The 144,179-nt window shown below is 46.5% G+C and overlaps 1 protein-coding gene across 4 annotated transcripts; it reads right to left on the bottom strand.

Annotated features, from left to right (window-relative positions):
- Nucleotides 1-54,201: 54,201 nt before the first annotated feature.
- LOC143764891 (uncharacterized) lies at nucleotides 54,202-111,137 on the bottom strand. Of its 4 annotated transcripts, none has more exons than XM_077250974.1 (7): nucleotides 111,002-111,137; nucleotides 95,715-95,849; nucleotides 91,367-91,558; nucleotides 82,841-82,955; nucleotides 82,028-82,149; nucleotides 81,807-81,915; nucleotides 54,202-56,552 (listed from the first exon to the last, which is right to left on the bottom strand). In XM_077250974.1, the coding sequence occupies exons 2-7, from the start codon at nucleotides 95,820-95,822 to the stop codon at nucleotides 55,693-55,695; spliced, it is 1,506 nt and encodes a 501-aa protein (XP_077107089.1). In that variant the 5' UTR covers nucleotides 95,823-95,849; nucleotides 111,002-111,137; the 3' UTR covers nucleotides 54,202-55,692. The 4 variants fall into 4 exon arrangements, with proteins under 4 accessions (XP_077107089.1, XP_077107087.1, XP_077107088.1 ...); XM_077250972.1 differs by having other exon boundaries at nucleotides 111,015-111,121; XM_077250973.1 differs by having other exon boundaries at nucleotides 110,914-111,023.
- Nucleotides 111,138-144,179: the final 33,042 nt, after the last annotated feature.

Here is a 144,179-nt window from a genome sequence, read left to right on the forward strand (position 1 = left end):
GAATATTAGATAAGCAGTATGCTAGCAGCAAGGAGTTTTCAGGTAAATACTAGATATTTTTGTGAGTTTGACAAGTTCTTTGCTTCAAGTTCTGTTTTTTAAAAGTGTTAACTGCATCTCTAAAAATAATAGGTTTAATATATACTCTTACCAGTATTCAGTGCAAGGCTGGATGAGTAAATTCAGCGAAGTTTACATTAATATGATTTTTCCCAAATTATGAGCAAATGAATTAACTATTTTTGTCTAAGATGGCAAAAACGCAAATTTCTCTTGGTGATGGAAAGGACAGCTAGAGGGGTTATGGAGGAGGCTGTTATTTTTTTGATTTTTTTTCTGTGTACCTAATCTATTTGCTCACAATTTAGGAAATGTAGCTGAGTACTAAAGTTAATACATGCCTTTTTATAAAGCAGTGTAATGAGTGAAAATAAAATAAGAAATGTAGTGAAATGTAATATTCAAGGTATATTCAGTAAACATTTTAAGCTTCTAAGTCCGATATAGGTCTACATGTTCTAATCATGAATATCTAAAGCTGATATGTTAACCATGTTTTTTTACTCCTATAATAGTATTGTGTTATTGAATGTGATATGCCTGACCAATGTTCTGTATATAAGGTATAGGTACATGTTTTTATAGGTACATGTTTTAAGTAATTGTCCAGGATTTGTGAAAAAAATGTACAAAGACTCGTAAATTATGAAAAATTATTACTTATCTCCTAAATAACCCATGATTCTAATGCTGCCACACCGGTAATACCATCAGCCTTTGTTTTGTGGCCTGCAGCAATAATGTTCTGTGCAGAAATTATAGATACATATTAAGTTGTTTAAGATTTTTAAGAAATGGACACAGAGAAGGGAATACTCAAAATGATTACTTATCATGTAAATCCCAATGAAAATTCCAATGCTGCCAGCTCAGTTGTTCTACTGGTCCTTGTTAGAGTGGCCTGCAGATATTAGGTCCCAACAATATCCTCGGGACAGATATAGTCAGTGGCCAATGCAGTCATGTAACCGTAGTATCATCAGCAGTGCAGCCAGAGAATGGCATGAGCTGTAACCTGTGTATGGTCAGCTCAATTGTCCTGCAAACTGTTTCCAACTATGAGCAGTAATATTAGATAAGCAGTATGCTAGCAGCAAGGAGTTTTCAGGTAAATACTAGATATTTTTGTGAGTTTGACAAATTCTCTGCTTCAAGTTCTTTTTAAAAAGTGTTAACTGCATCTTTAAAAATAATAGGTTTAAGGCCGGGGTCACACTAGACCGTAATACGGACGAGTGCTATGCGATAAAAAATCGCATAGCACTCGGCCCAATGTTAATCTATGGTTCAGCTCCCATCATCCGATATTTTCTCCACCGTATTTCGGATCCGAGGGAACTCGCAGCAGGCTGCGATTGTCAGCATATCTCGGCCGAGACTCGCCAATGCAAGTCTATGGGTGCGAGAAAAAATCGGATTACACACGGACCATGCGTGTGCATTGCGAGAAATACGCAGCGGTGTTCTATAGAAAAGCCGGTAATTCAATTGCCGGCTTTGCATTTCTCCTTCACAAACCCGACTGGATATGAGACATGGTTTACATACAGTAAACCATCTCATATCCCCTTTTTTTTGCATATTCCACACTACTAATGTTAGTAGTGTGTATGTGCAAAATTTGACCGCTGTAGCTGCTAAAATAAAGGGTTAAATGGCGGAAAAAATTGGCGTGGGCTCCCGCGCAATTTTCTCCGCCAGAATGGTAAAGCCAGTGACTGAGGGCAGATATTAATAGCCAGGAGAGGGTCCGTGGTTATTTGCCCCCCCGTGGCTAAAAACATCTGCCCCCAGCCACCCCAGAAAAGGCACATCTGGAAGATGCGCCTATTCTGGCACTTGGCCACTCTCTTCCCACTCCCTGTAGCGGTGGGCTATGGGGTAATGAAGGGTTAATGCCACCTTGCTATTGGAAGGTGACATTAAGCCAGATTAATAATGGAGAGGCGTCAATTATGTCACCTATCCATTATTAATCCAATTGTTTGAAAGGGTTAAAAAACACACACACACATGATTTTAAAGTATTTTAATGAAATAAACACAGCGGTTGTTTTAATAATTTATTGCTCTCTCAATCCATTTTCAGACCCTCGCTTGGCAAAACAATAAACACACAATATACATACCCTCTCTGATGTCCTATCACATCCCACGAGGTAATCCATCTGGAGGGGTTAACTAATATTACAGGCACGAGCTGCGATAAACCACTCGCTCGTGCCTGTAATCCCCGGGTGCTGAAAGGAAAGCAGTGATCTATACTTACATTCAGTCGCGGTGATGCGCCCCTGCTGGATGTTCTCATGAACTGCAGCCTGGGAACTTTTTCCCACGCTCCAGGTCATATGAGGACATCCACCAGGGGGCGCATCACCGCGACTGAAGGTAACTATAGGTCATTGACCTACATTTCCTTAAGTTGTTTAAGATTTTTAAGAAATGGACACAGAGAAGGGAATACTCAAAATTATTACTTATCATGTAAATCCCAATGAAAATTCCAGTGCTGCCAGCTCAGTTGTTCTACTGGTCCTTGTTAGAGTGGCCTGCAGATATTAGGTCCCAACAATATCCTCGGGACAGATATAAATAGTCAATGGCCAATGCAGTCATGTAACCGTAGTATCATCAGCGGTGCAGCCAGAGATTGGCGGTAGCTGTAACCTGTGTATGGTCAGCTCAAAAGTCCTGCAAAACTTTCCAACTAACAGCAGGAATATTAGATCAGCAGTATGCTAGCGGCAGGGAGTTTTCAGGTAAATACTAGATATTTTGTAAGTTTGACAAATTATCTGCTTTTATTTCAGTTTTTAAAAAGTGTTAACTACATCTTTAAAAACAAGAGGTTTAACATATACTCTTACCAGTATTCAGTGCAAGGCTGGATGAGTCAATTCAGTGAAGTTTACATTAATATGATCTTTCCCAAATTATGAGCAAATGGATTAACCATTTTTGTCTAAGATGGCAAAAACACACATTTCTCTTGGTGATGGAAAGGACAGCTAGAGGGGATATGGAGGAGGCTGTTATTTTTTAGATTTTTTTCTAAGTGTACCTAATCTATTTGCTCACAATTTAGGAAATGTAGCTGAGAACTAAAGTTAATACATGCCTTTTTATAAGCAGTGTAATGGGTGAAAATAAAATAAGAAATGTAGTGAAATGTAATATTCAAGGTATATTCAGTAAACTTTTTTAAGCTTTTAATTCCGATGTAGGTCTACTCTACCGGTCTAATCTGTCTGTAGCGCGCTGCGCTGTCTTTCTTCTTTTTTATTGAAGCTTTGCCACCGGCCGGGGCTGCTTCTCGATATCGACTTTTTTTCCTCTCTGCATTTTTTATACATGCATGTCCTATGAACTAGACTTTACAGCTCTTCATTCAATTGTGAGAAGTTTTCGTTTGGTGGAAACTTTAGATTCTGTTAACCAGACTCTGACCCATTAGGGATCATAAAGAAGTTTTTTATCAATTAATTTATTGCATTTACCGGTTGCTATTTATATAGATTTTGGCGTATTTTACTTGCCCTGCAAGGACCCCTCTGTGTGCTTATTGTAACATATACTCATATGACATATCTGCATTTAATTTTTTTGGTTATCGGCACCTACTGTTACTAGGTTGGGCAAATTAAATTGGGACTAAGTGCAATTTTCTCTTGTGTATGCTTATTTGGATCGTTTTATCACCTTTCTATTTAATACAGCTTCTGGTCTTTTTCACACTCTCGTTGCGTGCACAAATTTATCTGTTATTATTATATATTTTACTTGACAAGAGAGTGGTTTCTTGTCCTAATTTGCAGCCCAACAAGGTATAGTGTACTAAGCGCAGCTCCAATTTCTATTACCTTATAATAGTATTGTGTTATTGAATGTGATATGCCTGACCAATGTTCTGTACATAAGTTATAGGTACATTTTTTAAGTAATTGTCTGGCATTTGTGGAAATTTTTTACAAAGACTAGTGAATAATGAAAAATTATTACTTATCTTATAAATAACCCATGATTCTAATGCTGCCACACCGGTAATACCATCAGCCTTTGTTCAGTGGCCTGTGTAATAATTATAGGGGATAACTCAGGAGATTCTTTGCGTGGAACAAGACAACTACAGGACACAGTTTTATAAGTGGTAAAGTCTATATTATCACACGGTGATTCAAACAGGTGCAGGGAGAAGCTCAAGTCCACAACACTTGGTGTAAATATTAAACGCAGCTTAGCAGTATATAGGAAACTTCAGAGGAAAATGCAATCAAGCAGAAAGTCTATGCAGCACAGTTATTCTTGAGGATACTTGACACGAATAAATCCTTGTCTTAGTCCAAACACAGATAGATAAGCTTATAAGGCAGTTCAAATAATATCTTAGCTCAACCAGGGAGGCCTGGTTAATAGTCTCAGGTCTTTTGCAGAGCAGCAAACTCTTACATGTCCAGCAAATTCAGATGGAAGTAAATACGAGCAGCAGATGAAGGAGGATTACTGGAACTGGTGTATGCAGCAGGAACTCAGAGCAGAGTAGCAGGATCACCACACAGGTACACAGGAGCAGGTATATAGCCAGGGAGTAATCAGAGGTCAGGAGCTGGATGCAAGGCAGAATACTCTAGCACAGACTGAAGACTGGGGTGGAGTTTTATAGCAGGAAGACACAGTGCACATGAGACCAAAGACGCCATCTTTGAAAGGGGCAGTAATGCACAAAAGGTAAAAAAATGTTCAGAGTCCTGACACAGTCATATGCATCCCATTAGGTCTTGGAACCCACATACTGGTTGGGCTCATGAAAATCCACTTCATAATATGCATTGTGTGCACCATACTCCTTTGTTTTATACATTATCAGGAAGGCGAGCCCTGCTGCATTGTCAGTCATATGCACCCCATTAGGCTTTGGAACCCACATACTGTATGGGTCTATGAAAATCCACTTCACAGTATGCATTGTGTGCACCATACTCCTTTGTTTTATACATTGGCAGGAAGGCGAGCCCTGCTGCATTGTCAGTCATATGCACCCCATTAGGCTTTGGAACCCACATACTGTATGGGCCCATGAAAATCCACTTCACAATATGCATTGTGTGCTCCATACTCCTTTGTTTTATACATTGGCAGGAAGGTGAGCCCTGCTACATAGTCATATGCACCCCATTAGGCCTTGGAACCCACATACTGGATGGGCCCATGAAAATCCACTTCACAATATTCATTGTGTGCTCCATACTCCTTTGTTTTATACATTGGCAGGAAGGAGAACTTTGCTGTATAGTCATATGCACCCCATTAGGCCTCGGAACCCACATAGTGGATGGGCCCATAAAAATCCACTTCACAATATGCATTATGTTCTCCATACTCCTTTGTTTTAGGCATTGGCAGGAAGGCGAGCCCTGCTGCATAGTCAGTCATATGCACCCCATTAGGCCTTGGAACCCACATACTGGATGGGCCCAGGAAAATTCAATCATATCTTTTGTTTTCAAAATATTTTTATTAAGAAATTTTTATTAACAAAATTTTACAGAAAATAAAACTACTTTTATAATGTTGTTATACATCAGCTATATAAAGGAAAGGCTGGGAAAGGAAGGAAGGGAAAGGGAAAAACTGGGAAAGAGAGGGTACAGGTAAGTTATAACCAAAATGAAAACAAAGCAAAAGGAAACAAAAGGCAAAACAAATGTATAAGAAATAATCAAGCTTTTTGGGCCAATGACCTGGGTAGGTCAAATGAGTGCCCTAAAAACAATCATATCTTTTAATGGTATGATGGTTCTCTCTTTGCACAATTATTTACAGGAGAATTTGGCAATTTTATTTGACATGTTCTTAACACTAAGGTTCAGATGTGGCTTTAATAAAGGCTAATACTTGCAATACAAGGCAATTTTATTGCAAACTACAAAATTCAAGGAATAGTATTTTAGGGCTAGCAGAACACACCAAATAATTAGGAAGATGGTATAAGGCGTGTTCGCAGCCCGGGGTCCAACATGCAGAGATGGAACCTGCTGCTGAGTAATGACGGACTATATGGCAGTATAATGTGGATAGACACACGGGTTAGCTTCACCCGGTATGAAGGAAGCGAACCCTGTTGCGTTACAGGACCGCAGTACCGCACAAAGAGCGCAAGCAAGGAATCACAGAACTCTATCCCAAGACTCAGAGAAAGAGTTCCTCTAGACCTTTTGAGCTCGACACCGCTACTGGGGTGTCAGAGTTAAACAGAAACAATAATTAAATGCACAAGAGTGCGTGCAGTGCCGCTCTGGCGGATGCCACTAACCACCCAGACTTGGGTCAGGAAAGCGCTCTATTAGCGCATGGCGCCGCACTGGCGGTCACTGCAATCAGAAGCTGTATCGTGTGTTAGGTGCAGGTAGCACTGTTCGGCGTTAGATAGCAAGCATCCACTATTCGCGAGCAGTCAACAACACTAGGAAGGGGGATAATTAAAGAGCGACAGTCACACATCTACACACACGTTTTCAAGTATACCCTAGCGCATGGCCGAGCGGCCATGTGAACCTTTTATTGCAGCAGTACTACGGGACCTTCCAGATGGTCCAATAGGAGCCGCAACAGGACCTGAGCATGTGATCCCCGACCTCCAATGGGAGGTCGTCCCGTGGGCATGCTCAGTATGGGAAAAGCAGGACTTAGTCCCAGAAAGACCTGCTTGCTGCTGATCAGTGCTGGTTACAAAGGCAGAGCCTGGAAGGGCAGCAGTAACCAGTCGCACAGCATCAGCTTGAGCCAGATGCTGGGACCGATGTGTCCACTGAGCAGGCTCCACTGTGGCTGGAGAAGAATGGGAGACCACAGCAGAGATGGTTCAAGATTCCCCCTGTGCAGAGGTGGGAAGTCGACACCTAACAGTATGATTGAATAGTGTGAGTGCGTACACTTTTGTATATGTTAATATACACAGGTTAATAAGTACATATAAGGATTAAATAAATATAGTGATTACGTATATATGAAGATTAACTACATACAGTAAACTTAGATCATCACCAAGAGGCTTTTAAACATCATCCGTCTAGAATATCACAGAAGCAACACCAAGACAGATAACCGCACAATGATTTAGATCAAACCACCTCTGACATAGTTTCAGTAAACCTTAATGTTTTACAATGACAAACAGCAAACATATAGAGGCTTAGAACTGTTTGTGAAGTGAATAAACAAACATTTATCAAGATTGTGTCACTATGAGCATTGTCTGTCACATCTCTAAATGTTTTACAAGAAATGCAGCTATGTGATTGTCTCAATGAATTCGGTATACAGTATTTCAATCTTGTTTGCAAATAGCCATTTGTATATTCTCCATTTGTACATTTGAGGCAGACAAAGTTAAGGCTCGCAAGGAGAGAAACTAATATAGTGGACAAAGCTATATTTTTCAACAAAACAATAAGAAAAAAAGTAAAGTGGCACAACTCACTTTCGGAGGATATATGTCGAGGTGTACCATAAAAATGGGGCAGATCCACAGACGTCTAGAACGGCGGTGCTGGCGTGAGGAAAAAACAGTCACAGATGAAGAGCAAGAGGATGAACGCAGCACTCACCGGCACTGTGGTACAAATGTTCTCTTTATTGCAGCGTATAAAATTACATCTTCACGGCACGGGGGAGTCTATCAAGTGAGGAGCGTGCAGGACGGGACAACAGCCGTTTCGCGCTGAACAATAGCGCTTCTACGGGTCGATAGACTCCCCCGTGCAGTGAAGATGTAATTTTATACGCTGCAATAAAGAGAACATTCGTACCACAGTGCCGGTGAGTGCTGCGTTCATCCTCTTGCTCTTCATCTGTGAATGAGCTACTGAGGCAAAGTAACAGCATTGCTTTATCAAATTTATATGAAGTATATTGTGTCCAATGTTAGCAACCAGGCAACACAAAAAGGAGTTTTTCAAGTGAGCTCTTTAAGGTACACAAATGTTATGAAGTGTTTGCTGACAAGGATGTGGTTTCACCAATGGGGGTACCTTTTGTAAAAATAGACTAGTGCCATCACAGCCCCCCCTTGACCAAACTTCACCGGCCTATAACAGTACAAAGAACGTTCACCCTGGTGATCTAGTGGCAGTTAAACAAGAGACATTTCAGGAGACAGAGTTAAGAAGTAGGCCCAATGGAATGTCATGCCCAATTTCCCAATGTGTGGTCCTTTTTGGACAGATTAAAATAGTGCTGTCACAGCCCCCTAGCCCTAAATGCCCCGTACAGACCACATTCACCCTGGTGATCTACTGGCAGGAACAGGACACATTGCAGGAGACCAAGATAAGAAATAGGCCCAAAGTAATGTCCTGCCCAATTCCCCAATGTGTTGTCCTTTGTGGACTTTAAAACATAGTGCCATCACAGCCCACTTGCCCAAAATTCAATGGCCTATAACAGTACAGACCACGTTCACCCTGGTGATCTAGTGGCAGGAACTGGACACATTGCAGGAGACCGAGTTAAGAAGTAGGCCCAAAGAAATGTCATGCCCAATTCCCAATATATAAAAATATAGTGCCATCACAGCCCACTTGCCCAAAAATCAGCGGCCTATAACAGTACTGAGCACGTGCACCCTGGTCATCAAGGAGTTGTTAGGGATCAAGTTCCCGCCTCTGCACAGGGGGAATCTCAAGCCATCTCCACTGCGGTCTCCCATTCTCCTGCCACAGTGGAGCCTGCTCAGCGGAGACGTCGGTCCCAGCGTCTTGCTCAGTCTGACTTTGTACAAAGAGTTACTGCTGCTATTCCTGCTTCTGCCATTGAATTCAGTGCTGGGCAGCGGCAAGCAGACGCTTCTGGGACTAAGTCCTGCTTTTCTTGTTCTGAGCATGCCCAGAGTAAGATCTCTCAGTGGAGATCGAGGGTCACATGATCAGATACTGCCAGCTAAGGCCATTGGTCCTTCAGGAAGGTCCTGTAGGTGCTCACGCTCTGTGGCAGCCTCTCATTGGTCCTTCTAGGAAGGTCCTGTACGTGCTGCAACTATTTAAGGCTCGCTTGGCCACACGGCCATGCGCTAGTATTGTTCTATGTTATGTGCTTTGCGCCAGTGTGGTCATGTGAGTTTGTGTTCAGGGACCTGGCTGAAATAAGCCCCTAGAATGCTGGCACATCCGGCGAGGAGATTTTGTGTGAATGTATTCAGGGACCTGGCTGAAATAAGCCCCTAGAATGCTTGCACCTCCGGCGAGGAGTTTGTGTGCATGCATGACCACTGACTGCTCTCAGTTGGGTAGTGTCATGTCAGACGCTATTCATACTAGGGCGTCCGACAGACAGCAGTAATTCCACATTCGTCCACTATACGCTCAGTGGTGCCGGCTAGATTTTTATCCAGGTTGCCCAGGGTTAATCTAGCTGGTACTCGGGTTGGAGGCTGGGTCACACCCACGGCCTTTAAATAGTATTGCTGGACTTTGGGCGTCTTCGATTATAGCTTGTGCCTCGTGCCTAGTGATTCCGGTCTATAGTGGTGGTCTTGGAGAAGAAATATCGTATCTGGTGGTGTATTATCCTTTGTTATATTTCTCCTTCCTATATTTGTATTTGTTTTGCCCTGGGCACATTATTGTGTTTACCTGTGTGTCTGCGACGTGGTGCATTTTTTTTTGTTTTCCCTGTCTGTGCTTTCTGTGGGGGTTGGTGTGTGGTCTATTCACTGGGTGGCGGGTTGTGGTTTCAGCATAGGGCTGAAACAGGAGTCGGGGCCAGGCCTGGTGGCCCAGACAAGCACACCATTAGTGTAAATTCTGCGAGAGGGCAGACAGGGTTTTCCCTAGTCTGAGGGATATCACAGTGGCCCGTGTAACCAGCCTTAGCCTACCTAGTCTCCCCGTGACATTATAGTCTGCCCCAAAATTTTGTATTCCATGGATCCCATGACTTCCATAACCCGCCAGTTGGAGGCGCTGCCCTTACAGGTCACTGAGTTGAAGGGGCAGTTCAGCAACAGGGTTTAGTAGTATCTAATGTGCAAGCTGAAACTGCAGGTAGAGTTGCAGAGCCAAAGATCCCTTTACCTGAGAGGTCTGCGGGGAACGTAGTAAATTTGTTATTTTTCGTGAAGCTTGCAAATTATATTTTTGTATGCGCCCAATCTCCTCAGGTAATGAGGCTCAGCGTGTGGGCCTGGTGTTGTCATTACTGAACGGGGACCCCCAAGCATGGGCATTTTCTTTACCATCTGATTCAGCTGCATTTAACTCAGTGGAGAGTTTTTTTCTGCTCTTGGGCTCATTTATAATGATCCTGACAGAATGGCTCTAGCAGAATCTAAAATACATGCTCTCCGCCACGGGGAGCGAATGGCGAGGATTACTGTTCTGAATTTCGCCGCTGGGCGGTGGACACACAATGGTATGACCCCGCGCTGCGGAGTCAGTTTGTTCATGGGGTTTCGAGAAGGGTTAAACAAGCCCTCCTGATGTATGAGACTCCTGCTTCTCTAGAGTCTGCTATGAGTCTTGTTATCCGCATTGATCGCCGTTTGCATCAGGGGGCGCAAGAGTCGCCGCCTATGAGGGACGGCGTAGGTGCACGTAAGGTTGCTGAAGGTGAGCCCACGGAGCCTATGCAAATCGCAGGCGCGTCACATCATCGAGCCCCCCCGCTCAAGAAGCAGGGAGCCTGTTTTTGCTGTGGTAAAAATGGGCATTATGTAAATGCTTGTCCTCTGTTATCTAAGAAAAGTGCAACGGCGGAAAACTACTAAGTTCAGAGGATATGGAAGAGGCCAATCTGAGCTTATGCATATCTTCCATGGTGGTCTTTCAATGTATGCTTCCTGCCAGAGTTATGGTCGCTGGCAGAGAGCTGCCAATCACTGTTTTTGTGGATAGTGGTTCTGCCACTAATCTCATTGATGATGAGGAGTTTGCGCGCACAGCTGGGTTCAGGATCGAAAAACTGCCTCATCCTATCCAGGTGGTCACCATCAATGCCGCTCCTCTCCCACAGGGGGAGATTACTGAGTTTGTGGCTGAGGTGAAACTCCACATTGGTGTCCTACATTTTGAGCAGATTACATGTAGGGTGCTCAGTAATCTTCCTGCAAAAATGGTTCTGGGTTTTCCATGGTTATCTATGCACAACCCGGTGATTGACTGGAAAACCCAGGACATAATTCAGTGGAGCGGATTCTGCCAAGAGAATTGCCTGGCCACATGTGTGTCCGCTGTGACTCCTAGCATTCCTGAGTCACTGCTGGATTTCACTGATGTGTTCTCTGAGAAGGGTTGCTCAGAATTGCCACCACATCGACCCCATGACTGTCTGGATTTCAGGGAGTTAAACCAGGTTACGGTTCGTGATCCATACCCTATGCCGCTGATACCTGATTTGTTCAACCAGGTGGCTGGTGTGAAGTGGTTCTCCAAGCTTGACCTCAGGGGGCGTGCAACCTCATAAGAGTCCATCAAGGGGATGAGTGGAAGACGGCTTTTAATACTCCTGAGGGTCATTTTGAAAATTTGGTGATGCCATTTGGGTTGACAAACGCGCCTGCTGTATTTCAACATTTCATAAATGATGTGTTCTCCCATGTCCTGGGGAAGTTCGTTATTGTGTACCTAGATGACATTCTCATTTATTCATGCGACCATGATACTCATTTAGAGCATGTTAGGCAGGTGTTACAGCTACTCAGAGAGAATAAGCTCTATGCAAAACTTGAGAAATGTGTATTTTCGGTTCAGGAGTTGCCTTTCTTGGGTTATATTGTGTCTGCTTCAGGGTTTAAAATGGACGCCGCTAAGGTGCAAGCGGTGCTGCATTGGGAATGGCCTGATAACCTAAAAGCGCTCCAGCGGTTCCTTGGGTTTTCTAACTATTATAGAAAGTTTATCAAAAATTTTTCTATCATTGCTAAACCGCTCACTGACATGATGAAAAATGGTATCAATTTCTCCACTTGGTCTGAGGCTGCTGTGCACGCATTCGAATTCCTGAAGAACAGTTTTGCTTCGGCCCCCATTCTGGTGCAACCGGACTTATCGAAACCATTTACCGTGGAAGTCAATGTGTCTGAGGTTGGAGTGGGGGCGGTGCTGTCACAAGGCTCATCCTTGGGCGAGTTGCGTCCATGCACCTACTTTTCCAAGAAGCTGTCGCCCGCCGAACGTAACTACGATATTGGCAACAGGGAGTTGTTGGCTATCAAGTTGGCTTTTGAGGAATGGCGACACTTCTTGGAGAGGTCGGTCCACCAGGTTACAGTTATCACCGATCATAAAAATCTGCTTTACTTAGAGTCAACCAAGCGTCTGTCCCCCAGGCAGGCTCGCTGGGCATTGTTTTTCACGCGATTCAACTTTTTTGTTACTTACCGTCCAGGGTCTAAGAAAACTAAGGCGGATGCTTTGTCCATGTGTTTTCCGGGGGGAGAACCTCGGGAAGATCCGGTACCCAGCCTCCAAAAGGGTGTAGTGGTCTCGGCTCTCACGACCGAGGTTGAGGCTGAGATTGCCGAGGCTCAGGAGAAGGTACCACCAGAGCTTCCCATTAACAAATCATTTGTACCGCTCCATCTTCGCCTAAAGGTGTTGGGTGAGCATTATGATGCTGTCCTGGCTGGCCACCCAGGGGTTAGGGGTACCTTGGAGTTGGTGTCGCGTTGGTTTTGGTGGCCCAAAAATCCGACAGGACGTGGTCTCGTACGTGTCAGCCTGCACCATGTGCGCTAGGGCTAAAACGCCCCGCTCCCATCCTGCTAGCACACTACATCCTCTCAGGGTACCCAGTAGGCCATGGACGGAGATCTCCATGGATTTTATTACAGACTTGCATTCCTTAGCTGGGAACACGGTCATCCTGGTGGTTGTTGATCGGTTCTCAAAGATGTTGCACTTTGTGTCCTTGCCTTCGTTGCCTAACGTGAAGACTCTGGCTCAGGTATTTGTTCCACACAGGCACCATCCTCAATTTTGTACTCTGCATCAGGGGGCTCTGCTGGCATCCTGGAGGAGGACCAGCTAGGAGCACAACTGTCATCTGTCTGGAGGAGAGTGAAACAGCGCTTGCTGAGCGTGGGTGCTAGGTACAAACGTGTGGCTGACAGGAGACGTGTGCCAGGTCCGGACCTGAGTGTGGGTGACTGGGTGTGGTTGTCCACAAAAAGCATAAGACTCAAAATACCATCCCTGAAATTAGGTCCAAGGCTTATTGGTCCATTTAGGGTCGCCGCCATCATTAACCCGGTAGCCTACCGATTGGAGCTCCCTATGGTATATAAGATACACAACGTGTTCCACGGATCTTTATTAAAAAAGGTGGCGGGTTGGCCATGGACGGAGATCTCCATGGATTTTATTACAGACTTGCATTCTTAGCTGGGAACACGGTCATCCTGGTGGTTGTTGATCGGTTCTCAAAGATGTTACACTTTGTGTCCTTGCCTTCGTTGCCTAACGTGAAGACTCTGGCTCAGGTATTTGTTCCACACAGGCACCATCCTCAATTTTGTACTCTGCATCAGGGGGCTCTGCTGGCATCCTGGAGGAGGACCAGCTAGGAGCACAACTGTCATCTGTCTGGAGGAGAGTGAAACAGCGCTTGCTGAGCGTGGGTGCTAGGTACAAACGTGTGGCTGACAGGAGACGTGTGCCAGGTCCGGACCTGAGTGTGGGTGACTGGGTGTGGTTGTCCACAAAAAGCATAAGACTCAAAATACCATCCCTGAAATTAGGTCCAAGGCTTATTGGTCCATTTAGGGTCGCCGCCATCATTAACCCGGTAGCCTACCGATTGGAGCTCCCTATGGTATATAAGATACACAACGTGTTCCACAGATCTTTATTAAAAAAGGTGGCGGGTTGGCCATGGACGGAGATCTCCATGGATTTTATTACAGACTTGCATTCCTTAGCTGGGAACATGGTCATCCTGGTGGTTGTTGATCGGTTCTCAAAGATGTTACACTTTGTGTCCTTGCCTTCATTGCCTAACGTGAAGACTCTGGCTCAGGTATTTGTTCCACACAGGCACCATCCTCAATTTTGTACTCTGCATCAGGGGGCTCTGCTGGCATCCTGGAGGAGGACCAGCTAGGAGCACAACTGTCATCTGTCTGGAGGAGAGTGAAACAGCACTTGCTGAGCGTGGGTGCTAGGTACAAACGTGTGGCTGACAGGAGACGTGTGCCAGGTCCGGACCTGAGTGTGGGTGACTGGGTGTGGTTGTCCACAAAAAGCATAAGACTCAAAATACCATCCCTGAAATTAGGTCCAAGGTTTATTGGTCCATTTGGGGTCGCCGCCATCATTAACCCGGTAGCCTACCGATTGGAGCTCCCTACGGTATATAAGATACACAACGTGTTCCACAGATCTTTATTAAAAAAGGTGGTGGGTTCCGTGGATGCGGCGCCGATGCCACCTCCAGTCTTGGTGGATGGCAATTTGGAATTTGAAGTCTCCAAGGTGGTTGACTCTCGAGTAGTGCGCCGCACTTTACAGTATCTGGTACACTGGCTGGGTTATGGGCCGGAGGAGAGGTCTTGGGTACCAGCCTCAGACATACATGCGGACCGGCTGGTCAGTATGTTTCACTGCCGCCATCTGGACAAGCCGGGTCCTATAAGTCGTGAGGGCCCTGGGGTCCCTCGTAGAAGGCGGGGTACTATCATGTCGGACGCTATTCACACTAGGGCGTCCGACAGACAGCGGTAATTCCACATTCGTCTACTATACGCTCAGTGGCGCCGGCTAGATTTTTATCCAGGTTGCCCAGGGTTAATCTAGCTGGTACTCGGGTTGGAGGCTGGGTCACGCCCACGGCCTTTAAATAGTATTGCTGGACATTGGGCGTCGCCGATTATAGCTTGTGCCTCATGACTAGTGATTCCGGTCTGTAGTGGTGGTCTTGGAGAAGAAATATCGTATCTGGTGGTGTATTATCCTTTGTTATATTTCTCCTTCCTATATTTGTATTTGTTTTGCCCTGGGCACATTATTGTGTTTTCCTGTGTGTCTGCGGCGTGGTGCGTTTTTTAGTTTTCCCTGTCTGTGCTTTCTGTGGGGGTTGGTGTGTGGTCTATTCTCCGGGTGGTGGGTTGTGGTTTCAGCATAGGGCTGAAACAGGAGTCAGGGTCAGGCCTGGTGGCCCAGACAAGCACACCATTAGTGTAAATTCTGGGAGAGGGACAGACAGGGTTTTCCCTAGTCTAAGGGATATCGCAGGGGCCCGGGTAACCAGCCTTAGCCTACCTAGTCTCCCCATGACAGGTAGTTAGCCTGTGCCACTGTGAAGTCAAACAGGGCGCAGTGCTTTGAGTTTCGGCTACTCTGTGAAGTAACAGGGTTAGCTCATACCGCCTTATAGTTCCGCCGTTTGCTAGCAGCAGGTTCTCCTGCACGGTGGACCCTGGGCTGCGAACGCATCAATTATAATAAAACCTCTATATATACTCGGTGTGTTCCGCTAGCCCTAACAGAAGTACGCCCAAAGTAATGTCATGCCCAATTCCCCAATGTGTTGTCCTTTTTGTACTTTAAAATATAGTGCCATCACAGCCCACTTGCCCAAAATTCACTGGCCTATAACAGTACAGACCACGTTCACCCTGATGATCTAGTGGCAGGTACAGGATACATTGCAGACTGAGTTAAGAAGTAGGCCCAAAGTAATGTCATACCCAATTCCCCAATGTGTTGTCCTTTTTGGGCTGATTAAAATAGTGCCGTCACAGCCCCCTAGCCCTAAATACACCGTACAGACCATGTTCACCCTGGTGATCTACTGGCAGGAACTGGACAGATTGCAGGAGACCGAGTTAAGAAGTAGGCCCAAAGTAATGTCATACCCAATGCCCCAATGTAAAATTCTTTTTAAAAAACATAAAATAGTGGCATGACAGCCCCCTTGGCCAAAATGCACCGTACAGAGCACGTTCACCCTGGAGATCTAGTGGCAGGTACAGGACAGATTGCAGGAGACCGAGTTAAGAAGTAGGCCCAAAGAAATGTCATGCCCAATTCCCAATATATAAAAATATAGTGCCATCACAGCCTACTTGCCCAAAAATCACCGGCCTATAACAGTACTGAGCACGTGCACCCTGGTCATCTAGTGGCAGTTAAAGGACACATTGCAGGAGACAGACTTAAGAAGTAGGCCCAATGCAATGTAATGCCCAATTCCCCAATGTGCGGTCCTGTTTTTTACAAAATGAAATAGTGCCTTCACAGCCCCCGTGCCCAAAAATCACCGGCCTATAACAGTACAGAGCACATTCACTCTGGTCATCTAGTGGTTCCGGATGATGAGGATAAGGATGAGGAGAACAACAAACAGACCAAATGTGGAAGCGTATACCCATGTGTGGTTGTGAAGAGGTGCATGAGAATACACCTCTTCAAAAGAGAGAATGTATTTGAGGTTATGTTTCGCAGTTTTCACTTGGTGGTGTACAGAAGTCTTTCCCAATCCAGGCCTTGATCATTTTGATAAGAGTCAGCCTGTCAGCATTTTCAGTTGACACGCGGATGCGCTTATCTGTTATAATTCCACCAGCGGCACTAAAAACCCTCTCTGACAGAACGTCATCAGGGCAGGCCTGGACCTCCAAGGCGTAGAGAAGCCAGTTCATACCACGTTTCCAGCTTGGATACCCAATAATTAAAAGACACAGACAAATCACAGAGGACACAATCAGATAAAGGAATTGCGTATATAGAACAATTAATATGATAATCTTTATTAGAAAACAGAAAAAAATTATATACAAGGGATATGATCCCTATAAGACATACAATACTTTAAAATTGGTAGCCACAGGTGTGTCACAATGATGAGCCAAAAAGATATATGTGGCACCACTACTGAGTGAGTACTATAACAGAGTATAATGAAACTAATTAGCCATGTTGCCAACGCTGTCAGATAGCACTAAATACAAATAAATATAAATATAGAGATACAGGCACACAAACGGTACAAAAATAATGTCAACCGTTACATTGAACCACTATGGTGTGTGCCAAAAGCAACTAACCAGAGTTATATGACCAGAGTTGATAGCAACATGACAGACCGTTAGTATAATATAAGGAAAACAATATCTAGTACATACCTACACTCAGAAGATGGTGCCACAGCCCCTACGCGCGTTTCGGCAACGTGCCTTCGTCAGGGGGAGTGGCATCATGTTCCAGAAGACCCCTTTTAAACTAAGGAAGACCAATGATGCGGCGATTACACCCACAAAACGGTCACATGGTGTCGGCGTGAATGCCGGGACTTGTAGTCTCTATGATCGCCATAAGCACGAATGTGTCACGGCGCACGCGACACTAACACTCATCAGGGGGGCAGGATGAACAGGCGTGCCCACAGCGGTCGGTGACGCGCCGGACATAAGCAACCTACCATGCGGCCGTACATGGACGGAAGCCCAGCCCAGCAGACCGCCCACCGCCGGTGACGAACATCAATGCCAGCCGCCTCCCCAAGGTAGTAGTGCGCATGCGCACCGACAATAATCACCTCAGAGAGCTCGCCCATAACATATATAGCAAGATGGTGCTTCTAGACCCAACAGAACAGTTCGAAACACTAAAGTGCATGAATATTATAGCGTCCATTGTTAAGTATAATAAATATTATAAAATGCAACATTAATTTGGTGCACGGGAAAAGTAGTGTGCGGCCAGAATAATAATACTGTGCCTATGACATGTTGATCGCCATGAACTGATGTACTCGAAACAGTTGAGGCAGAGGTCGCAGTCTCCAAGGATGGTTACGCAGTACCATTCCCAGTGGCAGAGAATGTACGAAGTAATGAAAAAACATTGGCCAATTTTATTGGCGGACAAGACCCTGAGACAATATTTACCTTCAATGCCCACATTAACTGCAAGACGTTGTGACAATTTGAGAGATCACTTGGTGAGGAGCTACTATACACCCACAAACCAACCATCTATCTTTACAGGTAGGAAAAATATGAAATCTATTAATGTTTGGGGATGTAGACCTTGTGGGAAATGCATAGCATGCCCAAACGTAGAGGAGGCTAAGGAATTTTTGTCATCCGATGGCAGGAGATTTACCATCACTCATAGCATCAACTGTCTGACTCAGGCAGTTGTATACTATGCAAGTTGCCCTTGTGCACTAGTATATGTAGGCCTCACAACACGGGCCCTCAAGGTCAGAGTAAGAGAACATGTCCGCGATATTCTCGCAGCGGCTAAAGAAGACGATCTGGAACAACTTAAAACTATCCTGAGACATTTCAGGAAATACCATTCGTGTGATCCATCCGGCCTGAAAGTAAAAGGTATTGATCACATTAGATCTAACCTTCGGGGGGGCAATGTTAGTCGCAGTTTGGCACAGAAAGAGGCCAAATGGATTTGGACACTACGTACACTCCAACCAGATGGACTCAATGAGACTTTAAGTTTTATTCCGTTTATCTAAATTCTGACCACGTGCAATGTTTTATTTTAACTTTTGGCTTCTTGGTGTTCATATTATGTCTTTGTATATTTTTATGTATATATATATAAAAAAAAATTGTATAGGTTTTTATGTTGTTTTTATCTTGGTATTAACATCTGCTACTTTTATGCCCCTTAGTGTACTATGGGAGATCGATGTATTGATTACCTTGTCTTTGTCTCAGTTTGGTGTTCTCTTCGGTCCTCGTCTTCTCCTTGGCTGGTTTCGAGTGGAGGAAAAACTATAAAAAGGGAAAAAAAAAAAAAAAGGAGAGAACTTCCAAATAAGGAGGATGTATATTAGGCTCCTTTATCTCGCAAATCACATGGACTTGGACCGAGTTAACTATCATTATTATCTGAATGAACATTGAGATCTTATACTCACCTCACATATTGTTGGATTGGACTTCCTATTCTTCGGCCCTGGGTGGGGGGTCCTTTGGATGGAGTGTTTAATATGTAGATAAGGATGATGCCTTATTATTTTTTATGATGGTGTTATATGCATTTTGTGTCCTGTATTTACATGCTATTATATATTTGCACTTTTGCACGTCTGCACTTTCTCCATTCGCACCTATGGCTATGGCCAGGGGTATATCCGGCCATATATTATTCTTTTACATTTTTTTGTGCATAATTTTGCACCTTATTGTTCTTGTTTTTGGTTCACTCTGTCCGTTCATTTTTCACTCTTGGTATGGTTATTCATAGTTTTGGCCAAGTTATATTTGGTCATGCTACTATGCACTTGGTCATATTGATCTTTATCACTTTTTAATATTTATTGGTCATCTTTTTGACCCATGGTATTATTCAGCCACTTCACTGAGATACTGGTTCTATTGTGTATTAGCTTTATTATCTTATCACCAATTAAAGTCTGTACTTGTCACTTTATTGGGTTTTGTTTTTGTCCTTATTATTTTCACGTTATTCATAGGCACAGTATTATTATTCTGGCCGCACACTACTTTTCCCGTGCACCAAATTAATGTTGCATTTTATAATATTTATTATACTTAACAATGGACGCTATAATATTCATGCACTTTAGTGTTTCGAACTGTTCTGTTGGGTCTAGAAGCACCATCTTGCTATATATGTTATGGGCGAGCTCTCTGAGGTGATTATTGTCGGTGCACATGCGCACTACTACCTTGGGGAGGCGGCTGGCATTGATGTTCGTCACCGGCGGTGGGCGGTCTGCTGGGCTGGGCTTCCGTCCATGTACGGCCGCATGGTAGGTTGCTTATGTCCGGCGCGTCACCGACCGCTGTAGGCACGCCTGTTCATCCTGCCCCCCTGATGAGTGTTAGTGTCGCGTGCGCCGTGACACATTCGTGCTTATGGCGATCATAGAGACTACAAGTCCCGGCATTCACGCCGACACCATGTGACCGTTTTGTGGGTGTAATCGCCGCATCATTGGTCTTCCTTAGTTTAAAAGGGGTCTTCTGGAACATGATGCCACTCCCCCTGACGAAGGCACGTTGCCGAAACGCGCGTAGGGGCTGTGGCACCATCTTCTGAGTGTAGGTATGTACTAGATATTGTTTTCCTTATATTATACTAACGGTCTGTCATGTTGCTATCAACTCTGGTCATATAACTCTGGTTAGTTGCTTTTGGCACACACCATAGTGGTTCAATGTAACGGTAGACATTATTTTTGTACCGTTTGTGTGCCTGTATCTCTATATTTATATTTATTTGTATTTAGTGCTATCTGACAGCGTTGGCAACATGGCTAATTAGTTTAATTATACTCTGTTATAGTACTCACTCAGTAGTGGTGCCACATATATATTTTTGGCTCATCATTGTGACACACCTGTGGCTTCCAATCTTAAAGTACTGTATGTCTTATAGGGATCATATCCCTTGTATATAATTTTTTTCTGTTTTCTAATAAAGATTATCATATTAATTGTTCTATATACGCAATTCCTTTATCTGATTGTATCCATATAGCGTTGAACGTTTATCTATTTCCAGTATTTGGGACGCTTCATATTCATCATTTATGTCCGTCAAACTATAATATATATGCGTCCTCCATTGCTGGGGGTAACCATTTGATTCTTTACATATTTTTGCTGTGTATTTTCACAGAACAAAGCACCCCTGCAGTCATGGACTTTAAAGCCAGGGATAGCGTCTGGCTGACAAAAGTAGCACAAGTGTTTGGTGAGACAAATTGCACGGGGTCAGGAGTAAACAATGATTTGAGTACGCTACAAGTAAAAATACAAAGGCTCATGCATAAAAGAACAAAAATCTGGTGGAACAGGGCGTTCCTTGAAAACTACATTAAAAAGAAATTTATCCCACGAGGCCTTAGGATCCAAATTTTTCCCTCATTCCCGGTGGAAGATGAGAGCTTTATTTCAAAATGGGAGGATGTCTGTGACAGGGGATCATTCCAATTGATGGAATTACTAATTGAACTGAACAAAAATTCAATCAGCACAATTGAAAGTGAAATTGATGTACTATATACCACATTACAAAGGGACGGTACTCCAGAGACAATCGCTGCCTTCAATACACTTATGACTAAAAAATCTGAGGAATGGGAGGAACAGATTAAGTCTACACAGGCCAAGAAGTTGACACGCGACACCTCTGATTATCAACAAAATCAAGTATATAGGTGGCGTAGACGAGGGGTAAGGGTACGAGATAAAAGGTCAGCTTCGATGTCATCTGCATCCTCTGTTGGTGAGGCATCGGATAGTTCACAATTTTCATATAAATCGATGAAGACTCGTTTTGGTAACAACAAACGCAAAGGGGAACATAAACTCCCGAACACCAAGAGAGGGGCGCATGAATCAACAAATGTACCTAAGGTGATTAACCTCTCTAAACACTCGTTTTCTAATGTTGAACTTGATTTACTGTCTAAAGGTCTAACTTTTTCACCCAGTAGTAGGTTTGATCTGTTCACGGCTGTGAAAGATCTCCATGTTTTTGCTCGATTACTTGTTTTTAAAAAATGGTTCCACAATGATGAGACAAGATCAACTTTTCCGATGCCTGAAGAACAGGAGGCGCTGCAAATATTGGAGGAATTGAGCAGAGAGCACGAGATGCCAACTTTAGGTATTGTACCTTTAACAATTAAACCAAAATCTAAGAAGTTTCCTCCACTATCAATATGTCCAAACATTGAAATTTTTGTACAATTGGTAGCAAAAGATTTTGAAAATATATCCTCCAAGATTTACAATGACAATATGATGACATCTGAACGTATGTGTTTAAAGCGTCTCAAAAGGCTAGATGACGTTACGTTCAAACCCGCTGATAAAGGGGGAAATATTGTAGTGTGGCCGAATAGGATGTACGAAGTTGAGGCCTACCGCCAACTCAGGGATTTAACCTGTTATAAAAAACTCACGTTTAATCCTATGTTGTCATACAGGGAAAAGTTGGGAAAGATTCTTCAACCAGCTGTGGATATGGGTATCATTACCCAGGAAGTACGAAACATCTTGTGGACAAAAGACCCGGTCACCCCAACACTATATCTACTACCAAAAATACATAAAGACATTAAGAACCCTCCAGGTAGGCCCATCATATCTGGGAATGGGGGACTAACCGAGAATGTGGACAAATATATTGACTCCTTCCTAAAACCACTGGTTGAAACATCTACTACCAAAAATACATAAAGACATTAAGAACCCTCCAGGTAGGCCCATCATATCTGGGAATGGGGGACTAACCGAGAATGTGGACAAATATATTGACTCCTTCCTAAAACCACTGGTTGAAACAATCCCATCCTTTTTACAAGATACTTCTGATTTCTTGCGTAGAGTGGACTCCATACACATTGATGAGGACATGTTGCTCGTCACATGTGATGTGGAGTCCCTCTACACAAGTATCAGACATCATGATGGATTACGGGCCGTCAAACATTACCTTTCCACCACCACAATGTCTCGTGATGAGATTGACTTTTTGCTTCAACTATTGGATTTTCTTCTGACACACAATTTTTTCATTTTCAATGGGTCCCTCTACCTACAGCTCCAGGGGACAGCGATGGGGGCTTCTTGTGCACCATCATATGCCAACCTGTTCCTGGGGCTGTGGGAGAGGGACCTATTCTCCGCGGATCAGTGTTCGTCGATGGACCGGGTCATTTTATGGGCCCGGTACATCGAAGACATATTCCTGATCTGGCGGGGGACATCTGACACCTTGGAGAAGTTTTTCCATGACATCAATATAAATGACCGTAATATCAAACTGACCTTTAAATATCATGCTACTCAGATTGAATTTCTGGATGTTATGGTAAAAAAGGATGTTTCTGGTTCCCTACAGACAGACATCTTTCGTAAAGAGACAGCCGTAAACGCGATTTTACATGCAACTTCTCATCCATCACATGTTGTAAAATCCATCCCTATCAGTCAGTTTCTACGAATACGAAGAATCTGTTCAACCAACAGTGATTTTGAGGAACAAGCGAATGAGATGAAGAAAAGGTTCTATGAGAGAGGTTACAGTAAACGCTCTGTGAAATATGCCTATAATCGGGCTAGGAATGTTGATCGCCATGAACTGATGTACTCGAAACAGTTGAGGCAGAGGTCGCAGTCTCCAAGGATGGTTACGCAGTACCATTCCCAGTGGCAGAGAATGTACGAAGTAATGAAAAAACATTGGCCAATTTTATTGGCGGACAAGACCCTGAGACAATATTTACCTTCAATGCCCACATTAACTGCAAGACGTTGTGACAATTTGAGAGATCACTTGGTGAGGAGCTACTACTCACCCACAAACCAACCATCTTTACAGGTAGGAAAAATATGAAATCTATTAATGTTTGGGGATGTAGACCTTGTGGGAAATGCATAGCATGCCCAAACGTAGAGGAGGCTAAGGAATTTTTGTCATCCGATGGCAGGAGATTTACCATCACTCATAGCATCAACTGTCTGACTCAGGCAGTTGTATACTATGCAAGTTGCCCCTGTGCACTAGTATATGTAGGCCTCATAACACGGGCCCTCAAGGTCAGAGTAAGAGAACATGTCCGCGATATTCTCGCAGCGGCTAAAGAAGACGATCTGGAACAACTTAAAACTATCCCAAGACATTTCAGGAAATGCCATTCGTGTGATCCATCCGGCCTGAAAGTAAAAGGTATTGATCACATTAGATCTAACCTTCGGGGGGGCAATGTTAGTCGCAGTTTGGCACAGAAAGAGGCCAAATGGATTTGGACACTACGTACGCTCCAACCAGATGGACTCAATGAGACTTTAAGTTTTATTCCGTTTATCTAAATTCTGACCCCGTGCAATGTTTTATTTTAACTTTTGGCATCTTGGTGTTCATATTATGTCTTTGTATATTTTTATGTATATATATAAAAAAAAATTGTATAGGTTTTTATGTTGTTTTTATCTTGGTATTAACATCTGCTACTTTTATGCCCCTTAGTGTACTATGGGAGATCGATGTATTGATTACCTTGTCTTTGTCTCGGTTTGGTGTTCTCTTCGGTCCTCGTCTTCTCCTTGGCTGGTTTCGAGTGGAGGAAAAACTATAAAAAGGGAAAAAAAAAAAAAAAGGAGAGAACTTCCAAATAAGGAGGATGTATATTAGGCTCCTTTATCTCGCAAATCACATGGACTTGGACCGAGTTAACTATCATTATTATCTGAATGAACATTGAGATCTTATACTCACCTCACATATTGTTGGATTGGACTTCCTATTCTTCGGCCCTGGGTGGGGGGTCCTTTGGATGGAGTGTTTAATATGTAGATAAGGATGATGCTTTATTATTTTTTATGATGGTGTTTTATGCATTTTGTGTCCTGTATTTACGTGATTACATGCTATTATATATTTGCACTTTTGCACATCTGCACTTTCTCCATTCGCACCTATGGCTATGGCCAGGGGTATATCCGGTCATATATTATTCTTTTACATTTTTTTGTGCATAATTTTGCACCTTATTGTTCTTGTTTTTGGTTCACTCTGTCCGTTCATTTTTCACTCTTGGTATGGTTATTCATAGTTTTGGCTAAGTTATATTTGGTCATGCTACTATGCACTTGGTCATATTGATCTTTAAAAACACCATTGGAGGAAACCCTCCACTAAACTAAACAAAAAAACACCAGAACACAGGCAGGGATGCTTACCTGTTCAAGGCCTCCAACAATTGCACTACCCAGGGTGCACCAGGCCCAAATGAAGATAGCGAAAACACAGGTGCAAATAATACCGATGCAGCCAACCTACAATCAGGAATTGGCTGCTTGGAGCACCCGTGCAAAAAAATAGTCTGTATGTGGCATGTTCACACAGGAATGCAAAGTATATGGTGAAAAGCCTATTAATGACGCCATATATATAGCGGGCTAACCATGATGCATCCTGTGTGAACAGAGGCCACAGTGTACAGAGCCATCTAGGGCCCAGGCGCACCCTGGAAAAATGTACAGTGCACCAAAAACATAACAATGTATGCAAGGTATTGGTTGATATTATGGCCACAATATTGAAGCTGCCAACCCACGTCAAGGGTCCTTGTATCTTGGCAGTCCTAATCTAAAAAAACACCATTGGAGGAAACCCTCCACTAAACTAAACAAAAAAACACCAGAACACAGGCAGGGATGCTTACCTGTTCAAGGCCTCCAACAATTGCACTACCCAGGGTGCACCAGGCCCAAATGAAGATAGCGAAAACACAGGTGCAAATAATACCGATGCAGCCAACCTACAATCAGGAATAGGCTGCTTGGAGCACCCGTGCAAAAAAATAGTCTGTTTGTGGCATGTTCACACAGGAATGCAAAGTATATGGTGAAAAGCCTATTAATGATGCCATATATATAGCGGGCTAACCATGATGCATCCTGTGTGAACAGAGGCCACAGTGTACAGAGCCATCTAGGGCCCAGGCGCACCCTGGAAAAATGTACAGTGCACCAAAAACATAACAATGTATGCAAGGTATTGGTTGATATTATGGCCACAATATTGAAGCTGCCAACCCACGTCAAGGGTCCTTGTATCTTGGCAGTCCTAATCTAAAAAAACACCATTGGAGGAAACCCTCCACTAAACTAAACAAAAAAACACCAGAACACAGATGGCTCTGTACACTGTGGCCTCTGTTCACACAGGATGCATCATGGTTAGCCCGCTATATATATGGCGTCATTAATAGGCTTTTCACCATATACTTTGCATTCCTGTGTGAACATGCCACATACAGACTATTTTTTTGCATGGGTGCTCCAAGCAGCCAATTCCTGATTGTAGGTTGGCTGCATCGGTATTATTTGCACCTGTGTTTTCGCTATCTTCATTTGGGCCTGGTGCACCCTGGGTAGTGCAATTGTTGGAGGCCTTGAACAGGTAAGCATCCCTGCCTGTGTTCTGGTATTTTTTTGTTTAGTTTAGTGGAGGGTTTCCTCCAATGGTGTTTTTTTAGATTAGGACTGCCAAGATACAAGGACCCTTGACGTGGGTTGGCAGCTTCAATATTGTGGCCATAATATCAACTAATACCTTGCATACATTGTTATGTTTTTGGTGCACTGTACATTTTTCCAGGGTGCGCCTGGGCCCTAGATGGCTCTGTACACTGTGGCCTCTGTTCACACAGGATGCATCATGGTTAGCCCGCTATATATATGGCGTCATTAATAGGCTTTTCACCATATACTTTGCATTCCTGTGTGAACATGCCACATACAGACTATTTTTTTGCACGGGTGCTCCAAGCAGCCAATTCCTGATTGTAGGTTGGCTGCATCGGTATTATTTGCACCTGTGTTTTCGCTATCTTCATATTGATCTTTATCACTTTTTAATATTTATTGGTCATCTTTTTGACCCATGGTATTATTCAGCCACTTCACTGAGATACTGTTTCTATTGTGTATTAGTTTTATTATCTTATCACCAATTAAAGTCTGTACTTGTCACTTTATTGGGTTTTGTTTTTGTCCTTATTATTTTCACGTTATTCATAGGCACAGTATTATTATTCTGGCCGCACACTACTTTTCCCGTGCACCAAATTAATGTTGCATTTTATAATATTTATTATACTTAACAATGGACGCTATAATATTCATGCACTTTAGTGTTTCGAACTGTTCTGTTGGGTCTAGAAGCACCATCTTGCTATATATGTTATGGGTGAGCTCTCTGAGGTGATTATTGTCGGTGCGCATGCGCACTACTACCTTGGGGAGGCGGCTGGCATTGATGTTCGTCACTGGCGGTGGGCGGTCTGCTGGGCTGGGCTTCCGTCCATGTACGGCCGCATGGTAGGTTGCTTATGTCCGGCGCGTCACCGACCGCTGTGGGCACGCCTGTTCATCCTGCCCCCCTGATGAGTGTTAGTGTCGCGTGCGCCGTGACACATTCGTGCTTATGGCGATCATAGAGACTACAAGTCCCAGCATTCACGCCGACACCATGTGACCGTTTTGTGGGTGTAATCGCCGCATCATTGGTCTTCCTTAGTTTAAAAGGGGTCTTCTGGAACATGATGCCACTCCCCCTGACGAAGGCACGTTGCCGAAACGCGCGTAGGGGCTGTGGCACCATCTTCTGAGTGTAGGTATGTACTAGATATTGTTTTCCTCATATTATACTAACGGTCTGTCATGTTGCTATCAACTCTGGTCATATAACTCTGGTTAGTTGCTTTTGGCACACACCATAGTGGTTCAATGTAACGGTTGACATTATTTTTGTACCGTTTGTGTGCCTGTATCTCTATATTTATATTTATTTGTATTTAGTGCTATCTGACAGCGTTGGCAACATGGCTAATTAGTTTCATTATACTCTGTTATAGTACTCACTCAGTAGTGGTGCCACATATATCTTTTTGGCTCATCATTGTGACACACCTGTGGCTACCAATTTTAAAGTATTGTATGTCTTATAGGGATCATATCCCTTGTATATAATTTTTTCTGTTTTCTAATAAAGATTATCATATTAATTGTTCTATATACGCAATTCCTTTATCTGATTGTATCCATATAGCGTTGAACGTTTATCTATTTCCAGTATTTGGGACACTTCATATTCATCATTTATGTCCGTCAAACTATAATATATATGCGTCCTCCATTGCTGGGGGTAACCATTTGATTTTTTAAATCACAGAGGACGTTTGTACGATCTGCAAGGTACTCCCTCACCATCTTCACAAACATTGCACTTCTTGTGACAGCACCTCTTGCCTCTGTGCCGCCACGATGGGGGGTCTGAGAAATCTGTCCCAGAACTTGGCCATTGTGCCCCTGCCTGACCTGGATTTTACTTCTGTCTCTCTCGCTTGGAGTACTTGGTTGTACAACAAACTCTGACTTCTGCTGCCAGTGTTCTCACATTGGAATTTTCTAAGTAATTCCGCTACAAGGGCCCTGTGTTACTGCAACATTTTAGTACAACTCTCTGCCTCAGGCAGAAGAGATTGAAAGTTCTCCTTGTAGCGTGGGTCAAGAAGGGTCACCAACTAGTAATGTGTGTCACCCAAAATTTTGATAATCCGAGGTCACGTGAAATGCAGCGCAACATAAAGTCAGCCATGCGTGCCAGACTGCTAACAGGCAAGACTTCCGTGTCCACACCAACAAGACTACTGACCATGCTGTCCTCCTCCTCCTCCCTGTCCTCAGGCCATCCCCGCTGAACAGAAGCTAATACAGATGTGTTTGTAGTACCGTCTATAGCGCATGAAAGTAGCTCCTGTTCTTCCTCCCCTTCATTGCCTACCAATCCACGTTGAGAAGACATGAGGCTGAGCTGAGTGTAATCCTCCTATATGTTTCCTTGCTCCATGTCCTCATGCTCTGCCTGCAATGCATCCTCTTTGATTGTGAGCAGAGTTTTTCAGAATGCTGAAACGCGGGATGGTGATGTTAATTATGGCATCATCGCCGCTCACCATCTTGGTGCAGTCCTCAAAGTTTTGGAGGATATTACATATGTCTGACATCCATGTCCACTCCTGAGGTCTTATGTGTGGAGTCTGATCTGAAATTCAATGGCCTTGTTGATGTTGGTAATAATAATCTTTATTTTTATATAGCGGTAACATATTCCGCAGCGCTTTACAGTTTGCACAGATCATCATCGCTGTCCCCCCGATGGGGCTCACAATCTAGATTCCCTATCAGTATGTATTTGGAAAGTGGGAGGAAACCGGAGAACCCGGAGGAAACCCACGCAAACACGGAGAGAACATACAAACTCTTTGCAGATGTTGTCCTGGGTGGGATTAGAACCCAGGACCCCAGCGCTGCAATGCTAACCACTGCGCCACCGTGCTGCCCATATGTTGGTAGTCAACAATGGCCCTCTTCTGCTCACAAATCCTTTCCAACATATGCAGCATGGAGTTCCAGCGCGTGGGGACATCACACAACAGTCGGTGAGCTGGAAGCTGAAAACGCTGCTGAAGCACGGCAAGGGCAGCTGAAGCTGTAGCTGACTATCTTAAATGGGCAGACAGATGGCATACTTTCAATAGCAGATCCGGCAGCTCTGGGTAGCTTTTCAAAAAACGTTGAACCACGAGGTTAAGCACATGAGCCAAGCAAGGTAAGTATGTGAGCTCACCTTGCCTCAGAGCCACCACCAGGTTACGGCCATTGTCACACACGACCATGCCTAGCTGTAGGTTCAGCGGTGTCATCCAAACATCTGACTGCTCTTTCAGCACTGTCCACAACTCTTCTGCATTGTATGGTTTGTCACCTATGCAGATTAGCTTCAGCACTCCCTGTTGCCCCTTGGCTGAGGCAGTGCTGCAGTGCTTCCAGCTTCTGACTGATGTGTTGATTTCAGAGATGGAGGATGAAGAGGAGGAGGAGGTGCAGGAGCTGTAGACTATGGGGGAGACCCTGATTGATGTAGGGCCAGCAATTCTCGGCGTGGGGAGGATGTGTTCCATCCCAAGGTCCGACTGGGTCCCGGCTTCCACTATGTTAACCCAGTGTTCCGTCATTGAGATTTATCATCCCTGCCCACAAGCACTTGTCTACGTGTCCGTGGTTAGGTGGACTTTCCCAGTAACAGCATTGTTGAGGACACGGGTAATGTTGTGGGACACATGCTGGTGTAATGCCGGTATGGCACACTGTGAGAAATAGTGGTGACTGTGGACCGAGTACCTTGGGATGGCCGCCGCCATCAGGTTGCGGAAAGCTTTTCTAGTGCAAGCAGAAGAGAAATATTAGAATTGAGGACTGTGGCCTGTGGGGCGTTGGCTGATTATTTCCCCTTGCGTTCCAAAGACTGGGTTATAGACAACTGAACGCTGTACTGGGACAAGGACGTGGATGTGCTTGCTGATGGTGCTGCTTGACTGTGGGCCACAACAGGTACAGGTGCAGGTCTAGAGGCATCTTCACATGCACGGTGTACTGGGGATTGGCTTCTATGCAAAACAGTGAAAGAAGCAGTGGTGTGATCAGCAGGCAGTGGTCCTGGAGCCTGGGGTTCGGCCCACAAAGTCGGGTGCTTTGCTTGCATGTGCCTGATCATGCTGGTGGTGGTCAGGCTGGTTGTTTTATTACCCCTGCTGATGCGGGCAGGTTGTTTTATTACCCCTGCTGATGCGGGCATGGCAGGTGCTGCAAATAGCCTGTTTGGGGTTATCGGCAGAATCTTTAAAAAATAGCCAGACTCGGGAAGATCTCACAGTTGGAATGGCAACTTCACTCATGTTGGTGTTACAGGGAATGGATGCATGCCTTCTGTCTGTGGCCACCACACTGCTTCTTCCTTCCTGTTGGGAGATATGCATCCTTCGCCATTTGTGCTGCTGTCCTCGCTATGCATGTCCTCCTGCCAGGTTGGGTCAGTCACTATGTCATCCTCCACCTCATCTTCCACATCCGCACCCAGCTCCTCCTCCTGACTTTCTGGCAATTGTGTCTCGTCATCGTCCACCTCTTGTGTCACTTTCCCACCATCGCCTTTGTGTGACCGGGGCTGGTCAAAGCTTTGGGCAGCTCTACATGCGATCTCCTCTTTCCCCACTTCAAGTTGACCGGCAGAGATTTCTGAATTTTGAAATGGAAAACTGAACAGCTCTTCAGAGTGTCCAAGTGTGGGATCAGATGTCTCAGAGCACTCAGCATGGTGGGAGGAAGGAGGATCAGGGTGAGGAATATCCTGGCCACACTCTTGGCTACTCAGACTTGACCGTGTGGAAGATAAGGTGGTGGTGGCTAAGTGACTGGAAGCATTATCCGCTATCCAACCAACAACCGTTTCACGCTGGTCTGGCTTCAATAGTGATGTGCTGCGATCCCCTAGAAACTGGGACAGGAAGGCCAAGCAAGAAGATGTGGGTCTTTGTTGTTGCCTACTTTCACATTGCCCTCGGCCTCGTTCTCTGGATGCACCATCAGCATCATGTCCACTTCCCCGTCCCTTGCCTTAACCATTTTAAATGGACCACTGTACTATTTAAAAAGCTCAACACAAATGTCTTTATTAGTAGCGAAATAATGTGTGATCAGTATGCCTGCAAATCTACGGTTTTTCAAACCCAAACACCAGGCAGGCCTCAGCCTGACCTAACAGACTGTATTCAATTTTTGTTAATTTATGCTTAATAGTGCTGTATAGAATTTGAGTATCACACAGCCAAAAAATAAGTACACCGGCCTCCAATGCCCAAACTTGGAGCACAAAGATATTTGATGGCTGTAACGGAAATACCACACTGGCAAATCTATGGCCTTCCAATTTTTTTATGCTAAATAGCGCTGTATAGAATTTGAGTATCACACAGTCAAAAAATAAGAACACCAGCCTTCAATGCCCAAACTTGGAGCACAGAGATATATGACGGCTGTAACAGAAATACCACACTGGCAAATCTGTGGCCTTTCAATTTTGTTTATGCTGAATAGCGCTGTATAGAATGAGTATCAGACAGCCAAAAAATAAGTACACCGGCCTCCAATGCCCAAACTTGGAGCACAGAGATATATGACGGCTGTAAAGGAAATACCACACTGGCAAATCTGTGGCCTTGTAATTTTTTTTTATGCTAAATAGCACTGTATAGAATGTGAGTATCACATAGCCAAAAAATAAGTACAACGGCCTCCAATGCCCAAACTTAGAGCAAGAGATATATGACAGCTGTAACGGAAATACCACACTGGCAAATCTGTGGCCTTGTAATTTTTTGTTAATGCGAAAAAGCGCTGTATAGAATGTGAGTATCTCACAGCCAAAAAATAAGTACACTGGCCTCCAATGCCCAAACTTAGAGCACAGAGATATATGACGGCTGTAACGGAAATACCACACTAGCAAATCTGTGGCCTTTCAATTTATGTATTTTTTTTTTTGGGGGGGGGGGATTTTTGGAAAAAAAATAAAAAAAAGGTATATAGACAGTAAATAAGCTGCAGCAGCAACAGCAGCAGGCAGTTATGGAGCTTTGGGAAGGATGCAGTGGGACCAATGGACGTGCCTGCAGGCCTTGCACTGATGTGGATATGCTGTGCTCTGCCTACCTAGCGCTGCAATGTCGGGACCCAAGAATTAGCCCTAAAAAGGACTGTTGGTTTATCAGGAGTTGTGGATGTAAGACTTGCAGACCTACACTAACTCTAAAACCACGATTCTGACCCTATCTCGGCAGCAGCTCTCCCTACTCTCGCTGAAACAGGAACAGAATGCGGCGAGCAGAGCGGCGCCAGGTCTCTTATACTCGGGATGATGCTGTACGGCCCAGCCAATCACTGCACGACCACAACAAAGATGGCTGCGGCATTTTATGGCCTGGCAGACAATTACTGCACCGTGATTGGGTCTCTAATGTCTGCCAAAAACGCTGGGTGGAGACTGCAGTTACCGCCGAATAATCCTGGAAATACTAGCTGCTCGCTCGAGTACCCTGATACTCGAGCGAGTAACGAGTACTGACGAGCACGTTCGCTCATCACTATTCAGCATCAGCACCACATTTGGAAGCTGCCATGTCCATCTGTGACATAATTGCTCTTAGCTGCTGCATCTCACATCCCTCCCTCTATGCTTCCTCTGCCAGCTTTAGCATCTCATTCAGCTTTCATAATCTCTCCCCATACACTGCCCCTCCCTGGGTGATCACGTTAACATATTGTTGTGCAGGCTGCCTATCAATAGCCCGATCGAAAGCTACGACTTTCTTACACAAAGCCGCTACCCGGCTACTAGCTTTCCCTAGTGACTTTTTCTTGTCTAGTTCCGTTTTCTTCTGTGAACCAATGCATACAATTTAACCACCTGGTTTCAACATTATTCCCTCCAGCTGGGGTGTGCTACCATGCTTCTCTGCCTGATTCCGTAGACACTCCATACTAGTGGCCTACAAGGAAGAGTTTTCTGTGTAGCTGGTATCAACAAGTGCAAGTGCAGCGCCCCAGAGTCCTGGTCGTTGCAGTAGCATGGTTCAGCCACTAAGGGGGGCCATGCTGCGTTCGATGGCACGGAAGGAGTTCTCTGAGCAGGTATCACAGTCACCAATACATTTCACAGCTGGGCCTCCGGGGGGAGCTAAGGGTGCTATTCATTAGGCCACTCCCCACCATAGTGGGTAAACTGGGGGTCAGGCAGGAAGTTAGGGAGAACGCTGACGGGATTGAACGGAGCAACACCTGGTGGCAGAGGGTGTTGTGAAGGGAGAGACTGTAGGGTCTCTGCCAGGGGTGGGATCCTGGCAGAGGCTTGGCATGGAAAGAACGTAAAGGGACCGTGCCTGCTCAGCATAGCGGCGGTGCCCAAGGAAGGACTAAGAAGCGAGATAGATTGTGCTGAGTGAGAAACGAAATCAAGCGAAAGGAGATACCAGTGAGGGTTGTGCTGAAAGAGGCAGCACCTTACTGAGGCGCACTACCGGTGGCCGGAACGCCGAGGAGGTAAAGAGTTTCAAGCCATACCTCAGACCTACGGCAGGGCAGTTAGCTTGAGGCGGACTGTCTCACGCATCACCCAGGAAGGCAAAGGGGGGTACCAACAGGAGAGGGGCGCAGATAGAGTCCCGGAAGATCTCCGAGCCTCCCCGTCATACGGGTGCGTTCCTACCATAGTATCTGGAGGGACGAGGAAGATCATTGCGAATTAAGTTGTTGTGAGGGAACACGAGAAACAGACACAACAGTTGTGGGGTACTTTCCGTAAGCACAGCAGGGAAGGACTGCAACACATAGCGCTAGAAGGAAGGCACCGATTTCCACCTGCAAGGAGAGCTCTGGAAGTGCCATTGGACCGGCCGGACTTGCGCAGCCTGGTGAGCCGTATTCCGGACTGAGGACCCAGAGAGCTTCAGTAAAGAGGTAAAGAGACTGCAACCTGGTGTCCTCGTTATTTACCGCGACCTGCACCCCACAACTGCACCGCTACATCGCTACCATTACAACATCACTTATTGCACCGGACGTTCCCCACTGACGGACAGGGCCACGGACCGGGTCTAGCCACCGTGACAACCCCAGGACTGAGACCTAGAGGCCCGGCTCCGGGTACCCCTCGGCCCTGCGGCGGTGTGGGGGCGCTCCAACTTGGCGTCACGAACAGGATCTACTTAAGCCTGAAGAATCAGGTCATGTGTGCCTAGAGACTGTGATTTACTGTGCTTGGACTGTACTTTATTGCAAGACTGTGTGCTGTGCCATTTGCCGCCAAAATCCGCCGCCATTGCAGCGCTGAGGAGAGCGCAGGAAGAGAAGAGGGGCGTGGAGTGGGCGTAGCCGAGCTGGAGAGCGCGAACAGTAATGGCCGCCCAGTCTAAGTATTTCTGTGTCCTGAGGACGTGCCCGTCAACAGCTGAGGTACGCCTCCTGATCTTGGTCGGAGGGTGGAGACCATGGGGACGGGGCCGCCCACGGAAGAGACCGCGGGAAGAAGACGCGGGAGAGGAGAAAAAGATGGCGGCACCTGAAGCACCACGCGGAGCTGAGTCGGCTCAGTCTGAGGCCGCGGCGTCAGAGATAGGCTCCGAGGCACCGCTGCTGGGAGGTCTGACCCTTACCGAGTCCCTGATGGGCCGACCTCCGACGCCGTTATCGGAGGAACGTGTGGCTGCGGCCGAGGCCCGCCAGCTGACCCGCCGACTGAGGGCCGATGCCCGCGTGCTCACCCGGGTGGGCCAACCCACCGAGATTAAGCTGTCTCCCATTGCTCCTTACCCGGACCCGGCTGAAGGCGCCCTACCTGCACCGGGTCTGAAGATCATGCCGGATGCGGAGCACTTACGGCGCCCTATGGCAGAGTGGCGGAGCCGGCCCCAGCCTGCAGAACAAGTGGACTTGGTTAGTGTCCCCGAGATTTCGCCCTCGCACTGGGGTGTTGTGGTGGCCTTCCATCCCCAGCAAGGGAGAGGGGTCATACAGGAGATCGGGGAGCCGATCCAGGTCCGGGTGGACCGAGAAGAGGTGGAACCTTCTGGCAGGCGGTCTGATTGCAATCTGGAGCCGGGGGACGCCGTCACCTATACGAGGTGGAGAAAGAACACCAGTGAGACGGGCTGGTTTGCCCGGGGGGTCCAACGATGTGTCGCCCTCCAGGCTGCTGCTGGGACACCAGAAGAGGATAGTCCTGGAGGAAAGGCAGCGGGACCTGATCCCGCGAAACCAGGGGAAGTTCGACCTCACCGCGCCCCGGAGAGGCGGGTACGCCTACCGACGAGAAGGACCTCCCGGAGAGGGATTCTATCCTTACTGGGACCAGAACGGCATCCTGGCTCACCTGGCCGATCTGTGAGTCTGGTGAAGCCAGGAAGAAGGTCACCTCCCGTAGAACCCCAGTAAGATTTTATTACTTTATGAAAATGTAAATAGTTACTGTTTGTCTTTTATTCCTTTAAGTTGCTGCTAAACCCGCCCAGGGTTAATGGATCCCTCTGTTCACCCGGGATCCTCTTTGTTTGTTTTCCTTTCCTAAAATTTTTGCACAAGTTTAAAGAACTGCAGAAATCATGGACTGTGCATGATTCGAACTTCCTTTGTAAATAGTTTGCACCTTCTTAAAGGTGCTCCCTACTGGTTTTAGCCAAAGACACTTTGCGAAGATATTTGCCCTATTTGTTTGAGTCAAAGACACTTTGCGAAGATATTTGCCCTATTTGTTTGAGTTAAAGACACTTTGCGAAGATACCTTTCCTACCGGTTCTAGTTAAAGACACTTTGCGAAGATACCATGCCGGAACCTTTGCATGGGCCGGTAGGCTGAGGAGACGAGCTACCTTAGAAAGACTTGGTCTCCTCTTAAAGGGGATGTGAGAAACTGAACTTGAGAGAGATACTGTTGCAGAACAGTAATGCCATAATGATGCCTTGAAAAGAAATGTAACTGTTTTACATGCTAAGTTATATGTGTTGAATTTGTTAAAATGTGAAATTTGAATAATGTTTTGAAGACAGGAAAGATGCAGAGAGCCCGTAGGGGTAGAAGTAGAGGTCTGCACAGTTGAAAGTAAGAGAAGTAATAATGAGGGTGAGGATAGAAGGTAAACCCTGCGTCCCCATTGAAAAGTTACTTTATTGCTAAGGACAGAGAGTGAACCCGTAGGGGTTAGAGAGTGAGTCCTTAAAGGGGCCGAGTAGAGCTGGCTCAGAGTTCTTCAACCGAAAGGAATGTTATGTCTATACTGTGTATAGTAGCGAAAGGCAGTAGGCCCTGGCTGAACAGGGCGGTCCTGTAGAAGAAAGGAGAGGCAGTAGGCCTGGTGCCGTAGGGACAGGCGGTCCTGCAGGTTCACAAGAAGGAGAATGTAAAGTTGAAATGCCTTATAATGTGATTATAGGAAGGCCTTTGATAGACTAAGAGTGTGAGTTTCTTAAAGGCAATGTTAAGTTATTATTTCAAAAATTGCACTAAATAGAATACCCGGTTGGGTAACAGAAGTTATTTATACTCTGTAAATTATAAGGTTAATTATGTTTGTAACGTTACAAGTGTCCTCACCTCCCATAAAGGGAAGCCTACTTAAGTATACTTATTGTTATTTGCACTCAACAAAATTGTATGTCTTTTTGCTAACCTGTATTGTTGTTTTTCTTCCCAGTCCCGGAGTACTGTGTTTAACCAGGGGGGAGTGCAGCGCCCCAGAGTCCTGGTCGTTGCAGTAGCATGGTTCAGCCACTAAGGGGGGCCATGCTGCGTTCGATGGCACGGAAGGAGTTCTCTGAGCAGGTATCACAGTCACCAATACATTTCACAGCTGGGCCTCCGGGGGGAGCTAAGGGTGCTATTCATTAGGCCACTCCCCACCATAGTGGGTAAACTGGGGGTCAGGCAGGAAGTTAGGGAGAACGCTGACGGGATTGAACGGAGCAACACCTGGTGGCAGAGGGTGTTGTGAAGGGAGAGACTGTAGGGTCTCTGCCAGGGGTGGGATCCTGGCAGAGGCTTGGCATGGAAAGAACGTAAAGGGACCGTGCCTGCTCAGCATAGCGGCGGTGCCCAAGGAAGGACTAAGAAGCGAGATAGATTGTGCTGAGTGAGAAACGAAATCAAGCGAAAGGAGATACCAGTGAGGGTTGTGCTGAAAGAGGCAGCACCTTACTGAGGCGCACTACCGGTGGCCGGAACGCCGAGGAGGTAAAGAGTTTCAAGCCATACCTCAGACCTACGGCAGGGCAGTTAGCTTGAGGCGGACTGTCTCACGCATCACCCAGGAAGGCAAAGAGGGGTACCAACAGGAGAGGGGCGCAGATAGAGTCCCGGAAGATCTCCGAGCCTCCCCGTCATACGGGTGCGTTCCTACCATAGTATCTGGAGGGACGAGGAAGATCATTGCGAATTAAGTTGTTGTGAGGGAACACGAGAAACAGACACAACAGTTGTGGGGTACTTTCCGTAAGCACAGCAGGGAAGGACTGCAACACATAGCGCTAGAAGGAAGGCACCGATTTCCACCTGCAAGGAGAGCTCTGGAAGTGCCATTGGACCGGCCGGACTTGCGCAGCCTGGTGAGCCGTATTCCGGACTGAGGACCCAGAGAGCTTCAGTAAAGAGGTAAAGAGACTGCAACCTGGTGTCCTCGTTATTTACCGCGACCTGCACCCCACAACTGCACCGCTACATCGCTACCATTACAACATCACTTATTGCACCGGACGTTCCCCACTGACGGACAGGGCCACGGACCGGGTCTAGCCACCGTGACAACCCCAGGACTGAGACCTAGAGGCCCGGCTCCGGGTACCCCTCGGCCCTGCGGCGGTGTGGGGGCGCTCCACAATTCAAGCAAAAGTTAGATACTCACACCTCTGTCTAGAGGACCCACTGCCAGCTTAAGTCGACTAAAAGAGGTGTGGTTGCATTTCCAGCCTCTCTAGCTATGCTTGCCAAGTGTCTCCCTTCACCTTTTAAAGCCTCTTGCACAAAACTTCTCACGTCCTTGTAGATAACTCACGTAGAGGTTTCTTCTTGGTTGAACATATATTTTATAGACCTTTTTTGTAGTTATCAAAATCAGGCAGACTTGGAGCACTTCAAGAGCGGTTCTCTTTCAGGCTGGCTTACTTTGAGCGATTAATGCATGGCCACGCATTTTATATATATATATATATATATATATATATATATATATTTTTTTTTTTTTATTTTTTTTTTCACCCTTCGAGCCTGAAGCCCTAATCCACAAATCCTTCCAGTGGTTCTTCTGGAGCTAGTTCTCCGGAGCCACTCCTCCTGGCTCAGGCTTCACCACTTGTAAGAAAAGTCCTTACTGATAGCTGGAAGAGCCGGGAAAAATATGTAGACAATCCTCTTATCAAACTGAGACTGAAGTTTATTCTTAGATAAAACGAAAACGGTGCGAACCTGGTGGTGGCCCTTCAGCGAGACAAGCTCACACACATGCCTTGCATGGCTCATGTCCTCAACCTGGTGGTACAGCATTTTCTCTGCCACTATCCTGGCCTGGGTGAGCTGCTGCAGAAAGCATGGAAACTGTATGCTCATTTCTGCTGTTCGCACCCTTCAGGACATCAACTTGCATCAATACAGAGGTCTTTGTCCATGCCAGTTAACATGTTGATATGCGATGTGCTAACATGGTGGAATTCCACTCTGCACATGTTGCAGCGACTGTAGCAACAGCAACGAGACCTGACAGTGTGTCATGCCGTACAGCCTGGGCCAATGCGTTATGGACCTGGCGCATTTCATGTTTATGGAGTGGGCACAGATTAAGAATCTTTGCACCCTTCTGCACAGTTTCAAATAGGTACGAAGATGGTTAGCGCTGACAATGCCATCATCAGCATCATTATTCCGGTCTATATGCTGGAGCAGACTTTGAATAGCCTGCGGGAGGAGGTGGTGGTCCTAGAGGAAAAGGAGGATGCAGAAGGAGTAACAATGTTCTTGACTGTCATCACACAGGCAGGTGACAAGGGAGTGTGGATTACTGCAATCGACGGGGGCTGGTGATAACAGACAAACTGTTAGTCAAGGTGCAAGATCCAAAGAACAAATAGAGGAGGAAGAGGTGATGGGTGACCAATAGGATTGCTCGATCCGATCATGTAAAATCGGAGTTATACCAATTTTCACTATGATCGGAATTCTGAATCCCAATTCCGATCTTTGAATGTGATCGGAAATCGGAAGTGCATTTTTTTTTTTTCACAATGCTTGTGATTGACACATGAACTACACAATGAAGAGCATGTGAAGTGTGGGCACCTCCTGAAATGCTAGTAGGCATTTTAACTACTGGCATGACTGTGATTGGCTGTGATCAGGCACTATAAAAGGCTGGCACCGCCATTTTGTGCTCACTCTACTGTGAATTCAGTTAGGGAGAGCTTGTCTCTGTCATTAGAGAGAGAGAGAGCGCGAAAATATTGTGTCTCTATTAGGGTTTTTGTCCTATCTATTTTAACACCTCCTGTGTTAAAGTACCTTCACTGACTGTGCTTCACTACCCTGTGCTTTTTTTTCTTAAGACCTGCACAGAGTTCTGTGGGGCCAGCAGCGTCACTGTGCAGCATACACTGGTCTGCTTACTGCATTCTCTGCAGATTGCAGCGCCTGTCTTTTTGCTGTTTCAGCACACCATCCACCAATCTTTTGTTTTGTTAGGACTGCAGCCGTTGAGAATTGGATAGATAGAGGGAACAAAAGTTATTTAGTTGGGTGATCCTATACCTCTTAGTGAGGACTGGGGAGAGGTATGGGAATTGGGAAATATTCTTACCTAGTATTAGCAGAATATCTGTAGCTTCCACTTTTGCACTGTAGATTATGCCCCCACGGTGCAACTGCTACAAAAAATTCCTAATACTACCGCCTGCATTTTGTGTGATTGCACTCTAATTGGAATCACCACAATACTTCCAATTAGTGTCGGTTTACACCTCTGTGCAGCAGTCGAGGTGTAATCACACTATCGTATTTTTGTTGTGGGATTGTACTGCCTTGCACATTCCCACCTAGTATTCGCAGAATATTTGTAGATTCCACTTTTGCACCGTAGATTACACCCCCACGGTGCAACTGCTACAAAAACTCTGTGATACTTTCAGATTTTGATAAATACAATTCACACAACACCAGTTCATATTCGTTTAGGCCACACCAGTTTCTATTAAAGTTTACGCCAAACTAGATCCAATTAGTGTTTCTTACACCTGTCTGCAGCTTTACAGGTTTAGGCACACTATATAGGAGAACTCTTCTGCCCTTCCGCCCATCTAAGTCTAGAGAGATAAGGAAGGCAGGGAGTAAGGGACGTGGTCACGGCCACGGTCACGGAGGTGTTGCAGGGAGAGGACATGCAGAATCTTTGCCTGCTGCGGGCACAAGTGACTCAGCCACTAGCTATTTCCAGGAACAGTCCTTCATGCGCAGCTTTGTTGGAGGTCGTGGTATCACATTGCTGGGGGAGGAACAAATTGAAACCGTTGTTGGATGGATGGAGCTGCGGCATCAACTTCAATTCATTCCTCATCCTCATCCTCCCAGATACAGAGCACAGAGTCTGCTCGTGTCATTGTACAGCACCACTCTGCTTCTTCACCACCACCTGCCAAATTACCCAGGCAGTTAGAGAGACCAGTACAGGAGCCATCTTTACTTCTGTTTGAAGAATCTGTTGGCTGTGGATCAGGGCGCCAGTCAGGCAGTATTTGACAACAGGAAGAAGAGATTTTAAGCAGTGATGACCAACTTTTATTTCTCTCAGCAGAAGAAGAGGCGGCTAGCCCTATGCACACAGTCAGCCGACCACAGTATGCATCAGATGATGATGAAACTCAGGTGGCATTAGCTGGTGCATCCTGCAGTATACAAATGACCCGGGAGGAGCAATCGTCTGAGGTGTTAGAAGAGGGTCCAACAGATGATGAGGTCCTTGATCCATCATGGTGTAAGGGACAGCAAAGTGGTGGTAGCAGCTCAGAGGAAGAGATTCCCACAACAGTACAGCAGCAGAGGACCAAAAAAGGGAGTAGAGTGAGGGGCGAGAGTTGTTTGTCTGTAGCCTCCACTTTGGTACCCGGAAGGAGCAGGACCCATGCAAAAACTAGTGCAAGGGGTGCTCCAAAGAGATGTGGTGCCTGGGCCTTTTTTGACCAAGTTGCTGATGACATTACAACAGTCAGATGCAATCTGTGTCATCTAACTCTGAAGCGAGGGAAAAACGTCCACAACCTCAATACCACCAATATGTTGAGGCATTTGAGGAACAAGCATGTTACGGAGTGGACAAGTCACATAAAAAATCTTGCCCAACCTGCAGCTCCATGTGCCACCTCTTCTGCTAACATTGTAGCTTGTTCCTCCCAGGAGAGAGAGGGAACGTCCTCCTGCAGTAGTGTACAGACAGCCATCATCACTGTCACACCACCACCAACCTCACAATCCTGGTTATCCTCACAGTCCCAGTCTAGCCTGCAGCCATCCGTCCCACAGTTATGGGCTTGAAAAAGGAAATTCCCGGCAAGCCACCCCCGAGCACAGGCCCTCAATGCTAGCATTTCAAAACTGCTGGCCCTTGAAATGCTATCATTCTAGCTGGTGGACACAGACGCCTTTCGCAACCTCATGGCATTGGCAGTCCCACAATACTGTTCCTAGCTGCCACTATTTTGTTCAAAAAGCTGTCCCTGCCCTGCTACAGCACGTGGAGAAAAAAATTAAGCGTGCGCTACTTAACGCCATCAGCAGCAAGGTCCACCTGACCACCGATGCGTGGACCAGTTAGCACGGTCAGGGATGCTACATTTCCCTCACTGCCCATTGGGTAAATGTGGTGGAGCCAGGTACAGAAGTGGATAGTGGCACTGCGCAGATCCTGCCAACGCCAAGGATTACAGGACTTTCGCCCTTTCTCATTGCCTCTTCCTCCTACTCCACTTCCTCAGATTCCTCTGCACAGCAGTTGGCACCATCTACATCCACAAGGATTGGTGAACTGACCAATGACACGACCAAGTTGAGCACTGCCTTGGCCAAACGTCAACAGGCCCTGTTGAAATTAATTAGTTTGGTGGATACAAGCCACACTGCAGAGCAGCTGTGGAATGCCATCAAGCAGCAGAGCGACCAGTGCTTTGGGCCGCTCAACCTCCAGCCAGGTATGGTGGTGTGTGATAATGGGCGAAACCTGGTGGCAGCTCTAGGTCTAGCCAATCTGACTCGCATCCCGTGCCTGGCACATGTGTTCAATTTGGTTGTGCAGAGTTTTCTTAAAAGCTATCCGGATCTTGAAGATTTCTGGACAAGGTCCGTGGCGAGTGCGCTCACTTGCGCCGTTCGAGCGTACACAATGCGCGCATTGCAGCTCTGCAGCGAAGATTTAATTTGCCTGAACACCGCCTCATACATGTTCGCACTAGGTGGAATTCCACGTTGCATATGCTGGAGAGGTTGTGTGAGCAGCAGCAGGCAGTAATGGAATTCCAGCTGCATCAGGCGCAAACGAGTGGCACAGCTCGCAGGCCACACTTCACATGTGCCGAGTGGGCTTACATGAAGGACATCTGCTGTGTTTTGCGGCCCTTTCATGATTCCACTCTCATATTGAGCGCTGATGATGCCATAGTCAGCATCACTGTACCCCTCATATGCCTCCTTGAAAAAACTATGCTAGGGATCAGGGATGCAGTTTTGGAGGAGGAGGAACAAATGCTGACAATGCCTTCTGTATCGGGACAGTCTACCCACAGCTCTACGGGTGGGTTGTTAGCCAGGCAACACAGCAACTCACAAAGGTCCAGACAGGGGACACTTTTTACTGAAGAGGAGGAGGAAGAATTGGAGGAGTAAGTAGCATGGCCAGAGGAGGATGGTACACCACACACTGGTAGTCATCATTTACAGTGAGGATGGGGGGATGCAGAGGAAACAGAGAGCATGCCTCAGGGGACAGTGGAGCATGGCCAGTTGGCAGTCTGCAACACATGAGTGATTTCATGCTGCAGTGCCTTTGAAACGACCGCCGTATCGCTCGCATTCTCAACACTGATGACTACTGGGTGGCCAGCCTCCTGGATCCTCGCTACCGGGACAACCTACAAACCCTGATAACACGTTGAATCGGGATCGTAAGATGCAAGAGTTCCAAGACACACTGGTACATTCGATGATGTCCTCATTTCCACCTAAGAGGACTACTTCGAGGGTTTCACATGGCAGCTCAGTGCCTCCAGGACGGGGAGGAAGCTGTCCACAGAGCAGGAGCAGCACCTCTGCAGAAGGCCAGTTCAGTCTTGCCAAAATGTGGCAAAGTTTTGTGTACCCGCAACCACGTGATGCACCATCCCATATGGTTCCATTCAGCAGGACGCAGCATTACCGTCAGATGGTGGCAGACTACATGTCCAGCCATGTCAGTGTGTCCCAGGATGGTTCAGCCCCCTTTAAGTTTTGGGTCTCCAAGCTTGATATATGGCCAAAGCTTAGACAGTATGCCTTGGAGGTGCTGGCCTGCCCCGCTGCCAGTGTGTTATCACAGCGTGTCTTTAGCGCCGCTGGTGGAGTCCTAACAGACCAATGCACGTGCCTATCCACTGATAACGTTGACCGTTTAACTTTTAAAAAGATGAACCAGGCCTGGATCTCACCAGACTTTGCAAGCCCTGCACCAGATGAGACTGAATAAACACATGTCTGGCAAGTCTCCAGGTCCACACTTGGCCCTCTGGCATCACTAGATTGATCAGCCCACCTGGGCTTCAGCACCGTCAGCTGTTGCTCGGAAGTGTCAGTCGCACAGTGAACAACCGCTGCTTTGTTTACGGGGTTCAGCACTGCAAGCTTTACTCTGGCTGTGCCACTGGCAAATCAGATACTCCAGTCAACCTACAAATACTCCAGTCCACCTGGGCTTCAGCACCATCAGCTGTTGCTCAGAAGTGTCAGTAGCACAGTGAACACCCGCTGCCATGTTGTTGGGGTTCAGCAAGCTGGACTCTGGCTGTGCTACTGGCAATTCAAATTCTGCTGTCCACCTACGATGAATCCTGTACCACAGGGCCTCAGCACCACCTGCTGTTGCCCTGCACTGTTTTCTCTGTTAGCTGGTATGTATAATAGTTTCCATGTGAGAGGCATGTCTCTAATGCATCAGCCCACAGGCTGCGCCCCTGGGCAGAGGGGACAAGATATCCCCCTTCTGACCTCTCCCACCTGCGGCTATTGTAATGTATGTCTGGCCTGCCGCTTTTCAGAGGCCTGCCCTCTGTACCTGTGTGATATATATTCTGTGTCCTGTGAGTAAAGTGTTTTCATGCTGGAAATACGTGGAGAAGCAGTGATATTTTATATGCACCCATGTAATCAAGGAATTCCAGCCAGCGTCCTTCATTCAGACTCCAGCTAAAGCAGAGTGGACCTCTTGAAACATGGGGTGGTACTAAAGAGGTACTCCAGCACGGTAGACCCGTTACATCAATTTTCAAGTGTGATTGGACCGATCCTTTCCGATCCGATTTTTAGGGTGATCAATCAACCCTAGTGACCAACTGTCAGGAGATGAAGATAATCATCCCCTGTTTTTTGTCATTGGCTGGAGGGGACGGAAGCATCAGTATTACCCAGCCACCAACACAGCATGGGCTTGGACCTCATGAAAGAGCCCGACATATAAGTTCTTTCTTGCTGCACTATCTGCAACATGATTACCATATAGTTATGATTCGAAATAGTGCTGACTACTGGGTTGTCACTTTGTTAGATCCACGCTATAAGACTAAATTTTGCTAGATGCTTCCCACCCTGGGAAAGGGACCCGTGAATGCTGGAGTATCGAAACACGCTTTTACAGAACCTTAAGAATGGTGTTCCCCAAGACAGTAGTGAGGCACACAGTGGGCATCGCAGCTCTAGACTTCCAACCTCCGGCACTTCAATCTGTCAATGCCAAAACATTAGCAGCAGAAGCAGCTGCAGTAGTGTTAGTGGAAGAAGCAATTTCTGAGTCCTTTTAAACCTTTTATAGACCAGTTTGTGCACCAGAACAACAGAGACTAAGTCTGACATGTGGTAAACGAAGAGAGGATGGTGCAGTAGTATCTACAGGGTGGGCCATTTATATGGATACACCTAAATAAAATGGGAATGGTTGGTGATATTATTTATATAGCACCATTAATTCCATGTTGGTGTACATGAGAAAGGGGTTACATACAGGGTTATAGATATAATTTACAGTACACAAATTAATTATGACAGACTGGTACAGAGCGGAGAGGACCCTGTCCTTACGGACTTAAATGCTACGGGATACTGGGGAAGACAGAAGGTCGGGGATGCGGCAGCTCTGGTGGTGGTGAGGCGGCAGCTCGGGTGGTTGGTGAGGCGGCAGCTCGGGCGGTTGGTGAGGCGGCAGCTCAGGCGTTTGATGAGGCAGCAGCTCGGGCAGTTGGTGAGGTGGCAGAATGGTTATTGCAGGCTGTAGGCTTTCCTGAAGAGATGGGTTTTCAGGTTCCATCTGAAGGATCCGAGGGTGGTGGATAATCGTATGCGTGGAATTCCAGATGGGGGATATTCGGGAGAAATCTTGGAAGCGGTTGTGTGAGAAACAAATAAGTGCAGAAAAGAGTAGGTCTTGGAAGGATCGAAGATTGCGTGAGGGAAGATAGTGGGAGATTAGTTCAGAGATATAGAGGGGACAGGTTGTGGATGGCTTTGTAGATCAGTGTTAGTAGTTTGAACTGGATTCATTGGGGAATTGGGAGCCAATGGAGGGATTTGCAGAGGGGAGCAGGGGAGTAGCGAGGAGAGAGGTGGATTAGCCAGGCAGCAGAGTTGACAGACTGGAGTGGTGCAATGGAGTTAGCAGGGAGGCCACAGAGGGTATTGCAGTCATCAAGGCTGGAGACGTTGAGGGCATGCACAAGTTTTAGTAGATTGTGGGGTTAAGAAGGGATGGATTCTGGCAATATTTTTGAGTTGGAGGCGACAGGAGGTGGCAAGAGTTTGGACGCATGGTTTGAAGGACAGGGCAGAGTCGAGAGTTAGCCCGAGGCAGCGGATTTCTCAGGTGCGGGAGAGAGCATGGTGCTATTTACCATAATAGATAAGTTAGGGGGGATACGCGAGATGGGGGAAAGATGAGTTTGGTTTTGTCTACATTGAGTTTTAGGAAGCGAGCGTTGAAGGAGGATATGGCTGATAGACACTCCAGGATTCTGGACAGCAGAGAGGTGACATCAGGGCCAGAGAGGTAGATCTGATTGTTGTCTGCATACAGGTGGTACTGTAAGCCATGGGACTTTGAGTTTTCCTAGGCCAAGGGTATAGATAGAAAAAAGTAAGGGCCCCAAAATAGAGCCTTGAGGGACTCCAACAGAGAGAGGGCGGGATGAAGAGGTAGTTCGGGAGTGGGAAATGCTAAATGTGCGGTCGGAAAGGTATGAGGCAATCCAGATGATGTCCAGTGATATCAACTTCCTGTTTGTGGCACATTAGTATACTGGAAGCCTGTGCTAGCATTTCTTCTGCGGTGCTATCAGTGTGTCAAGAGTGGGAGAAGAGGGTTGCATTGACAATCCAACACAATGGACAGCACTTTGAACACATTATATAAGTGGTCATAAACTTGTAAATAACTCATGAAAGAATAAAGTTATGTTAAAACCAAGCACACCATTGTTTTTCTTGTGAAATTCTTGTTAAATATGCTTATTTTGCACATTTATTCAATAAAGACTATTTACCAGGTGCGTTACTTACTCTTAAAGAAAAAATGTCATGATATTTTCATAAAAAATGTAGTGGTTTATTGAATTGTCCACATAAAAACCACATTGCAGCAAAACATAAAAATAGATGAAATAGTTACAGATTGTCCATTTGTAAATATCAATGCTTGTTACTCATCGTTTCTGAGATGCAGTAGAAGTCATCTTTCTTTCATGGAGCAGAATCATGGCTACCAGCTGTTCCTTCCTTGTGTGACTCGTCTGACGTCCATGGAGAATGATGGTGAAGGCAGGAGGTGACAGCTCCGTGACCAACCCCCACCCTCCTGAGACATTATTTATATGTCCCACAGACCACGTGTATTCTATATGGTGTTAACTTATACTCTGAGCTATCTATATATACAGTATGTCTAAGGGTTTTTCTGTCTGTCTGTCCTGGAAATCCGGCGTCTCTGATTGGTCGAGGCCGCCAGGCCTCGACCAATCAGCGACGGGCACAGCATGGTGACGATGTCATAAAGGTTGCCTCGACCAATCAGCAACGGGCACAGTATCGACGTAGATGTCAATGGTTGCCATGGCGACGATGTCATAAAAGTTGCCTCGACCAATCAGCGACGGGCACTGTCTGCCGCGAATTATGGAATCATCATTGTCCATATACTACGGGGACATGCATATTCTAGAATACCCGATGCATTAGAATCGGGCCACAGTCTAGTATATACATAAATAGCTTTTGTAATGTCAGCAAGAGGCAATGTGTTCAGTACAGAATTGAGAATTCAATTAATATTTAATAATTCCCCCTTTTGAGGGTGACAGACATTGGAACCCTCAAAGTAAACATATTAATAAGATCTTCTTTCTTCTTTCCTTCTTCTTTGGTAAAATAATGTAATGTTCATAATAATAATATTGTTATAAGTACTCAATAACATGATATGTAAATTCATGTTATGGTAAGCCGTGACTAACATTCATATAAAATATATAATTATACTTCCTTATACATAATTGAAGCATCTCAGGTCTTCATCTTGATGTCTTCTTCTTGGTTCTTTTAAAACAATCTTCATTATAATTCTTTTGAAATAGATGATAGCATGTAGATTTTGTAGAGACTGTGTGTCATGTGTCAATCAAAGTCCATAAACTCAAATGTTGATAGGAAAACAAAGTCCATAGATGATACTTTCCGATACCGATACTTTCAAGTATCGGACGGTATCGCTCAACACTAGTTGTCATGTCTCCTACATTTCCTCCATCATGTTTTTCATCATGAGACACAAGGTCACCTTGAAACTTGTGAAATACAGCAGCAACCAAATGTAAAATATTTTTTATTTGCTTTTTATTTTTTTCTAGATATTAGCTTAGAATCTATCTTTAGATTTGCTATCTTGCATTCTGCAAATAAAGAAAGGCAAAATATTTCCACGTTTTTAGACTTTTCACCTAGACTTAAAAATTCCAGCGAACTTGACTTAGCATATGAATTAATTAAATCCATTTTTTCTTACCTTGAAATATCTCAGCTTGTAGTTCCTTTGTTGGACAACGCTGGGCTCTGGCCATCAGCACGTCTGGCACTTGTACTCCTACTACTTGTCAATCCATCTGGCACCTGTTAAGTCTCCTTACTCACAGGTTCTGTGAGATCTTTGTGACTTGAAGTTTTGTAGTGGAATTCCTGAAAACTTGCACAACATCTAGCTAAGCTCTTCTCCCTTCCCCCGTGTGGAAGGTGAAGGAAATCCATGCAAAAATAGCACAAAAAATCAAAACTGCCTGGCTTGGCCAAATGTTAAATATGCTTATTTTGCACATTTATTCAATCAAGACTATTTACCAGGTGCGTTACTCTTAAAGAAAAAATGTCATATTTTCATAAAAAAATGTAGTGGTTTATTGAATTGTCCACAGAAAAACCACATTGCAGCAAAACATAAAAATAGATGAAATAGTTACGAACAGATTGTCCATTTGTAAATATCAGTGCTTGTTACTCATCGTTTCTGAGATGTAGTAGAAGTCATCTTTCTTTCATGGAGTAGAATCATGGCTACCAGCTGTTCCTTCCTTGTGTGACTTGTCTGACGTCCATGGAGAATGATGGTGAAGGCAGGAGGTGACAGCTCCCACGTGACCAACCCCTACCCTCCTAAGAGACGTTATTTATATGTCCCACAGAACACGTGCTCTCTCTATATGGTGTTAACTTATACTCTGAGCTATATATACATAAATAGCTTTTGTAATGTCAGTGAGAGGCAATGTGTTCAGTACAGAATTGAGATCACATGACCCTCATCCCATTGAAAAACAAAGTTGGATCCAAAATGGCCACCATGGTCACCAGCCATCTTGAAAAGTTTTCCCCCTCCCATATACTAATGTGCCACAAACAGGAAGGTGATGTCACCAACCATTCACATTTTATTTAAGTGTATACATATAAATGGCCCACCCTGTAGAACTGAATAACAATACCATAGGTGAGGGTTTGGACCCTTTCACATTGTGGTCTTCAAAAATGGATGAGTGGCCCGATAATGCATTTTTTTTTAGTATGCTGCATTAATGTTGTGTAACTGCACTGTGATATGTTTAGTGTGGCTTCTGTGCTTGCTGTTGCTGCAGATGTAAACACAAATTTATGAAAATGAACAGTCATGGTTGGTCTCCATCTGCTGGGTTGGCTGTAGTGGAACACGTGTCGGCCCCTATTATACTATTTCTACTCTCGTGAAATTTATGTCACTTTGATGGTGTCAGACCCTCATTTTTTAAATTTTAAGACTCCTGATTAGGTCTACATGTGAGGGTAGGCTGTAGTGAAAGAGATATCGTTCTCCATTATACTATTTCTAATCTGGTGAAACTGATGCCACCTCAGTGATGTCAGGCCCTAATTTTTAGAAATGTAAACACTCCTGGTAGGGTGTCCATGTGATGGGTTGGCTTTAGTGGAAGAGATGTCGATCCCTATAGTACTATTTCTACTCTTGTGAAATTGATACAATAGCAATGTGCTTAGTACTTGAATACACAGACGTGTACAGGCACTTTAGCCAGTCTTAAAGACTTAGGAACATTACACCATGTGCACTAGAAAGGAGAGCTGACTGCTGGGAAAGGAAGGCACATACAATAACGCATACAAAAACACTGCAGCAAAGACAGGTGATTAACAATAAGATGTTTTCTAGTCTTCAACCTGAGTGTCCAAGTGTGGCTTCCTCTAGTTGGTTTGTTGACCCTATACTGCAGGGGTCCCCAACTCCAGTCCTCAAGGCCCACCAACAGGTCATGTTTTCAGGATCTCCTTAGTCTTGCCCAGGTGATAATTGCATCACCTGTGCAATACAAAGGAAATCCTGAAAACATTCTGTTGGTGGGCCTTGAGGACTAGAGTTGGGGAGCACTGTAATACTGCACTTTTTCTTCTCTCTCGCATCTAGCACCATCCCATTTTTTCACTACTCTCTTCTAACCACTTTTTCCATCCTTTGGTGGTAAAAAAAATGATTTTTAGAGAGGTGAAAGGCTTTGCCTTCTGTACTTTATGTTTACTCTCTGTATGTGCTGCTGAACTGCTATGGAACCTGCTTACCTTTTTCGCACCAAGCCCATGTGATATGGTGGAGACCATTGGCAGATTTTGAAATAAAAAAAAAAATCCTTGTAGTCCTTAAGCATTTTTTTAGCAAATTATTTGTAAGTAAGAAAAAGCTCTCTACAGCAAATATATTTTGGTTCTCCCATAATCCGTCATTTTATTTTTCTTCTCTGAACTTTTTTCCAGTTCCGCGACAACATTTTTATGTAGATGCTGTAAGGAATAGCATAAACCATAGCAAGGTACAGCAAAGTAAACTTGGGACTTTCTGGAATAAGAGCAAAAGATAATGTATAGCAAGGTGCATATATCTGAAAGGTTTGCCCGCTCAGACCACCATGTGTCTTCAGCTCCACCTGGAGCCACTCCTCTCCAAACCACAACACAGAAAAAAAAGCGGCTGTACTTTTTAACATCCCAGCCACACCCTTGAGGTGGAAATATGGTGAGTAGGCGTCCCGCCCCTGTGACCTACTCATACAACCTCGTCCCTTAACATGGCTGACTAACTCCTTCAACACATAGCATGCTGTAGAGAATCTTATGGGTTTCTAGATCACAGAAGAAATCTCTGTGATGCACGTCCCCTCACTTACAGTGCCAATGATCATTACAAAACCACTACTTGCTGTTGGGCTTCGGCACGAGGATGATAGGACTCGACCATCCACTTTTTCACTCCTAGCATTTTCTTAACCTCCTTTGATATCTCCCGGCGTACTTTGAGAATCCTATAGGGCTTGCGGTTCACCCTTACATGCGGCTCTTAACATCATGCTCCACTACCTGTGTACGCCCTGGCAACTCTGAAAACAGGTCACTGTTCTGCTGCAATAGTTTCCAACACTGTTGCTTCTGAGCCGGTGTTAATGTCTGTGCAGCTGTGACCACCTCCACTTTGGCTTTGGGATGGGCCCCCAGGCAAGGAGCTTCCAGCGATTCCCAATCTCGCCATGGTTTGATCAAGTTCACATGGTACACTTGGTGTGGCTTCCTTCGACCAGGCTGATGTACCTTGTAATTCACCTCACCCAGTTTTTCCACCACCTCGTATGGGCATTGATTAGGAACTTGCTCTCCACCGTGGGGATAAGCACTAACATGCTTTCTCTGGGCTGGAACTGACTCAGCCTTGCTGATCGGTTATATAGCCTTCCCTGTGCCTGAAGGTGTTCCTTCATGATAGGCATCACATGTGTCATCTGCTCCTGCAATTGGGTGACATGCTCAATGATGCTCCAGTGTGGCATGACCTCGGCTTCTCAGGTTTCCTTGGCAATATCCAGGAGCCCTCGCGGATGTCGACCGTACAGGAGCTCGAACAGCGAAAGTCAGTGAAGGCTTGAGGAACTTCTCTGATGGAAAAGAGCAGAAATCGAAGCAGATAGTCCCAGTCTTGACCATCTTTCTCAATCACCTTCTTGAGCATAGCCTTCAAGGTCTTATGGAAGCGCTCCACCAGGCCATCGCTCTGCGGCTGGTAAACAGAGGTTCGCAGCTGGGCAATCTGGAGAACTCTACACAGATCCCTCATTGCTTTGCTCATGAAGGGGATTCCCTGGTCCATCAAAATCTCCTTTGGAAGCCCCGTCCTAGCAAAGATATAGACAAGCTCCCGGGCAATATTATTAGCCAGAGAGTTCCTTAGTGGCACCGCTTCAGCATACTGGGTTCACATAATCCATGACCACTAGGCTGTACTGATGGCCCCGTGCAGATTTAACTAGGGGACCTACTATGTCCATGGCAATCCTCTCAAAGGGACCTATTTAACAGGCAATAAAACTTCAAAAATGAGAAGTAGGAGCCGTTTTCTGACAGGTGAGGCAGAATCTACAATAATTTAGGATCTCCAGGTAACATCCTGGCCAATAGAACCTCCACACTACTCTCTCCTGAGTTTTCTCTACCCCAGATGTCCCCCCCAAAACATGTGAATGGGCCATGTCTAAAACCCTCCGCTAGGGTCCTGAAACCTACAGCTGCTCCACCATCTTGCTTTCCCTTAGGTTGGTCATCCGATACAATAAATCGCATTGACTGCAAATTGTGGGAACCTGGTGTCAGCCCCCAGCTCTTAAGCAACCCCATTACATAAAGTAACATTATCAAATGCCCCCTTTAGGGTAAGATGTCTAAGTTGAGTAGTCCCCTGTCACCGTTTCATCCCCCTCTCCAGCGAGGACGCATAAGGAAAACTCCATCTTTGTTTTTGATGGAGTCTCTTCCAAAGGTACCTGGCTTTTGTCCTGTACACTGTGCAGCCCCCTTTTGCCACAAGTTACAAAATAGTGAAAAATCCCACCCAAGTATGACAGGATGTATTAAGTCCTTTACTACCCCAACCTCATTGGACTTAGTACCAGTCTGTTCCCATGTTCACTCTGGCTATAGGGTAGTCCTTAACGTCTCCGTATATGCAGCAGACACCCACAAACGTATTAGGGATCAACTGATGGGGCAGTGTAGCACCGATTAGGGTCACATGACTCCCAGAGTCCAAGAACCAGTACCCCATTGCCGGACACAGTACACAACTGTTGGCCCCTCACCGGGTTGACAGTCCACACTGCAGGCCGGATAGGCGTAGTAAAAGCAACGCCTGCCTAGGTTGCAGTCCATTGGTTCAGGGGACATATGACACTGGGCAGCTATGCGACTAGGATTGTGACATCACTAACGGACCATGTCCTTAACAGCCTTAGGGGACCCCTCAGTGGGATTGGGATGCCCCTCATTTGTGGGTCTAGCCACTCTCCAAAATGAGCTTTCCCCTTTTGGGTATCCCAGTATGGGGATGTGATGTCTGGTTTCCCAAGGGATTTCTTAGCAACATGGTATTTCTCCACAAAGCTAACTAGGTCATCCGCATTACGAAGGTAGCCCCGGGCAACCCAGGTCTGTATTGGCCTGGGAAGGGGGTGGATGAACCTGTCCATCACCACATGCTCTGCCATCTGGGCTGGAGTGGAAGTCTCTGGCTGCAACCACTTTTGGACCAGGTGCAACAAATCAAACAATTGTAAGGGGATCTGTCACTAGCATACTCCCAGCAGTTGACTCGCTGAGCTCTAACAAGACAGAATTACTCCCAGACGTGCCAGGATTTCAGTCTTTAATTTGGTGTATTCTTTGGCATCCTGGAGAGCTAAATCATAATGTGCATTTTGAGGTTCTCCCGATAAATATGGTGCCAGCACCTTCCCTCACTGTTCTGGTGGAAGTTTCTCCTGTTCAGCCACCCTCTCAAAAAGTCAGAAAAGCTTCCACATCTTCCCCCGGGGTCATTTTTTGCATGGCTCGTCTTTCCACTTTCCGGACGCAAGAGTAATCACCTGCATTGGGGAGACAGACTGTCTCCCACGAACCACCTCTGAAGTTCCATATGCCACGTTAGCGCCTCCTGTTGCTGTAGTTGCTGCTGGAGCTTGTGGCAACAGTTTATTTGTCTCTTGTTGGGCCATTTGCTGCTGTTGACTGGCCAGCTGTAGCTGAATCTGGACCATGTGCTTCACAAGTTTCTCCATGCTGCCGGACGTCTCGTGTTGGATGGTGGATTTTACCAAGGACATGCAGTTGTACACAGCACTATGAGCGTTCCTAGAATGCTGTCCTTGGCTGCTTGCTGAGGTAAACATAGTAACACTTCTTGTGGTAAATCACCTGCTGGTTTATTATGGAACATAAACCAAAGCAAGATTCAGCAAAGTAAACATGACCTTTCTGGCATAAAGGCAAAACAAAAGATAACATATAGCAAGGTCCATATATCTGAGGGGATTGCCCGCTCAGACCATCATGTGCCTTTAGCTCCACCTGGAGCCATGTCTGAAGTCTCTCCTCTCCAAACCACAACACAGAGAAAAACAAAAAACAAAGTGGCTATATATTTTATTATTTATTCATATAGCACCATTGATTCCATGGTGCTGTACATGAGAAGGGGTTACATACAAATTACAGATCACTTACAGTAAGCAAACGAACAATTACAGACTGATACAGAGCGGTGACATCCATGCCCTTCCAAGCTTACATTCTACAGGATGGTGGGGATGGAGACAATAGGTTGAGGGTTGTAGGAGCTCCGGTGTTGGTGAGGCGGTAGCTTGGGTAGTGGTGAGGAGGCAGCAGGGTCAGTGCAGGCTGTAGGCTTTCCTGTAGAGGTGGGTTTTCATGTTCCGTCTGAAGGATCCGAATGTGGTTGATAGTCGGATGTGTTGGGGCAAAGAATTCCTGACGATGGGGGATATTCTGGAGAAGTCTTGGAGGCGGTTGGGTAAGGAGTGGATAAGTGTGGAGGAGAGGAGGTCTTGGGAGGACCGGAGATTACATGAGGGAAGATATCGGGAGATAAGTTCAGACATATATGGAGGAGACAGGTAATGGTTGGCTTTGTAGGTCAGTATTAGTAATTTGAACTGGATACGCTGAAGGAATGGGAGCCAGTGAAGAGATTTGCAGAGGGAGGAAGTGAAGGAGTAGCGAGAGAGATGAATTAGTAGGGCAGCAGAGTTAAAGGATGGATTGGAGAGGTGCAAGGGTGTTAGCAGAGAGGCCAGAGAAAAGGATGTTGCAGTAGGCAGGAGATGATGAAGGCATGCAAAAGCATTTTAGTAGATTGACGGTTGAGGAAAGGACAGATTCTGGAGATATTTTTGAGCTGGAGGCTCCACCTTGAGGTGGAGATATAGTGAGTAGGCGCCCCGCCAATCTCTGACCTTTAAATCCGTTCCTTAATATGGCTGATTAACTCCTTCAGCGTAAAGCATGCTGGAAAGAAACTTATGGGTTTCTAGATCATGGAAGAAAGCAATCTCCATGTTGCACATCTCCCCTCACATACAGTGCCAGTGACCCTGTCACAATTGCCAAAAGATTAAAAAAGTGCTGCATGTAACAACCAGATTATTTCTTTACATTTTTTAAAATACCACTGAAAAATAACAGCTGGAAGTCTGAAGATCTCCTAATGAAGATGTGGTTTTTGACTTTGCAGGACAAACTTTGTAAGGATGACATTATGCATTATAAGAATAAAGCTTTTACAGTACAAATGCATATTTATAACATTTTGCAATTCAATCCAAAACATGCAGGAAAAACTTTACGTTACTATATAGGAGAGGGGAATTATTTCCAGTGTAAAGTCTGTCATATGTAAGATCTGATGGTGTGGTCACATTTGTCACAATTTGAACAGCTTTTTATTATGGGAGTATTCTGACATACAACAAGAGGTGACCTACAGAATATGGAAATGGTGTCCCTTCAGCAGGACTTAACCAATGAGAACCGGTTTCTATCAGTCCGAACTTGAAAATTACTTCTCTGTGTGAATTCTGTAATGGTCAACAAGTTCTGAGATCTGCGTAAAACATTCCCCACATTCGGAGCATGAAAATGACGCCTCCCAAGTGTGAATTCTGTTGTGGTCAACAAGATCTGATACCTGTGGGAAACACTCCCCACATACTGAGCATCCAAATGGCTTCTTAAATTTATGAGTTCTCTGATGTCTTTCGAGGTAATCTTTTCGTGCAAAACATTTCCCACAATCCAAACAGGAGTATGGCTTCTGCCCTGTGTGAGTAACCTGGTGTTTAACAAGGTCAGAATTCTGTGTAAAACATTTCCCACATTCTGAACATGAGAACGGCTTCTGCCCAGTATGACTTCTTTGATGTTTTACAAGAACTGACTTCTGAATAAAACATTTCCCACATTCTAGACATGAAAATGGCTTCTGCCCTGTGTGAATTCTCTGATGTTCAACAAGGGATGATTTCTGGGTAAAACATTTCCCACACTCTGAACATGAGAACGGCTTCTCCCCTGTGTGAATTCTCTGATGTTCCACAAGAACAGATTTCTTAGTAAAGCACTTCCCACATTCTGAACAGGAAAATGGCCGCTCATCATTGTGTATTCTCTTGTGCATAGAAAGACTCAAATTCTTTTTAAAATGTTTCCCACATTCAGAACAAGCAAATATTTTACTAGTGCTTTCATTAACAATCTGTGATGTGACAGGCAAATGTTCTTCATCATCAGATGATTGTGCTCTGCTGTTACAGGCTGGGGACATTTCGCCATAGGCAAGGTGTTCACCTTTATTTGGTGTGATATCTTCAGCTCCATTATTTGTATATACAGGGTGTTCTGTGTTCCTGATGCAGTCACCTGGGGAAAATATTTTATTATTTCCTCAAATACTAAACTTGTGTTTTTTTTCATTTATACTACAAAACATCACATAAATGTAATTCTCGAGTAGAGATGAGCAGACCCTTGGATATTCGGGTTCAGCAGGTTCGATGAATACACAGTTAAAAGTTTGGTTCAGGTCCGAACTTAACACCGATCCCAATACAAGTCACTGGAGACCCAAACTTTGGTGCTGTAAAATGGTCATAGTAAGGGCTCGGGGGCTGCAAAAGGCAGCTAAATTGGTGTAAGAGCAGGACAACAGCTCTGCAAACAAATGTGGATATAAATATGACAAATCCATTAAATTAGTCAGTAAACATTGAGTAAATAGTTTACCCAACAGGCTGGACTGGATAGAATAAATAAAATGGTGTGAGGCTAAACAACACACAGTCCAAAATCAATGTAAGTCAATGTAGACTATTTTTAACAATATCATGTGTAAATATTCATCTATTGAAATCCTCCCACAGTTAAATCATATTAGTAATAAAAGCAGACAGCTGTGCATATTAACGTTCACAGCTGAGTAGTATTAACTGGTTATTAAAAAAAAAAATACATATATATGACATGGGGTCCCCCTATTTTTCATAACCAACTGAGGGAAATAAGACAGCTGGGGGCTATTATTCTGGGAAGGGGCCAATATCTATAAAGGTTCCAGCCTATTAATAATCAGCTCACAGCTGTTTGCATAGGCTTTATTTTTTCACCCCCATGTATTCCATACTCCTTTCCCATACTCTCCACCATCCGCCTCCCCTAGTCCTTCCCCCATATCGCTTCCTGCATATCCAGAACTTGGCAGGTTATTAATGACAAGTCATATAAACATCCCACCAACCCCTAAGTCACAACACTGATCCATGACAGGGCTTCAAAATGTTTTAATCCCCTTGTCACCATACAGAGTAGACTGCGGCACGCTCTCCAGTTAACCCGCTACAGACACCGCTATGTTCTGAGTGTCTCTGGTCATCTTGGCAATGAATCATGTGGTGAGCGATGCGTCACTACTACAACCCCTGGCAAAAATTATGGAATCACCGACCTTGGAGGATGTTCATTTGGTTGTTTAATTTTGTAGAAAAAAAGCAGATCACAGACATGGCACAAAACTAAAGTCATTTCAAATGGCAACTTTCTGGCTTTAAGAAACACTAAAAGAAATCAAGAACAAAAAAATGTGGTAGTCAGTAATGGTTACTTTTTTTTAACCAAGCATAGGGGAAAAATTATGGAATCACTCAATTCTGAGTGAAAAAAATTATGGAATCATGAAAAAAAAAAAAAAAAAACACTCCAAAACATCACTAGTATTTTGTTGCACCACCTCTGGCTTTGATAACAGCTTGCAGTCTCTGAGGCATGGACTTAATGAGTGTCAAACAGTACTCTTCATCAATCTGGCTCCGACTTTCTCTGATTGCTGTTGCCAGATCAGCTTTGCAGGTTGGAGCCTTGTCATGGACCATTTTCTTCAACTTCCACCAAAGATTTTCAATTGGATTGAGATCCAGACTATTTGCAGGCCCTGACATAGACCTTATGTAATCTGGAGCGCTCCCGATAATCCGCTTTTCTCGACTGTGACAGTCACAACACATGCATGGATAGCCTGTTTCTTAGGCTCTCCATTCATGTGTTGTGACTGTCACACAGCAGCAACACATGCAGCTGCGGCGCCGAACAGCTGATTATCAGGAGGGCTCCAGGTATCCTGGTTACAGAGACAGCTATTCAGGAAGCGCTATAGCTATTCAGATAAGCACTAATCCGAATCTATTCGATAATCCACACGCACTGCCTCACATCGCCCTGTGTCTTCATGACCATGTATAACGTTGGGCGTGATTCGTGACTCCTCCCAATTCTGCTCACCTTACATCCATATCACACAGCGCCGCCCAGTCACCTACAACATAGGTCACACCTCTTATCGTACAGATCCCCTCCACCCCCACAGTACGGCTACATACCCCAAAACATACTCACAGGAGGTGCAGGAGCACCCTGACAGTCATCTCTACTAAGGTAATTCCATCACTTAAGATGTATCTTTTTTTGCCCTACCCATCTCTCAGACCACTCATGCCGTTTTCCATCTTCCAGGAATCTGCCATTTACTTGTCCCTGGTGGGATCTCCATGCTTCATATGGACTTCTAACCTTACAACATAACTTCATCTCATATTTTCCAAACAACCACTTTCTTTCCCCCCTTTCCCACCCCCCTTGTCTTGTAGGGGTCTCAGCTTTAATTTAAGTCCACGCATCTACTGACCATTACAGTTTACTTCATACCCTTATGCATTTGCTCATGATTAATGTCAATGGATTACAATTTCATTAAGGTTCCTAAATCTATTAAAGAAGATGTATATATTTTTTAATAACTGCCTCACATGCAGAATGCGAGTTTATGAATTACTTTTGAGTCAAAACGACCTTTTCCTTTAGGGAATCTTTGTTGTAAATAATGTAAATTCCTGTATATAATCTTTATGTTTGTGCACTGACATACTGTTTTTGTTCCTCCTTCCCAAAGAGCGACTTTGTGACCAAGGCCCGGTAGTGGGTCATAACGTTTGTGTCGCTTTAGTTTACATGCCTTCACTTTGTCTGCCACCTGCACTTGTGTTTAACAATAATTAAAGAAAATTTGCATGAAAACTTTCGAGCGTGCGGTGAAAATTTCTCTAGTAGCTGATATTAATAGTATGGGAACCTTTATGGATATTGGCCCCTTCCCTGAATAATAACACCTGCTCACAGTGATCTGTTTTTCCTATGCTGGTTATAAAAAAATACATAGACAGCAAGTCGATTTGTTTTTTTTCCAGTTATTTAAGGCTAAGTTCACATTAGCGTATCTGTGCACAGCGAATCATCTGCAATGCCAAAATGCATTCAAGCGCATTGTTACACTGCGTTTCTTATCCGCATCAGCTTACGCATGACGCAAAAAAAAAAAACCTCTTTGTACATGCGTTTTTCCTGCGTTTGTGTTGTTTATGCACATGGGTTAAAAATTTCCAGGAGGACGTGTCTCAATCGGTTCCTGGATGGATATGCACAGTCCGAGGTACACAAGCGCATCGAATGCATGTCCGTGCTTAACAATGCGTTGTTTATACACACTCATCCGCATACATATGCCTGTGCATATTTGACGCTTCAAAAAATGCAACATGTTGCGTTCGTCGGACACCGCAAAACGACGTATGTGTACGCATCCGCATGCGAACTGATGCAAATGCATGTCCCTGCGTACACAATGTTAATTATATGTATGCAAGACGCATGCGGATCGGTATGCAGGTATACGCTGCGCACACATATGCTAATGTGAACCCGGCCTTACACAATCATGTGTCACGCCAGCCAATCAAAGCCATGCCATTTCTTGACATCGCTGTGATGGAGCCGGCAGTGCCCATAGCCTTAAAGCTTGACGATTCCACTTTGGGTTCGCTGATCCCCACTCTTGAAGTTTATATTACCATATAAAGAAACATTCTGTCATAACACGTTCATAAAAATAATCACATATTATAAAAGCAGCTTGTTGCCAATATGTAGGTTTAACCTCTTAGTGACTGGCTTGGTCATTAAGTACAAAATTGGCTCAATTTTCACAATTCTGACCACTGTCACTTTATGAAGTTATAGCTCTGGAACGCTTCAACAGATCACACTGATTCTGAGATTGTTTTTTGTGACATATTGTACTTCATGTTAGTGGTAAAATTTCTTCGAAATGACTTACGCTTACTTATGAAAAAAAAAAAAAAAAAATTTGGCAAAAATTGTGAAAATTTAGCAATTTTCAAACTTTTAATTTTTGTGCCCTTAAATCAAAGAGTCATATTGCACAAAATAGTTAAATAACATTTCCCAAATGTCTACTTTACATCAGAATAATTTTGAAAACAATTTTTTTTTGTTAGGACGTTATAAGGGTTTTAAAAGTTGACAAGCAATTTCTTGTTTTTCCATCAAAATTTAACCCCTTCATGACCCAGCCTATTTTGGCCTTAATGACCTTGCCGTTTTTTGCAATTCTGACCAGTGTCCCTTTATGAGGTAATAACTCAGGAACGCTTCAACGGATCCTAGCGATTCTGAGACTGTTTTTTCGTTACATATTGGGCTTCATGTTAGTGGTAAATTTAGGTCGATAATTTCTGAGTTTATTTGTGAAAAAAACGGAAATTTGGCGAAAAGTTTGAAAATTTTGCAATTTTCACATTTTGAATTTTTATTCTGTTAAACCAGAGAGTTATGTGACACAAAATAGTTAATAAATAACATTTCCCACATGTCTACTTTACATCAGCACAATTTTGGAAACAAATTTTTTTTTTTGCTAGGAAGTTATAAGGGTTAAAATTTGACCAGTGATTTCTCATTTTTACAACAAAATTTACAAAACCATTTTTTTTAGGGACCACCTCACATTTGAAGTCAGTTTGAGGGTTCTATATGGCTGAAAATACCCAAAAGTGACACCATTCTAAAAACTGCACCCCTCAAGGTGCTCAAAACCACATTCAAGAAGTTTATTAACCCTTCAGGTGTTTCACAGCAGCAGAAGCAACATGGAAGTAAAAAATGAACATTTAACTTTTTAGTCACAAAAATGATCTTTTAGCAACAATTTTTTTATTTTCCCAAGGGTAAAAGGAGAAACTGGACCACGAACGTTGTTGTCCAATTTGTCCTGAGTACGCTGATACCTCATATGTGGGGGTAAACCACTGTTTGGGCGCACGGCAGGGCTCGGAAGGGAAGGAGCGCCATTTGACTTTTTGAATGAAAAATTGACTCCACGCTTTAGCGGACACCATGTCGCGTTTGGAGAGCCCCCTTGTGCCTAAACATTGGAGCTCCCCCACAAGTGACCCCATTTTGGAAACTAGACCCCCCAAGGAACTTATCTAGAAGCATAGTGAGCACTTTAAACCCTCAGGTGCTTCACAAATTGATCCGTAAAAATGAAAAAGTACTTTTTTTTCACACAAAATTTCTTTTAGCCTCAATTTTTTCATTTTCACATGGGCAACAGGATAAAATGGATCCTAAAATTTGTTGGGTGATTTCTCCTGAGTACGCCGATACCTCATATGTGGGGGTAAACCACTGTTTGGGTGCACGGCAAGGCTCGGAAGGGGAGGCGTGTCATTTGACTTTTTGAATGGAAAATTAGCTCCAATCGTTAGCGGACACCATGTCGCGTTTGGAGAGCCCCTGTGTGCCTAAACATTGGAGCTCCCCTACAAGTGACCCCATTTTGGAAACTAGACCCCCCAAGGAACTTATCTAGATGCATAGTGAGCACTTAAAACCCCCAGGTGATTCACAGAAGTTTATAACGCAGAGCCGTGAAAATAAAAAATAATTTTTCTTTCCTCAAAAATGATTTTTAGCCCAGAATTTTTTATTTCCCCAAGGGTAATAAGAGAAATTGGACCCCAAATGTTGTTGTCCAGTTTGTCCTGAGTACGATGATACCCCATATGTGGGGGTAAACCACTGTTTGGGCGCACGGCAGGGCTCGGAAGGGAAGGCATGCCATTTGGCTTTTTGAATGGAAAATTAGCTCCAATCATTAGCGGACACCATGTCGCGTTTGAAGAGCCCCTGTGTGCCTAAACATTGGAGCTTCCACACATATGACCCCATTTTGGAAACTAGACCTCCCAAGGAACTAATCTAGATGTGTGGTGAGCACTTTGAACCCCCAAGTGCTTCACAGAAGTTTATAACGCAGAGCCATGAAAATAAAAAATAATTTTTATTTTCTCAAAAATGATTTTTTAGCCCACAATTTTTTATTTTCCCAAGGGTAACAGGAGAAATTGGACCCCAAAAGTTGTTGTCCAGTTTCTCCTGAGTACGCTGATACCCCATATGTGGGGGTAAACCACTGTTTGGGCACATGTCGGGGTTCGGAAGGGAAGTAGTGACGTTTTGGAATGCAGACTTTGATGGAATGGTCTGCGGGCATCATATTACGTTTGCAGAGCTCCTGATATGCCTAAACAGTAGAAACCCCCCATAAGTGACCCCCTTTTGGAAACTAGACCCCCAAGGGAACTTATCTAGATGTGTGGTGAGCACTTTGAATGCCCAAGTGCTTCACAGAAGTTTATAACACAGAGCCGTGAAAATAATAAATGTATTTCCTTTCCTCAAAAATATTTTTTTAGCCCAGAATTTTTTAATTTTCCCAAGGGTAACAGGAGAAATTTGACCACAAAAGTTGTTGTCCAGTTTCTCCTGAGTACGCTGATACCCCATATGTGGGGGTAAACCACTGTTTGGGCACATGCCGGGGCTCGGAAGGGAAGTAGTGACGTTTTGGAATGCAGACTTTGATGGAATGGTCTGCGGGCATCATGTTACGTTTGCAGAGCCCCTGATGTGCCTAAACAGTAGAAACCCCCCACAAGTGACCCCATTTTGGAAATTGGACCCCAATAGTTGTTGCCCAGTTTGTCCTGAGTACACTGGTACCCCATATGTGGGGGTAAACCACTGTTTGGGCGCACATCGGGGCTTGGAAGGGAGGGAGCACCATTTGACTTTTTGAACGCAAGATTGGCTGGAATCAATGGTGGCGCCATGTTACGTGTGTAGACCCCTGATGAGCCTAAACAGTGGAAACCCCTCAATTCTAACTTCAACGCTAACCCCAACACACCCCTAACCCTAATCCCAACTGTAGCCATAACCCTAATCACAACCCTAACCCCAACACACCCCTAACCACAACCCTAACCCCAACACAGCCGTAACCCTAATCCCAACCCTAACCCTAATCCTAACCCTAATCCCAACCCTAATCCTAACCCTAATCCCAACCATAACCCTAACCACAACTGTAACCCCAACACACCCTTAACCCTATCCGTAACCCTAACCACAAGCCTAATCTTAACCCTATTTCCAACCCTAGCCCTAATTCCAACCCTAACTCTAATTCCAACCCTAACCCTAAGGCTATGTGCCCACGTTGCGGATTCGTGTGAGATTTTTCCGCACGAATTTTTAAAAATCTGCAGGTAAAAGGCACTGCGTTTTACCTGCGGATTTACAGCGGATTTCCAGTGTTTTTTTGTGCGGATTTCACCTGCGGATTCCTATTGAGGAACAGGTGTAAAACGCTGTGGAATTCGCACAAAGAATTGACATGCTGCGGAAAATACAACGCAGCGATTCCGCACGGAATTTTCCGCACCATGGGCACAGCGGATTTGGTTTTCCATAGGTTTACATGGTACTGTAAACCTCATGGAAAACTGCTACGAATTCGCAGCGGCCAATCCGCTGCGGATCCGCGGCCAATCCGCTGCGCATCCGCGGCCAATCTGCTGCGGATCCGCAGCCAAATCCGCACTGTGTGCACATGCCCTAACTCTAACCCTAACCCTACCCTACCCCTAACCCTAACCCTAGTTCTAACCCTAACCCTAGTGGAAAAAGAAAAAAATAATATTTTCTTTTTTTTATTATTGTCCCTACCTATGGGGGTGGTAAAGGGGGGGGGGGTTATTTATTATTTTTTTATTTTGATCGCTGTGATAGAACCTATCACAGCGATCAAAATGTACTTGTAATGAATCTGCCGGCCGGCAGATTCGGCGGGCGCACTGCGCATGCGCCCGCCATTTTGGAAGATGGCAGCGCCCATGGAGAAGACGGACGGGCACCGGGAGCCTCGGTAAGTATAAGGGGGGGAGATCGGGGCACGGGGGGTGGCATAGGAGCACGGGGGGAGCGGACAGGAGAACGGGGGAGCGGAGCACAGGACGGAGGGGACTACGGGACAGATCGGTGGCTTGGGGGGGCGATCGGTGGGGGGGGCTCACATCAGGGTTTCCAGTCATGGCCGATGATATTGCAGCATCGGCCATGACTGGATTGTAATATTTCACCAGTTTTTTAGGTGAAATATTACAAATCGCTCTGATTGGCTGTTGAAAGTGAAACTGCCAATCAGAGCGATCGTAGCCACGGGGGGGGGGGTGAAGCCACCCCCCCTGGGCTGAAGTACCACTCCCCCTGTCCCTGCAGATCGGGTGAAATTGGAGTTAACCCTTTCACCCGATCTGCAGGGACGCGATCATTCCATGACGCCACATAGGCGTCATGGGTCGGATTGGCACGGGTTTTCATGACGCCTACGTGGTGTCATGGGTCGGGAAGGGGTTAAAAAACCATTTTTTCTTTTTTTTTCGGAAAATAGAAAAAAATTGGAGTCCGGCTCAACAGGACTGGATTTCCTTTTCTTTTTCTTTTTCAAAAGAAAATATGGTGCATACAAAAGAAAAATTTACATGGTCGACATGACCAATTCGACGCGTTTCGACTGCACTAGGCTGCCTAGTGAAGTCGAAACACGTCGCAAAGCATTGCCGCAAAGCATTCTTGGGACCGCAGCGTCGCGAGGAGCAGGAAAGGCTGGCGCGGAAGACCGAAGGTGAGAATATAATGATATTTTTTTTATTATTATGTTTAACATTATATGTTTTTACTATTGATGCTGCATAGGCAGAATCAATAGTAAAACGTTGGTCACACTTCCAGGGTTAATGGCACCGTTAACTGACTGCGTTACACCGCGTTATGCCGCTGTGTAACGCAGTCCGTTTAACGGACTTTTGAAACGCTATGTGAGCGCTGACTGGAGGGGAGTATGGAGGGGGCACTGACTGGAAAGGAGTAGGGAGGGGCCAATTCGTGGCCGGACTGTGCCTGTCGCTGATTGGTTGCGGCCGGCTGGGCGCGACCAATCAGCGACGCGGGATTTCCGTTACAGACATAGACGGAAGTGGACTTTAGACAATTAGATAGATAGATAGATAGATAGATAGATAGATAGATAGATAGTACTATTGACTGTACAGTGGGGAAAATAGGTATTTGATACGCTGCTGAATTTACAAGTTTTCACACCTACAAGGAATGGATAAGTTTGTAATTTTTATCGTAGGTACACCAACTGTGAGAATCGTGTAACGTATAAACCCCTTTAAAATTTATAAACTTTAATAAATATATATTAAAAATACCACTTCCCAGTGAATACAAAAAACTAAAGATGAATAAAAATCTCTAATGTGTGCACCTGTTCCTAATAGACTGACCCTGCACTGGCCTGCTGTCCCTGCCTAACAGTGGAGGTTGGCACCCTGATAGATATTTGGCGCCCCCACTCAGCGACGACTAATGCCTGCTGGCCCTAATATGTAACTGACCAACTACAGGCGGGAAAACAATGAGCAAAATAAAAGAGATGAAAGAAAGCAGGGTAGAGGAATATAAGGTGCACATAAATGATATGCTACCAACCTTCCATAAATAAAGTCCCAAAGAAAACAATATAACAAGAGCATATGACAATAATGCTCATAAAAATTTTTTTTATCGTTATGCACAATTATAAATTAATATATCAATGTGCATAGAAGCTGAGACTTAGATGGGAGGAAAGAGACATATATCAAAATGACCCAATTCAGTCCACATTTAGAGCTATTCATGAACACACAATTTGATATTAACGAACGGTTGTTATAATGGATACTAGCACGGGTCTATAGAACATATAACACCGTTAACGCGTTTCCCCGTCATACGGTTCCTCAGGGGGCACACACAGATATAGTGAAGCCGGAGGTCAATGATGCAGGTGCCCTGATACTGGGACAGACCTGATTAGATCACAGGAGAGGGGGCTTATGTACTGCAAACAGCAACTGTGAGAGACAGAATCTAAAAATAAAAAAAACAGACAATCACATTGTATGATTTTAAAATAATGAAATAGCGTTTAATTTCATGAAATAAGTATTCGATCACCTACTACTTCGGTTTTAGCTCCCCTCATTCCCAGAGCCATAACTTTTTTATTTTTCCATCAATATGGCCATATGGGGGCTTTTTGCGGGACGAGTTGTACTTTCGAATGACATCATTGGTTTTACCATGTCGTGTACTAGAAAACAGTAAAAAAAAATTCCAAATGCGGTGAAACTGCAAAAAAAGTGCAATCCCACACTTGTTTTTTTCTTTGGCTTTTTTGCTAGGTTCACTAAATGCTAAAACTGACCTGCCATTACGATTCTCCAGGTCATTAAGAGTGCATAGACACCAAATATGTCTAGGTTATTTTTTATCTAAGTGGTGAAAAAAAATTCCAAACTTTGCTTAAAAAATTTTTTTGCGTGCCTAGCTGTCGTTTTTAATGATACCATTTTGGTGCGGATACGTTCTTTTGATCGCCGTTATTACATTCTAATGCAATGTTGCGGCGACCAAAAAAGTAATTCTGGCGTTTTGAATTTTTTTCTCACCGCCGTTTAGCGATCAGGTTAATTCTTTTTTTTTTTTATTGATAGATCGGGTGATTCTGAATGCGGCGATACCAAATACGTGTAGGTTTGATTTTTTTTATTTTATTTTGAATGGGGCGAAGGGGGGTGATTTAAACTTTTATATTTTTTTTAATTTTTTTTTCATATTTTTTTTAAAACATTTTTTCTTTATTTTTGCCATGCTTCAATAGCCTCCATGGGAGGCTAGAAGCTGGCATAGCCTGATCAGCTCTGCTACATAGGAGCGATGCTCAGATCGCTCCTACTGTATGTAGCAGAATTGCAGCATTGCATCAACAACCATAGAGGCCTTCAGGAGACCTCTGGTTGTCATGCCGACGCACCGCTGACCCCCGATCACGTGACGGGGGTCAGCGGTGCATGCATTTCCGGCCGGATGGCCGGAATGCATGTTAAATGCTGCTGTCAGAATTTGACAGTGGCATTTAACTAGTTAATATGCGCGGGTGGATCACGATTCGGCCCGCGCCTATTGCGGGCACATGTGCACATGTCAGCCGTTCAAAACAGCTGACATGTCCCGGCTTTGATGCAGGCTCACCACCGGAGCCCACATCAAAGCAGGGGACCTGCCATCAGACGTACTATTCCATCCCATGGCAGAAAGGGGTTAAGAAGCCCTCCTACCCTGCATTCATTACCTGTATTAATTGCACCTGTTTGAACTCATTACCTGCACTCATTACCTGGGCTACAGAACAATAGGCAAGCAACTGTTATTGTTAAGAAACACAAGATGACTGGTAAGTCTTCCTCGGTCTGGGGCTCCATGCAAGATCTCGCCTCTAGGGGTACTGATGATTCTGATGATTCTGTACATTTTTTCTTTTCTATGCACTATATTTTCTTTTGAAAAATAAAAAGAAAAGGAAAATCCAGTCCTGTTGAGCCGGACTCAAATTTTTTCTATTTTCCTTGATGTGAGGCCAGGGCGAGGCCGGTGCCTAAGCCCCAGGTGGATGAGCATAGAGCAACTGGGTGTGCTGGAATCAAGTTACCAAGTGTGTAAAAATCATAAAATGAGTTTATGGATTTTTTATTTTTAAGATTCTGCCTCTCACAGTTGAAGTGTAAATACGATAAAAATGACAGACCTCTCCATTCTTTGTAGGTGGGAAAACTTGCAAAATTGTAGTGTATCAAATACTAATTTTCCCCACTGTAGGAATTGCCATGTTGGGAGTGTCCACGTTGGTAAGTTATGAAGGCCTTTTTTAAGACATATGGCTTTGCTAATATTACTGGTTATATCATGCTATCGGTTCGGATGATATTGATTCAATGTACATGAAGAGCCTGCTGTGGCACCAGAACCTATGTGTAACTGCCCAGCAGAACAGTGTGGTGAAGATCCGGAGGGTGAGGAAACATGGGTGCTTGCTGGAAAAAAGGTAACCACAATGTCCAGAAAATAGAAAAGGCAGCACTCACAATTCCTAATGCAATCCTTTATTCAAAGACGTGAACATATGGTGGCGGAGATATATGTGTGTCCACTAAGAATTCTATCTTCTGGACTAAAGCTAAAAGCTCTGATTGTGTCAGAACCGCCACACCCAGTAATCTAAGTGATGCATATTTGGAATCAGGGTCTCGTTTCCTATACCATGCACTAAACTTAGATAAACAAAAAAAAGGTGCACTCTGTAGTGCTAAAGCATGTCAATGGGAAATATATGATATATGAATAGCAATACCGTTTCTGGATACTAGGAAAAAATGAGACACTTAGCACATAATTTGGCCAATTCATGCATGCCCATCAACCAACGAAAAGGTGGTCTCAAAACTGATGGGTCCTAGTGTGAATACCTCTCTAAGATTGAAGTCTGAATTCCTGGGTAGATTATGTGCCAAGCGTCTCATTTTTTACTAGTATCCAGAAGCCCCCAATGAGGCGAAGGAGAAATAAGCCACGGCTGTGTCGACGAGACGTCAGCTGAATCGCTTGCAAGAGCGGTTCTGTGCAGGGGAAGCAAAGCATCTGGTACAACAGGCAGGTAGGTAGCAACTACGTGCCTGTTGTGGAAAACAAAATGTGCCTAAGCACTAAGTCCCAGATATTCCCTTTAAGAGCTGCCAGGCTGGATATGATAGATGCTAATGGAATCCTAGTTCACAGCTTGTGCAGAAAAGCAAGCACTGCACTATTGGTCTGTTTATATGACACAGCTGACCATAATGGAAGGGTTCAGAGGGTATGGATGCCACCGGGCTGGGGTAAAGCAAATTACACAGCTGGAGTATTGCTACGGAGTTAGCAATATTTGTCAGAAAGTGCTTCTTTACTAAACAAAAAAAAAATTATTGTGAGCTAGCCTTTATTGAACTTGTCATGCAATTCCCTCTCAAGGAAAAAAAGATATAAAATGCAAGGATTGTTGAATAAGAGAAGATGGGTTTGCTTTCGCTGCTGTTCCAACTTCTGATACACAGAATATTCGTATATGGCTTTTACATAAAAATTGCAAAATCAGGTTTTTAAGATGTTAACATTTCTATGTATTTTATGTGCATATCATAGGGAACAGAGGTTGTTTTAATGACTGGACACACATCCTGTTAAAAGGGGACCTGTCTGCTGCTTCCTGCAGCTGGAACCGCAGGCAACATGACTCAGAGATCGGGCCCTGGGTTACAGACATCCATGTCTTACTCTGACATGCTGTTCAGTATCTATATATATAATTGTCTAAGGGTTTAATTGTCTGTCTGTCCTGGAAATCCCACGTCTCTGATTGGTCGAGGCCACCTGGGCCTCGACCAATCAGCGACGGGCATTGTCCTCCACTGCTGTCAAGTGCCGCCATTGTGTTGTCTAATTGTCTGTCTGTCTCGGAAATCCCGCCTTGCTGATTGGTCGAGGCCAGCCGGCCTCGACCAATCAGCGACGGGCACAGTCTGCCGCAAATTCTGGAATCATCATTGTCCTCCACTGCTGTCAAGTGCCGCCATTGTGTAGGGTGTGTGCCTGCGTGTGCCTGTATGGGCGGCATCTCCCTGTGTTTCTATCTTAGAATGGGTCGTAAATGAAAAATACGCCAATGAGGATGACAGAAAAGCAGCAGCAGCAAGAAAACGACAACATTGGGAACAGGAGACACCACAACAAACTGCCGCCAGACAAGCCCAGGATGTGGAATCTCACAGACAACGTCGCCAACAGCAATATACTACGTGGCTGGGCAATATACTACATGGCTGGGCAATATACTACGTGACTGGGCAATATACTACGTGACTGGGCAATATACTACGTGGCTGGGCAATATACTACGTGACTGGGCAATATACTACGTCGCTGGGCAATATACTACGTGACTGGGCAATATACCACGTGACTGGGCAATATACTACGTGGGCTGTGCAATATACTACGTGGCTGGGCAATATACTACGTGACTGGGCAATATACTACGTGGCTGGGCAATATACTACGTGACTGGGCAATATACTACGTGACTGGCCAATATACTACGTGGCTGGGCAATATACTACGTGACTGGGCAATATACTACGTGACTGGCCAATATACTACGTGGCTGGGCAATATACTACGTCACTGGGCAATATACTACGTCGCTGGGCAATATACTACGTGACTGGGCAATATACCACGTGACTGGGCAATATACTACGTGGGCTGTGCAATATACTACGTGGCTGGGCAATATACTACGTGACTGGGCAATATACTACGTGGGCTGTGCAATATACCACGTGGCTGGGCAATATACTACGTGGCTGGGCAATATACTACGTCGCTGTGCAATATACTACGTGGACATACATATTCTAGAATACCCGATGCGTTAGAATCGGGCCACCATTATCTATATCTATATATACAATTGTCTAAGGGTTTTTCCGTCTGTCTGTCTGTCTGTCTGTCCTGGAAATCCCGCCTCTCTGATTGGTCGAGGCCGCCAGGCCTCGACCAATCAGACGGGCACAGCATGGCGACGATGATGTCATAATGGAAATCCTGCGTCTGATTGGTCAAGGCCGCCAGGCCTCGACCAATCAGCGACGGGCACAGTATCGACGTAGATGTCATAATGGTTGCCGTGGCGACGATGATGTCATAAAGGTTGCCTCGACCAATCAGCGACGGGCACAGTCTGCCGCGAATTATGGAATCATCATTGTCCATATACTACGGGGACATGCATATTCTAGAATACCCGATGCGTTAGAATCGGGCCACAGTCTAGTATAGTAGATAATTGTCTAAGGGTCACTTCCATCTGTCTGTCCTTCTTTCTGTCTTTCTGTCACGGATATTCATTGGTCGCGGCCTCTGTCTGTCATGGAATCCAAGTCGCTGATTGGTCGTGGCAAATCGCCCACAACCATTGCCACGACCAATCAGCGACGCGCACAGTCCAGAAGAAAATGGCCGCTCCTTACTCCCTGCACTCAGTGCCCGGCGCCCGCATACTCCCCTCCGGTCACCGCTCACACAGGGTTAATGCCGACGGTAATGGACCGCGTTATGCCGCTGGTAACGCACTCCGTAACCGCCGCTATTAACCCTGTGTGACCAAGTTTTTACTATTGATGCTGCCTATGCAGCATCAATAGTAAAAAAAATCTAATGTTAAAAATAATAAACAAAATAAAAAATCATTATATACTCACCTTCCGGGGGCAAGGATGGTATGCGCGAAGGACCTGCCATGACGTCACGGTCATGTGACCGCGACGTCATCACAGGCCCTGCGCGAGAAGGACCTGCCATGACATCATGGTCATGTGACCGCGATGTCATCACAGGCCCTGTGCGCCTGCGCGAGAAGGACCTGCCATGACGTAACGGTCACATGACATGACTCTTGCAGTGACTGTGCAGGTCAGAGGGCACGATGATATATTAGTGTGCACGCCGCCCTCTGCCTGAACAGTCAGTGCGGAGAGACGGGACGCTGAGGAGCAGCGACGAGAGGTGAGTATGTGATTTTTTTTTTATTGCAGCAGCAGCATTACATGTGGCACAATTCTGTATGGAGCGTCTATGGGGCCATAAAGAACTGCATGGAGCATTATACGGGGCATCTATGGGGCCATAACTGCATGGAGCATTATATGGGGCATCTATGGGGCCATAACTGCATGGAGCATTATATGGGGCATCTATGGGGCCATAACTACATGGAGCATTATATGGGGCATCTATGGGGCCATAACTGCATGGAGCATTATATGGGGCCACAACTGCATGGAGCATTATATGGGGCATCTATGGGGCCATAACTACATGGAGCATTATATGGGGCATCTATGGGGCCATAACTGCATGGAGCATTATATGGGGCCATAATGAGCTGCATGGAGCATTATATGGGGCATCTATGGAGCCATAACTGCATGGAGCATTATACTACATGACTGGGCAAAATACTACGTGACTGGGCAATACACTACGTGACTGGGCAATATACTACGTGGACATGCAGATTCTAGAATACCCGATGCGTTAGAATCGGGCCACCATCTAGTTGGGAATAAACAATTGGTAAAGCAGCCGGTGACAAGGTAACTAGTCTAAGAGGTATGTCCCCGCCAACTCTGCTAGACCAACATCTCCATTTGTGTCTATAGGGACAGACCTGACTGAGCGCGCAAGGACACACCTCTTGGACTTGTCACCTTGTCCCCAGCTACATTTAAATGGTTTTACTCTACTCTAAGGCTATGTTCACAGGTTGTATTTTTGCTGCTTTTTTATGCAAACCTTTTAGCTGTGTTTTACAGTACCAGCAAATGTTATGAGATTTCAGAAATCTCATGCACACACTTTTTTTTCCTGACTAAATTGGAAAACTGTAATGAGTAAGTGCAAAAATGCAGCAAAAAAAAGAGATTTTTATGTACTCACCGTAAAATCTTTTTCTCCGAGCCAATTGGGACTCACAGGACCATGGGTGTTATGCAGCTTGCCACTAGGAGGACACTAAGTAAACACAAAGAGTTAACTCCTCCTCTGCAGTATACACCCCTTGACTGGCCAGTAACGACTCAGTTCGGTAGTAAAGTAGGAGTATAAGAAAACCAAGACAAGTAAACTATGCCAAAAACTGAGGAACAAACCACAACAACAATCAGCCATAGGCTAACAGGGTGGGTGCTGTGTCCCCCAATGATTGGCTCAGAGAAAAAGATTTTACAGTGAGTACACAAAAATCTCCTTTTCTCCTACGCCTCATTGGGGGACACAGGACCATGGGACGTAATAAAGCAGTCCCTGGGTGGGGAGCAATTGCACTGCTAAAACCCCATGTACTACTGGCTTACTGAGGTACCGCTGTCTGGAGAATGCGCCTGCCAAAAGCAGTGTCTGCCGAAGCCTGGGTATGAACGTGATAGTGCTTCGTGAAGGTATGCAGACTGGACCAAGTCGCAGCTTTACAAAGCTGTTGTGCGGAAGCCTGGTGCCGAACGGCCCAAGAAGCACCGACCGACAGAGTCGAATGCGCCTTAATCCCTGCTGGGACAGGGGTGTTCCTGACGCGGTAGGATTCCTGAATAGTGGAGCGAATCTACTTGGCTAGAGTGGCCTTTGAGGTGGGTAGACCTTTCCTATGTCCCTCCGGAAGCACGAATAGGACATCCGACTCACAGAAGGGAGCAATGCGAGATATGTACCGCCGAAGAGCTCTAACCACATCCAGAGTATGGAGAGCTTTCTCGATACGATGGGTTGGTGCCGGACAGAATGAGGGCAAGACAATGTCCTCGTTTAGATGAAAAGAAGAGACGACTTTAGGTAGGAAAGAGGGAGAGGTTCTCAAGACTACCTTGTCTGGGTGAAAAATCAGAAAAGGGGGTCGGCAAGAAAGGGCCGCCAACTCAGAAACTCTCCTGTTTGAAGTAATCGCAACGAGAAAGACCACCTTCCATGAAAGGAGGGTGAGAGAGATGTCCTGCAATGGTTCGAAAGCGGCCTCCTGAAGAACTCCGAGAACCAAGTTAAGGTCCCATGAAGCCAAGGGCATTCTATAGGGAGGGACCACCCGGGAGACTCCTTGGATGAACGTCTTAACCGGCAGTCTGGAAGCGATCTTTTGTTGGAATAGAACAGACAATGCGGACACTTGTCCCTTGAGCAAGCATAGGGCAAGGCCTGACTCTAAACCTGATTGTGGAAACTCCAGAAAGGACAGAATGGAAAACACCAGAGGAGAACGTCCATGGGCATTGCACCATGAGAAGAAGATGCGCCAGGTGCGATGATAAATGCGCATGGATACGGATTTCCTCGCGTGAATCATGGTAGAAGAAACCCATGTAGAGAATCCGGCTTGGGCTAAAATCCAGGATTCAACGGCCACACCGTCAAAGACAGGATCCCAGAGTTCTGGTGGCAAATCGGGCCCTGTGAGAGAAGATCCGTGCGATCTGGAAGCAGCCAGGGGACATCGACGACCATTTGGACGAGTTCCGCGTACCAAGTTCGGCGTGGCCAGTCCGGCGAGACGAGGATCACCGGTCTTCCCTCTGCCCTGATCTTCTTGAAGACTCTTGGGAGCAGAGGAAAAGGCGGAAATATGTATGGCAGCTGGAAACGATGCCACGAGAGGACCAGAGCATCTGCCCCGATGGCGCAAGGATCGCGGGATCGAGCAATGAACTAGGGAACCTGGTTGTTAAGCCTCGAGGCCATGAGATCCACATCCGGTGTCCCCCAGTGAAGGCAAATCTGCTGGAAGAATTCCGGATGGAGAGACCACTCGCCTGAGGCAAGACCTTGGCGACTGAGAAAGTCCGCTTCACAATTCTCCACACCTGGTATGTGGATTGCCAAGATGAGCGAGTGATTGGTCTTCTGATTGGATTGGATTCTGATGGGATGGTCTGCGAGAAGATGGTGAAAGTTGCGTAAGGCAAGCGTGATCGCTCAAATCTCCAAGATATTGATTGGAAGACGTGACTCTCTTGTGGACCAACGACCTTGTGCCGTGTGGTGATTGAAAACTGCGCCCCAGCCCAAAAGGCTGGCATTGGTGGTCACCACTAACCAGCGCACTGAGAGAAAGGACTTCCCTTGGTTCAGGGAGGACTGTAGCATCCACCACCTGAGGGTCTGCCTGACGTGTGGGGAGAGGCAAAAAAAACGGTCGAGGGAAAACGGACTCCTGTCCCAGGCTGACAGCAGCGCCTGTTGCAGGGGACGGAGATGGAACTGCGCAAACGGAACGGCTTCCATCGCCGCAACCATTTTCCCGGGTATGCGCATCACAAAGCGAATGGAGTGAGGGACTGGACGGGAGAGCTTGCGCGCTCCCTGTTGTAAGGGCAAGACCTTCAATGGAGGGAGAATGACTAACCCGCGGGAAGAGTTGAAAATCATGCCCAGGAAGCAGATTTGCTGAGCCGGCACTGGAGATTATTTCTCTAATTTGATTTTCCAACCCAGGCGAGAAAGAGAATCTACGGTGATACTTACAGACTCCTCGCAGGCAGAATGGGAAGGACCCTTGATTAAAAGGTCATCCAGATGCGGAAGGACTAACACTCCCCGAGCGTGAAGAATGGCCATGACAGCCGCCATGACCTTCGTGAAGACTCTGGGGGCAGTGGCGAGTCCGAAGGGCAAGTCCACAAACTGGAAGTGTTCTTCTTGGACTGCGAAGTGCAGGAACTGCTGATGAGAGAGGAAAATTGGAATATGTAGATAAGCATCGTTGATGCCTATGGATGCGAGGAACTCTCCTTTTTCCAAGGACGCGACAACGGAACGGAGCGAGTCCATCCTGAAGTGTCGGACCCGTACAAACTTGTTTAGCAGTTTGAGGTCCAGTATGGGCCGTAAGGTCCCGTCCTTCTTTGGGACCACGTATAGGTTGGAGTAGAACCCCTTGAACCTTTGGTCTCGAGGGACCGGAACGATGACACCGTCCCTTTGAAGTGCCTGTATGGCCTGAAGAAGATGTGACGCCCTTGCTTTGGGGGGAGAAGACTGGAAGAAGTGCGGAGGGGGGATGGAAGAAAACTCGATTTTGTATCCGGAAGACACGAGCTCTCTGACCCACTCGTAGTGAACGACCGAAAGCCAATTTTGACGGAACAAAAGAAGGCGTCTGCCTACTTTGTCGGTGTCCGCCGGACACTTCGACGAGTTATTGTGTAGAAGGTTTAAGGGATGCGGATGGCTTGGTGCCAGAAGGTCTCGGTTTCCAGGAACGGTTTGGTCTGTATGAGACCTGAGGATTTCTGTTTTCCCGCCGTCCTGAACCAAGGGAAGAGGAGGACCAACTTGAGTTGTTGCGAAAGGACCAAAATCGAAACTGCTGTTGATTCCGAAAAGGCCGGGCAGGTTTTTGCTGGGGAAGAAATTTACTCTTCCCTCTGGTAGAGTCAGAAATGATTTGGTCTAGTTTCTCCCCAAATAAACGACCCGCTTGGTAAGGTAAAGAAGTCAACAACTTTTTAGATGCAGAATCTGCTCGCCAATCACGGAGCCATAAGGCCCTCCTGATGGAGATTGCGTTTGCAGCCGCTTGCGCTGCGCAATTAGCCGCATCTATTGAAGCGTTAACTACGAAATCTCCGGCCTGAAGTATCTGATTAGCTAGTCTGGCTGCCTCTGGGGGAAGATTACTGTCATGGACGGTAGTGGTTAACACCTCTGCCCAGGCAACCATTGCCTTAGGCACCCAGGTAGCGGCAAAGGATGGAAGAAGAGCTGTTCCTGAGGCCTCAAAGACTGAGCGAGCCAGGTAGTCAATTTGACGGTCAGAAGGATTTTTGACCGATGAACCATCGGACACAGTTGCGAGTAGCAACTCCGTCATCAGATCCTTGGAGAAAGATATCTAGCTTCTGTGGCTTTTTGAGCTGTAAATCGCTTCTCCGGGTGCTCCCTGTGCTTTTGGACAATGTCCTGAAACTCAGGGTGATTCGCAAATCTTTTGAACGCGTTTAGTCTTTTTAAAAGACACGACGTGTTCCTGAGTGGATACCGATTCCTCGTCCACCATTAGTGTTTTGTTGACTGCCTCAATAAGGGAGTCAAGTGTCTCCTGACCGAAAGAGGAGTCTTGGGTTAAAGATTCCTCCGACTCGTATTCTGAGTCATGTAGGCTGCGACCCTCGGGGGAGGTGGAGCGAGAAGATGAGCTGACAGATACTGAAGCTTGAGCCTGGACGGGAGATGAGATGAGGGAAGGGTCCTTTTTCGGGTACCCCGAGATTCCCGTAGTACGGTACGCCCCCTGTGGTCAGACGGCCCCGCGCCGGCGCCAGATTCCGTCGCAGCCGACGGAGGTGAGTTCTGGCTTAAGGAGGACCCTCGGAAAGAGTCCAATGCCTTGACCAAGGAATCCATAGAGTGTGACAAGGACGCGGCCCACTCAGGGGGGTTAGGCTCGACGGGGTCGGTGGAGACATTGGAGGTGGAGGCAGAAAGCGGCTGCGCACAGACCGGGTCACAGTTCTGGCACAAGGGGGTATTGTGGGCACGTGGCAACGTAGAATTGCAAGTGGCACATGAAGTAAAAAACACAGTGTGCTTTTTATTGCCCCGTTTTGCCTCCTTAGATTGAGACATAGTGAATGTCTATTCTCCGATAAACTGCAATAGCAGAGCTATGGGTGCAGAGAAGGGTTTAAGCTTATCCCTATGCAGTGGAGCAGCTTACCCATGGTCATGAGCTGGTGTCCCCAGGGAGGAAGAGAGGAAAGTAGCTTTTTGGCCGTATTTCCATGCAGGAGTGGAGTCCCAAGATGGCGCCCGAGATTTGCAGGGCTCTTCTCGTTCAGAGCGAGAAGCGCCTGAGCAGTAGGCGGGATTTTTGAATTGCGGCCTAGTCAGGCTGAAGAAGCCGGGGACTAAATTAGTGGAGCCGGTGGCCGCGACGCAGCGTCTAATGATCGCCGCTGGCATCTAGCCAGCGGTACCTCTCCCCAGGGAACCGGACCGCATCCTCCCACGCCGGCGGCGTGAGGAAGAATAGTACTCACCGAGGAGGAACCACCTCCAACTCAATCGATCCTCCCTATGTCGAGGGACGGAGAGCATCCTGAAGTGTGCTTGTCTTCTCAGGGGACTTACAGCTGTGCCTGCTGTAGGGGACTTATGGATGTGCCTGCCACAGGGGGCTTACGGCTACAGTGGGGACTACAAGACGCCAAGGTGAGGGCTTGAGAGCGGTGGAGCCCGGGAGATGCACATGAGAGGTATACTCTAAGTCAGGGGTCGGGAACCTATGGCTCGCGAGCCAGATATGGCTCTTTTGATGGCCGTATCTGGCTCGCAGACAGCCTGTGGCGTAGGAAGGGGGGGGCGGGCCGCCCCGGGTGGCACAATGCGGGGGGCGGCACAATGCGGGGGGCGGGTCGCCGGCGGCGCAGAATTTACCTGTTCGCATCTCGGCTTCAGAAAAATGGCCGCCGCGATCTCCATCTGCGCATGCGCGGCATCCCGCGGCCATTTTCCTGAAGCCCCTGGCAGCAGAGCGCTCCACCTGCGCACGCGCGGCCTCAGGAAGATGGCCGCCCCCACCGATAACCAGACAGAGCAGGATCGCGGTCAGGTAAAACTTTTGTTTTTTTTTTTATTGAGAGCGGCGATCGGGGGGGGGGGCCCAGGGCAGAAAGCTGGACACAGGGGGGCAGAAAGCTGGACACAGGGGGGCAGAAAGCTGGACACAGGGGGGCACAAAGCTGGACACAGGGGGGCACAAAGCTGGACACAGGGGGGCACAAAGCTGGACACAGGGGGGCACAAAGCTGGACACAGGGGGGCACAAAGCTGGACACAGGGGGGCACAAAGCTGGACACAGGGGGGCACAAAGCTGGACACAGGGGGGCACAAAGCTGGACACAGGGGGGCACAAAGCTGGACACTGGGGGGCACAAAGCTGGACACTGGGGGGCACAAAGCTGGACACTGGGGGGCACAAAGCTGGACACTGGGGGGCACAAAGCTGGACACTGGGGGGCACAAAGCTGGACACAGGGGGGGCAGAAAGCTGGACACAGGGGGGCAGAAAGCTGGACACAGGGGGGCAGAAAGCTGGACACAGGGGGGCAGAAGGGACATTGGGGCAGAACGCTGGACACGAGGGCAGAACGCTGGACACGGGGGCAGAACGCTGGACACGGGGGCAGAACGCTGGACACGGGGGCAGAACGCTGGACACGGGGGCAGAACGCTGGACACGGGGGCAGAACGCTGGACACGGGGGCAGAACGCTGGACACGGGGGCAGAACGCTGGACACGGGGGCAGAACGCTGGACACGGGGGCAGAACGCTGGACACGGGGGCAGAACGCTGGACACGGGGGCAGAACGCTGGACACGGGGGCAGAACGCTGGACATTGGGGCAGAACGCTGGACATTGGGGCAGAACGCTGGACACTGATGCAGAAAGCTGGACATTGGGGCAGAACGCTGGACACAGGAGCAGAAAACTGGACACAGGGGCAGAAAGCTGGACACAGGGGCAGAAAGCTGGACACAGGGGCAGAAAGCTGGACACAGGGGCAGAAAGCTGGACACAGGGGCAGAAAGCTGGACACGGGCAGAAAGCTGGACACGGGCAGAAAGCTGGACACAGGGGCAGAAAGCTGGACACAGGGGCAGAATGCTTGACACAGGGGCAGAATGGAGAAACGGGGCATGATTGGAGACACGGGGCAGGATGACAGACATGGCGTCATGACTGGAGACACTGGAGGCAGGATTGGAGACAGATGGGGCAGGATCATGGGGCAGGATGGATACGATGGAGACAGATGGGGCAGGATGGGAAGATCATATGGGGCAGGATGGATACTCATGAGGGCAGGATGGGAGAACATATGGCTGGAGCCAGGAATGAGACACACGGGGGCCAGGATGGCGAATATTATTACCACAGGGGCTAATTAAGGGATATTATTACTGCAGGGATGTATTTATTTTATTTTTTGAGTATACTGTTTTAAATGGCGGGGCGGTCCTATTACTGTGTAGATTGACACTATGTCGCCTTCTTCATGTGGTGTAATGTAGAAGTTGGGAAAATTAAGTAATGTGTTCTGCAAGTGGAACTTGTGATAACTGTGTTATTTCCTGCAGAGACGAGTCCTGGCTGGATGAAGTGATGGCGGTCTGTGCGGGATGAAAGATGAAGGACTTCACTTAGAGACGTCACTGGTGAGTCAGTGTGTTACCTATACACTGTATACTATATACTGAGGTCCTGTGTATGTCACCGGTGATCACTGTATTACCTATACACAGACGCTGCATACTAAGTACAGATCTCCTGTGTATAATGGCACTTAGGGCTTGTTTCCACATGCGAGAAACACGTCCGTGTCTCGCATGTGGGAACCAAGTTCTGGCGTCGGCACTCCAGAGCGGAGTGTGCGGCCGCATAGGAACACATGGAGCTGCACAGCTCCGCTCCAATGTGCCGACGCCAGAACTTACGCTGGGTGTGCCTGCTTGTATGTACCACTTTAAGTAGTAAATGCTTTAGTTCCCTATGGGTCTGAGCCTCTCTTTTTTGTTCATTTTCTGTAAGACCAACACTTTTAAAAGGGCCACTGACAGATACAATTGCTCCAGCGGTCACTTAGTACACAAAGGAGTGTTCCTCTCTGCTGCACTAAGCCACCGCTGGACCTAAACAATAATTCGCTGTAAAATAATAAAATAGATAATTGACATAACTGACAATGCGTTGTGTGACATGTCCAACATTCCAGCTTCTTTCTTCTGCGAATGCCTCAAAGCTGGCATTCTCTCAACATCAGGTGGGAAGAATGCCAGCTTCCAGTCATGCGCAGGAAAAAGAAGAAGCCAGACTGCTGGACTGATGTCATGCATCGCAAGCTCACAATGTAAGTTATTTAATTTTTTTACTGCTAATTACCATTGTTTCAGTCCAGTTGTGGCTTTATACAGCAGGGAGGAGCATTCCTTGCTGTACTAAGTGAACATTGGAGCGATTGATCTGTCAATGGCCCTTTAAACATATTGTACGGCTCTCGCGGAATTATATTTCAAAATATGTGGCGTTTACGGCTCTCTTAGCCAAAAAGGTTCCTGACCCCTGCTCTAAGTGCTCGCCACCTTATTGGGGGGAGATCGGGACCGTGTAGGAACCGGCGCCCTAGCGTAGATTAGGCGTGCCCCAAACGTCGCAGGAGAGGTACGGGGAGGTATACTCGCCGTGCTCGCCAGTTGATGGTTCGGGGGAGAGCGGACCCTGAAAGGAATCCGTCGCCCCCTTCACTCCGTTAATTAAAAAATAAAAATTTACAGAAAAATAAAAATAAAATAAATAAAATGTTGGGGTCTGAGAACAGACCCAAGTGCCTCCTACAGACACTAAGCAAGAACTGAGTCCTTACTGGCCAGTCAAGGGGTGTATACTGCAGAGGAGAAGTTAACTCTTTGTGTTTACTTAGTGTCCTCCTAGTGGCAGGCAGCATAACACCCATGGTCCTGTGTCCCCCAATGAGGCATAGGAGAAAATGCAAGTATAAGGATTTTCTAAATTTTTGGTACAGAAACCCAAGGAAGCTGCATCATATTTTTTATGAGACAATAAAAATGCAGCAAAAAAAAAACACGCAGCAAATACACAGCAAAAAAAGCTGAAAAAAGTGAAATGTTTGTAAACTGCTTCTTTACTGCCAAGAGAGCAGGTTTTTGACTGCAGAAAAAAAAAACGCAACGTGTGAACATAGCCTAACAGTTTCAGAGTACACCAAGTTTGTAATGTAAGAAATGATCTCCCATTCATGTTTCCCACGGTTCAGGCGGCATGAACAATGTGACCGTTCGATTTAAGACTCTTTGGAGTTTAGTGCTCATTCCTCACCTGGCCTGATGGCTAGAAGAATGTGCTCATCTTTACACTGCTGATCATCCCTCATATAGGCCTCTTCAATTTGTATAGCTTCAACCTTAGGTTCAGCTATATCTTCATCCTAGATTTAGAAATGGAAAAAACAAAAACAAAATCAGAATACAATTAGCAATGGAAAAAAGAAACAAAAAAGTAAAAAACAAACAAAAAAAATGCTCAAACAGGAGACCCACATATCCAGTACTTGGTAAGAGGTCAGCGCCATCCTGTGAGGTACTGCTACTTTCCTCTTCACGACAATGGGAACGAATACGACTTGAGCGGCTCTCTGGTGCACTGTTCTCACATGGTCCATCTGTAGGAATCACAAAAACGTTAAACCCGATGAATCAAGTCGGTTAATGTGATGAAAGGCGTCTTTGAGTGACGCCCAAAATTGCTCCTAACAAATTTAAGGTGTGGATTTTTTTTAATTGTTTTATTGAATAAACCACTTGAAGCATTTTTGATTTTCATGTAAACAACACAACAGAAAAGGTAAGACGACATTTTTATTAAGATGGTGGAACCTATACAAAGGTGGGGATTCTTAACCACTGCATCTTTGTACAGCTCTAATAATAAGATTATTGTTTCTCTGGAAAATAAATGATCTTCCAAGTCACAGGGACTGGGGTAGGATTTGTAGCGAGGTGCACATAGAGATGTGTACCATTCGTCGGTGCTCCCGATTCAAGACTCTGGAGCGTCTGACTCCAGCACACCACCTTATCAAGACCAGTGTGAAGGATGCAGTCATATCTAGGCTAGGCAATTCTCTGTAAGAGTGACAACATCACCTTCATGCAGCAAAGTATCATCGAGAACTATGTGCTGCTCCTGGATTTAGAATCTGTATTCACTTCTAGGATGAGAGCAGTCAGTGTCAGCCAGTTAACTGAAGCTGACCCATGCAAACATGGGTTAAATATATTGAGGAGACAAGCCCTTAAAACCTGTTAAGTGTACAGGAGATGTAAAGAACAAACTTAGTTAGACTTACCTACCTGGACCGATGGCTATAGGAATTTCCTCCTCCTTACACTGCGGAGTGCTGCTTGCAGAAGTCTCATCTTCTTCTTCTGATATTACTTCAACTTTGACACTTGTCAAATCTTCACCCTACGTAATTATGGCAAAAAATAAAGTTGAAGAGCAGAAGCCTCATAAAGAATGCTCGTATGCCTGGATGTTCAAATGTTCACTTTTTGGAATTATATAATCTAAAGTGGCCATAGGGCAGCACGGTGGCTCAGTGGTTAGCACTGCAGCGCTGGGGCCCTAGGATCAAATCCCACCAAGGACAACACCTGCAAGGAGTTTGTATGTTCTCCCCGGGTTTGTGTGGGTTTCCTCCCACACTCCAAAGGCTATGCGCCCACGTTGCATTTTTTATGTGTTTCTGTCACATTTTTTGCAGCAGCGGAAAAGCATAAAAACCGCATTCCCATGCAATCCTATGGGATTCCGCAGTTGCTGTGCCCATGCTGCGGATTTTCCCGCTGCGGAATCACATAGTGGTAAAATCTGCAGCATGTTCATTATTTTTGCGGAATCGCGGTGATTCCGCAGCCATAATATTGTATTGAACCGCTCACTTTACCCATGTGGCTATGCCCACCATGTGTAAAGTGAACGCTTCATGTGCGGATGGTACCCAGGGTCTGGAGTACAGGAGACTCCTTCAGGCTCTGGGATCCATATTTCTATTAAAAAAAAAAAAATAATTAAAATAAAAAATAGGGATATACTTACCATCTGACGGCCCCCAGAGTCCTCTGGCTCTCAGCGGTGCATGTGGCGGCTTCCGTTCCCAGGGATGCATTGCGCCAATCACCTACAGATGACGTCACAGTGACGTCACAAAGGTCCTTCGCGCAAAGCATCCCTGGGAACGGAACATACCGGGAGCGCAGCTGAGGAGATCGGGGGCCGTCGGAAGGTGAGAATAACCAAATATTTTTTATTTTTTTAATTATTTTTAACATTCTATCTTTTACTATTGATGCTGCATAGGCAGCATCAATAGTAAAACGTTAGTCACACTTTTCAAGTACTATGCTTGTGTGACCAACCAGTCAATCACTTTTCCAAGCTTGTGTTGCGGGAAAACGCATGCGAAATCCACATGCTTTTTACCCGCGGCAGGGAGTTGCAGAAATGCTGCGGACATTTCCACAGAATTTCTGCAACGTGGGTACATAGCCAAAGACATACTGATAGGGAACTTAGATTGAGACAGCGATGATAATGTGTGTAATATTTGTAAAGCCAGAACCGGCTGTCAATCACCATGACATCAGTTGTCCCACACTGTCAACAGGAAAAGAAACTGCTGCTCTGTTGATGTGGCATCAGCAGAAGTATGTGACCGCTCTGTGTCGGCGGAGTACAGCAGATAGGTAACAACTACCCACCTATTAATGCTTAGGCACTTTTTTTTTTTTTTTCTTAAGTCCTGGATATTTCATTTAAAATCCAACTGCCCGACCCTCTTGCTCCCCACATTTGTCAGGGAAGAATTGGGAGGCCGCCATACATATTAGATCGTCATCCAACCCTTCCAATACTTATGGCTTTGGCCAGCTGCAACCAGATTTGTATAGGTGGGCAATTAAAGAGAATAGTTTTGTTTGTGTAAGGCCACGTTCACAAGTTCAGTATTTAGTCAGTATTTGTACACCAAAACAAGGCGAGGTATAGTATAATAGAAACAAGTCACCACTTCTGTATTCATCACCCACTCCTGATTTCTGCTGACAAATACTGATGTAAAATACTGACCAAATACTGAATGTGGCCTTATACTTCACGCAAAAACAAAACGATTTGACCCTCTGGTGACATCCGAAGAATATCTATGTAGTTGTATGGAGAGAGCACAAAAAGGCACCATGAAAGGCAGTTAGTCGCCAGCTGCGTTCTACAGCTGACACCTGCTAGAAACAGGTGCGATTTAAGCTTAGCTGACTCTCACAATTCAGCTATCACAGACAGGCTGCATAGTCCTTGTGTCACACATTATAGAAAATAGTCTGAACCAAAATTTGCTGCTTTTTTTTTTTTTTTTTTTTTTAAATAGGTGGGACAAAGACTTTACAGTGAACAGGTTATGGTTTTTATTTTACTCGCAGATGCAGGCTAAACTGCACGTAAATGGTGTTAAAATCTTGTCTGGCCACCTTACTGGAGCAGCATCTACAGAGAGAACATTAACTTATAGTGCCTACAAGTAGTATTCAACCCCCTGCAGATTTAGCAGGTTTACACATTTGGAATTAACTTGGCATTGTGACATTTGGACTGTAGATCAGCCTGGAAGTGTGAAATGCACTGCAGCTAAAAAGAATGTTATTTCTTTGTTTATTTTTTTTTTAAATTGGGAAAAGTTTTTTCAGAGGGTCATTTATTATTCAACCCCTCAACCCACCAGAATTCTGTTTGGTTCCCCTAAAGTATTAAGAAGTAGTTCAGGCACAAAGAACAATGAGCTTCACATGTTTGGATTAATTATCTCTTTTTCCAGCCTTTTCTGACTATTTAAGACCCTCCCCAAACTTGTGAACAGCACTCATACATGGTCAACATGGGAAAGACAAAGGAGCATTCCAAGGCCATCAGAGACAAGATCATGGAGGGTCACAAGGCTGGCAAGGGGTACAAAACCCTTTCCAAGGAGTTGGGCCTACCTGTCTCCACTGTTGGGAGCATCATCCGGAAGTGGAAGGCTTATGGAACTACTGTTAGCCTTCCATGGCCTGGACAGCCTTTGAAAGTTTCCTCCCGTGCCGAGGCCAGGCTTGTCCGAAGAGTCAAGGCTAACCCAAGGACAATAAGGAAGGAGCTCCGGGAAGATCTCATGGCAGTGGGGACATTGGTTTCAGTCAATACCATAAGTAACATACTCCACCGCAATGGTCTCTGTTCCAGACGAGCCCGTAAGGTACCTTTACTTTCAAAGCGTCATGTCAAGGCTCGTCTACAGTTTGCTCATGATCACTTGGAGGACTCTGAGACTGACTGGTTCAAGGTTCTCTGGTCTGATGAGACCAAGATCGAGATCTTTGGTGCCAACCACACACGTGACGTTTGGAGACTGGATGGCACTGCATACGACCCCAAGAATACCATCCCTACAGTCAAGCATGGTGGTGGCAGCATCATGCTGTGGGGCTGTTTCTCAGCCAAGGGGCCTGGCCATCTGGTCCGCATCCATGGGAAGATGGATAGCACAGCCTACCTGGAGATTTTGGCCAAGAACCTCCGCTCCTCCAAGGATCTTAAGATGGGTCGTCATTTCATCTTCCAACAAGACAACGACCCAAAGCACACAGCCAAAAAAAACAAGGCCTGGTTCAAGAGGCAAAAAATCAAGGTGTTGCAGTGGCCTAGTCAGTCTCCTGACCTTAACCCAATTGAAAACTTGTGGAAGGAGCTCAAGATTAAAGTCCACATGAGACACCCAAAGAACCTAGATAACTTGGAGAAGATCTGCATGGAGGAGTGGGCCAAGATAACTCCAGAGACCTGTGCCGGCCTGATCAGGTCTTATAAAAGACGATTATTAGCTGTAATTGCAAACAAAGGTTATTCCACAAAATATTAAACCTAGGGGTTGAATAATAATTGACCCACACTTTTATGTTTAAAATTTATAAAAATTTAACTGAGCAACAAAACTTTTTGGTTTGTAAGATTTATGCATCTGTTAATAAATCCTGCTCTTGTTTGAAGTTTGAAGGCTCTAACTTATTTGCATCTTATTAAACCTGCAGGGGGTTGAATACTACTTGTAGGCATTGTATATTCTCCCTGTAGCCATTCCCTTCAAATCATCGGGGCGGTGCTGGGAGCTGTTCGTCACTACACAGCGAGCGCGCTGTAAATCACACCCCAACACTTTGACTGTCCATTCTGGACACACATACACACAGCTGACTGTCAAAGTGCCTAAGAGTAATTACAGCTGTGCTCAGTGTGTGTGTGCCTGTCTGACAGTGTGCGCGTCTGTGTGAGTGGGGACTGTAACCCTTTTCTGCACTGCTCCTAGGACTGGAAGCGAGCAGCTGCAGGATGCATACACATTGATTTTTTCCCTGTAGCCGCTGCCCCAGTAAGGCAGCCAGGCAGGATATTAATGTCATTTATCTGCAGGTTACCCCTACATCTGCAAATAAATAGCCTTTTATACACGGGTGGTTCCCATTAACCCCTTCCAAATATGGCCAATTTCCATTTTTTGGGTTTTTTTCTCCCTTTTTTCCCCCAAGACCCATAACTTTTCTATTTTTTCGTTCACATAGATATATGAGGTCTTGTATTTTTGTGGGTTTAGCTGTACTTTTCAATGACACCATTCATTTTACCATGTAACTGCTTTAAAATGGGGAAAAAACAACAAGTGAAGTGAAATTGCAAAAATATGCAATCTTGACCTTAACCTTAAATTACGATTACGGCTATACTAAATTTGATTTATTTTTTTTTCATTAATATTTTTGTACTGAATTTAACAAAAAAAAATTGGAGTAATGTGGAAAAAAAAATTCTGATTGTGTGGCCATTTTTCAAAAGCCTATTTTTTTGCAAGGCGAGCCAACTTTAAGTTTTTGCGGTGTAGTGATGACCCCACAAAAAAGCACAAGTCTGTCACTTTAAAAAAAAAAAAAAATTGTATTCTATTGTTTATTCATTGGGTAATTTTCTATATTTTTCGATGGAACTGACTTTACTATCTTTATTTTTAATAAGGGGGGGGGGGGGTGGAAATGTAAGGATATGATTTTTTTGTACTTTTTAGTCTATTTATTAGAAACCTTAGGGTTCTTGAACCTGTGATGGTCTGATCACTTGTTTTATATATACTGTAGCTATATCACAGGCTGGGTCTCAATGGAGCACCGTGATGGCAGGCTCAGAGGTATTGAACATAAACCCAGCTGTCATAAACAACCCATTGTCGCTCCAGCTGGGTGCATATTGGATGCCCACTTGTTGTTAACCCCTTTACCCCCAAGGGTGGTTTGCACGTTAATGACCGGGCCAATTTTTACAATTCTGACCACTGTCCCTTTATGAGGTTATAACTCTGGAACGCTTCAACGGATCTTGGCGATTCTGACACTGTTTTCTCGTGACATATTGTACTTCATGATAGTGGTAAAATTTCTTCTATATAACTTGCGTTTATTTGTGAAAAAAAACAGAAATTTGGCGAAAATTTTGAAAACTTCACAATTTTCCAACTTTGAATTTTTATGCCCTTAAATCACAGAGATGTGTCACACAAAATACTTAATAGGTAACATTTCCCACATCAGCACAATTTAGGAACCAAAATATTTTTTCGTTAGGGAGTTATAAGGGTTAAAAGTTGACCAGCGATTTCTCATCTCATTTGAAGTCATTTTGAGGGGTCTATATGATAGAAAATACCCAAGTGTGACACCATTCTAAAAACTGAACCCATCAAGGTGCTCAAAACCACATTCAAGAAGTTTATTAACCCTTCAGGTGTTTCACAGGAATTTTTGGAAATGTTTAAATAAAAATTAACATTTAACTTTTTTTCACACAAAATTTATTTCAGCTCCAATTTGTTTTATTTTACCAAGGGTAACAGGAGAAAATGGACTCCAAAAGTTGTTGTACAATTTGTGCTGAGTACGCTGATACCCCATATGTGGGGATAAACCACTGTTTGGGCGCATGGCAGAGCTCGGAAGGGAAGGAGCGCCGTTTGACTTTTCAATGCAAAATTGACTGGAATTGAGATGGGACACCATGTCGTGTTTGGAGAGCCCCTGATGTGCCTAAACATTAAACCTTCCCCACAAGTGACACCATTTTGGAAAGTAGACCTCCTAAGGAACTTATCTAGATGTGTTTTGAGAGCTTTAATCCCCCAAGTGTTTCACTACAGTTTATAACGCAGAGCCGTGAAAATAAAAATTATTATTTTTTTTTTTCACAAAAAAGATTTTTTAGCCCCCAGTTTTGTATTTTCACAAGGGTAACAGGAGAAATTGGACCCCAACAGTTGTTTTCCAATTTGTCCTGAGTATGCTGGTACCCCGTATGTGGGGAGGAACCACTGTTTGGGCGCATGGCAGAGCTCGGAAGGGAAGGAGCGCCATTTGGAATGCAGACTTAGATGGATTGGTCTGCAGGCGTCACGTTGCATTTGCAGAGACCCTGATGTACCCAAACAGTAGAAACCCCCAAAAGTGACCCCATATTGGAAACTAGACCTCCCAAGGAACTTATCTAGATGTGTTGTGAGAACTTTGAACCCCCAAGTGTTTCACTACAGTTTACAACGCAGAGCCGTGAAAATAAAAAATCTTTTTTTTTCACACAAAAATGATTTTTAGCCCCCCAAATTTATATTTTCCCAAGGGTAACAAGAGAACTTGGACCCCAAAAGTTGTTGTCCAATTTGTCCCGAGTACGCTGATGCCCCATATGTTGGGGTAAACCCCTGTTTGGGCGCACGGGAAAGCTCGGAAGGGAAGGAGCACTGTTTTACTTTTTCAATGCTGAATTGGCTGGAATTGAGATCGGACGCCATGTCGCGTTTGGAGAGCCCCTGATGTGCCTAAACAGTGGAAACTCCCCAATTCTAACTGAAACCCTAATCCAAACACATCCCTAACCCTAATCCTAACGGTAACCCTAACCACACCCCTAACCCTGACACACCCCTAACTCTAATCCCAACCCTAATCCCAACCATAAATGTAATCCAAACCCTAACCCTAACTTTAGCCCCAACTTTAACTTTAGCCCCAACCCTATCCCTAACTTTAGCTCCAACCCTAGCCCCAACCCTAATGGGAAAATGGAAATAAATACATTTTTTTATTTTATTATTTTTCCCTAACTAAGGGGGTGATGAAGGGGAGTTTGATTTACTTTTATAGCATTTTTTATATCGGATTTTTATGATTGGCAGCCGTCACACACTAAAAGATGCTTTTTATAGCAAAAAAGTTTTTGCATCTCCACATTTTGAGACCTAGAATTTTTCCATATTTTGGTCCACAGAGTCATGTGAGGTCTTGTTTTTTGCGGGACGAGTTGACGTTTTTATTGGTAACATTTTCGGACACGTGACAGTTTTTGATCGCTTTTTATTCCGATTTTTGTGAGGTAGAATGACAAAAAAACAGCTATTCATTAATTTCTTTTGGGGGAGGCGTTTATACCGTTCCACGTTTGGTAAAATTGATAAAGCAGCGTTATTCTTTGGATCAGTTACAGCGATATCTCATTTATATCATTTTTTTATGTTTTGCCGCTTTTATACGATAAAAACTATTTTATAGAATAAATAATTATTTTTGCATCACTTTATTCTGAGGACTATAACTTTTATTTTTTCTTTGATGACGCTGTATGGTGGCTCGTTTTTTGCGGGACAAGATGACGTTTTCAGCGGTACCATGGTTATTTATATCCGTCTTTTTGTTCGCGTGTTATTCCACTTTTTGTTCGGCGGTATGATAATAAAGCGTTGTTCTTTGCCTCGTTTTTTTTTTCCCTACGGTGTTCACTGAAGGGGTTAACTAGTGGGACAGTTTTATAGGTTGGGTCGTTACGGACGCGGCGATACTAAATATGTGTACTTTTATTGTTTTGGGTTTTTTTTTTATTTAGATAAAGAAATGCATTTATGGGAATAATATATTCTTTTTTTTTTTTTTATTTAGGAATTTTTTTTTTTTTTTACACATGTGGAATTTTTTTTACATTTTTACTTTGTCCCAGGGGGGGACATCACAGATCGCTGATCTGACAGTTTGCACAGCACTCTGTCAGATCGGCGATCTGACTTACAGTGCTGCAGGCTTACCAAGCGCTTGCTCTGAGCAGGCACTCGGTAAGCCACCTCCCTCCCTGCAGGCCCCGGATGCCGCGGCCATTTTGGATCCGGGGACTACAGGGAGAGGAGGTAAGAGACCCTTGGAGCAACGCGATCACATCGCGTTGCTCCGGGGGTCTCAGGGAAGCACGCAGGGAGCCCCCTCCCTGCGCGATGCTTCCCTGTAACGCCGGCACACCGCGATCATGTTTGATCGCGGTGTGCCGGGGGTTAATGTGCCGGGGGCGGTCCGTGACCGCTCCTGGCACATAGTGCTGGATGTCAGCTGCGATAGTCAGCTGACACCCGGCCGCGATCGGCCGCGCTCCCCCCATGAGCGCGGCCGATCGTGCTGGACGTACTATCCTGTCAGTGGTCATACGGGCCCACCCCACCTCGACGCGATAGTACGTCCAATGTCAGAAAGGGGTTAATACCACTATCAGAGATTGACAACCACATATAACAGGTTATCAGTCATGGGCAGAGCACTACGCCACCCGTAGCTGTTAAGAGGCAGTTCCTCTCTGCGACAGCCATAACCTGCCGGCTCCATACACCCACTCCCAATTTGCGCTCATCTATGGTGGATGTCGGAAAGAGGTTAATAAATACCCTTATGATCCCATGCATTACCATATAATGTCTCAGTATTCCCAGCAGCACTCACCTCTTCAGTAAGCAACTCAATGATCTTGTTGGTGAGGTCCAGGATCTTCTCATCATTGTTTCTCTCGTGTATAAGTGAAAGAGGAGGAGGTTCAAAGTTGAGTCTTTGGGATGCGTTCCATCCTCTTGACATGTGAAGATGACTGCCTGGGGTAACATTGTCACCTGCCGTCTTCTTCACTACTGTGTAATCCTGGGTATGAAGAGTGAAAGTCACTGTATTTATATAGCTATAATCTATTCAGACTTTTCCATTGCATTACACATACATGGAAGCCTTGTTAAAAATAATATTAAATTGAAAAAAAAAAAAATTTATATATATATATATATATATATATATATATATATATATATATATATATATATATATATATATATATATATATATATACACACACACACACACACACACATATATATATATACACGCACACATACGAATTGGTAAATTCAAAAAAGTTCATTTGTTTTCTCATAAATGTACACTCTGCACCCCATATTGACTGAAAAAAGCAAATGTAGAAATTTTTGTAAATTTAATAAAAGACAGACACTCATATTTAAGTCACATGCTGCCCATTTCCTTGTGATTCTCCTTGAGATGGTTTTACTCCTTCATTGGAGTCCAGCTGTGTTTAACTAAACTGATAGGACTTGATTTGCAAAGGCACACACCTGTCTATATAAGACCTCACAGTGCATGTCAGACCAAATGAGAATCATGAGGTCAAAGAAACTGGCCAAGGAAGGCTCAGAGGCAGAATTGTGGCAAGGCACAGATCTGGCCAAGGTTACAACAGAATTTCTGCAGTACTCAAGGTTCTTAAGAGTGGCCTCCATAATCCTTAAATGAAAGACGTTTGAGACCACCAGAAGTCTTCCTAGTTCTGGCCGTCCAGCCAAACTGAGCAATCGTGGAAGAAGAGCCTTGGTGAGAGAGGTAAAGAAGAACCCCAAGATCACTGTGGCTGATCTCCACAGATGCAGTAAGGAGATGGGAGAAAGTTCCACAAAGTGAACTATCACTGCAGTCCTTCACCAGTCAGGCCTTTATGGCAGAGTGGCCCGATGGAAGCCTCTCCTCAGTGCAAGACATATGAAAACCCACATAGAATTTGCTAAAAAACACTTGAAGGACCTCCCAGACTATGAGATATAAGATTCTCTGGTCTGATGAGACGAAGATAGACCTTTTTGGTGATACTTCTAAGCAGTATGTGTGGAGAAAACCAGGCACTGCTCATCACCTGCCTAATACAATCCCAACAGTGAAACATGGTGGTGGCAGCATCATGCTATGGGGGTATTTCTCACCTGCAGGGACAGGACGACTGGTTGTCATTGAAAGAAACATGAATGCAGCCAAGTACAGATATATCCTGGATGAAAACCTCTTCCAGAGTGCTCTGGACCTCAGACTTGGCCGAAGGTTCACCTTCCAACAAGACGATGACCCTAAGTACACAGCTAAAATAACAAAGGAGTGACTTCAGAACAACTCTGTGACCATTCTTGTCTGACTGAGCCAGAGCCCTGACCTAAACCCAATTGAGCATCTCTGGAGAGACCCAAAAATGGCTGTTGACAAACGTTAACCATCCAACCTGAGGGAAATGGAGAGGATCTGCAAGGAAGAATGGCAGAGGATCCCCAAATCCAGGTGTGAAAAACTTGCTGCATTATTTCCAAGAAGGCTCATGGCTGTACTAGCTAAAAATGGTGCTTCTACTCAATACTGATCAAAGGGTCTGAATACTTAATACCATGTGATATTTCAGTTTTTCTTTTTTTAATAAATTTGCAAAAATTACCGTATTTTTCGGACTATAAGACGCACCGGACCATAAGGCGCACCCCAAATTTGGGGTGAAATTGCAGAAAAAAAGATTTTTTATAAGATGGGGGTCCGTCTTATTGTCCGAATTTACAGTATCTTACCTGAGGGCTGGCGGTGGCAGAGCAGGGTCACAGGAGGCATGGTGTCGGCAGAGGTGGGGTGATGCGGTACGGCGTGCACCTGAGCAGGGTCCCTTCCTGCTTAGGTGAGCGACGCCACGGCCTGGTGTCCATGGGAGGGTTGCAGCAGTGGTTACCAGCAGAGGTGCTGGGATGAGGAGGTGCTGGGATGAGGAGGTGCTGGGATGAGGAGGTGCTGGGATGAGGAGGTGCTGGGATGAGGAGGTGCTGGGATGAGGAGTTGCTGGGATGAGGAGTTGCTGGGATGAGGAGGTGCTGGGATGAGGAGGTGCTGGGATGAGGAGGTGCTGGGATGAGGAGGTGCAGTGAGAGGTGTGGCGTCAGAGGGGTCCCTTTCCCCGGTGAGGTGATGCAGCAGCCCGGTAAGCAGCAGAGCCGGGTGAATCCTGTTGTTAGCGGTGGTGGCGGCCATCTTCCCGAGGCCGCGCGTGCGCAGATGGAGCGCTCTGCTTCCCGGGGCTTCAGGAAAATGGCCGCGGGAGACCGCGCGTGCGCAGATGGAGATCGCGGCAGCCATTTTCCTGAAGCCAAGAACTTCAGGAAAATGGCCGCCGCGATCCCCATCTGCGCACGCGCGGCATCCCGCGGCCATTTTCCTGAAGCCCCGGGAAGCAGAGCGCTCCATCTGCGCACGCGCGGCCTCCGGAAGATGGCCGCCACCACCGCTAACAACAGGATTCACCCGGCTCTGCTGCTTACCGGGCTGCTGCATCACCTCACCGGGGAAAGGGACCCCGCTCACTGCGCCTCCTCATCCCCGCACGTCTGCCGCCGCACCTCTGCCACCATGGTAAGCCTGCATTGCGACTATTAGACGCACCCCCCATTTTCCCCCCTTTTTTGGGGGGGAAAAAGTGCGTCTTGTAGTCCGAAAAATACGGTACTACATTTCAGTTTTTTTCAGTCAAGATGGCATGCAGAGTGTACATTAATGAGAAACAAAATGCATTTTTTTGAATTTATCAAATGGCTGCAATGAAACAAAGTGAAAAATGTAAAGGGGTCTGAATACTTTCCGTGCCCACTGTATATAATTATGTATATTGGAGAATAATCCATTATAAACATTATACAAACTCGGACTGCACTTGGATGATATCTGAGTACGTCTGATGTTTGCCACGTGCCCATAGACTAAGATAGGTATCATGCAAACCCCATTACCCCAAGTATTGGCACTTTAATTGGAATCTGTCGGCATGATTTCTCCCCCAAACTATTTTTTTTGCACATGTAGCTTTCAAAGCAAACCTGAAAGAAAAGAACCGGAGTATAAGTTGGTATGCATGCAATATGTAGGAGCATGTTCACACTGGCCATTAAACAGACAAAACCTAAGATATGAAAATTGTCTGTTCAGAGAGGAAGAGAATTTTCACTCTAGTGTTAAAAATTCCTATTGGAAGCAGCAATACTACAAGTCATTATCAACCTTTTAACAAGTCTTGAAATATAACTTCAGATAAAAGCCAAATCAGAATCTCAATTTGCAAACACGGTGTTTCGTGGTATTGCCCCTAGTCAGTACAGTAAAGTATGAGATCTGATTTGGCTAGGTGAGAGGCTAAGACTGGGATCTAATTAGTAAGATTTCTCCTTGTGGAAAGCGACATGCAAGCCTGGAATGCCAGTATGAGGAGACTGAAAACCTAACATAGAAATAAAAAGAACACATACCCTGCTGTAAGTAAAAAGCAATAGTGCACATACGGTAAATAACATTTGAGACATGGTACACTGTTTTTGACAAAAAACAATTAAAACCATCCCACCAGTGATAAGAGGTACCCAGTCTGGACAGTTCTAACCTCTACCATTAAAACATTACCATGTGTCCAAAATGACCTCAATGTGAGTAAGGACCGGGTAGGACAGGAGCCCAACTATGGACACACAGTAATGGGAAGCTATAGAAACGTAGTTTAAAAAAAAAGTGAAGCCACTGAGTGCAAGAACCTAAAGCAAGCCCAAAAGAAATGAACTGGAGTGTAAGATGGTATACATGGAATGTGTAGGAGGCCATTTTTGACACATGGTAAGGTTTTAATGCTAGAGGTTAGGACTGTCTCAAATGGGTACACCTTGGATCAAAAACAGTGTTTACCAAGTACCCAACGTTATTCCCATGCACTACTGCTTTTTACCTTCTTATAGCAGGGTATATGTTCATCTTGTTTCTACCTTAGGAAAGCCAAAAGTCATACACAGTAAAATGAAAATCCAAAATCCCACCCACAAATACATTCATATTTATCGATGGGTTGACATAATGCCACTGCTTTAACTATGGCACAGTCATTACAACTGACATAGGCCCAACTATTGTAGCCAGAAAAGGGCAGTCAAGGTCATTTTCTAGGATAACTCACCTCTCCAGTCAGCAGGTAGATGATTTCCAGGGTGAGGTTTAAGATCCTCTCAGCTATTTCTTTTCCGTCTAAGTCCATTCCAGGTGAATCAGTCAGAAAAAGTACCATGTGCAGGAGGACTGACTAGGGCAAATCCTGAAATGGTAGAAGGTGGTGTGAATTTTAGGATCACAAACAGAATGGGGGCTACTTTGTAACTACTGCCCTCTAGCCAATTATCATATATCGGAAACATTAATAAATAGTAATATTTCCACATTTTCATGCAGTAGTAGCAGTATCATTCCGCTATATTCCGTGCTTTGAGGATGTAAGTTCTTTGGCAAAGGGAGCAGTAAAAGGCATCCAACATGTCCTGTATATAGGGGGGACACTATAGATGTCCTGCATATAGAGGGGTGGTAATTGTTGCCTGCATATAGGGGGACAGAGGAGACCAGGGCTGTGTAGTAGGAGTAATAGGCAAAAGAAATGGACTCCAGCTTTCATAACAAGTACCATAAATTTTGGAGTATAAGTCACACCCCAGGTTTACATAGCAGAAAATAGAAAAAAACATTTCTTGATAATTAACATTTACTATACAACACTACTGAATGTTTCGTACATGCACACTCGGCACTGCTGTATATATACACTGCTCAAAAAATAAAGGGAACACTTAAACAACAGAAGATAACTCCAAGTAAATCAAACTTCTGTGAAATCAAACTGTCCACTCAGGAAGCAACACTGATTGATAATCAATTTCACATGCTGTTGTGCAAAGGAATAGACAACAGATGAAAATTATTGGCAATTATCAAGACACACTCAATAAAGGAGTGGTTCTGCAGGTGGGGACAACAGACCACATCTCAGTACCAATGCTTTCTGGCTGATATTTTGGTCACTTTTGAATGTTGGTTGTGCTTTCACACTCGTGGTAGCATGAGATGGACTCTACAACTCACACAAGTGGCTCAGGTAGTGCAGCTCATCCAGGATGGCACATCAATGCGAGCTGTGGCAAGAAGGTTTGCTGTGTCTGTCAGCGTAGTGTCCAGAGGCTGGAGGCGATACCAGGAGACAGGCCAGTAAACCAGGAGACGTGGAGGGGCCGTAGGAGGGCAACAACCCAGCAGGACCGCTATCTTAGCCTTTGTACAAGGAGGAACAGGAGGAGCACTGCCAGAGCCCTGCAAAATGACCTCTAGCAGGCAACAAATGTGCATGTGTCTGCACAAACGGTTAGAAACCAACTCCATGAGGATGGTGAGTGCCCGACGTCCACAGATGGGGGTTGTGCTCACAGCCCAACACCGTGCAGGATGCTTAGCATTTGACACAGAACACCAGGATTGGCAAATTCGCCACTGGCGCCCTGTGTTCTTCACAGATGAAAGCAGATTCACACTGAGCACATGTCACAGACGTGACACAGTCTTGAGATGCCATGGAGAGCAATCTGCTGCCTGCAACATCCTTCAGCATAACCGATTTGGCAGTGGGTCAGTAATGGTGTGGGGTGACATTTCTTTGGAGGGACGCTCAGCCCTCCATGTGCTCGCCAGAGGTATGCTGACTGCCATTAGGTACCGAGATGAGATCCTCAGACCCTTTGTGAGACCATATGCTGGTGCAGTTGGCCCTGGGTTCCTCCTAATGTAGGACAATGTCAGACCTCATGTGGCTGGAGTGTGTCAGCAGTTCCTGCAAGATGAAGGCATTAAAGCTATGGACTGGCCCGCCCATTCCCCAGACCTGAATCTGATTGAACGCATCTGGGAAATCATGTCTCGTACCATCCACCAACGTCACGTTGCACCACAGACTCTCCAGGAGTTGGAGGATGCTTTAGTCCAGGTCTGGGAGGAGATCCCTCAGGAGAGCATCCGCAGCATCATCAGGAGCATGCCCAGGCGATGTAGGGAGATCATACAGGCACGTGGAGGCCACACACACTACTGAGCATCATTTCCTTGTCATGAGGCATTTCCACTGAAGTTGGATCAGCCTGTAACTTCATTTTCCACTTTGATTTTGAGCATCATTCCAACTCAAGACCTCCGTGGGATACTATTTGTGATTTACATTGATAATTTTTAGGTTTTATTGTTCTCAACACATTCCACTATGTAATGAATAAAGATTTACAACTGGAATATTTCATTCAGTGATATCTAGGATGTGGGATTTTAGTGTTTCCTTTATTTTTTTGAGCAGTGTATATATACACACACAGCTCAGCTAAATCATGAAAGCACACAGTGTAGGAAATAAGTATTTGATCCCTTGCTAATTTTGTAGGTTTGCCCACTGACAAAGACATGAAAAGTCTATAATTTTAAGAGTAGGTTAATTTTAACATTGAGAGATAGAATATCAAAAATAAAATCACATTGTATAAATTATATAAACTTATTGTTACTGCCAATATCAACAGTATCAGTAATGAGCCAGTAACATATGTGGCACCACAGCCGGACAGGAAACACTGTTGATATCGGCAGTAACAGGAATGTATATGAACAACATATAAGAAGTAACAGGGAAACGTGCGTAGGAGAAGTGGCACAGTTGCTGTAGCACAGGTAAATCATGATTTAGGACTCGCAGTATTACTTTATGTGTTATGTTATTCTGACAGCACATGTTTACATGGAAAGTACACGTACAATGCACTTTAGCTTTTGGTTAGTAATGCTCTCCAACTGTTGGAACTAGGATTCTTTCCCTGCTGTTATTTTTATATGTTGTTCATATATATTCCTGTTACTGCCAATATCAACACTGCCAATTACTGCCAATATTTCCTGTCCGGCTGTGGTGCCAAAATGTTACTGGCTTATTACTGAGCAAATTGGCCCACCTGCCTTTTTTTAAATTGTTTTTATGCACTTTATTGTTAATTTTTGTAAGATATGTGTTAATAAAATTCTGTATAATTAGTTTGTGATGCGCTACACATTACCTCATATACCGTACTTAAATATATTACACTTTTCATATATTTGATTTATCATTTATTGGGTCATGTTTACCATAGTATGGGATTCAATTTTGTGTGATATCAGGATATAGTGTACAGTTCTGCATATAGGGGATCGGAAGACTCATAGGGATAAAGTGTATAGTCCTGCATATAGGGGAGCAAAAGATTCATACTGGGATACAATCCTGCATAAAGGGGAGCAGAAGATGCATAGGGATGTAGTGTACAGTCCTGCATACAGGGGGGGCAGAAGATGCATAGGGATATAGTGGACAGGCCTGTATATAGGGAGGGCAGAAGATGCATAGGGATATAGTGCACAGTCCTGCATATAGGGAGGGCAGAAGATGCATAGGGATATAGTGTATAGTCCTGCATACAGGGGAGCAAAAGATTCATACTGGGATACAGTCCTGCATAAAGGGGAGAAGAGGATGCATAGGGATGTAGTGCACAGTCCTGCATACAGGGGGGGCAGAAGATGCATAGGGATAAAGTGCACAGTCCTGCATATAGGGGGGGGCAGAAGATGCATAGGGATATAGTGGACAGGCCTGTATATAGGGAGGGCAGAAGATGCATAGGGATATAGTGTATAGTCCTGCATACAGGGGAGCAAAAGATTCATACTGGGATACAGTCCTGCATAAAGGGGAGAAGAGGATGCATAGGGATGTAGTGCACAGTCCTGCATACAGGGGGGGCAGAAGATGCATAGGGATATAGTGGACAGGCCTGTATATAGGGAGGGCAGAAGATGCATAGGGATATAGTGTATAGTCCTGCATACAGGGGAGCAAAAGATTCATACTGGGATACAGTCCTGCATAAAGGGGAGAAGAGGATGCATAGGGATATAGTGCACAGTCCTGCATACAGGGGAGCAGAAGATGCATAGGGATATAGTGTACAGTCCTGTATACAGGGGAGCAGAAGACGCATAGGTATATAGTGCACAGTCCTGCATACAGGGGAGCAGAAGATGCATAGGGATGTAGTGCACAGTCTTGCATACAGGGGAGCAGATGATGCATAGGGATATAGTGCACAGTCCTGCATACGGGGGGGGGGGGGCAAAGGACGCATAGGTATATAATGCACAGTACCGCAGACGGGGGGGCAGAAGATGCATAGGGATGTAGTGCACAGTCCTGCATACAGGGGGGGGGGGAAGGAGATGCATAGGGATATAGTGCACAGTCCTGCATACGGGGGGGGGGGGGAAGAAGATGCATAGGGATATAGTGTACAGTCCTGCATACGGGGGGGAAGAAGATGCATAGGGATATAGTGCACAGTCCTGCATACGGGGGGGGGGGGGGTAGGGGGCAGAAGACGCATAGGTATATAATGCACAGTCCCGCAGACGGGGGGCAGAAGATGCATAGGGATATAGTGGACAGTCCTGCATACAGGGGGGGGGGGGGGGCAGAAGATGAATAGGGTTATAGTGCACAGTCCTGCATACAGGGGGAGCAGAAGATGCATAGGGATATAGTGCACAGTCCTGCATATAGGGGGGGGTGGAGGGGGATTTAGAAGATGCATAGGGATATAGTGCACAGTCTTGCATACATGGGGGGCAGGAGATGCATAGGGTTACAGTGTACAGTCCTGTATACAGGGGAGCAGAAGATGCATAGGAATATAGTGCACAGTCTTGCATACAGGGGGGGCAGGAGATGCATAGGGATATAGTGCACAGTCCTGCATACGGGGGGGAAGAAGATGCATAGGGATATAGTGCACAGTCCTGCATACGGGGGGGGGGGGGAAGAAGATGCATAGGGATACAGTGCACAGTCCTGCATACGGGGGGGGGGGGGGAAGAAGATGCATAGGGATATAGTGCACAGTCCTGCATACGGGGGTAAGAAAATGTATAGGGATATAGTGCACAGTCCTGCATACGGGGGGAAGAAGATGCATAGGGATATAGTGCACAGTCCGGCATATGGGGGGGAAGAAGGTGCATAGGGATATAGTGCACAGTCCTGTAGACAGGGGGAGCAGAAGATGCATAGGGATATAGTGTACAGTCCTGCATACAGGGGGGGGGGCAGAAGATGCATAGGGATATAGTGCACAGCCCTGCATACAGGGGGGGAAGAAGATGCATAGGGATATAGTGCACAGTCCTGCATACGGGGGGAAGAAGATGCATAGGGATATAGTGTACAGTCCTGCATACGGGGGGGGGGGGGGGGCAGAAGATGCATAGGGTTATAGTGTACAGTCCTGCATACAGGGGGAGAAGAAGACGCATGGGGATATAGTGTACAGTCCTGCATACAGGGGGGGTCAGAAGATGCATAGGGATATAGTGCACAGTCCTGCATACAGGGGAGCAGAAGATGCATAGGGATATAGTGTACAGTCCTGTATACAGGGGAGCAGAAGACGCATAGGTATATAGTGCACAGTCTTGCATACAGGGGAGCAGATGATGCATAGGGATATAGTGCACAGTCCTGCATACGGGGGGGGGGGGGCAAAGGACGCATAGGTATATAATGCACAGTACCGCAGACGGGGGGGCAGAAGATGCATAGGGATGTAGTGCACAGTCCTGCATACAGGGGGGGGGGGGGAAGGAGATGCATAGGGATATAGTGCACAGTCCTGCATACGGGGGGGGGGGGGAAGAAGATGCATAGGAATATAGTGCACAGTCCTGCATACGGGGGGGAAGAAGATGCATAGGGATATAGTGCACAGTCCTGCATACGGGGGGGGGGGGCAGAAGACGCATAGGTATATAATGCACAGTCCCGCAGACGGGGGGCAGAAGATGCATAGGGATATAGTGGACAGTCCTGCATACAGGGGGGGGGGGCAGAAGATGAATAGGGTTATAGTGCACAGTCCTGCATACAGGGGGAGCAGAAGATGCATAGGGATATAGTGCACAGTCCTGCATATAGGGGGGGGTGGAGGGGGATTTAGAAGATGCATAGGGATATAGTGCACAGTCTTGCATACATGGGGGGCAGGAGATGCATAGGGTTACAGTGTACAGTCCTGTACAGGGGAGCAGAAGATGCATAGGGATATAGTGCACAGTCTTGCATACAGGGGGGGCAGGAGATGCATAGGGATATAGTGCACAGTCCTGCATACGGGGGGGAAGAAGATGCATAGGGATATAGTGCACAGTCCTGCATACGGGGGGGGGGGGGGGAAGAAGATGCATAGGGATAAAGTGCACAGTCCTGCATACGGGGGGGGGGAAGAAGATGCATAGGGATATAGTGCACAGTCCTGCATACAGGGAAGGGGGGGCAGAAGAGGCATAGGGATATAGTGCACAGTCCTGCATACGGGGGGGGGGGGGGGAAGAAGATGCATAGGGATATAGTGCACAGTCCTGCATACGGGGGTAAGAAGATGCATAGGGATATAGTGCACAGTCCGGCATATGGGGGGGAAGAAGGTGCATAGGGATATAGTGCACAGTCCTGTAGACAGGGGGAGCAGAAGATGCATAGGGATATAGTGTACAGTCCTGCATACAGGGGGGGGGGGGCAGAAGATGCATAGGGATATAGTGCACAGTCCTGCATACAGGGGGGGAAGAAGATGCATAGGGATATAGTGCACAGTCCTGCATACGGGGGGAAGAAGATGCATAGGGATATAGTGTACAGTCCTGCATACGGGGGGGGGGGGCAGAAGATGCATAGGGTTATAGTGTACAGTCCTGCATACAGGGGGAGAAGAAGACGCATGGGGATATAGTGTACAGTCCTGCATACAGGGGGGGTCAGAAGATGCATAGGGTTATAGTGTACAGTCCCGCATACAGGGGGGGCAGAAGACGCATAGGGATATAGTGCACAGTCCTGTATACAGGGGAGCAGAAGATGCATAGGGATATAGTGCACAGTCCTGCATACAGGGGGGGCAGAAGACGCATATGGATATAGTGCACAGTCCTGCATACAGGGGGGCAGAAGATGCATATGGATATAGTGCACAGTCCCGCATACAGGAGGGCAGAAGATGCATAGGGATATAGTGCACAGTCCTGCATACGGGGGGCAGAAGACGCATATGGATATAGTGCACAGTCCTGCATACAGGGGGGGCAGAAGATGCATATGGATATAGTGCACAGTCCTGCATACGGGGGGAAGAAGATGCATAGGGATATAGTGCACAGCCCTGCATGGGGGGGGGGGGGGCAGAAGATGCATATGGATATAGTGCACAGCCCTGCATGGGGGGGGGCAGAAGATGTATAGGGATATAGTGCACAGTCCTAATATGGATATAGTGCACAGTCCTGCATACAGGGGAGCAGAAGATGCATATGGATATAGTGCACGGTCCTGCATACAGGGGGGCATGCAGAAGATGCATAGGGATATAGTGCACAGTCCTGAATACAGGGGGAGCAGAAGATGCATATGGATATAGTGCACAGTCCTGCATACAGGGGAGCAGAAGATGCATATGGATATAGTGCACAGTCCTGCATACAGGGGAGCAGAAGATGCATAGGGATATAGTGCACAGTCCTGAATACAGGGGGAGCAGAAGATGCATAGGGATATAGTGCACAGTCCTGCATACGGGGGGCAGAAGACGCATATGGATATAGTGCACAGTCCTGCATACAGGGGGGGCAGAAGATGCATATGGATATAGTGCACAGTCCTGCATGGGGGGGGGGGGGCAGAAGATGCATAGGGATATAGTGCACAGCCCTGCATGGGGGGGGGGGGCAGAAGATGCATATGGATATAGTGCACAGTCCTGCATGGGGGGGGGGGCAGAAGATGCATATGGATATAGTGCACAGTCCTGCATATGGGGGGCAGAAGATGCATAGGGATATAGTGCACAGTCCTGCATACAGGGAAGGGGGGGCAGAAGATGTATAGGGATATAGTGCACAGTCCTGCATACAGGGGAGCAGAAGATGCATATGGATATAGTGCACAGCCCTGCATGGGGGGGGGGGGAAGAAGAGGCATAGGGATATAGTGCACAGTCTTGCATACGGGGGTAAGAAAATGTATAGGGATATAGTGCACAGTCCTGCATACAGGGAAGGGGGGGCAGAAGAGGCATAGGGATATAGTGCACAGTCCTGCATACGGGGGTAAGAAAATGTATAGGGATATAGTGCACAGTCCTGCATACGGAGGGAAGAAGATGCATAGGGATATAATGCACAGTCCTGCATACGGGGGTAAGAAAATGTATAGGGATATAGTGCACAGTCCTGCATACAGGGAAGGGGGGGCAGAAGAGGCATAGGGATATAGTGCACAGTCCTGCATACGGGGGTAAGAAAATGTATAGGGATATAGTGCACAGTCCTGCATACGGGGGGAAGAAGATGCATAGGGATATAGTGCACAGTCCTGCATACGGGGGTAAGAAAATATATAGGGATATAGTGCACAGTCCTGTAGACAGGGGGGGCAGAAGAGGCATAGGGATATAGTGCACAGTCCTGCATACGGGGGTAAGAAAATGTATAGGGATATAGTGCACAGTCCTGCATACGGGGGGAAGAAGATGCATAGGGATATAGTGCACAGTCCTGCATACGGGGGAAGAAGATGCATAGGGATATAGTGCACAGTCCTGTAGACAGGGGGAGCAGAAGATGCATAGGGATATAGTGTACAGTCCTGCATACAGGGGGGGGGCAGAAGATGCATAGGGATATAGTGCACAGTCCTGCATACAGGGGGGAAGAAGATGCATAGGGATATAGTGCACAGTCCTGCATACGGGGGGAAGAAGATGCATAGGGATATAGTGCACAGTCCTGCATACGGGGGGGGGGGAAGAAGATGCATAGGGATATAGTGCACAGTCCTGTATACAGGGGGAGCAGAAGATGCATAGGGATATAGTGTACAGTCCTGCATACAGGGGGGGGGGCAGAAGATGCATAGGGTTATGGTGTACAGTCCTGCATACAGGGGGGAGAAGACGCATGGGGATATAGCGTACAATCCTGCATACAGGGGGAGCAGAAGATGCATAGGGATATAGTGTACAGTCCTGCATACAGGGGGGGTCAGAAGATGCATAGAATTATAGTGTACAGTCCCGCATACAGGGGGGGCAGAAGACGCATAGGGATATAGTGCACAGTCCTGTATTCGGGGGGGGGGCAGAAGATGCATAGGGATATAGTGCACAGTCCTGCATACGGGGGGGGGCAGAAGACGCATATGGATATAGTGCACAGTCCTGCATACAGGGGGGGGGCAGAAGATGCATATGAATATAGTGCACAGTCCTGCATACAGGGGAGCAGAAGATGCATATGGATATAGTGCACAGTCCTGCATACAGGGGGAGCAGAAGATGCATAGGGATATAGTGCACAGTCCTGCATACGGGGGGCAGAAGACGCATATGGATATAGTGCACAGTCCTGCATGGGGGGGGGCAGAAGATGCATATGGATATAGTGCACAGTCCTGCATACAGGGGGGCAGAAGATGCATAGGGATATAGTGCACAGTCCTGCATACGGGGGGCAGAAGACGCATATGGATATAGTGCACAGTCCTGCATACAGGGGGGGCAGAAGATGCATATGGATATAGTGCACAGCCCTGCATGGGGGGGGGGGCAGAAGATGCATATGGATATAGTGCACAGCCCTGCATGGGGGGGGCAGAAGATGCATAGGGATATAGTGCACAGTCCTGCATACGGGGAGGGGGGGCAGAAGACGCATATGGATATAGGGATATAGTGCACAGTCCTGCATACAGGGGGGGGGGGCAGAAGATGGATATGGATATAGTGCACAGTCCTGCATACAGGGGAGCAGAAGATGCATATGGATATAGTGCACAGTCCTGCATACAGGGGGGCAGAAGATGCATAGGGATATAGTGCACAGTCCCGCATACGGGAGGGCAGAAGATGCATATGGATATAGTGCACAGTCCTGCATACAGGGGGGGCAGAAGATGCATATGGATATAGTGCACAGTCCTGCATACAGGGGGGGGGCAGAAGATGCATAGGGATATAGTGCACAGTCCTGCATACAGGGGGGAAGAAGATGCATAGGGATATAGTGCACAGTCCTGCATACGGGGGGAAGAAGATGCATAGGGATATAGTGCACAGTCCTGCATACGGGGGAAGAAGATGCATAGGGATATAGTGCACAGTCCTGCATACGAAGGGGGAAGTAGATGCATAGGGATATAGTGCACAGTCCTGTATACAGGGGGAGCAGAAGATGCATAGGGATATAGTGTACAGTCCTGCATACGGGGGGGGTGGGCAGAAGATGCATAGGGTTATAGTGTACAGTCCTGCATACAGGGGGAGCAGAAGAGGCATAGGGATATAGTGTACAGTCCCGCATACAGGGGGGGTCAGAAGATGCATAGGGTTATAGTGTACAGTCCCGAATACAGGGGGGGCAGAAGACGCATAGGGATATAGTGCACAGTCCTGTATACAGGGGAGCAGAAGATGCATAGGGATATAGTGCACAGTCCTGCATTCGGGGGGGGGGCAGAAGATGCATGGGGATATGGTGCTATGGTGCACAGTCCTGCATACGGGGGGGGCAGAAGACGCATATGGATATAGTGCACAGTCCTGCATGTAGGGAGGGGGGGGCAGAAGATGCACATGGATATAGTGCACAGTCCTGCATACAGTGGAGCAGAAGATGCATATGGATATAGTGCACAGTCCTGCATACGGGGGGCAGAAGATGCATATGGATATAGTGCACAGTCATGCATACAGGGGGGGGGCAGAAGATGCATATGGATATAGTGCACAGTCCTGCATGGGGGGGGCAGAAGATGCATATGGATATAGTGCACAGTCCTGCATAGAGGGGGGCAGAAGACGCATATGGATATAGTGCACAGTCCTGCATACAGGGGGGCAGAAGATGCATATGGATATAGTGCACAATCCCGCATACGGGAGGGCAGAAGATGCATATGGATATAGTGCACAATCCCGCATACGGGAGGGCAGAAGATGCATATGGATATAGTGCACAGTCCTGTATACATGGGAGCAGAAGACGCATATGGATATAGTGCACAGTCCTGCATACAGGGGGGCAGAAGATGCATATGGATATAGTGCACAGTCCCGCATACGGTAGGGCAGAAGATGCATAGGGATATAGTGCACAGTCCTGCATACAGGGGGCAGAAGACGCATATGGATATAGTGCACAGTCCTGCATACAGGGGGGGCAGAAGATGCATATGGATATAGTGCACAGTCCTGCATGGGAGGGGCGCAGAAGATGCATATGGATATAGTGCACAGTCCTGCATACAGGGGGGCAGAAGGTGCATATGGATATAGTGCACAGTCCCGCACACGGGAGGGCAGAAGATGCATAGGGATATAGTGCACAGTCCTGCATACAGGGGGGGCAGAAGATACATATGGATATAGTGCACAGTCCTGCATACAGGGGAGCAGAAGATGCATATGGATATAGTGCACAGTACTGCATACAGGTGGGGCAGAAGATGCATATGGATATAGTGCACAGCCCTGCATGGGGGGGGGGCAGAAGATGCATAGGGATATAGTGCACAGTCCTGATATGGATATAGTGCACAGTCCTGCATACAGGGGGGGGGGCAGAAGATGCATATGGATATAGTGCACAGTCCTGCATGGGGGGGGGGCAGAAGATGCATATGGATATAGTGCACAGTCCTGCATATACGGGGGCAGAAGATGCATATGGATATAGTGCAGTCCCGCATACGGGAGGGCAGGAGATGCATATGGATATAGTGCACAGTCCTGCATACAGGGGGGGCAGAAGATGCATATGGATATAGTGCACAGTCCTGCATACAGGGGAGCAGAAGATGCATAGGGATATAGTGCACAGTCCTGCATACGGGGGGAAGAAGATGCATAGGGATATAGTGCACAGTCCTGCATACGGGGGAAGAAGATGCATAGGGATATAGTGCACAGTCCTGCATACAGGGGAGCAGAAGATGCATATGGATATAGTGCCCAGCCCTGCATGGGGGGGGGGGGGGGCAGAAGATGCATATGGATATAGTGCACAGTCCTGCATACGGGGGGCAAAAGATGCATAGGGATATAGTGCACAGTCCTGCATACAGGGAAGGGGGGGCAGAAGAGGCATAGGGATATAGTGCACAGTCCTGCATGCGGGGGTAAGAAAATGTATAGGGATATAGTGCACAGTCCTGCATACGGGGGGAAGAAGATGCATAGGGATATAGTGCACAGTCCTGCATACGGGGGGAAGAAGATGCATAGGGATATAGTGCACAGTCCTGCATACGGGGGGAAGAAAATGTATAGGGATATAGTGCACAGTCCTGCATACAGGGAAGGGGGGGCAGAAGAGGCATAGGGATATAGTGCACAGTCCTGCATACGGGGGGTAAGAAAATGTATAGGGATATAGTGCACAGTCCTGCATACGGGGGGAAGAAGATGCATAGGGATATAGTGCACAGTCCTGCATACGGGGGTAAGAAAATGTATAGGGATATAGTGCACAGTCCTGCATACGGGGGGCAGAAGAGGCATAGGGATATAGTGCACAGTCCTGCATACGGGGGTAAGAAAATGTATAGGGATATAGTGCACAGTCCTGCATACGGGGGGAAGAAGATGCATAGGGATATAGTGCATAGTCCTGCATACGGGGGGGAAGAAGGTGCATAGGGATATAGTGCACAGTCCTGTAGACAGGGGGAGCAGAAGATGCATAGGGATATAGTGCACAGTCCTGCATACAGGGGGGAAGAAGATGCATAGGGATATAGTGCACGGTCCTGCATACAGGGGGGAAGAAGATGCATAGGGATATAGTGCACAGTCCTGCATACGGGGGGAAGAAGATGCATAGGTATATAGTGCACAGTCCTGCATACGGGGGGGGGGGAAGAAGATGCATAGGGATATAGTGCACAGTCCTGTATACAGGGGGAGCAGAAGATGCATAGGGATATAGTGTACAGTCCTGCATACAGGGGGGGCAGAAGACGCATAGGGATATAGTGCATAGTCCTGCATACAGGGGAGAAGAAGATGCATAGGGATATAGTGCACAGTCCTGCATACGGGGGGAAGAAGATGCATAGGGATATAGTGCACAGTCCTGCATACGGGGGAAGAAGATGCATAGGGATATAGTGCACAGTCCTGTATACAGGGGGAGCAGAAGATGCATAGGGATATAGTGTTCAGTCCTGCATACAGGGGGGGGGGGGCAGAAGATGCATAGGGTTATAGTGTACAGTCCTGCATACAGGGGAAGAAGAAGACGCATGGGGATATAGTGTACAGTCCTGCATACAGGGGGAGCAGAAGATGCATAGGGATATAGTGTACAGTCCTGCATACAGGGGGGGTCAGAAGATGCATAGGCTTATAGTGTACAGTCCCGCATACAGGGGGGGCAGAAGACGCATAGGGATATAGTGCACAGTCCTGTATACAGGGGAGCAGAAGATGCATATGGATATAGTGCACAGTCCTGCATACAGGGGGGCATGCAGAAGATGCATAGGGATATAGTGCACAGTCCTGCATACAGGGGAGCAGAAGATGCATATGGATATAGTGCACAGTCCTGCATGGGGGGGGGGGCAGAAGATGCATAGGGATATAGTGCACAGCCCTGCATGGGGGGGAGGGCAGAAGATGCATAGGGATGTAGTGCACAGTCCTGCATGGGGGGGGGGGGGCAGAAGATGCATAGGGATATAGTGCACAGTCCTGCATGGGGGGGGGCAGTAGATGCATAGGGATATAGTGCACAGTCCTGTATACAGGGGAGCAGAAGATGCATATGGATATAGTGCACAGTCCTGCATGGGGGGGGCAGAAGATGCATAGGGATATAGTGCACAGTCCTGCATACAGGGGAGCAGAAGATGCATATGGATATAGTGCACAGTCCTGCATGGGGGGGGGGCAGAAGATGCATAGGGATATAGTGCACAGTCCTGCATGGGGGGGGGGGGCAGTAGATGCATAGGGATATAGTGCACAGTCCTGCATACGGGGGGAAGAAGATGCATAGGGATATAGTGCACAGTCCTGCATACGGGGGAAGAAGATGCATAGGGATATAGTGCACAGTCCTGTATACAGGGGGAGCAGAAGATGCATAGGGATATAGTGCACAGCCCTGCATGGGGGGGGCAGAAGATGCATAGGGATATAGTGCACAGCCCTGCATGGGGGGGGGCAGAAGATGCATAGGGATGTAGTGCACAGTCCTGCATGGGGGGGGGGCAGAAGATGCATAGGGATATAGTGCACAGTCCTGCATGGGGGGGGGCAGTAGATGCATAGGGATATAGTGCACAGTCCTGTATACAGGGGAGCAGAAGATGCATATGGATATAGTGCACAGTCCTGCATGGGGGGGGCAGAAGATGCATATGGATATAGTGCACAGTCCTGCATGGGGGGGGGGGCAGTAGATGCATAGGGATATAGTGCACAGTCCTGTATACAGGGGAGCAGAAGATGCATATGGATATAGTGCACAGTCCTGCATGGGGGGGGCAGAAGATGCATATGGATATAGTGCACAGTCCTGTATACAGGGGAGCAGAAGATGCATATGGATATAGTGCACAGTCCTGCATGGGGGGGGCAGAAGATGCATATGGATATAGTGCACAGTCCTGCATGGGGGGGGGGGCAGTAGATGCATAGGGATATAGTGCACAGTCCTGTATACAGGGGAGCAGAAGATGCATATGGATATAGTGCACAGTCCTGCATGGGGGGGGCAGAAGATGCATATGGATATAGTGCACAGTCCTGCATGGGGGGGGGGGCAGAAGATGCATAGGGATATAGTGCACAGCCCTGCATGGGGGGGGGGCAGAAGATGCATAGGGATATAGTGCACAGTCCTGCATGGGGGGGGGGGGGCAGAAGATGCATAGGGATATAGTGCACCAATCCTGCATACAGGGGGGCATGCAGAAGATGTAATAGAGAAACAGCCATGTGTATATGAGACGGAGTGCAGAAGATACATGGGGATACAGTTTGCAGTCCTTTATATGGGGACCACAGCCCTGCACACGGGGGGCGCAGTCCTACATATGGCACTGCATACAGGTGAGCAGCAGACACATCCAGCATGCAGGACAGAGACGTAGGCGCCCTGTATAAGTGACAGTTCACACTAGCGGCACATGTGTGCATAGCCACAGCAGACAGCTTCCATACCACACTCCTGCAGCGGATAAGAGGACCCTAGGACCCAGGATGTTATGATGGCTTCATCCGGCTCCGCGCACAGCGGCCACCTACTCACCAATATGACTTACTTCATGCCTAGAGCGCTCATCCCTGCGTGTCGGACATCACATGACTCGCTGTGTGTAAATCCTTGGCCCTTGCCACTTACTTTTACCAAAAGTAATATGGCCGCGACGTCCTGCTTCCATATCAACGCGCATGCGCAGTGTAATACCGCTAGGAGGAAGACTTGGCGAAAACTGTGCGATGTGCAGCGCCATTTTGTTGTGGTTTCAATCTTTTGTCAAGGAAAGGGGGTTCCCGAAATACGCTCATCTCTGTAGAGCCCAATGTGTTCTGTTATTGTTTCCTTCATAAAAAAAATAAGCTGCGTTTATTATTAAGGGGATATGAGAAGTGACCAGCATATCTGTCACTCCATGGAGAGAAAGCTCCCCAGTGGGTTCGTCACCAGAGGGAAATTGGTAGGCCATGGAGTCTATACACCAGCAAGTACTGGTCAAGACTTCTCGGTTGGGATTTCTTTCTTTCATACCATATGGAGACACACCAAGCACTTGGTACCATACCTACATACCTCCCAACTTGTGAAGAAGGGAAGAGCGACAAAGGTTGTGGCGAATTGTAGGCCACGCCCCTGAACACACCCATTCCACAACTAGTCACACCCATATCCACGCCCCAGCCACACCCATTTAGCGCTGCTGATTACATTGTTTCATGTACAATAATTATAAACAGAAAAATAAATACATTTATTTACAAGTAATTAATTAAAGCACATGTTACACCCCACTACTCAGTCTCTATTCTGTGCCCACTCACTTTTCTCCCCCCATACTGTCTCCTCACACTATTCCCCTCCCTCCTCATACTCTCTTCTCTCACATCCCTCCCTGTTCACCATACTGTCTCCTCATATAGTTACCCCCTAACTTTCTATACTGCCTGCTCACACATACCCGACTACTCGCTCTGTGTCTGCACACATCCCATCAGCCTCACTCCCCATACTCTGTCCACATACATTTTTCACATCTCTACTCACATACTGTGTCCACATACATTCCCCCGTTCGATCCCCATACTGTCTGCACCCATCCCCCATACTGTTTCATCATACATGCCCCCAATTCCCCCGTACTGTTTTCTTGTACATGCTCCCCCTTCCCCCTCATTGATACATGATAAAACTACTACTCCCTTAGTAGTTTTACTATTAGGGCTCATTTCCACTTGCGAGACATACGTCCGTGTCTCGCAGGTTAAAACCCTCTTCTGGCACCGGCACTCCAGAGTGGAGCGTGCGGCTGCACAGCAACACATGGAGCTGCACGCTCCGCTCCCAAGTGCCGGCGCCAGAAGAGGGTTTTAACCTGCGAGACACGGACGTATGTCTCGCAAGTGGAAATGAGCCCTTACTGGGATCCCGCTCCTCACACTCAGCAAGTATCTGCACTGCGGACTATATACCCGAAGCATCACACGTCACTGCTCTGTGCACAGTGTACCCAGTACTTCTGTTATATACAGTCTGCTCTGTACTCCTCGTACACACGGCTCCGCTCCATACACCTCGTACACACATGGCTCCGCTCCTTACACACGCGACTCCGCTCCATACACCTCGTACACTCAAGGCTCTGCTCCATACACCCCGTACACTCGGCTCTGCTCCGTACTCCCGCGGCTCCACTCCGTACACCCCGTACACATACGGCTCTGCTACATCCACACTGTGCTCTGCCTGAAAAGAGGAGACAATTTTGTCTTCTCGTCATGGTCCTGTATGCTCCATTCTGGCTGCTGTCTGAGTCCTCGTGTGTGCCTGCTTCTTCACTGCTGTGACTGACTGTCATGATATGCAGGTACACTGTGACTCAGAGCACACAGGAACTGCTGATTCTGGAGGTCACTGTTCTCCTTGCTTTGGCTGCAGAAATTACCTCAGTCCAGAAGTAAGGAAGCTGGACGACGAGCTGAGCTCTCTCTGAACGACGAGAAAAGGGGGAGACAGAGAGGGCATGTCCTGATACAAGAGGGGGCGTGTCTGCTGCTTCTCACTAGTACAGCGCGGGAAAAGAAGATCCCGGCCGGGACAGCGGGAGTCTCAAAATCAGGACTGTCCCGCTGGATCCGGGACCGTTGAGAAGTCTGGTAAAACTGATGAAAGCAGTGCCGAGCAGGCCTAAGCATCCAGAGCAAACCTAAGCATCTAGGGCAGGCCCAAGCGCCCGGGGCAGGCCCAAGCGTCCGGGGCAGGACTAAGCGTCCGGGGCAGGACTAAGCATCCAGGGCAGGACTAAGCATCCAGGGCAGGCCTAAGCGTCCAGGGCAAACCTAAGCTTCCAAGGCAGGCCTAAGTGTCCAGGGCAAACCTAAGAGTCCGGGGAAAACCTAAGTTTCTGGAGCAAGCCTAAGCATTCGGGGCAGGCCTAAGCATCCGGGGAAGTAGACGTCCATGCTGAGCCCGAGCCATGGTTGGTCGTGGAGACATCTCAGGCGGGGCTTATACCTCCATATCTTTATAGGCCCCTCTCTCCGCACACCCATCTTCTTTTGTGGGGTGGTGTGACTGTAAATTAGGGTGCCATCTCCTGCCATTCCAACTGTATGTAAAAACAAATTACACATTTTTACAGGCTTGACCTTGAAATCCAAACCCTAACTCTAACTTTAGCCCAAACCCTAACTGTAGCCTTAACCCTAGCCCCAACCCTAGCCCCAACCCTAGCCCTAACCCTAACCCTAGCAATAACCCTAGCCCTAACCCTAGTGCAGCGCCCCAGAGTCCTGGTCGTTGCAGTACTGTGGCTCCGCCACTAAGGGGAGCCATGGTGCGTTCGATGGCACTGAAGGAGTTCCTCCAATCAGGTATCACAGACACCAATATGTTTCACAGCTGGGCCTCCGGGGGGAGCTAAGGGTGCTATTCATTAGGCCACTCCCCACCATAGTGGGTAAACTGGGGGTCAGGCAGGAAGTTAGTAGAGAAAGCTGACTGGATCGAACGAAGCAACACCTAGTGAGAGAGGGTGTTGTGGAGGAAGAGACAGTAGGGTCTCTGCCACGGGTGGGATCCTGGCAGAGGCTTGGCATTGAAAGAACGTAACGGGACCGTGCCTGCTCAGAATAGCGGCGGTGCCCTAAGAAAGGATTAGAAGCGAGATAGATTGTGCTGAGTGAGAAACGAAATCAAGCAGAAGGAGAATACCAGCAGGGGTTTTGTTGAAAGAGGCAGCACTGTTATGACCCCAATGGCGAGGGTCTCAGAGGAACGTGGAAGTCTGCAGAATACAAAAATCCAGCTCATAGGGCAGTGGTAACTGGGTTGACCATATATCTACTCCTAACGCCAACACTAGAAGTAGCCGGGGATCATTCCTACGTTGATTCTAGATGACACGCGCCAGCCGGAGAATCTAGCTACCCCTAGTAGAGGAAAACAAAGACCTTTCTTGCCTCCAGAGAAGGGGACCCCAAAGCTGGATAGAAGCCCCCCACAAATAATGACGGTGAGGTAAGAGGAAATGACAAACACAGAAATGAACCAGGTTTAGCACAGAGAGGCCCGCTTACTGATAGCAGAATAAAGAAAGGTAACTTATATGGTCAACAAAAACCCTATCAAAATCCACACTGGAAATTCAAGAACCCCCGAACCGTCTAACGGTCCGGGGGGAGAACACCAGCCCCCTAGAGCTTCCAGCAAAGGTCAGGATATAGATTAGGAACAAGCTGGACAAAAATACAAAACCAAAACAAATAGCAAAAAGCAAAAGGCAGACTTAGCTGATATAACTGGAACCAGGATCAGTAGACAAGAGCACAGCAGACTAGCTCTGATAACTACGTTGCCAGGCATTGAACTGAAGGTCCAGGGAGCTTATATAGCAACACCCCTAACTAACGACCCAGGTGCGGATAAAAGGAATGACAGAAAAACCAGAGTCAAAAAACTAGTAACCACTAGAGGGAGCAAAAAGCAAATTCACAACAGTACCCCCCCCCTTAGTGAGGGGTCACCGAACCCTCACCACGACCACCAGGGCGATCAGGATGAGCGGCATGAAAGGCACGAACTAAATCGGCCGCATGAACATCAGAGGCGACCACCCAGGAATTATCCTCCTGACCATAGCCCTTCCACTTGACCAGGTACTGAAGCCTCCGCCTGGAGAGGCGAGAATCCAAGATCTTCTCCACCACGTACTCCAACTCGCCCTCAACCAACACCGGAGCAGGAGGCTCAGCAGAAGGAACTACAGGCACAATGTACCGCCGCAACAAGGACCTATGAAATACATTGTGAATAGCAAACGACACAGGAAGATCCAGACGAAAAGATACAGGATTAAGGATTTCCAATATCTTGTAAGGCCCAATAAAACGAGGTTTAAATTTGGGAGAGGAGACCTTCATAGGAACAAAGCGGGAAGAAAGCCATACCAAATCCCCAACGCGTAGTCGGGGACCCACACCGCGGCGGCGGTTGGCAAAGCGCTGAGCCTTCTCCTGTGACAACTTCAAGTTGTCCACCACATGATTCCAGATCTGCTGCAACCTATCCACCACAGAATCCACCCCAGGACAGTCAGAAGGCTCCACATGACCCGAAGAAAAGCGAGGATGGAAACCAGAGTTGCAGAAAAAAGGCGAAACCAAGGTGGCGGAACTAGCCCGATTATTAAGGGCAAACTCAGCCAACGGCAAGAATGTCACCCAATCGTCCTGATCAGCAGAGACAAAACACCTCAAATAAGCCTCCAAAGTCTGATTGGTTCGCTCCGTCTGTCCATTAGTCTGAGGATGGAAAGCAGACGAAAACGACAAATCAATGCCCATCCTACTACAAAAGGATCGCCAGAACCTGGAAACGAACTTGGATCCTCTGTCTGACACAATATTCTCAGGGATGCCGTGCAAACGAACCACGTTCTGGAAAAACACAGGAACCAGATCGGAAGAGGAAGGCAGCTTAGGCAAGGGAACCAAATGGACCATCTTGGAGAAGCGATCACATATCACCCAGATAACGGACATGCCCTGAGATAGCGGAAGATCAGAAATGAAATCCATGGAGATATGTGTCCAAGGTCTCTTCGGAACAGGCAAGGGCAAGAGCAAACCGCTGGCACGAGAACAGCAAGGCTTAGCTCGAGCACAAGTCCCACAGGACTGCACAAATGACCGCACATCCCTTGACAAGGAAGGCCACCAAAAGGACCTGGCCACCAGATCTCTGGTGCCAAAAATTCCCGGGTGACCTGCCAACACCGAGGAATGAACCTCGGAAATGACTCTGCTGGTCCACTTATCCGGAACAAACAGTCTGTCAGGTGGACAAGACTCAGGCCTATCAGCCTGAAATCTCTGCAACACACGTCGCAGATCCGGAGAAATAGCTGACAAGATAACTCCATCTTTAAGAATACCAACAGGATCAGCGACTCCAGGAGCATCAGGCACAAAGCTCCTAGAAAGAGCATCGGCCTTCACATTCTTTGAACCTGGTAAATACGAGACAACAAAATCAAAGCGGGAGAAAAACAATGACCAGCGGGCCTGTCTCGGATTAAGGCGTTTAGCAGACTCGAGATACATCAGATTTTTGTGATCAGTCAAGACCACCACACGATGCTTAGCACCCTCGAGCCAATGACGCCACTCCTCAAATGCCCATTTCATGGCCAACAACTCCCGATTGCCCACATCATAATTTCGCTCGGCAGGCGAAAACTTCCTAGAGAAAAAGGCACAAGGTTTCATAACAGAGCAACCAGGGCCTCTCTGCGACAAAACGGCCCCTGCCCCAATCTCCGAAGCATCCACCTCAACCTGAAAGGGAAGTGAGACGTCAGGCTGGCACAAAACAGGCGCCGAAGTAAACCGGCGTTTCAACTCCTGGAAAGCCTCCACGGCAGCAGGAGCCCAGTTAGCTACATCGGAGCCCTTCTTGGTCATATCCGTCAAAGGTTTCACAATGCTAGAAAAATTAGCGATAAAACGACGGTAGAAGTTAGCGAAGCCCAAGAACTTCTGAAGACTCTTAACTGACGAGGGCTGAGTCCAACCAAGAATAGCTTGGACCTTGACTGGGTCCATCTCCACAGCAGAAGGGGAAAAAATGAACCCCAAAAAGGGAACCTTCTGCACACCAAAGAGACACTTTGAGCCCTTGACAAACAAAGAATTTTCACGCAAAATTTTAAAGACCAACCTGACCTGCTCCACATGCGAATCCCAATTATCAGAAAAAACCAAAATATCATCCAGATAAACAATCAAAAATTTATCCAGATACTTCCTGAAAATGTCATGCATAAAGGACTGAAAAACTGAAGGCGCATTGGAGAGCCCAAAAGGCATCACCAAGTACTCAAAATGACCTTCGGGCGTATTGAATGCGGTTTTCCATTCATCACCTTGCTTAATGCGCACAAGGTTGTACGCACCACGAAGGTCTATCTTGGTGAACCACTTGGCACCCTTAATCCGGGCAAACAAGTCAGACAACAGCGGTAAAGGATACTGAAATTTGACAGTGATCTTATTTAAAAGCCGATAATCAATACAAGGTCTCAAAGATCCGTCCTTTTTTGCCACAAAAAAGAATCCCGCACCAAGAGGGGAAGAAGACGGACGAATATGTCCCTTCTCCAGAGACTCCTTGATATATGAACGCATAGCGGTATGTTCAGGTACCGACAGATTAAACAGTCTTCCCTTAGGAAATTTACTGCCTGGGATCAAATCTATAGCACAGTCACAGTCCCTATGAGGAGGCAGTGCACTGGACTCAGACTCACTGAAGACATCCTGATAATCAGACAAATACTCCGGAACTTCCGAAGGCGTAGAAGAAGCAATAGACACAGGCAGGGAATCCCCATGAATACCACGACAGCCCCAACTTGAGACTGACATAGCCTTCCAGTCCAGGACTGGATTATGGGTCTGTAACCATGGCAGCCCTAAAACAACCAAATCATGCATTTTATGTAAAACCAGGAAACGTATCACCTCGCGGTGTTCAGGAGTCATGCACATGGTAACCTGTGTCCAATACTGTGGTTTATTTGCTGCCAATGGTGTAGCATCAATACCCCTAAGAGGAATAGGATTTTCTAATGGTTCAAGAGTAAAACCACAGCGCTTAGCAAATGAGAGATCCATGAGACTCAGGGCAGCACCTGAATCTACAAACGCCATGACAGGATAAGATGACAGTGAGCAAATCAAAGTTACAGACAGAATAAATTTAGGTTGCAAATTACCAACGGTGACAGGACTAACAACCTTAGCTATACGTTTAGAGCATGCTGAGATAACATGTGTAGAATCACCACAGTAGTAGCACAAGCCATTCCGGCGTCTATGAATTTTCCGCTCATTTCTAGTCAGGATTCTATCACATTGCATTAAATCAGGTGTCTGTTCAGACAACACCATGAGGGAATTTGCGGTTTTTCTATCACATTGCACCGAATTAGGTGTCTGTTCAGACAACACCATGAGGGAATTTGCGGTTTTGCGCTCCCGCAACCGCCGGTCAATTTGAATAGCCAGTGCCATAGTATCATTCAGACCTGTGGGAATGGGAAAACCCACCATAACATTCTTAATGGCTTCAGAAAGACCATTTCTAAAATTAGCGGCCAGTGCACACTCGTTCCAATGTGTCAGCACGGACCATTTCCGAAATTTTTGGCAATACACTTCAGCCTCGTCCTGCCCCTGAGACATAGCCAGCAAGGCCTTTTCTGCCTGAATCTCAAGATTGGGTTCCTCATAAATAAACCGAGCGCCAGAAAAAACGCATCAAGATCAGCCAATGCCGGATCTCCTGGCGCCAGCGAAAAAGCCCAATCCTGAGGGTCGCCCCGTAAGAACGAAATAACAATTTTTACTTGCTGAGCAGAATCTCCAGTTGAACAGGGTCTCAGGGACAAAAACAATTTACAATTATTCACGAAATTCCTAAACTTAAACCTGTCTCCGGAAAACAGTTCAGGAATCGGTATTTTAGGTTCTGACCTAGGATTTCTGATAACATAGTCTTGTATGCCCTGCACACGAGTAGCCAGCTGGTCCACACTTGTAATCAAGGTCTGGACATTCATGTCTGCAGCAAGCATAGCCACTCTGAGGTAAAGGGGAAGAAGAAAAAAAAACCTCAGAATCTTCTTTCTTATAATCCCTCTTCTGCAATGCATTAAACATTTAATACTGGCCTGGCAAACTGTTATGACCCCAATGGCGAGGGTCTCAGAGGAACGTGGAAGTCTGCAGAATACAAAAATCCAGCTCATAGGGCAGTGGTAACTGGGTTGACCATATATCTACTCCTAACGCCAACACTAGAAGTAGCCGGGGATCATTCCTACGTTGATTCTAGATGACACGCGCCAGCCGGAGAATCTAGCTACCCCTAGTAGAGGAAAACAAAGACCTTTCTTGCCTCCAGAGAAGGGGACCCCAAAGCTGGATAGAAGCCCCCCACAAATAATGACGGTGAGGTAAGAGGAAATGACAAACACAGAAATGAACCAGGTTTAGCACAGAGAGGCCCGCTTACTGATAGCAGAATAAAGAAAGGTAACTTATATGGTCAACAAAAACCCTATCAAAATCCACACTGGAAATTCAAGAACCCCCGAACCATCTAACGGTCCGGGGGGAGAACACCAGCCCCCTAGAGCTTCCAGCAAAGGTCAGGATATAGATTAGGAACAAGCTGGACAAAAATACAAAACCAAAACAAATAGCAAAAAGCAAAAGGCAGACTTAGCTGATATAACTGGAACCAGGATCAGTAGACAAGAGCACAGCAGACTAGCTCTGATAACTACGTTGCCAGGCATTGAACTGAAGGTCCAGGGAGCTTATATAGCAACACCCCTAACTAACGACCCAGGTGCGGATAAAAGGAATGACAGAAAAACCAGAGTCAAAAAACTAGTAACCACTAGAGGGAGCAAAAAGCAAATTCACAACACAGCACCTTGCTGAGGCGCATTACCGGTGGCCGGAACGCCGAGGGAGTGGAATAAGATACAGCTTTAAGCCATACTCCAAACAGCGGCAGGACAGTCAGTCTCAGGCGGGCTGTCTACCACATATCACCTATGAAGTCTTGGGGGGCAATTGCGGGAGAGGGGCGTCTCTAGGGTCCCGGAAGAACTCCAGGCCTACCTGACAAACGGGTGCCGTTCTTACTGTAACATCAGGAAGGGACGGAAGATTAGCAGAAGATCAGTTAATCGAGTTGTGAGGGAACTTAAGAAACAGACACAACAGTTGTGGGGTACTTTCCGTAAGCACAGCAGGGAAGGACTACAACACAAAGCGCTAAGAAGGAAGGCACTGATTTCCACTTGTGAGGAGAACTCTGGAAGTGCCATTGGACCGGCCGGACTTGCGCAGCCTGGTGGACCGGATTCTGGACTGAGGACCGAGAGATCTCCAGTAAAGAGGTAAAGAGACTGCAACCTGGTGTCCTCGTTATTTACCGCGACCTGCACCCCACAACTGCACCGCTATACCACCGTTAACAGTACCTATTTGCAACGGACGTCCCCCACTGGCAGACAGGGCCACGGACCGGGTCTAGCCACCGTGACAACCCCAGGACTGAGATCCCAGAGGCCCGGCTCCGGGTACCCCTCGGCCCTGCGGCGGTGTGGGGGCGCTCCACTAACCCTAGCCCCAACCCTAGCGTTTTGTGAATTCTGCTCTTGGGCTCCCTCCGGTGGTTGCTAGTGGTAGTGCAGTGGTCTCTGGATTGTAATCTGGGCACGTGTTTTGTTGTGAGTTCCACTCTTGGGCTCCCTCCGGTGGTTATAAGTAGCATTTTTGTGAGTTCTGCTCTTGGGCTCCCTCCTGTGGTTTTGAGTGGTATGGCTGCTTCTTGGATTTAGCATCAGCAGCTGTTCTCACTGATCGTCTTTCTGGCTCGGCTATATTAGTCTGGCCTTATCCCTAATTCAATGCCAGTTGTCAATTGTTGAGCTTGGAGTCATGGCTCTCTGAGGATTTCCCTGCCACTCTGACCATTTCAGCAAAGCTAAGTCCTTGCTTGTCTTTTTGCAGTTCACTTGTTGTGGACTTTGTTGTTTGGCATTTTCTATGTTTTGCTCATTTGTCCAGCTTATCAGTATGGATCTATTTAGCTAAGCTGGAAGCTCTGGGCAGCAGAGTTTGCCCTCCACACCTTTAGTCAGGTGTGGAGGTTTTTGCATTTCTCTGCGGTGGACTTTTTCTAGTTTTTATTACTGACCGCACAGTTTTCTGTTCTGTACTAATTCTGTTTAGCTAGTAGTGGCCTCCTTTGCTAAATCTTGTTTCATACTACGTATGTCATTTCCTTCTCCTCTCACAGTCATTATTTGTGGGGGGCTGTCCTATCCTTTGGGGATTTTCTCTGAGGCAAGATAGCTTTCCTGTTTCTACTAGGGTTGAGCGACTTTCATTTTTTTAAGATCGAGTCGGGTTTTGTGAAACCCGACTTTGTCCAGAGTCGAGTCGAGTGCAGTCGGCCGATTATCGCTAAAAGTCGGGGATCGACCGAAACACGAAACCCAATGCAAGTCAGTGGGGAAGCATAGTCGGCAGTGAGTGGAGGCCAGGAAAACACCTACAGTGCCCATTTTAATGCCAAAAACATCCATTCTTGTTTCTGAAGCTTGTCAATCTTAATTAACTTTATAATAATAGTTGGGCATTGGAAATTGGGGGTCATTTGGCAAAAGTTGTGTGGGGTAGGGCTGGTTCAAGGTTTTAGTGGGCCCAGGAAACGTGGACTACGTCACGGCGGTGGAGCAGTGAGAGGTAAGTATGTCAAGTTTTCAAGTGCTGTGATCCTAAGCAAGCAGGGGGGGCCCACTCGTTGGCATTGGCACTCGCACAGGGCCCCTCAAAGTACAGCGGTGTGTTTGCACAGCGGGGGCGCCTCCCACCAGCAGCGACACTTTTGCGTACTCTGAGGGGCCCTGTGCCAGTGACGTCGCCAACGAGTATGCCCCCCCACCTGATGAAGGAACCTGCACTTTCATCTGCACCTTCCTCTTTGTCCCTGTGTAAGGTGGTATAATATGCGGGAAGGGGAACCTTACTTTCAGCAGGGTCAGATTCTGGATGTGTAGAGTGCAAGGGGAATGTAGTGGTCTAGGTCAATGTACCAGCAGACTCATCTAGCAGTGGCTGGGCAATGGGCAGGATGAAGAGGAAACACAGATATAGGGCCAAAGAATAAAGTAGGCTAAATGCAGTTCAAAATTGGTAACAGGACTAAACAGGCGGCATTGCTTTGTTCGGTGGAGTAGCAAACCCAGGAGCAGCAGACACTGTTTTAAGGGGCCAACCGCACTAGTAGGCCAAATGCAGTTTAATATCTGCTACTATAGGCCAAAAGCCTAAAGACTGAAGCTCAGCTTTATACAGTGGAGGACAACACCATGGAGCGGCAGACACCGTTAGTAGGCCCTAACCACCAATTTTTTGTTAAAAAAGCACTTAATGAGAGCCAGAAGGTTGAAGCTCAGACAAGGCAACCTGGAGGAGAACACCAAGGAGGAGGAGAACACTCAGGAGGAGGACAACACCAGGGAGCGGCAGACACCGTTAGTAGGCCCTAACCACCAATTTTTTTAAAAACAGCACTTAATGAGAGCCAGAAGGTTGAAACTCAGCTTTTTTCAGTTGAGGAAAAACACCAGGGAGGGGCAGACACCGTTAGTAGGCCCTAACCACCAATTTTTAAAAAAACAGCACTTAATGAGAGCCAGAAGGTTGAAGCTCAGCTTTATTCAGTTGAGGAAAAACACCAGGGAGGGGCAGACACCGTTAGTAGGCCCTAACCACCATTTTTTTCAAAAACAGCACTTAATGAGAGCCAGAAGGTTGAAGCTCAGCTTTATTCAGTTGAGGAAAAACACCAGGGAGGGGCAGACACCGTTAGTAGGCCGTAACCAAAGTTGAAGGCCAAATGCAGTTTAATATCTGATACTATAGGCCGAAAGCCAGAAGGTTGAAGCACAGCTTTATTCAGTTGAGGAAAAACACCAGGGAGGGGCAGACACCGTTAGTAGGCCCCAACCACCAATTTTTGGTTAAAAAAGCACTTAATGAGAGCCTGAAGGTTGAAGCTCAGATTTAGACAGTGGAGGACAATTTGAATTAGGGACTGCAGACAGACTTAGTAGGCTGTCCCCTGTGGACCATGCATCCACCACATTAACCCATTGCGCCGTAATGGACACGTAACCTTCCGTGGCCATGCCTACAGGTCCATGCGTCTGTTGTCAGGTGCACCTTTGTACTCACAGATTGCCAGAGTGCATGGACAATGCGGTCTTTTACATGCTGGTGGAGGGTTGGGATGGCTTTTCTAGAAAAGAAGTGCCGACTGGGTAGCTCATAGCGTGGTACAGCGTAGTCCATCATGGCTTTATTAATATTAAATAAAATATATAAATAGGCTCTATGAACTTTTAAATAGGTTCCAGGGGTACACGGGCAGCATTGGTGTGGTCAGTGGAGGAGTATTGCAAGGAGTGACCGCAGACAGGCTAACGAAGGCCTAACATAACAAAAAATAGGCTCATGGCAGTTTTAAATCGGTTACATGGATACACAGGCAGCATTGTGGTCAGCGGAGGAGGATTGCAAGGAGTGACCGCAGACAGGCTAACGAAGGCCTAATATAACAAAAAATAGGCTCATGGCAGTTTTAAATCGTTTACATGGATACACAGGCAGCATTGTGGTCAGCGGAGGAGTATTGCAAGGAGTGACCGCAGACAGGCTAACGAAGGCCTAACATAACAAAAAATAGGCTCATTGCAGTTTTAAATCGGTTACATGGATACACAGGCAGCATTGTGGTCAGCGGAGGAGTATTGCAAGGAGTGACCGCAGACAGGCTAACGAAGGCCTAACATAACAAAAAATAGGCTCATGGCAGTTTTAAATCGGTTACATGGATACACAGGCAGCATTGTGGTCAGCGGAGGAGTATTGCAAGGAGTGACCGCAGACAGGCTAACGAAGGCCTAACATAACAAAAAATAGGCTCATGGCAGTTTTAAATCGGTTACATGGATACACAGGCAGCATTGTGGTCAGCGGAGGAGTATTGCAAGGAGTGACCGCAGACAGGCTAACGAAGGCCTAACATAACAAAAAATAGGCTCATGGCAGTTTTAAATCGGTTACATGGATACACAGGCAGCATTGTGGTCAGCGGAGGAAAATTGCAAGGAGTGTCTGACACAGTTAGTACTCACAAAAAATAAATAGATGTTAATGTCTCGCAAAACAACAACAACAAAAAAAAGGTGGCATACTTAGGTACAGGGGTGGGCTCATCTGCTGAGTTTCTGACAAAGTAATTTGGCAGTAACTTAGTATTTACTGGTGTCAATATAGGACACTGACCCAGACTACTTTAACTAGCATCATAGATGTCAACAAATTGGTATTGTCAGTGCCAGGCATTGAATGATGTCAGCGCATAGAATAAACATTGGTGGAGCTGTGCGAGATAATTTTGCACGTGGTAGAGCACAGTTTGAGCTGGGGGGGTGGGGGAACTCTCTTGTGTCCGGCGGTACCATCCCATGGCCCCTCATGTTACAACGGTGTGTCTGACGTTGGGTGCGCACCACCACCGCCAGAGACACTACATTGTACTATGAGGGACCCAGTGGCAGTGCCGTCGACCAAAAGCGGGCACACCCACCTCTTCAGACAAACAGCACTGTAACGGGTGCTTGCGACAAGTGGCGAGACCACGGCCCCGTGGGGGGAGTTTTCCCATTCGGGGAGGTGTAAACATGTCGTATGCTGGACAAACAGCTGCTGCAAATTAAGAGATTGGAACACTCAGTAAGATCAGTCCACAAGCAAGACCTTTTTATAGGCAAGCTAGGTGTCAGCCGGGAAAGGTGGGGCAAAATAATTTGAAATCCAGGAGTGGTTCATTTTAATGAAGGTGAGATCATCCACATTTTGGGTAGCCAGACGAGTCCTTTTTTCGGTTAATATTGAACCAGCAGCACTGAATACTGATAGCACACTAGCTGCTGGGCAAGCAAGCTCCTGCAATGCATATTCTGCCAATTCAGGCCAGGTGTCTAATTTGGATGCCCAGTAATCAAATGGGAATGACGCTTGAGGGAGAACATCGATAAGGGATGAAAAATAATTAGTAACCATACTGGACAAATGTTGTCTCCTGTCACTTTGAATAGATGCTGCAGTACCTGTCCTGTCTGCGGTCATTGCGAAATCACTCCACAACCTGGTCAGAAAACCCCTCTGTCCAACACCACTTCTGATCTGTGCACCTCTAAGGCTACGTTCACATTTGCGTTGTGCGCCGCAGTGTCGGCGCCGCAACGCACAACGCAAACAAAAACGCAGCAAAACGCATGCACAACGCTGCGTTTTGCGCCGCATGCGTCCTTTTTTTGATTGATTTTGGACGCAGCAAAAATGCAACTTGCTGCGTCCTCTGCGCCCGGACGCGTGCGCCGCAGTGACGCATGCGGCGCAAAACGCAAGTGCGACGCATGTTCATGCGCCCCATGTTAAATATAGGGGCGCATGACGCATGCGGCGACGCTGCGGCACCCGACGCTGCGACGCAGACCGCAAATGTGAACGTAGACTAACACCTCTGCCCTGTAGCCCCCTGCAGCTTGTGTGAGAACCATCACCGGCGCTGTGTGCTGGGAATGCCTGAATCAAACGGTCTACAAGAGTAGCTTGTTTGGTTGCTAATATTTGTTCGAGGTTCTCACGTGGCATAATATTTTGCAATTTGCCTTTATAGCGAGGGTCAAGGATGCAGGCCAACCAGTAATCGTCATCGCTCATCATTTTAATAATGCGTGTGTCCTTTTTGAGGATACGTAAGGCATAATCCGCCATGTGGGCCAAAGTTCCAGTTGTCAAATCTGCGGTTGTGCTGGTTTGAGGGGCAGTTACAGGCAAATCTACGTCACTTGTCTCCCTTAAAAAAACAGAACCCGGCCTTGCAACGCCACTAATTTCTGGTGGCCCAGGAGAAGCTTCCTCATTAAAAAAGTACTCATCCCCATCATCCTCCTCCTCCTCTTCGCCCGCTACCGCGTCCTCTACACGGCCCTGACCAGACAATGGCTGACTGTCATCAAGGCTTTCCTCTTCCTCGGCTGCAGACGCCTGCTCCTTTATGTGCGTCAAACTTTGCATCAGCAGACGCATTAGGGGGATGCTCATGCTTATTATGGCGTTGTCTGCACTAACCAGCCGTGTGCATTCCTCAAAACACTGAAGGACTTGACACAGGTCTTGTAGCTTCGACCACTGCACACCTGACAACTCCATGTCTGCCATCCAACTGCCTGCCCGTGTATCCTCCCACAAATACATAACAGCACGCCTCTGTTCGCACACTCTCTGAAGCATGTGCAGTGTGGAGTTCCACCTTGTTGCAACGTCGATGATTAGGCGATGCTGAGGAAGGTTCAAAGAACGCTGATAGTTCTGCATACGGCTGGAGTGTACAGGCGAACGGCGGATATGCGAGCAAAGTCTGCGCACTTTGAGGAGCAGGTCGGGTAACCCCGGATAACTTTTCAGGAAGCACTGCACCACCAGGTTTAAGGTGTGAGCCAGGCAAGGAATGTGTTTCAGTTGGGAAAGGGCTATGGCAGCCATGAAATTCCTTCCGTTATCACTCACTACCTTGCCTGCCTCAAGATGTACAGTGCCCAGCCATGACTGAGTTTCTTTCTGCAAGAACTCGGACAGAACTTCCGCGGTGTGTCTGTTGTCACCCAAACACTTCATTGCCAATACAGCCTGCTGACGCTTGCCACTAGCTGTCCCATAATGGCACACCTGGTGTGCAACAGTGGCAGCTGTGGATGGAGTGGATGTGCGACTGTGGTCTGTGGACGAGCTCTCACTTCTGCAGGAGAAGGAGGAGGAAGAGGAGGAGGGGGGCGAACGCCTACAGCCAACTCTTTCCTTGACCGTGGGCTAGGCAGAACTGTCCCAATATTGCTGTCCCCTGTATCTACCACATTCACCCAGTGTGCCGTGATGGACACGTAACGTCCCTGGCCATGCCTACTGGTCCATGCATCTGTTGTCAGGTGCACCTTTGTAGTCACAGACTGCCTGAGTGCATGGACGATGCGGTCTTTAACATGCTGTTGGAGGGCTGGGATGGCTTTTCTAGGAAAGTGCCGACTGGGTAGCTCGTAGCGTGGTACAGCGTAGTCCATCAGCGCTTTGAAAGCTTCGCTTTCAACTAACCGGTAGGGCATCATCTCTAATGAGATTAGTCTAGCAATGTGGGCGTTCAAACCCTGTGTACGCAGATGCGCGGATGAGTACTTCCTTTTCCTAACAAGAGTCTCATGTAGGGTGAGCTGGACTGGAGAGCTGGAGATCGTGGAACTAGCGGTGGTGCTGGTGGACATGGGTGAGTGACAGAGGGTTGGAGATGTTATTCTTGCCGGTGCCCTACATGCAGTGTTTCCTACTGCAAACCTGGTGATTCCCTGACTGCTTTGGCCTGGCGACGAAAGCTGCACAAATACTGCAGGTGGTGGGGAAATGGTGGGTTTACAGTGAGGGAAGGGATGTAGCGTTGCTGACTAGCTTCATTGGCCGAGGGTTCTGCAACCTTTAGGGATGTTTGGTAGTTAGTCCAGGCTTGCAAATGCATGGTGGATAAATGTCTATGCATGCAACTTGTATTTAGACTTTTAAGATTCTGACCTCTGCTTAAGGTAGTTGAACATTTTTGACAGATGACTTTGCGCTGATCATTTGGATGTTGTTTAAAAAAAATGCCAGACTGCACTCTTTCTACTATCGGATACCTTTTCAGGCATTGCAGACTGAGCTTCTTTAACCGGATGGCCACGCTGTCCTCCAACAGGTTTTGGTTTTGCCACGCGTTTTTGGCCAGATACGGGCCCGGTAGATGGAACCTGTTGTGATGTTGATGCCTGCTGCGGCTCCTCCTCCTCCGCTTCAGAACTACTGCCGCCTGCACCCTGTTCCCCCAATGGCTGCCAATCGGGGACAACAACTGGGTCATCTATGACCTCCTCTTCTATGTCGTGTGCAACTTCGTCTGTGTCACCGTGTAAGCCGGTGGTATAGCGTTCGTGACGGGGCACCATAGTCTCCGCTGGGTTTGATTCTGCCTCAGTACACTGCGAGGGCAATGTTCTGGTCTGAGTCAAAGGAACAGCATAGTAATCTGGCTGTGGCTGTGCATCTGTGCACTCCATGTCCGATTCAACTTCTAATGGGCATGGCCTGTTAACTGTTTCACTGTCTAACCCTGGAACGGTATGTGTAAAGAGCTCCATGGAGTAACCTGTTGTGTCGACTGACGCATCCTTCACTGTTGTTCTGGGTGAAGGACACAAGGAAGCGACTTGTTCCCGACCGGGAGCATCCACTGACGATGCACTGCTCTGACATTTGGCACTTTCCGAGGAGGAGGCGAAAGAGCTAGAGGCAGAGTCAGCTATGAAAGCCAATACTTGTTCCTCCTGCTCCGGCTTCAAAAGTGGTTTTCCTACTCCCAGAAAAGAGAGCGTCCGAGGCCTTGTGTAGCCAGACAACGAAACTGGCTCAACAACTTGAGACTTAGGTAATGTACTGCTTTTACCATGACCACCTGATGCTCCACCACCACTACCATCATTACCAGCTGACAATGACCGCCCACGGCCACGACCTCTTCCACTAGACTTCCTCATTGTTTGCAAAACGTAACCAAAGTAACAGTATTTGTTACTGTAAAACAACTTATAAGGTGAACTCAAACTTCTGTAGAATTTATATATACCTTTACAGGTGCCTGACACTGAAAGGAAAATCAGGCCCAATGTTACACACTTGGTTTTCTGTGCCCCAATAATTGAGACAGACGGCACACACAGGACCGGCACTCAAGCAGAAATGCCAATCTTAATCTCCCACTATTTTTTTTTTTCAGGGAGAATTTAAAAAAAAAAAAAAAAAATGGCCAAGTATTACACAGTGGTTTTCGGTGGCACACAATGAGAGACAGATGCCACACACAGCAATGGCACAGAGGCAGACTTGCCAATATTTATCTCCCACTAATTATTTTTTTTTGAAAAGGGAGAATTTGTCAAAAAAAAGAAAAGGCCAAGTATTACACAGTGGTTTTCGGTGGCACACAATGAGAGACAGATGCCACACACAGCAATGGCACAGAGGCAGACTTGCCAATATTTATCTCCCACTAATTATTTTTTTTTTGAAAAGGGAGAATTTACCCCCCCCAAAAAAAAGGCCAAGTATTACACAGTGGTTTTTGGTGGCACACAATGAGAGACAGATGCCACACACAGCAATGGCACAGAGGCAGACTTGCCAATATTTATCTCCCACTAATTATTTTTTTTTGGAAAAGGGAGAATTTACCCCCACAAAAAAAAATGGCCAAGTATTACACAGTGGTTTTCGGTGGCACACAATGAGAGACAGATGCCACACACAGCAATGGCACAGAGGCAGACTTGCCAATATTTATCTCCCACTAATTTTTTTTTTTTGAAAAGGGAGAATTTACCCCCCCCCCCAAAAAAAAGGCCAAGTATTACACAGTGGTTTTCGGTGGCACACAATGAGAGACAGATGCCACACACAGCAATGGCACAGAGGCAGACTTGCCAATATTTATCTCCCACTAATTATTTTTTTGGGAAAAGGGAGAATTTGTAAAAAAAAAAAAAAAAAAATGGCCAAGTATTACACAGTGGTTTTCGGTGGCACACAATGAGAGACAGATGCCACACACAGGACTGGCACAGAGGCAGACTTGCCAATATTTATCTCCCTGCAGTAATGTCAGAAAAGTATGGCAGGCAGCTATAAAAAGGACTGCTGCACACAAAAGTGTGGACAAACACACAAGATAGCTGTGCAGAAAGGAAGGAAAAACAGGATTTGTGCTTTGAAAAAAGCAGTTGGTTTGCACAGCGGCGTACACACAAAGCAACGCAGCTATCAGGGAGCCTTCTAGGGCAGCCCAATGAGCTACAGCGCTGAGGAAAAAAAATATGTAGCTTCCACTGTCCCTGCAAAATGGTGGTGTTGGACAGTGGAAATCGCTACAGCACAAGCGGTTTGTGGCTTTATGTACCCTGCCTATCACTATCCCTGCTTCTGAAGAAGCGGCAGCAACCTCTCCCTACGCTCAGATCAGCAGCAAGATGGCGGTCGGCGGGAACGCCCCTTTATAGCCCCTGTGACGCCGCAGAAAGCAAGCCAATCACTGCAATGCCCTTCTCTAAGATGGTGGGGACTGAGATCTATGTCATCACGCTGCCCACACTCTGCGTCCACCTTCATTGGCTGAGAAATGGCGCTTTTAGCGTAATTGAAACGCGACTTTGGCGCGAAAGTCGCGTACCGCATGGCAGACCCCACACAGGGATCGGCTCGGTTTCATGAGACACCGACTTTGCCAAAAGTCGGCGACTTATGAAAATGAACGATCCGTTTCGCTCAACCCTAGTTTCTACCTTTAGGGGTAGCTAGTTCTCCGGCTGTGACGAGGTGTCCAGGGAGTGACAGGAACATCCCACGGCTACTGCTAGTGTCTGTGTTAAGATTAGGAACTGCGGTCAGTATAGTTACCACCTGCTCAGAGCTAGTCGCATGTCGCTCCTTAATCACCAGACCATAACAGTGTTTCTGCTTATTGCAGTTCTATTAGGTATTTAGGTTTGTAGGATCCTTCAATCCCTGCCAGTTGTCCATTGTATCTTGGAGGGATTGCATCTCTTTCTGGCTCCACTTGCCCAGCTGTCATTTCAGTTAAGATAAGTGTTTGGTTTTGTTCTCTGTAGCACGCATTCAGTGTGCTTTTATGTGCAGTGCAATCTTTGGAGATGCAGATATACATCCTATGTCTTTAGTAAGATGTAGTAGATAGTATATTCTGCTGTGGATTTTTCTAAAGTTTTAATACTGACCGCTTAGTACTCTGTCCTATCCTTTTCTATTTTAGTTAGAAGTGCCTCTTTTGCTAAACTGTCTTTTCTGCCTGTGTACGTATTTCGTCTTAGACTCACAGTCAATATTTGTGGGGGGCTGCCTATCCTTTGGGGCTTTGCTCTGAGGCAAGATAGGATTTCCCATTTCCATCTTTAGGGGTATTTAGGCCTCCGGCTGTGTCGAGGTGTCTAGGCCATGTTAGGTACATCCCACGGCTACTTCTAGTTGCGGTGTCAGTATTAGGATTGCGGTCAGTACAGGTACCACTAACTCCAGAGATAGTCACATGCGGCTCCAGGGTCACCGGATCATAACAGTACAACTGGCCAACAATGAGTTAAATGCATCTCAGAAGAAGGGAAGAAAAGTGCTGAGCCATTTTTTTTTCTGTAGTCTGTTTTGTCTTTCCTTCCCTCTTTACCTCTGGGTGACTGAAGAGCTGTGTGTTGGCATGGATGTTCAGAGATTGGCTTCTCGTGTGGACCAGCTGGCTGCTAGGGTACAGGGTATTTCCGATTATATTGTTCAGACTCCGGTTTTAGAGCCTAGTATTCCTACTCCTGATTTATTTTTTGGGGACAGGTCTAAATTTTTGAGTTTTAAAAATAACTGTAAACTGTTTTTTGCTCTGAAACCTCGTTCTTCTGGTGATCCCATACAGCAGGTAAAAATTGTCATCTCCCTGCTGCATGGCGATCCTCAGGATTGGGCATTTTCCCTGGAATCTGGGAATCCTGCCTTGCTTAATGTAGAAGCTTTCTTTCAGGCTCTAGGGTTATTGTATGATGAACCAAATTCTGTGGATCATGCTGAGAAGACCTTGTTGGCCCTGTTTCAGGGTCAAGAAGCGGAAGAATCGTATTGTCAGAAATTTAGAAAATGGTCTGTGCTGACTAAGTGGAATGAGGATGCTTTGGCGGCAATTTTCAGAAAGGGTCTTTCTGAATCTGTTAAAGATGTTATGATGGGGTTTCCCACGCCTATTGGTCTGAGCGATTCTATGTCTCTGGCCATTCAGATTGATCGGCGCCTGCATGAGCGCAGAGCTGTGCGCGCTGTGGCGTTGTCCTCAGAGCAGACACCTGAGCCTATGCAGTGCGATAGGATTCTGTCTGGAGCGGAACAACAGGGATTCAGACGTCAGAATGGGTTGTGTTTTTACTGTGGTGATGCTTCTCATGTCATTTCGGTCTGCCCTAAGCGTACTAAGAGGATCGCTAGCTCAGTTACCATTGGTACCATACAACCTAAATTTCTGTTATCTGTGACATTGATCTGCTCATTGTCGTCATTTTCTGTCATGGCGTTTGTAGATTCTGGCGCCGCTTTGAACTTAATGGACTTTGAATTTGCTAGACGTTGTGGTTTCCCCTTGCAGTCTTTGGAGAACCCTATTCCTTTAAGGGGCATTGATGCTACACCTTTGGCTAACAATAAACCCCAGTTTTGGACACAGGTGACCACGTGCATGGCGCCAGCCCAATCGGGAGGATTGTCGCTTTCTGGTGTTGCATAATTTGCATGATGCTATTGTGCTGGGTTTTCCATGGTTGCAGGTACATAATCCGGCGTTGGATTGGAAATCTATGTCTGTGACTAGTTGGGGTTGTCAGGGAGTTGATGGTGATGTTCCTTTGATGTCAATCTCCTCACCCCCCTCTTCTGAAATTCCAGAGTTCTTGTCTGATTTTCAGGATGTGTTCGATGAGCCCAAGTCCAGTTCCCTTCCACCGCATAGGGACTGTGATTGTGCTATTGACTTGATTCCAGATTGTAAGTTTCCTAAGGGTCGACTTTTCAACCTGTCTGTACCTGAACATACCGCCATGCGGAGTTATATTAAGGAGTCTTTGGAGAAAGGCCATATTCGGCCATCTTCTTCACCATTGGGAGCGGGATTTTTTTTTGTTGCCAAGAAGGATGGCTCCTTGAGACCCTGTATTGATTATCGCCTCTTGAATAAGATTACGGTCAAATTTCAATACCCTTTGCCTTTGCTTTCCGATTTGTTTGCTAGGATTAAGGGGGCTAGTTGGTTTACTAAGATTGACCTTCGAGGGGCATATAATCTTATTCGTATTAAGCCGGGTGACGAATGGAAAACTGCGTTTAATACGCCCGAGGGCCATTTTGAATACCTTGTGATGCCTTTCGGGCTCTCTAATGCTCCATCTGTTTTTCAGTCCTTCATGCATGATATCTTCCGGAATTATCTAGATAAATTCATGATTGTATATTTGGATGACATTTTGATTTTTTCCGATGATTAGGAGTCTCATGTGGAACACGTCAGGATGGTGTTTCAGATCCTTCGTGATAATGCTTTATTTGTGAAGGGGTCTAAGTGTCTCTTTGGGGTGCAGAAGGTTTCTTTTTTGGGCTTTATTTTTTCTCCCTCATCTATAGAGATGGATCCGGTTAAGGTTCAGGCCATTCATGATTGGATTCAGCCCACGTCTGTGAAGAGTCTTCAGAAATTTTTGGGCTTTGCTAATTTTTATCGCCGTTTCATTGCTAACTTCTCCAGTGTGGTTAAACCCCTGACCGATTTGACGGAAAAGGGCGCTGATGTGACGAATTGGTCCTCTGCGGCTGACTCTGCCTTTCAGGAGCTTAAACGCCGATTTACTTCGGCCCGGGTGTTGCGTCAGCCAGATGTTTCTCTTCCATTTGAGGTTGAGGTTGACGCTTCTGAGATTGGGGCAGGGGCCTTTTTGTCTCAGAGGAATGCTGATGGTTCCTTGATGAGGCCATGTGCCTTCTTTTCCCGAACATTTTTGCCTGCTGAACGTAATTATGATGTCGGCAATCGGGAGTTGTTGGCTATGAAGTGGGCGTTCGAGGAATGGCGACATTGGCTTGAGGGAGCTAAGCACCGTATTGTGGTCTTGACCGATCATAAAAATCTGATTTACCTCGAGTCTGCCAAGCGGCTGAATCCTAGACAGGCTCGATGGTCTTTGTTTTTCTCTCGTTTTGATTTTGCGGTCTCGTATCCTCCGGGTTCTAAGAATATTAAGGCTGATGCCCTCTCTAGGAGCTTTTTGCCTGATTCTCCGGAGGTCCTTCAACCGGTCGGCATTCTAAAGGAAGGGGTGATCCTTTCTGCCATCTCCCCTGATTTGCGACGGGTTCTTCAGGAATTTCAGGCTGACAAACCTGACCGCTGTCCTGTGGGGAAACTGTTCGTTCCTGATAAATGGACTAGTAGAGTGATTTCGGAGGTTCACTCTTCTGTGTTGGCTGGCCATCCTGGTATTTTTGGTACCAGAGATTTGGTTGGTAGGTCTTTTTGGTGGCCTTCTTTGTCGCGGGATGTGCGTTCTTTTGTGCAGTCCTGTGGGACTTGTGCGCGGGCTAAGCCTTGTTGTTCCCGCGCTAGTGGGTTGCTTTTGCCTTTGCCGGTCCCTGACAGGCCCTGGACGCATATTTCTATGGATTTCATTTCAGACCTTCCGGTTTCCCAGAGGATGTCGGTTATCTGGGTGGTTTGTGACCGGTTTTCTAAGATGGTTCATTTGGTGCCTTTGCCTAAGTTGCCTTCCTCTTCTGATTTGGTTCCTGTTTTTTCAGCATGTGGTTCGTTTGCATGGTATTCCGGAGAATATTGTGTCCGACAGAGGTTCCCAGTTTGTTTCTAGGTTTTGGCGTGCCTTTTGTACTAGGCTGGGCATTGATTTGTCTTTTTCTTCCGCATTTCATCCTCAGACAAATGGCCAAACCGAGCAAACTAATCAGACTTTGGAAACTTATTTGAGATGCTTCGTGTCTGCTGATCAGGATGATTGGGTGGCTTTCTTGCCATTGGCCGAGTTTGCCCTTAATAATCGGGCTAGTTCGGCTACCTTGGTTTCGCCCTTCTTTTGTAATTTTGGTTTTCATCCTCATTTTTCTTCAGGGCAGGTTGAGCCTTCTGCTTGTCATGGTGTGGATTCTGTGGTTGACAGGTTGCAGCAAATTTGGGCTCATGTGGTGGACAATTTGGTGTTGTCTCAGGAGGAGGCGCAACGTTTTGCTAATCGTCGTCGGTGTGTTGGTTCCCGGCTTCGGGTTGGGGACTTGGTTTGGTTGTCTTCCCGTCATGTTCCTATGAAGGTTTCTTCCCCTAAGTTTAAGCCTCGGTTTATTGGTCCTTATAGGATTTCTGAGATTATCAATCCGGTTTCTTTTTGTTTGGCTCTTCCAGCATCTTTTGCCATCCACAATGTTTTTCATAGATCTTTTTTGCGGAAATATGTGACGCCCGTTCTTCCCTCTGTTGATCCTCCGGCTCCTGTGTTGGTTGATGGGGAGTTGGAGTATGTGTTAGAGAAGATTTTGGATTCTCGTTTTTCGAGACGGAAACTTCAGTACCTTGTCAAATGGACGGGTTACGGCCAGGAGGATAATTCTTGGGTTTTTGCCTCTGATGTCCATGCTACTGATTTGGTTTGGGCCTTTCATCTGGCTCGTCCTGATCGGCCTGGGGGCTCTGGTGAGGGTTCGGTGACCTCTCTTCAAGGGGGGGGGGGTACTGTTGTGAATTCTGCTCTTGGGCTCCCTCCGGTGGTTGCTAGTGGTAGTGCAGTGGTCTCTGGATTGTAATCTGGGCAGGTGTTTCTGCTTATTGCAGTTCTATTAGGTATTTAGGTTTGTAGGATCCTTCAATCCCTGCCAGTTGTCCATTGTATCTTGGAGGGATTGCATCTCTTTCTGGCTCCACTTGCCCTGCTGTCATTTCAGTTAAGATAAGTGTTTGGTTTTGTTCTCTGTAGCACGCATTCAGTGTGCTTTTATGTGCAGTGCAATCTATTGTGTTTTTGTCCAGCTTAGACTTTTGTTTGGATTTTTCTGTCATGCTGGATTCTTTGGAGATGCAGATATACATCCTATGTCTTTAGTAAGATGTAGTAGATAGTATATTCTGCTGTGGATTTTTCTAAAGTTTTAATACTGACCGCTTAGTACTCTGTCCTATCCTTTTCTATTTTAGTTAGAAGTGCCTCTTTTGCTAAACTGTCTTTTCTGCCTGTGTACGTATTTCCTCTTAGACTCACAGTCAATATTTGTGGGGGGCTGCCTATCCTTTGGGGCTTTGCTCTGAGGCAAGATAGGATTTCCCATTTCCATCTTTAGGGGTATTTAGTCCTCCGGCTGTGTCGAGGTGTCTAGGCCATGTTAGGTACATCCCACGGCTACTTCTAGTTGCGGTGTCAGTATTAGGATTGCGGTCAGTACAGGTACCACTAACTCCAGAGATAGTCACATGCGGCTCCAGGGTCACCGGATCATAACCCTAGCCCTAACCCTAGCCCTAACCCTAGCCCTAACGCTAGCCCTAACGCTAGCCCTAGCCCTAACCCTAATGGGAAAATGGAAATAAATACTTTTTTTTATTTTTTTATTTTTCCCTAACTAAGGGGGTGATGAAGGGGGTTTGATTTACTTTTATAGCTGGTTATTTAGCGGATTTTTATGATTGGCAGCCGTCACACACTGAAAGACGCTTTTTATTGCAAACAATATTTTTTGCGTTACCACATTTTGAGAGCTATAATTTTTCCATATTTGAGTCCACAGAGTCATGTGAGGTCTTTTTTTTTGCGGGATGAGTTAACGTTTTTATTGGTAACATTTTCGGGCACGTGACATTTTTTGATCGCTTTTTATTCCGATTTTTGTGAGGCAGAATGATCAAAAACCAGCTATTCATGAATTTCTTTTGGGGGAGGCGTTTATACCGTTCCGCGTTTGGTAAAATTGATAAAGCAGTTTTATTCATCGGGTCAGTACGATTACAGCGATATCTCATTTATATCATTTTTTTATGTTTTGGCGCTTTCATACGATAAAAACTATTTTATAGAAAAAATAATTATTTTGGTATCGCTTTATTCTCAGGACTATAACTTTTTTATTTTTTCGCTGATGATGCTGTATGGCAGCTCGTTTTTTGCGGGACATGATGACGTTTTCAGCGGTACCATGGTTATTTATATCCGTCTTTTTGATCGTGTGTTATTCCACTTTTTTCCTCTTTTTTTTTTTTTTTTCTTACGGTGTTTACTGAAGGGGTTAACTAGTGGGGCAGTTTTATAGGTTGGGTCGTTACGGTCGCGGCGATACTAAACATGTGTACTTTTATTGTTTTTTTTAAATTTAGATAAAGAAATGTATTTATGGGAATAATATATATATATATTTTTTCATTATTTAGGATTTTTTTTTTTTTTTACACAAGTGGAACATTTTTTTTTTAACTTTTTTACTTTGTCCCAGGGGGGACATTACAGATCGGTGATCTGACAGTGTGCACAGCACTCTGTCAGATCACCGATCTGCCTCACAGCACTGCAGGCTTAAGGACATTATTCTGGCTGTGTTTTTTTTTTATAATACAACTATAGGATTAGTAATGGATTGGTGTCTTATAGACGCCTCTCCATTACTAAGCCGTGGGCTTGATGTCACCTGGCAATACAAAGGTATCAACCCCACTTGCCACCGCTACAGGGCAAATGGGAAGAGCCGGGCTAAGCGCCAGAATTGGTGCATCTAATAGATGTGCATTTTTGGGGCAGCTGTGGGCTGCTATTTTTAGGCTGGGGGGCAATATCCATGGCCCCTTACCAGCCTGAGAATACCAGCCCCCAGCTGTTTGCTTTAGCAAGGACGGTTATCAAAAATTGGGGGGAAACCCCACGCCATTTTTTTAAAAAATGTATTCATTTAAATAATTAAAAAATACGGCGTGGGGACTCATCTATTCTTGATAACCAATTTTGCTGAAGCCGACTGCTCAGGGTTGCAGTTACCAGCTCTGAGTTTTGCCTGGCTGCTTAACAAAAATACAGGGGAACCCATGCCGTTTTTTTTTTTTTTTTTTATTATTTACAGCGCAGGAGTGGCAGATGAATACTCCCTTCTTCCCCTCCTGCTCTCGCTGTTATTAGCGACAGCAGGTGTCTGATGATGAGCGCAGTTGTCCCATCAACTGACACCAGTGACTGGAGTTCATCTTTATACCTCCGATCATAGCTGAGCGCTCACGCTGTCTTTTGACAGCGTAGGAACTTCGGCTCTCTGACCGGTGGGGTTGATTTCACCACCGTTCAGAAGCGGTGTTTGCCGCGCTGTCATGCACATCACAGCACAGCAAACACTGGATGTTCAGGCACCCCATTCGAATGAATGGAGGTCTGGGTATGGGTTGTTTCTGACCAAATACTTATTTTCCACCATAATATGCAAATAAAATGATAAAAAAACAGACAATGTGATTTTCTGGATTTTTTTTTCTCAGTTTGTCTCCCATAGTTGAGGTCTAACTATGATGTAAATTACAGACGCCTCTCATCTTTTTAAGTGGTGGAACTTGCACTATTGCTGACTGACTAAATACTTTTTTGCCCCACTGTATATACAGTTATATGAAAAAGTTTGGGCACCCCTACTAATCTTAAGCTTAATATTTTATAAAAATTGTTTTTTTTGCAACAGCTATTTCAGTTTCATATATCTAATAACTGTTGGACACAGTAATGTTTCTGCCTTGAAATGAGGTTTATTGTACTAACAGAAAATGTGCACTCTGCATTCAAACAAAATTTTGCCCATGTCCCTAAAAACTTTTTTTTTTTTTTCTTCCTCCTCTCCTTGGGCCCACCAGGCATTTCACTGGTATCCCACAGGCCATTATGACCCTGCCTGAGATGCCCTATAGTGAGGCAGATGGAGGCACTGTGAACTGTGTCTGGCCTATGATCAGGTAGTGTGTCTTTTTAGGCGTGCATAAAAGAGCGGTTGGCCATAGTTTTGGGCACTTATGAAAAGCTGGATATCGTCAAACAGAAACTAGATGGAATCCAGAGTAACTCCGCTGCCTCATTAGTGAATGGATCCCTTGGGTGATTCATCTGAATCACGTATTTTGTAGATTTAGATGGAAACCTCATGTAAGTGCTCAGTGTAGCACACCGGATCAATATGAACTGATCCAAAATGTTCTGTACCCCAAAATGCCACCAATAAAATCTTATGCTCAACCCACAAAAAAACAAGTCCCCACTCGGGTTCGTCATCTCTTAATAGAAATGTAGGTGGTGTCCACGTTACTGGTAGCACAAAAACTATGGAAATCCAATGAAATCTACACTCCCAAATCCAAATGCCCCACTCATCTTGAACCCCACAGCGTTCCTAAACTGCATTTAGCGTCCACAAACAGTTAAGAACCTGAAAACTTTTTGTTTTTTCCTTATTTCTTCCCCAACTTCCAAGTGCCATAAACCATAATCTTTATTTTAAATCAAAATCGCTGTATGAGTGTTTGGTTTTTGTGGGATGATCACATCAGTTGCTGTTGGGTGCTGGCTATGTAAGGCTGGTTTCACATTTGCTTTTGTTGCCGCAGCGTTTGTACCGCATATAAACGCATGTGTCGTGTTTTCCTATATTTAATATTAAAAACGCATGCTTTTTTTTTTGTTCGCGTTTTGCCGCGTTTGATGACGTATGCGTCATCTCGTCATTTGCGGCTTGGCGTGGAAATGCAACATGTAGTAATTTCTAGGTGTCTATTTGCCGGCAGGAAACGCATGCGGTCGATTGCGCAAGGTTTGCAGCAAAAAACACATTGCTGTCTATGTAAACGCATGCGTTTTTTTGCACATGCGTTTGGTTGCGTTTTTGAACGCATGCGTTTCAATTGAGAAAAACATGTCTAGACACTGATAAGCCACCCCCCACCATCAAGGTGATAAAAGGGAGGGTGTGGACAGTTGCAGGTCACTTCTCACCAGACACTGAAGCAGACGAGACGCAGGCTACATACTTGGAGGAAAAGAAGACACTGAACAATGTGAGTATATCCTATCCAATGCCTTCATTTTCTATTTTCTGTCTCTACATGTCCTAATTTCTGCCATTTCTTTCTTTCTACATGCATCAGAATGTCTTCTTCGGATTCTTCATCTGGTGAGGAGTTTCGGCCAGGACAGTCGGAAGTGGAGCATGTCATTGAGGTGAGTACTTGCCTCGTCAGATTGGTAAGTATTCACTGTCACATCGACACATGTAACAATTTGTTTTTTTCCGTTTTTAGAGCTCTTCTACTGCGGATGAGACAGGGCAGGAGCAGCGGAGTCAAGGTCCGTTGGAAAGACGGCAGCGGGTACGTTTACAAGGCTGACTGTCCTCAGTGTATTATTCTTGATTCTTCCTTTCCTTACACTCGTATTTCTTTACTTTTTTCTTCTGGAATCCTTTTGTATGTTGACTTTCCTATTCATGCCATTTTTTAGCATCTTTTTTCTTTCTTTTCCTTATGTAAATTGAGCAAACTTTAATGACTTTCTTTGATTTTTGGGTTTCACAACGGGAGGATGACCTAATTGAGAATGACCTCCTTATCACCCTGGTCCAGGGCTGCCACTAGAAATTTCGGGGCCCCATACTGGCAAAATTTTCGGGGCCCCTTGAGACTCTGCCCAGGCTCCACCCCAGCCCCGCCTCCACGCTCCACCCCTCAAACTGTCCACAGTCCCACCGCTCTCTCTTGGAAAAACTCCACTTCTCACCAATCACACATTGAGGGTACGTGTCCACCTTCAGGATGGCCGGCGGTTGCGTCGGAGCGGCAAACCCGCTCGGCGCTAAGCCCCGCCCCCTACTGTGACGTGATGATGCCGGATGTGTTCATTGCACACATCCGGGATCATCGCACCCCACACATAGGGCCCTGTGTTATAGCTTGCAACGGCGCAGCTGCCGCAAGGAACACGGACATGCTGCGATCTTAAAAGAAGCGCCGCATGTCCGGAGTCGCAGGGCCGCCGGGTGCGTGTTACCACGCATAGTGGAGACGGGATTTCATAAAATCCCCTTCACTATGCTGGAACATCTGGACGCTGCGTGTTTGACGCTGTGGCCCCACGCAGCGTCAAACACGCAGCGTTTACTTAACGTGGACACATACCCTAACAGTTCCCATCACCAGACCACACATATAGCCGGCAGCTTTTGTTTTGGCCAAAAGATTTTGTAAGCCGCCACCATAACACGGTAGACTCCTTTGGTGAGGCCCTACTCTGCTGTAACCTATTAAATATTTGTTAAAATATGCAATACAATTTAGGTATATTTTTATTTATTTTTCAATTTTTAAAATGACCAATAATATCACATAAAAAGAACAAATACCGCTACACCATGACCAGATGACATATTACCACCACAGTGATCGAATAATATCACATACAAGGGACAAATACCGCTACACCATGACCAGACCGCATATTACCACCACAGTGATCGAATAATATCACATACAAGGAACAAATACCGCAACACCATGTCCAGACCACATATTACCACCACATAGTTACTGAATACTACAATTCTGATCAGTAATAAAAAAAAAAGCACCACACTATCACCATAAGTGCCATTATACACAGGAGATCTGTACTTAGTATGCAGTGTCTGTGTACAGATAATACAGTGATCACTAGTGAAATTATACACAGGAGCTCTGTATATAGTATACAGTGTATAGTGTCAGTGTATAGGTAACACTGACTTACCAGTGACGTCTCTAGGTGAAGTCCTTCATCTTTCATCCAGCACAGACCGCCATCATGTCTTCCAGCCAGGACTCGTTTCTGCAGGAAATAACACAGTTATCTCGAGCTCCGCCTGTAGAACACATTACTTAATTTTTCCCAACTTCTACATTACACCGCATAAAGAAAAAGGCGACATAGTGTCACTCTACACAGTAACAGGACCGCCCCCTCATTTAAAACAGTGTCCTCAAAAAATAAATACATCACTGCAGTAATAATATCCCTTAATTAGTCCCTATGGTAATAATATTCCCCATCCTGGCCCCCGTGTGTCTCATTCCTGGCGTCAGCCATATGTTCTCCCATCCTGCCCTCATGAGTATCCATCCTGCCCCATATGATCTCCCCATCCTGCCCCATCTGTCTCCATCCTGCCCCATGATCCTGCACAATCTGTCTCCAATTCTGCCCCCAGTGTCTCCAATCATGCCTCCTGTGTCTCCAATCCTTCCCCATCTGTCTCCAATCATGCCTCCTGTGTCTCCAATCCTTCCCCATCTGTCTCCAGTCATGCCCCCATGTCTTTCATCATACCCCATATCTCTATTCTGCCCCTGTGTCCAGCATCTCTGCCCGTGTCCAGCATCTCTGCCCCTGTGTCCAGCATCTCTGCCCCTGTGTCCAGCATCTTTGCCCATGTCCAGCATCTCTGCCCCTGTGTCCAGCATCTCTGCCCGTGTCCAGCATCTCTGCCCGTGTCCAGCATCTCTGCCCCTGTGTCCAGCATCTCTGCCCCTGTGTCCAGCATCTCTGCCCCTGTGTCCAGCATCTCTGCCCCTGTGTCCAGCATCTCTGCCCCTGTGTCCAGCATCTCTGCCCGTGTCCAGCATCTCTGCCCGTGTCCAGCTTCTCTGCCCCTTTGTCCAGCATACTGCCCCTTTGTCCAGCATACTGCCCCTTTGTCCAGCATACTGCCCCTTTGTCCAGCATTCTGCCTCGTGTCCAGCATCTCTGCCCGTGTCCAGCATCTCTGCCCCTGTGTCCAGCATCTCTGCCCCTGTGTCCAGCATCTCTGCCCCTGTGTCCAGCATCTCTGCCCGTGTCCAGCATCTCTTCCCCTGTGTCCAGCATCTCTGCCCCTGTGTCCAGCATCTCTGCCCGTGTCCAGCTTCTCTGCCCCTTTGTCCAGCATACTGCCCCTTTGTCCAGCATACTGCCCCTTTGTCCAGCATACTGCCCCTTTGTCCAGCATACTGCCCCTTTGTCCAGCATTCTGCCTCGTGTCCAGCATCTCTGCCCGTGTCCAGCATCTCTGCCCCTGTGTCCAGCATCTCTGCCCCTGTGTCCAGCATCTCTGCCCCTGTGTCCAGCATCTCTTCCCGTGTCCAGCATCTCTGCCCGTGTCCAGCATCTCTGCCCCTGTGTCCAGCTTCTCTGCCCCTTTGTCCAGCATACTGCCCCTTTGTCCAGCATTCTGCCCTGTGTCCAGCATCTCTGCCCCTTTGTCCAGCATACTGCCCCTTTGTCCAGCATTCTGCCTCGTGTCCAGCATCTCTGCCCCTTTGTCCAGCATTCTGCCCCCTGTGTCCAGCATTCTGCCCCCTGTGTCCAGCATTCTGCCCCCTGTGTCCAGCATTCTGCCCCTTTGTCCAGCATACTGCCCCTTTGTCCAGCATACTGCCCCTTTGTCCAGCATTCTGCCCCCTGTGTCCAGCATACTGCCCCTTTGTCCAGCATTCTGCCCCGTGTCCAGCATCTCTGCCCCTTTGTCCAGCATACTGCCCCTTTGTCCAGCATACTGCCCCTTTGTCCAGCATTCCTGCCCCTTCGTCCAGCATCTCTGCCCCTGTGTCCAGCATCTCTGCCCCTGTGTCCAGCATCTCTGCCCCTGTGTCCAGCATCTCTGCCCCGTGTCCAGCATCTCTGCCCCCTGTGTCCAGCATCTCTGCCCCCTGTGTCCAGCATTCTGCCCCGTGTCCAGCATCTCTGCCCCCTGTGTCCAGTATCTCTGCCCCTGTGTCCAGCATACTGCCCGTGTCCAGCTTTCTGCCCCAGCGTGTCCAGCGTTCTGCCCCAGCGTGTCCAGCGTTTTGTCCCGGGCCCCAGCGTTCTGCCCCGGGCCCCACCCCCCTGGGATCGCCGCTCTCAAAAAAAAAACAAAACACAAGTTCTTACCTGGCCGTGCGCTCCTGCGGCGGGGAACCTCACTTCCTCCACGCAGGAGAAGGACGCACTCGCCGGCGGCTGACAATGACGTCAGACGCCGGCGAAGTGCGACTGCGCACTGCGGCCGCTCAAGTCAGCTGCCAGCCTCCGACTGGCTGGCGGCGGCTGATAACTATTGACGTGCGGGCACGCACGTCAATAGTGTCCCGCAGGGTTGGCAGGGGGGGGCCCGCAGCGCCGGCAGGGGGGTGCCCGGTGAGCAGATTAGACGGGGCCCGATGCGGGCCCCCTCTGCTCACCGGGCCCCGTACGCCAGTCATGGCTGTCTTGCCCTGATGGCGGCCCTGCCCTGGTCCAGGAGCGAGTCCCGTTGTGGAACACCCGGGATCCACTGCACTCGAACAACGTCACGATCCGGCGGTTATGGAATGAGGTGGCCCAAGCGATGTGGGATGGCTGGGACAATGCCCCGACACG

The sequence above is a fragment of the Ranitomeya variabilis genome, chromosome 4 (genome assembly GCF_051348905.1).
Source record: "Ranitomeya variabilis isolate aRanVar5 chromosome 4, aRanVar5.hap1, whole genome shotgun sequence".
NCBI lineage: Eukaryota > Metazoa > Chordata > Amphibia > Anura > Dendrobatidae > Ranitomeya > Ranitomeya variabilis.

Bases quoted from the DNA above. Each gene is read 5' to 3' on its own strand.
- LOC143764891 (XM_077250974.1), bottom strand. From the start codon at position 95,822: ATGGTACTTTTTCTGACTGATTCACCTGGAATGGACTTAGACGGAAAA. The intron at 82,150-82,840 runs GTAGGTAAGTCT...TGATTCCTACAG, and splicing joins TCCTATAGCCATCGGTCCAG to ATGGACCATGTGAGAACAGT. The intron at 56,553-81,806 runs GTGAGGAATGAG...TATTTTCCCCAG, and splicing joins TCTTCTAGCCATCAGGCCAG to GTGACTGCATCAGGAACACA.